The following is a 144,179-nucleotide window of genomic DNA, read 5'->3' as shown; positions in this document are numbered from 1 at the left end:
AACAATAAGGCATTGCAACTGTGATGCCACAGAAATAAAAAGGATAAGAGATTACTATAAAAATTACATGCCAGGAAATTAGTTAACCTAGAAAAAAAAAAGGATAAATTTCAAGAACCATAAAATCTATACATATGTAATCATAAAAAAATAGAAAATGTGAGCAGATTAATAAAGAGTAAGGAAACTGAATAAGTAACAACAACCTTCCGGAAAACAAAATCCAGAGGCTGCCTTCCCTGATGAATTCTACCAAACATTTAAAGAATAATAAATGCATATTCTATTCAAAGTCTTCCCAAAATGTATAGAGGAAGGAACAAATCCAAACATATTTGTGCAGTCAGCATTAGTCTGACACCATAGCCATTGAAAGACACTACAAGAAAAAAAAAAAAAAAAAAAGTTATAGACGAATATCTCAGATGAACATAGATGTAGACATCCTCCACAAAGTATCAGCAAACCAAATTAAACAGCAAATTAAAAGATCACACAACATGATCAAGTTGAATTTATCCCTGTGATACTAGAATGGTTTAATACATGCAAATCAGTCTACATGATACAATAAATTAACAGAATAAAGAATAAATAATCATCTCAATATATGAAAAAGTTTAAACAAAAATAAAAAACCTATCATGATAAAATATCTCAACAGTAGGAATAAAAAGGAAGTACCTCAACATAATTAAGGCCATGTATGAATAGCACACTGCTAATATAATCAATGGTGAAAAACTGAAAGCTTTTCCTCTAAGATCAGAAACAAGGCAGGGCTCTCATCTTGGTGCTCTATGATGACCTAGATGAGTGGGATGGGGAGGGAGGTTTAATAAAGACGGATATGTGTATGTAACCTAATATATATAGCTGATTTACTTCACTGTACAGCAGAAACTAACACAGCTTTATAAAGTCATCATACTCCAATTAAAAAAGAAAAGAAATAAGGCATGGATGACCACTCTTGCAAATTATATTGAATATAGTAATAGAAGTCCTAGACAGAGCAATTGGGCAGTAAAAAGAAAAGTTATCCAAATCAGAAATAAAAAATTAAACTTATTTCTAATGTTTGACATTAGAACTCTATGACAAGATATTTTTATAGAGGAAACCTAAAGATTCTACCAAAAAAAAAAAGCCTATTAGAATTAACAGCAACAAAAACAAAAAATTCATTGACAGTTCAGGATATAAAATCAAAATGCAAAAATCAATTTTGTTTCTATACATTAGCAATTAACTATCCAAAAAGGAAATTAAGAAAATAATTTCACTTATAATAGCATGGTATGAAATACAATACTTAGGAATAAATTCAGCCAAGAAGGTATAAACCTTGTATGCTTAACACTACATAGCATTGCTGGAAGAAGTTAAAGAAGAGCTGAATAAAGGAAGACATCCTGTGTTTTTCGAGTATTAGAGTTAATGTTAAAATGTCTGTACTAAATTCCATATATATGTGTTAGTATACTGTATTGGTGTTTTTCTTTCTGGCTTACTTCACTCTGTATAATAGGCTCCAGTTTCATCCACCTCATTAGAACTGATTCAAATGTATTCTTTTTAATGGCTGAGTAATACTCCATTATGTATATGTACCACAGCTTTCTTATCCATTCATCTGTTGATGGGCATCTAGGTTGCTTCCATGTCCTGGCTATTATAAACAGTGCTGCGATGAACATTGGGGTACACGTGTCTCTTTCAATTCTGGTTTCCTCAGTGTGTATGCCCAGCAGTGGGATTGCTGGGTCAGGGGCTGGTGCACTGAGATGACCCAGAGGGATGGTACAGGGAGGGAAGAGGGAGGAGGGTTCAGGATGGGGAACATGTATATGCCCGTGGTGGATTCATGTTGATATATGGCAAAACCAATACAATATTGTAAAGTTAAAAAATAAAATTAAATTTAAAAAAAAGAAAAAAAATGTCTGTACTAACCAGAATAATACACAAATTCAATGTAGTCCCTCTCCAAATTTCCTTGTCATTTTAGAGAAATGGAAAAAAAATCCTAAAATCCATATGAAACTGAAAGGACCCAGAAAGGCCAAAATAATCTTGAAAAAGAACAACAAAGCTGGAGGTTTTCACTTCTTAATTTAAAAGCGTATGATGAAGCTATACCAATCAAAGAATTATGGTACTAGATAAAGATATACACCAACAGAACACAACAGAGAGCCCAGAAATAAATCCATACATATGCAGAAGGTTGATCTCTGACAAGTGTGCCATGAATAAACACTGGAGAAAGGATAGTCTCTTCAACAAGTGCTAATGAGAAAACTAGATATCTACATGTGAAAGAATGAAATTGTACCATAATCACACACAAAAATAAACTCAAAATAGATGAAATACTTAAATGTAAAACTCAAAATTGTAAAACTCTTAGAATAAAACATAGGCGAGAACACTGATAATGACATTCTTTTGAGCAATGATTTCTTGGATATGACAACAAACACCAGTTTAGAAAGGAAAAATTTCTAGTAGTAATTAATTTACAAACTTAAAAATTTCTGTGTCCAAAATATATGGATAGTTCACACAGCTTAATGTCAAAAAACAACAACCACCAAAATGGGCGGAAGATCTAAATAGACATTTCTCCAAAGAAGACATACAGGTGGCCAAAAGGCACGTGGAAAATATGCTTGACAATGCTAATAGTTAGAGAAACACAAATCAAAACTAAAATGAGGTATCACCTCACACCAAGCAGAATGGCCATCATCGAAACTGAAAATGCTGGAAAGACTGTAGGGAAAAAGGAGCCCCTCTACACTGTTGTGGGAATATAAACTGTTACAGCCACAGTGGAGAACAATATGGAGGTTCTGTAAAAAGCTGAAAATAGACCTACTATATGATCTTGCAACCCCACTCCTGGGCATATAACCAGAGAAAGCCATAGTTCTAAAAGATACATGCACCCTGATGTTCACTGCAGCACTCTACAATAGCCAAGACACGGAGGCAACCTAAATGTCCATCAAATATGAATGGGTAAGGAAGCTGTGATGCATGTATATAATGGAAGACTAGCCATAAAAAGGATTGAAATAAGGCCATTTGCTGCAACATGAACAGACCTAGACATTATCATATTTAGTGAACTCAGACAAAGACAAACATGATACGGTCTCACTTATCTACGGAATCTAAAAAATGATCCCAATTAACTTATTTACAAAACAGAAATAGAGACATAGAAAACAAACTTATGGTTACTAAAGGGGAATGAGGAAGTGAGAGTAGAGAGATAAATTGAGTTTGGTAGGAACATATATACAGTGCTATGTATAAAATGTATACACACACACACACACACACACACACAACTGAATAAAAAGAAACAAAATCTTCTGCAGAGAAAAATAATCCAAGTGAAAAGCATGCCATGGAGCCATTATCTGATAAGAGATTATTATTCAAAAACTATAAGAAAACAATACAACTTACTAGCAAAAGACACCCTGATTTTAAAAATATTCAAATGACTTGAACACACAATTCTTCAAAGAAAACAAGCGAGTGGCACACAGGTGTATAAAAAATATGCTTTGCATCACTAATTGTCACAGAAGTGCAAATCAAAACCACAATGAGATATTATCTCACACTTGTTAGAATAACTAGTATATATTTTTAAGAAAACAAGTGTTAAATTGGATGTGGAAAATTGGAATCCATTGTGCACCATTGGTCGTTATGTAAAATGGTGTCACTGCTATGGAAAACAGAAACGAGGTTTTAAAAAAAAAATAAAATAGAATTACCATATGATTCAATAATCCTTCTTCTGAACATTAGTCTAAAATAATTAACGTAAGGATCTCCAAGAAATATTTGCAGTCCCACGTTCATTGAAGTATTATTCACAGAAGCAGAATTAAGTGGACAGAATCTGAATGTCAACTGATTGGTGAATGGATTGCAGAAATGTGGTTATACATACAGTGGAGTATTATTAAGCCATATACAAAAATAAATGCTATAATATGCTGCAACATGGATGAACCTTGAGGGCATTATGCTCAATGAAATAAGTCACTGACAAATGGACAAATATTCCATGATTCTGCTTATAATTAGGTATCTGAAATAGTCAAACTCCTCAAAGCTGAAAAAAGAATGGGGGTTGCTTGGCTGGTGGGAGGAGGGGAGGTGGGAATTGTCAAATGGATATAAAATTTCAGTTACACAACATGAAAAAATTTGAGATCTACTCTAAAAAATTGTGCTTATAGTTAACAATTCTGTATTGTACATTTACAAATGAACTGAGAGTAGTTTGCATTATATGTGTTTTTTAGCACAATTATAAACAGAGAAAAAAGAACATCTCTCTATGCCTTCCAGACACACTGAGGAACACTGGATGCCATTTAAAGGGAGAGGATCTCATTGCAAAATGTGCTTTACATACACTCACTTCATAACCCTCTCACAGTGAAGGCTGAAGTCAGGAGGAAAATGAGGTAGGATAAATCTCTAGGATTTCCCGGGCTTTCTGCTAACTCTTGAAGGCACTTAAGTAACTGCTTACTTTGAAAGTTTAGTAATAGCGAATTTCTGTAATTATTCAAGCTGGATTTAGAAAAGGCAGAGGAACCAGAGATCAAATTGCCAACATCCACTGGATCATAGGAAAAGCAAGAGAATTCCAGAAAAATATCTACTTATGCTTTATTGACTATGCCCCGAGACTTTGACTGTATAGATCACACCAAACTGTGGAAATTCTTAAAGAGATGGGAATATCAGACCACCTGACCTGCCTCCTGAGAAATCTGTATGCAGGTCAAGAAGCAACAGTTAGAACTGGACATGTAACAACAAACTGGTTCCAAATTGGGAAAGGAGTATGTCAAGACTGTATACTGTCACCCTGCTTATTTAACATATATGCAGAGTACATCATGTGAAATGCCAGCCTAGATGAAGCACAAGCTGGAATTAAGATTGCTGGGAGAAATATCAATAACTTCAGATATTCAGATGACACCACTCTTATGGCAGAAAGCAAAGAAGAACTAAAGAGCCTCTTGATGAAAGTGAAAGAAGAGAGTGAAAAAGTTGGCTTAAAACTCAACATTCAGAAAACTAAGATCATGGCATCCAGTTCCATCACTTCATGGCAAATAGATGGGGAAACAATGGAAGCAGTGACAGACTTTTTTTGGGGGGGCTCCAAAATCACTGCAGATGGCGATTGCAGCCATGAAATTAAAAGACACTTGCTCCTTGGAAGAAAACTATGACCAACTTAGACAGCATATTAAAAAGCAGAGATGGTACTTTGCCGACAAAAGTCCATCTAATCAAAGCTATGGTTTTTCCAGTAGTCATGTATGGATGTGAGAGTCGGACTATAAAGAAAGCTGAGTGCCAAAAAATTGATGCTTTTGAACTGCAGTGTTGGAGAAAACTCTTGAGACTCCCTTGGACTGCAAAGAAATCAAACCAGTCCATCCCAAGGAAATCAGTCCTGAGTGTTCATTGGAAGGACTGATGCCGAAGCTGAAGCTCCAATACTTTGGCCACCTGATGCAAAAAACAGGCTCATTGGAAAAGAACCTGATGCTGGCAAAGACTGAAGGTGGGAGAAGAGGATGACAGAGGATGAAATGGTTGGATGCCATCACTGACTCAATGGACATGAGTTTGGGTAAACTCCGGGAGTTGGTGATGGACAGGGAGGCCTGGCGTGCTGCAGTCCATGGGGTTGCAAAGAGTCAGACACGACTGAGCGACTGAACTGAACCACACCCCTTGTCACTCATGCTCCAGACAAACTGGCCATTTTTTAGTTCAAAGTGCAACTTCTGGTCTTAAGATAGTTACGTGTAGTCCTTTTGCCTGGCATGCTCATGCCCCATTCCTGGCTTCTGCTTCTTCCTCTGGTATGGTCTCAGGTTTATTTGTAAAGCAACTATCCACTCTGCATCATCTTTCCTGTTACTTTTATTTTACTTTGTTGTTTCCCTAATCGCAATTTATAGTTACATATGTGTTTATTAATGTATTGATTTCTATTACCTTAACCAGGCTGTAACCTTCACAAAGGTTAGATACAGATTACTTTTTGTTGTTGTTTCTTTTCCATCTCAGCATGTGAAATAAAGCAGCATTTCTTAAGCTTCAATGTGCATAAAAATTTACTGGGCTCTTTTTTTTCAGCTTTAATAGGTGTGAAAGTGAAAGTGAAGTCGCTCAGTCATGTCTGACTCTTTGCGATTCCATGGACTGTAGCCCACCAGGCTCCTCAGTCCATGGAATTCTCCATGCAAGAGTACTAGAGTGGGTTGCCATTTCCTTCTCCAGGGGATCTTCCCAACCTAGGGATCGAACCCAGGGCTCCCGCATTGCAGGCAGATGCTTTATTGTCTGAGCCACAGGGAAGCCCTTAATAGGTATAATTGACAAATAAAATGTGTAAGATATTTAGAGTATACATTGTGATGATTTTATATATATATATATAAAACTCCATCTAGTTAATTAACATATCCATCACCTTACATCGTTTTATGTATTTATTTTTTTCACACTTTAAACTTTTTATTTTGTGTTGGCATATAGCCGATTAACAATGTTGTGGTAGCTTCAGGTGAACAGCAACAGGACTCCACCATGCGTATACCAATGTGGCTGAGTCCATTCTCCCCCTAACCCCCCTCCCATCCAGGCTGGCACATAGCATTGAGTAGAGTTCCAAGTGCTATACAAAATTTCCTTATTGATTATCCATTTTGAATACAGAAGCATCACCTTACATATTTATCCTTCTGTTTGTTCGGATTTGGTGAAAACGTGTAAGTTCTACTCTCAACAAATTTCAGTTATACAATACAGTGTTATCAATGATGCTCATTTCATTCTACAGCTGAAAGAACTCTGAGCTCTCGTCATAGTGCATATTCTGACTAGGTAGGTCTAGGGTAAGGTCTCAGTTTCTCACAAGCTCCAAGCAAATACATGGTGATCTGCTGTTCAAAGGACCACAAATTGAGTAGCAGAAATCTAGCGCATCTAAATGATTAAATAAATAGATCTTGACTCAATTGTTGAGTATCACCCAAGTGACAGTGAATAAATGAGGGAAAAAAGATAACCTCAATCATTTTCTAACCTTAAAAGTATAATCAAGAAAGTTGATGGCTTTAATTATCACAACTTTTACTAGTAGTTCATTTGTAACAAAATCACAGCCAAGATTTTTTTCTGTTAATAGCTCAGATATTATATAGCTTCCAAGTGGCAATATTATAAATACTTAGGTCAACAAATGACTCAGTGGAAGTTATTTTTATAGTATCTTGAATAGAGAAGCAACATGGGACCCATATACTGTTAGCGTTGCTCTCTGAAATCAAGCCATTTATTGACTGTTCTAAATTTTGGCCACAACTAAAATTTAACTTTGAAATTCTAAATGGTTAATTCCTTCTTAGTATCACAATAAAATGGTTTTTCAAAATAAAAGATTTCCTATTTTGATTTAATCAATGTTTACTGGATGAATAAATGATTAAGTACCTGTTATGTGCCAGAAAATGTTAGTGGTTAAAATATATGGATTCATAGAACATAGTTTGTAACTTTCATTAGATTTCACAGTCAAAAGAGGGGAAGCATAACATAATTTAATTGAAACCTTTTACAGCGGTATGAATAAGGTATCCTGGGAGAGACAGGAAAAGAATTTACCTATGACTTGAGAGGTCAAGAGCTTGTGAAAGAAATTACATTTAACTTGAGTTTTTAAGAATGACTCAGAGTCATTTTTAAGAATGACGGTTAAGAATGACTCAGAGTCATTCTTAAAAATGACTAGACAAGGTTATGGAAATGCCATGACACAGAGGGAAAAAAAAATGCATTAAAACAGAAAACAAGGCCACAGAGACCAAAGGGCACTGGGGAAGTAAAGAGCCTGGGGACTGCAAGACCAGGGTTATTGAAAAGATCGGTAAATCTCAGACCACAAAGAATATTTTGGTTCACATGAACGCTTTTGAACGTTTTCTTGCAAGTTAGCACTTTTCAACACATGTTTCTGCATGGCACCTATGACAGATGATATTTATGTACAAGACTCAGTGCCATGGGCAGAACCAAGGTTAGTGTAATTCCTTGTACTCCATCTATGTGGATCCTTTACTATGTAACATAAGAAATCATGTCCAAAAATAAGCAAGTCAAAATGTAGAACTGCCACAATTTTTATTCTCCACAAGTTGATTTACTGAAGTAAACTATTCACTAAAATTGTCATACTATACATGTGAACCTAACACATCATCCTGTCAGTGTACCATTAAAACCATGGTGCTCTAAATTGCTGCTGTGTTGAAAATAAGGCTCCACTAAAGATTTTAGGTAAGTTTGTGCATGATTACATTATTGTAAAGAAAGGACACCATGGTGGCAGTGAGGAAAATGAACTGGTGAGTAACAGGAGTGGAATGAGGACCATCATTCAGCAGTCGTCAACATCCATCAGACACATTTCGCTAGAGTGACATGACAGATATCAGAAATTAGCCGGTTCAGTTCTTATTTCTAATTACTTTCTTTTTTCCTAAATCCACCATAGTGGATAATAAAAATAATACTCACTGAACCTGCTTTTCTAGCAGTGAGTGCTAGACATGTGAGAGTCTAGGCCAGTAATATGTAAACATTAGTCTGTGCAAGACTTCTAGGAGGGCTTTCATCATTAAATGGACATTCTGTCCGTGTTTCCTTTAACCAATTCTTTCTGTCTTGAATAAGGAGGTGATCCCTGAAATGGCCTAATAACTGTGCGTCCATAATATCCAAGAAAATTGCTGAGAGCTGAGGTTCTTGAGTAGCTTATAGAAGCTCTCTTGCAAGATTCTTATGTTAAAAACAAAATGCAAACACCTGTTTAAGTCATCGCATGTGCAGTTCTTTGTTCCCTACACATCGTTGTTGTTTGGTCACTAAGTCACATCCAATGCTTTTGCAACCCCATGGACTATAGCCTGCCAGGGTCCTCTGTCCATGGGATTTCCCAGGCAAATATCAGTGTGGGTTGCCATTATCTTCTCCAGGGAATCTTTTTGACCCAGGGATTGAACCTTTGTCTCCTGCACTGCATGCAGATTGTTTACTTCTGAGCCACTGGGGAAGCCCCTCCCTACATATGATGGTAGATATTTCTTTATGATATATTTATGAATATCCAAGTGAGACTTTTCCAAAGCTGTATGTGTGGGTGTTTAGTGTGTTCCTTTTCTATCCCAGTGAGACATCTTTTATTATAAATACTGCTTTAACAACCCACTTTACTGATGGGAGCATGTTATAACTTTCAGTATTCATGTGGCAGGGAGGTAAAAAGCTCAGAAATCATCTGTTGCAAGGTTTTTAGAATAGGTCAGGTAAAATGGAAAAGGGCAGCTATGCAACAGTCACAGTGAGGATGTAAAGAAGGGAAATGAAGAAGAGCAATAATTAGAGGAATAAAAGACATACAATACCGGCTTTGGAAATTATAAAGTATCTATGTGATATTAATAATGGTGTTTAGTAATCCTTGGGGAATAAAATTCCAAAGCTCATGAGAGATATCAGACATTCATATGCTGACATGAAAATCTTTACCATTTAAATCAGGTCAGTCAAGCTTATTGTCCAAATAGTCCAAATAACTTCCAAATGAATCTATAGTTAAGTTTTAGCACATTTAAAAAAATAGGTTAACACTTATGGATGCTCATGTACTAGTAAAGAATTTTAGAACTGGGTGCAAATATGAAAAAGTTCAGTTCACTTGTGATGTACCCAAGACCTACAATAAAATGGGAATGGTTTTACTAATTTATTGGTAAAAGAGACACTGTATGTTCTTACCAGTAGTGATCTATGAAACATGTAAACTAGGTTCATACATGTATTCACATATCTTTAAAAAAATAAGCTTATAGTACATAGTAGATATAAATAGTAATCAAATAATATAAAATTGCAACTATGATAATCATGGAGGAGGTGATTTAGGAATACTGTGCTTTGATATGAGAGCCTATTTTAAGTAATTTGAACTTGGAAGGAAATGAGATATAATAATAAAAAATTGGCCAAGTTCTGAAAGAAAGTTAAGAGTTAAACTGGGGAGGGTATGGAGAGTTCCAGGCATAGAAGACATACTTGCAGATACCTTGGAGTGGGAGGAAACATGGAAAGAAGAGAAATACAGAAAGCCACCAGGACTCTCATGAAGTTAAGGCTAGAGAAGTTAGTGATGGCTGAGGATCTTGTGGGGCAGTTAGAGATTTTCTTATGATGTTGGGAAAACTATTGAACATTTATAAGGATGATACAGTGGATTAGGTAATAATGATTGAATTCCCTTACAGTCTTAATTTGTAAAAACAATAAACAAACTATATCAAAGCAATATTAAAAACTACTATTTGTAAACTACATAAAATTACTTGGGAAAAGATTATAAATAGGAAGAAAACATTATTTATATTAATGATCATATTGATAAGTCATGAGAATCAATTAAGGATAAAAAGTTTGTTGCTAGTAATATTAAAGAGTCAAAATAATTTGCACCTAAATTCTCTTCCATGCTTAAACATGGGTAAGTTTTGGGTGGGGGGGGCAACCTAAACTTTGTAGGAACTAAAATGTCATGCATGTACACTAGGGTACTAATTCTAATGCAATGCCCATCACTTCTATCATTTTCCTTTTTTCAGGGGTCTATGAGGTCCCTTTACATGTACATCAAAACAACAGTTAAATATATTATATGAAAAAAATCTGATTTCTGCAAAATTGTTGATTCTGCTAGCCAGTTATTCTATAAGCAAATAATGACAATTTTTTTTTTTCTCAGTTCATGTTTTCTCACACTGGATAGAGCAATCCTGACCACTGTTTTAATAATGGTGTTCGAGGACTTAATTTCCTACTCTGGTAAAGGGGAATACATAACAAATTGCACTTCATTGTAATACTAGCTGCTACTTTCCAGTATATACTCAAGTTAAGTATGTATGACCAAGTTAAGAATGCATGTCCTATGCTGAGCTAAGATTTTGGATCAAGAATGAATTTTAATTTTATAAAATGTCTTTTGCATATGTATCCAGCTGATCATTTGATTTTTCTCTGAGACCTTTTGATGAGATAAATTCTATTGATAAATTTCCTATTATTGAGCCTGGAATAAAACTTAAATAAGTAAAACAGAATGAAAAAGGGTAACAGAAAAGACATCCAGATCCAGTTGAAATGAGGAATTAAAATTATCACACCAACATATCTAAATATACGATCAGAGAATGGATAAAGGAGGAGTGAATTAACTGAGGTAGTGGGGATATCAAGTTCTATACCCTGACTCTAAATAGCAGGAAATTGCTGCTTTGTACCTATAATTTGGTAAACTAAGATCAAAAAGACGATGATACATGCATTAAATTTTTAATAATTTACTTGAAAATGTTATATTACAATATCCCAATGAAGTCTTTTCTATGAGGGATATACTGCAAATATGTTACTTATAAACAGACTCAACTTCAGTGAAAGAAGAGATTTTGGAAAATGATAAAGAAAAAAGAGAGAAATTAAATTACAATCATAGAAGATGTATCATAAGCATGAATTATGTTTTGTGTGAATGTCTTTATTCATAGTATGTTATTTCAAAATGAATGTGAATTACCAAACTTCTCTTTCATCAGTAGATCTTCATTTCAAGAACTGATAGATCATGTTCTTCCTACCAAAATAATGCATAGATATATATGAGGAATTGCATGAATTATCTGATTGTTTGCCAAATAATGGCACCATGTGGTCATACTTAATTATGAAACTCTGGAAGCAATGATAACCTATAGCTAGGGTCGGATTTTGAGATAAGTTTGAATTGAGATACATCCCATAATACTTATATATCCTTCCACATTTTCTAAAAAGTGCTTATATTGACCACCAGAAGATTCTATTTCTATATGTACATACAGAAAATGAAAATAATGATTTATCTACCACTTTCTATGTGACATTATATCCTAAAATTCTCACAATCACACTTAAGGTATTCTTATTTCCATCTTACAGAAGTAAATGAGACACAGAAAGGTGAATAATTATCCACGTTCACAGTCCTGGTAAATAGTAGATACAGCTGAATTTGCATAAAACTTATTGTGATATTGCTTTTGAATTAACTGTTTTAAAAGGGTCACAATTTAAATGGCCTGAGTATAAGCAGCAAAAGTTTCTAAATATTAGCAGCTACTGTAAATCAATAAACAATATTCAGAACATAATCACTGAAAAGAAGGTCCTGTTTATAACCAAATTGTTTTCAAACAGATCCTTAAAAGCAAGGTTATACTTTTAATCTGTGATATTCTCTGAATATTGGAAGATTGGCCACCTGCAGACGAAATCTTTGAACTTTTAAGGAACGTCCTATATTGAAATAAACATTTTCAAGTGACCATGACCTCTAAATTAAAAGATGCTTTCTCCTTGGAAAGAAAAGCTATGACAAACCTAGACAACATATTAAAAAACAGAGACATCACGTTGCCAACAAAGTTACCTATAGTCAAAGCTATGGCTGTTCCAGTGGTCATGTACAGATGTGAGAGTTGGAAACAAAGAAGGTTGGGCAGTGGAAAATTGATGCTTTTGATTTGTTACATTGGATAAGACTCTTGAGAGTCCCTCCACCAGCAAGGACATCAAACCAGGCATCCTAAAGGAAATCAACTCTGAATATTCATTGAAAAGACTGATGCTGAAGCTCCAACATTTCTGTAACTTGATGCAAAGAGCCGACTCATTGGAAAAGATCCTGATGCTGGGCAAGATTGAGGGTAAGAGGAGAAGGTGATGACATAGAATACAATGGCTGGACGGCATCATCAACACAGTGGACATGAGTTTGAGCAAACTCTGGGAAACAGTGAAGGACAGGGAAACCAGGTGTGCTGCAGTACATGGGGTGGCAAAGCGTCAAACACAACTTAGCAACTGAACAGTAAAAAACAGTGGGAGCTAAAGAGATGCAATCTGCATGTGCCAAGAGAGCTCTAAAGTTACAAAACTCAGACAACTTCAAGCTATCTTCACAGAATCAACAAATGCCAAATTTGATCAGCTAATTATGCCTTGGCTGGCATCCAGTACACGAAGAAACTAAATACATATGCACTGCCTGTGGGTAGAATGTTCCAGGTCCTGAAGTACCAAGTGAGGTAAAGGGGACCTTGTGGCAACTCTGAATGGCTCAAATGGTATCCCATCCTAATCCCATTGAAAGGGGGAGCATGTACTCACATACTTCTGTCCTCCAACCCTTGTTCTCTTCAGCCCTTCTCATCTCCTGTACTCTATATGTCCAGGAGGCTTTTGGCCCATATAAAGACCATGTGAATCTCATATTCCATTCCCACCACAAGGGAGTGATGACTAGGGACCAGCATTAGCTTCTTTTAAAATCCTAGTGATATTTGGCAAAACTAATACAATTATGTAAAGTTTAAAAAGAAAAAAAAAATCCTAGTGAGGCAGCTATGGTAACTGGTCCACTTGGTTCAATTTCTTGCAGCAGTGACTGTGGGAATCCTTTGTGCAGTCATTCTCTTTATTGCTCATCAAAATGTATGAGACTTGACTGGAAGGTTCAAGTGACTGAGGAACCAGTCTTGTTTCAAATACAAGTCATTATAGAAAACACCCTTAAAGCTGATGTACTGTTAACTTGCAGAAGAACAATTTATAGGTCAGTTTGTTCTACAGGTTAATTTGTTTTGCATTTTCTCACCCATTTACATCATCTGCCAAACAGCTCTGAGTCATTTAGTGTCACATGAAGTTTTTAAGTTTTCTCCAATTTTAGAGTTTTTAGAGTAGATATACAACTTTTACATGAAAATATTATTCCCTGGATCAGAATATGGATTTACACTTTACTAATAAAGAAATAAAAAGTGGAAGTTTTACCACATTAATCATACAATATTATAAACAGAGTTTAGAAAACACAAAAATTGTATACCATAGTATGCTGATAATTCACATACTACAATTCACAAGACTGATGAAAACTTTATAACATAGAAAACGACATGAAATTCACTGCTGATTGAAACAATTATCAAAAAACATACACTTTAATGAATGAGTTAAAAATAGTCATGCTGATATTTCCTACTAAAATGTTCAATAGATTATGGTAGGTATTATCTTTGTTCACATGGGTAGCTCCCTCTCCATTTCTAAAACTATACTATTAAAATGTTTTAATTGGGCAGAGAAAGAACTGTCAGTAGAAAATACCCACCAACAAAATATACCTAAAGTTGAAAAATCATAAATTGTGTTTATCTTATGGGCATTGCACTTCAGCACGATATTTAAGTCAAACTAAATTCATAATATTTCAGTTTCTCTAATCAAAACTGCACAGCTTTATTCTTTGCTGATAATAACTACATCTTACAGATAGAAAATTTCATTCAGGTAAAAGAAAAATTTAATTCTATAGTTGCCAGATAATTTGTCATTGCATTTTACTAATTATGTATAGAAGTTTTGTTTCCAATCTTACCAAACTATTCTCTATCTATATATAAAAAAGGAATTACTCAACTCCTTTCATGACATTGAAAAATCTTGGTATCAGAACCTGAAAAGGATAGCACAAAACAATAAAGATACTTTTATTTGTGTTTTTAATCTTAAAAATCCCTTTTACTTAAGCATATTCAGTAAAGTCATTAAATCAGAAAACTTCTAAACAAAATGTCAGCAAACTAAATCCATAATCTCTATCTATGTAGAAAACACATGATGAAGTTCAACCATCCATACTAAAAATGATTTGCTATTATTTTTTCAAAAAGATAAAAGCGTAATTTTTAAAATCAGGTAAAATAATAATGTGTCTTGCAGGTTCTTGAAAATATGAGTAAATTTCAAAATTTTATTTTATGAATAACTAAATGTGTATAGTATGATATTTTTACCTTTGATTAATATATATTTTCATATATATAAATATATCTGTAGTATACATTAAACTGTATAGTATAAGACATAAAATCTAATATATTAAAGTATATTATGGTATAAATGCAGCTCAGTTGAAATTTACAACTATAAATTTAGAGGTGTCAATTGGTATGTGAAAATGTTTTTTCAGAACTAAAATAAGTTACATTTTTTTAAATAAAAGATAACTTATTTTTCAAAAGAGGCAATTTGCACTCCTTTCATTGAACAAGCCCAGATGGGACTTAGGATGAATATTACTGGTAGAGAATTTAAAGCTAAATATGATAATTGACAGTTTTTCTAAAAGGGGTAGTTCATAAAACCTCAAGAAGTTTTAAAAATTCCAGAAAACAAATGTTAATCAGTGGGGAACAAGAAACAGGGGAGGTACAGAAGACATATTTTTATTTATCCTTTTTGTGATTTGTTCTGATATGTGGTTTGTGTACTGCCTGTCCAAGATTTCCTGCAAGGCTGGAATACCGTTTTATGTTTTGCGAAGTAGTGCCTGCATCTTTTTTTTTTTTTCCTTTCTTGCTCTGCTTTTAGACCTTTCCCATCAGTTTCACTGCCTTGGGTGTGGCACGCCCCAGTATAGCATTGTTATTTACACACTAAGTCATGTCCGACTCTTTTATGACCCCATGGACTATAGCCAACCAGGCTCCTCCTGTCCATGGGATTTCCCAGGCAAGAATACTGGAGTGGGTTGCCATTTTCTTCTCCAGGGGTTCTTTCTGATCCAAGGATGGAACTGGCATCTCCTGCATTGGCAGGCAAGTTCTTTACTACTGAGCCACCAGGGTAGTCCCGGTAAAGCATTAGATTTAAATATTACTTCATGCCCAAGTTTCTAGGAGGCTAAAACTTTCACAGTGAGTACCAGAAGTGACTTGACTCCTTTTAATGATACTGGAGGTTTTGGAAAAGCAAGAAGGCTATAAACTGTTGCTTTAATCCATGATTATGAAAAGCATCTCAAAGAGATGGGAGTAACAGGTTACCTTACCTGCCTCCTGAGAAACAAGAAGCAACAGTTAGAACCAGACATGGAACAATGGACTGGTACAAAAAATGGAAACGGGTACATCAAGGCTGTATATTGTCACCCTGCTTATGCAGAGTACATCATGCGAAATGCCGGGCTGGATGAAGCACAAGCTGGAATCAAAATTGCCGGGAGAAATATCAATAACCTCAGATGACACCACCCTTAAGGCAGAAAGTGAAGAGGAACTGAAGATCCTCTTGATGAAAGTGAAAGAGGAGCGTGAAAAAGCTGGCTTAAAGCTCAACATTAAAAAAACTAAGATCATGGCATCTGGTCCCATCACTTCATGGCAAATAGATGGGGAAAACGTGGAAACAGTGTCAGATATCACTTTTTTGGGTTCCAAAATCCGTGCAGATGGTGATTGCAGCCACGGAATTAAAAGACTCTTGCTCCTTGTAAGAATAGCTATGACAAGCCTAGACAGTGTATTAAAAAGCAGAGACATCACTTTGCCAACAAAGACTGGGGTAGTCACAGCTATGGTTCTCCCAGTAGTTATATATGGAGGTGGGAGTTGACCCATAAAGAAAACTGAGCTTTGGAAAATTGGCACTTTTGAACTGTGGTGCCAGAGAAGACTCAAGAGTCCCATGGACTGCAAGGAGATAAAACCAGCCAATCCTAAAGGAAATCATTTCTGAATATTTAATGGAAGGACTGATGCTGAAGCTCCAATACTTTGGGAACCTGATGCAAAGAGCCAGCTCACTGGGAAAGAACCTGATACTGGTAAAGATTGAAGGCAAAAGAAGAAAGGGGATGACAGAGGATAAGATGGTTGGAAGGCTTCACTGTCTCAACAGACATGAGTTTGAGCAAACCATGGGCGATAATGATGGACAGAGAAGCCTGGAGCGCTGCGGTTCATGGAGTCGCAAAGAGTCAGCCATGCCTTGACAACTGAATAACAACAATGAAAAGCAAATGAATTGAAAAGTAGTTTTAGAGATCCTAACCTCACAGCCATAGGGAGGGGCATGTTGAAAATCAAGCCCAGAATCTGGTTTTGAATATGACTGAACAGCAGAGGAGACAGATTCATGTTCACCCTATGATATTCCTATGTCAAAGTCAGGACCTTGATGGGGAAATAGGGAAATCTGAGATGAGGCTTGACTTCTGGGTAAATAAGCCTACCAATACTGTGTGAAATCTCTCTAAATTTTCTAGATCAATAGAAGCATATTATTTTCCTTCCAAGAGCAGAGAGGGCTTTCCACACATGAAAATATTTTGAATACCTCAACTCATACTGCTTCCTGAGAAGATAATGGTTGTCCTCATGGTCTGCCTGTACCTTCCCTCATTACTAGAGCTAGATGTATGATAATCAGCTTTATATTACAGCATAATCTAAGCAAGGAAATATAGTTATTACCTATGGGGAAATGGCACATGTACCCAAAGAGCTGAAATATCTGGCTAAAGGGGCTATAAATCCTGAGAAGTGAATAAGCACCTTGAAGAACCTGTACCTGAGAAGGTGGAATATATGGCAGGACAGGAAAGAGTTTACTGACATGGAAGAACTCTTCTGGAATTTGCGGCAGAGACACCTGGAGCTGATTTCATTATATTGCTAGAATGGTGTCTTGAACCATGGACACAATAACTCCTTCAGACTGAAGTGAATTCACTTTTCAGACTGAAATGCATTCAAGTTACCAGCTAGTAACTAGCCTGGTACTAAGCTACCACCAATAATCTGAAGGCACATGAAAAAGAACACTGATAACATAGATAAATATAAAAATACAGTATAAACATTATATTTTTGGTAATGCATTTTTTTCCTTTTTGCAGATCTTTTAAAAATAACTGCAAATAAAGAAATAATTACAAATCCATGTAGGTGGCCTTATAATTTATGAAGATGTAATTTCATTCACATGTAATAATAGTAAATATGGAAGAGGGAACAGGAATGTATAGGCACACTTTAATGCTATTGTGATTAAGTTGGTTTTAATTGAATTAGACTATATTAAAATTAGTATACTTGATTTTCAGAATACTTTGATTTACCAAAAGTTTGAGGAGAAAGTAAATAGAATTTCTATTGCTCACTCACAAACAGTTTCTATTACTAACACCTTCCTTTAGTGTACTTCATTTGCTAATCTGATGAACTAATGCTCATATATTACTAACTAGAGTTTATAATTCACCTTAGGGTTGCCTGTTTGTGTCATACTGTTCTATGTGTTTTGACAAGTACACAATGTCATGTATTTATCACTGTCCTAACATTACCCCGTGCTCCACCTATTCCTCCTTCCCTCTCACCCCTTGAACCTCTGGCAACCAGTGATCTTTTTACTGTCTCCACAGTTTTTCTTTTCCTAAAAATGTCTTATCATTAGAATCAAGCAACATGTAGCCTTTTTCAGTCGGCTTCATCTATTTAGGTTTTCTCCAAGTGATCTCAGGGCTTGATGTCTCATTTCTTTTTGTAGGTGAATATATTCTATTATATATGTGTACCAGGGGTTCCCAGGTGGTTCCACTGTAAAGAATCTGCCTGCCAGTGCAGGAGATGCAGGTTACATCCCTGGGTCAAGAAAATCTCCTAGAGAAGAAAACAGCCATCCACTCCAGTATTCTTTTCTGGAAAACCCCATGGACAGAGGTACCCGGTGAGCTACAGTCCATGGGGTCGCAAAAGAGTTGGACACAACTTAGCAACTAAACAGCAAAAACAATATATGTGTATCAGAGTATGTTTCTTCATCTTTCTATTGAAGGTTATTCCAAATTTGGGACATTATAAATAAAACTGTTATAAACAATTGTCAAGACCATCCCCAAGAAAAAGAAATGCAAAAAAGCAAACTGGCTGTCTGAGGAGGCCTTACAAATAGCTGTGAAAAGAACAGAAGTGAAAAGCAAAGGAGAAAAGGAAAGATATACCCATTTGAATGCAGAGTTTCAAAGAATAGCAAGGAGAGGTAAGAAAGCCTTCCTCAGGGATCAATGCAAAGAAATAGGGGAAAACAATAGAATGGCAAAGACTAGAGATCTCCTCAAGAAAATTAGAGATACCAAGGGAATGTTTCATGCAAAGTTGGGCTTGATGAAGGACAGAAATGGTAGGGACCCAATAGAAGCAGAAGATATTAAGAAGTGGTGGCAAGAACACACAGAAGAATTGTACAAAAAAGATCTTCACGACCAAAATAATCATGATGGTGTGATCATTCACCTAGAGCCAGACATCCTGGAATGTGAAGTAAAATGGGCCTTAGGAAGCATCACTATGAACAAAGCTAGTGGAGGTGATGGAATTTCAGTTGAGCTATTTCAAATCCTGAAAGATCACGCTGTGACCTTGAGAGCTTGTTTGGAGGTTCTAGCAGGGGAGCGCAGCTACTCATATACCCTTGACAGAAGACTGGTCCTCCTCTATCGGGGATGGTCATCCTCTTCAACCGAGCGCGCAGCTTCGAGAGGGACGCACATGGAGTGGTAAGGGAGGAAGGGGACACCCGCCTAGCCAGCCTGATCAGCCGAATCAACCCTGGCGATCAATGGGGTGACAGATGTCACAACAGGATCGCCCTCACATCCATATATATGGAATTTAGAAAGATGGTAACAATAACCCTGTATACGAGACAGCAAAAGAGACACTGATGTATCGAACAGTCTTTTGGACTCTGTGGGAGAGGGAGAGGGTGGGATGATTTGGGAGAATGGCATTGAAATATGTATAATATCATATATGAAATGAGTCACCAGTCCAGGTTCGATGCACGATACTGGATGCTTGGGGCTGGTGCACTGGAATGACCCAGAGGGATGGTATGGGGAGGGAGGAGGGTTCAGGATGGGGAACACATGTATACCTGTGGTGGATTCATTTTGATATTTGACAAAACCAATACAATATTGTAAAGTTTAAAATAAAATTAAATTAAAAAAAAAAGATCACGCTGTGAAAGTGCTGCACTCAATATGCCAGCAAATCTGGAAAACTCAGCAGTGGCCACAGGACTGGAAAACATCAGTTTTCATTCCAATCCCAAAGAAAGGCAATGCCAAAGAATGCTCAAACTACCACGCAATTGCATTCATCTCACACACTAGTAAAGTAAAGCTCAAAATTCTCCAAGCCAGGCTTCAGCAATACGTGAACTGTAAACTTCCAGATGTTCAAGCTGGTTTTAGAAAAGGCAGAGGAACAAGAGACCAAATTGCCAACATCTGATGGATCATTGAAAAAGCAAGAGAGTTCCAGAAAAACATCTATTTCTGTTTTATTGACTATGCCAAAGCCTTTGACTGTGTGGATCATAATAAACTCTGGAAAATTCTGAAAGAGATGGGAATACCAGACCACCTGACCTGCCTCTTGAGAAACCTATATGCAGGTCAGGAATCAACAGTTAGAATTGGACATGGAACAACATACTGGTTCCAAATAGGAAAAGGAGTACGTCAAGGCTGTATATTGTCACCCTGCTTATTTAACTTCTATGCAGAGTACATCATGAGAAGCGCTGGGCTGGAAGAAGCACAAGCTGGAATCAAGATTGCCGGGAGAAATATCAATAACCTCAGATATGTAGATGATACCACCCTTATGGCAGAAAGTGAAGAGGAACTCAAAAGCCTCTTGATGAAAGTGAAAGTGGAGAGTGAAAAAGTTGGCTTAAAGCTCAACATTCAGAAAACTAAGATCATGTCATCTGGTCCCATCACTTCATGGCAGATAGATGTGGAAACAGTATCAGACTTTATTTTTCTGGGCTCCAAAATCACTGCAGATGGTGATTGCAGCTATGAAATTAAAATACCCTTACTCCTTGGAAGGAAAGTTATGACCAACCTAGACAGCACATTAAAAAGCAGAGACATTACTTTGCCAACAAAGGTCTGTCTAGTCAAGGCTATGGTTTTTTCAGTGGCCATGTATGGATGTGAGAGTTGGACTATAAAGAAAGCTGAACGCCAAAGAATTGATGCTTTTGAACTGTGGTGTTGGAGAAGACTCTTGAGAGTCCCTTGGATTGCAAGGAGATCCAACCAGTCCATCCTATTGGTTATCAGTCCTGGGTGTTCATTGGAAGGACTGATGCTGAAACTGAAACTCCAGTACTTTGGCCACCTGATATGAAGAGCTGACTCATTGGAAAAGACCCTGATGCTGGGAAAGATTGAGGGCAGGAGGAGAAAGGGATGACAGAGGATGAGATCATTAGATGGCATCATCGAATCGACGGATATGGGTTTGGGTGGACTCTGGGAGTTGGTGTTGGACAGGGAGGCCTGGCGTGCTGCAGTTCATGGGGTTGCAAAGAGTCGGACACAACTGAGTGACTGAACTGAACTGAAACAATTGTGTGCAAAAAGTAGAAGATGAAATTATATTTCATGACTCATTCTGTACAACCAATTGTTACTCAGATACCAAAGCCTGAGCAAGACAACACAATAAAACTATAGACCAATATCCTTCCCTCCAATAAATATAGACATAAAAGTCCTCAAGAAAATTCTAGCAAATGGTATTTCAACAACATGTGAAAAGAATTACACATCATGTCTATGTGGGGTTATGCCAGAAGTGCAAGTTTGGTTCAACATATAAAATCCATCAATGTAATAAACCATAGTAATAGAATATACAACACATTACACATGATTAGAAAAAGAAGCATTTGACAAAATCCAAGACTCTTCATGATAAATATACCTACCAAACTAGGAGTAGGAGAAAATTCCCTCACCCTAATAATGGATATCTATCACCTCAAAATAAATAATAAATCACAGCTAATTGAGACTGAATGATGAAAGTCTAAAAGCTTTCACTCTAAAATCAGGAACTAGACAAGGATGCCTGCTCTCACCACTTTTATTCAACACTGTACTGAAGTTCTATCCTGGGAAACTTGACAAGAAGATAAAAGACATTCAGATTGAAAAGAAATAAGTAATTTCATTTATAATTGAAGGTACCACAATTTATATTAATATACCAAATGTATCAAGGAATCCACAACTACTAAGCTAACAAAGAAGTCCGGCAAGGTAGCAGGTAACAAGATCATTATACAAAAATTAATTGTATTTATATACACAAATAATGAGAAATTCTATTTATACTAGTGTCAAAAATAATATAAAACCATTAAAATATATGATAAAAATGTTAAATTTTAAATAAAATTTCAGTTCCAAGTGCACTTGTCATATTTCAAGTGGTCCACACCCATATGTTGCTGGTAGCTACATTCTTGAAATAGAACAGATAGAGAACCTTTCCTTCACTGCAGAAAGTTCTAATAAACAGTGCTAGTCTAGAGCACTTGGCTGATAAAATCTTACTCATTTGGGGTCCTACAACTCAGTGCCATTCATACAATAGGTATTCCATAAGTGAAGGATCCTTTTATGAAAGCTGAGCTGGTGTGATCATGAACGGAGTGATCATAAATGGGAACCTGATGCAGAAAGAAAAAAAATAAAAAGACAGATCTTTACAATTTGGTGTTGGGCAATTATCTTCCAACTGAAGACAGACAAATAGTTATTGGAGGGTTTTTGAGCTTGGTGTTGCAAAGAGCAAATGATCTGTGAATTCTGTTTGTTTTTCCCAACTACTTCATCTAAACAAGAATTCGTATAATGGACTTTTAGATCTAAGCAAGTGCAAAAGCTGTCTTTAGAAGAAGGCAAGGGCCCAGTGTAAATCGGGTCCCACTGGAGTGACATGATGGTTGTCTACTGGTGGGAGTTGAGGGCAGTAGAGAGCTGCCAGGGTAGTGAGCTCTGGGGAGTCTCAAAGTATGAGTGAACTCAAGTTGCTGCTGCTGCTAAGTCACTTCAGTTGTGTCCAACTCTGTGCGACCCCATAGATGGCCTCCTACCAGGCTCCTGTGTCCCTGGGATTCCCCAGGCAAGAGCACTGGAGTGGGTTGACATTTCCTTCTCCAATGCATGAAAGTGAAAAGTGAAAGTGAAGTAGTTCAGTCATGTCCGACTCTTAGCGACCTCATGGACTGCAGCCTACCAGGCTGCTCCGTCCATGGGATTTTCCAGGCAAGAGTACTGGAGTGAGGGAACTCAAGTTAGATGAACCCAAATCAGGGACTCAAAGACCGAAAGGAAAGCCAAGGCTACAAAGCACAGCATTAGGAAGGCTGCCACATGCAGTTGGGACCAAGGTATAAACAAAGATGCCAGGATCTGTGGTTTCCCACCTCACCTTAGAGGGAGGTTTGGTCTTCTTTTTTATTTTCATTTAAATTATAAGCAAATTGAAGAAAATTAAATTCACTGTTAACCACACAGATGCATGTAGCCAAAACACTGGTTTAATTTTTTGGTATATTTCCTTGCTATATAATCATTATTTTAAATGAATGTGTTATTTTGTAGGTTGATTAAAAAAAAAAAAAAGTTACTATTCTATAAACATCTTTCCATTTCTTTACATATTTGTAGTATTCTTACTCATCATTTTTAATGGACCTTTGATATTTGGTTGTGGTGGATTTGTTCTGTTTGATTTAACCAATTCCCAGTTAGAACACACTGAGCGAGTGACTGAGTGAAGTCGCTCAGTTATGTCCGACTCTTTGCGACCCCGTGGACTGTAGCCTACCAGGCTCCTCCATCCATGGGATTTCCCAGATAAGAATACTGGAGTGGGTGATCTTCCCGACCTAGGGATTGAACCCGGGTCTCCCACATTGTAGGCAGACACTTTACTGTCTGCGCCACCAGGAAGTCTAGAACACACTAGGGTTATTCTAATATTTAACCATTTGAAACAATATAAATACTAGGAAAATCTTTGTGCATATCTATAATGATCTTAGGATAAATTCCTTAAGTAAAATAGTAGGTAAGAAGCTCATATCTGCAAGTTTTTGTATTTGAATTGTTAGATCCCTCTCTTGAAAGCTCTAACAGTTTACTCTCTTTCACTAATCTCCATTTTACAAAATCCTTATCAATTCTGGTAATATTAAAAACAACCAAAAAAACAATATCCACTATAGCCATATACTTCAAAACTTTGCCAACTTGATTGGTGAAAAAAATGACAACTCATTTTTTAAAGTAGCATTTCTTTGGTTACTGCAGGTGTTGGACTGTGAAAAAAAATATTGGTCATATATTTGTGTGTGTCTGTATGTGTGTCAGTGTGTGAGGGTATGCATTTGGTTGGCCTGCTTATTTTTGTTATCATCCATTTTCTACAAGATGTTTACTTGTAGAGTTTTGTAAGCGCTGTCTACATAGTTAAATATATGCTGCAAAGAATACATTTGAATCAGTTCTAATGAGGTGGATGAAACTGGAGCCTATTATACAGAGTGAAGTAAGCCAGAAAGAAAAACACCAATACAGTATACTAACGCATATATATGGAATTTAGAAAGATGGTAACAATAACCCTGTATACGAGACAGCAAAAGAGACACTGATGTATAGAACAGTCTTATGGACTCTGTGGGAGAGGGAGAGGGTGGGAAGATTTGGGAGAATGGCATTGAAACATGTATAATATCATGTATGAAACGAGTCACCAGTCCAGGTTCGATGCACAATACTGGATGCTTGGGGCTGGTGCACTGGGACGACCCAGAGGGATGGTATGGGGAGGGAGGAGGGAGGAGGGTTCAGGATGGGGAACACGTGTATACCTGTGGTGGATTCATTTCGATATTTGGCAAAACCAATACAATATTGTAAAGTTTAAAAATAAAATAAAATTTAAAAAAATAATAAAATACTTAGGTATGAAAATAGGAAAATAAGTTAAGACTTGTACAGTGAAAACTATAAAATACCATGGAAAAAAATTTTTAAAAATTTAAATAAATGAAGCAATATCCGATGTTCATAAAGTGGAAGACTTGTTAAAATGGCAATACTCCCCACATACATCTACAGGTTCAACAAAATCCTCTTAAAATCTTAAAATTCATATAGAAATGCAGGGACTCAGAATAAACAAAATAATTGTGAAAAGCAAAAACAAAGTTTGAAGACTCATGCTTCCCAATTTCAAAACTTTCTGTAAGTCTACATTCCTCAAGGTTTTGTGGAACTGCTGTAGGGCTAGATATATAGATCAATGGGATAAAATTGTGAGTACAATTACCCTGTATATTTATGGTCAATTAAATTTTGACAAGGGTGCCAAGATAATTCAGTGAGGAAAGAAAATTTTTTACAACTTACAGTGCTGAAGACAACTAGATATCCATATGCAAAAGAAAAAAGTTGTGATCATTCATCACAGCACATAAAAAAAAATTAGCTAAAAATGGATCAAAGATCTAAATGTAAGAGTTAAAAGTATGACTTCCTTAGAAGAAAACATCAGTATAAAAGTGTGTAACCTTGGATCAAGCAGTGAATTCTTAGATATGACACCAAAAACAACCAAAGGAAAAAAGATGAAATTGTCCTCGTTAAATTTTAAAACTTTGGTGTTTCAGAGAACAAAATGAAAAAGTCATAGAATGAAACTCATAGAATGGGAGACAGTATTTGCAAATCATACATCTGATTAGGGGCTAGTATCCAGAATATATAAAGAACTATTATAACTCAACAGTAAAAAAAAAATCCAGTAACTCTGAAAAAATGGACAAAGTATTTCAATAGAATTTTTTTCAAAGATGTGCAAATAGATGATAAACATATTCAACATCAATGGTCATGGGGGTTATTACACAACATAATGATATTGAAAACTTCACAAATTCTAAGATATTTATAATTGAAAGGACAAACTATAATAAGTATTGGCAATAATGTGGAGAAATATAAATTCATGTACTGCTGGTCAGAAAGTGAAATAGTGCAGGCACTTTTGAAAACAGTCTGGCAGTTCCTCAAAAAGTTACACATAAAGTTACCATATGGCCCAGAAATTCTAATTCGACATATATATCCAAGAGAATTGAAAACATATGTCCATCCACAAACTAGTAGTTGAATGCTTATAGCAGCACTGTTCATAAAAGCCAGAAAGCGAAACAACACAAATGCCCATCAACAGATGAAGGGACAAATAAAGTGCAACACACCCATAGAATAGAATATTATTATGCTTAAAGAAAAAAGAATGATTCATGCTGCAACATGATGAATCTTTAAACATTGTACTAAGTGAAGGCAGCAGACAGAAAAGGCCACACACTGCATCATTCTTTTTATGTGAAATATATTCAGAATAAGCAAACCCAAGGATACAGAAAGTAGATGACTTCTTCAAAAGACTGGGGGGGGGATGGAGACTGACTGCTGATGGGTACAAGTTATAAATACCAGAGATGAAATAGTTGCCATACCTACACTACTCTGTGAATATACTAAAGACCACCAGCTTGCACACTTTAAAATGGTTAATATTTTAGTATGTGAATTCGATTTCATTTTTCTTTAAACTGCGGCTTATTAGGCCAATACCAAAGAGATCAACAAGAAGGCTACTATGGGAATTTAGGGGAAACTCTACCTAACCAATCGCTGAAGTACTAGGCTATTTTGAAGTTAACACAATGGGCAGTGAATAATGCTGAGTTAGAAATGATAGCTTTAAGTGACTCCTTTCTCTTGGCAAAAAAGAGCTGAGTTACTCATGGATGAGAAAGAAGTGATCTTCTTCATCTATTCTATGTAATAGTGTTTATATTGAAGCATTGAAGTATTTAATAAAACAAAATAACCATGTATTTAATGCTGAGTGACAGGACATGAATGCAACCTGATACAACCTGGTTCTGTAGGGATTCAGACAGAGTCTCTCCAATATGCATTACTTTTGCATAAGGATTATTTTGAGCCGAAGGCAATTGATATCCTGTGAGTTCAAGAGAAGGCTCTCTTTTAACTAGCTAGAAGAATTTAAATTGGGAATTTTTTTCCCAGAAAAGAGTTATTACAGAAGATAAATTTTATCTAAGTGGCCCCCTCTACATAGCAGGGCAGACATCTATTAGTAAATATCTCCTCCTCACATTATCGTCCTGTGAATAACCTTTCTATTCTTGGAAGCCCCAGGTCCCTATTCTGTTCCTTAGCTCAGGATGACATATATGCTTCATTTTACCTTTGTCTTGGAAGGTCTCATGTATATGAGGTTCCCATATGTATAAAATTAAATTTGATTTTCTCCTGTTAATCTGTCTCATGTTAATTTAATTCTTAGACTAGCCAAAGGACTAGCCAAAAGGGCAGAGAGAAGTTTTTCCTCCCCAGTTGTATCTTTCAAAGACTCACAGCCTAGAAGGTAAAGCAGATCTTATTTAAAGTATAAACATTCTATGCCCTTGCAAAACTGTTTGCATGTCTGCATCCTTACTCTTCAATATATAGCAAAGGTCCTAAGACTGTCATGAAATAAATGAAGTTGAAACTGGCATGCACTTTGCACTGAGAAGTTCCAATAGCAAAATCTACCTCAAAGTCCCAGAATGGTAGAGAAACAGACAATCAGAGGAATCTGGTAATATCTGATTTTCAGATGGCTTGTGATGGCAATGCTGAGGTAGGGAATGTGATAGTTGGGGAAAGCCTTCTGGGGATCAGGGGTACAATTAGAAATACTTGGAAGGGAATGTGTACAAAACGATCCCCAAATTCAAGGAGTACCAAGCTAGGAAACAAGGCAATAACTCAGAGATAGGAAGACAAGAGGGTGACACAGCTGTTTGAATCTGCATAGGAGGTCAAAATGAGCCCAGTATTAAATCTGCTTCTCCTAAGCTACTAATGTCAAGCTACATGAAAAATCATTTCTTATTCACTATTATTTGTTGCTCCTTCATCAACTGAGAGGCTTGAAACAGGTCAGACACTCAATAACCATTTATTGAATAAGTGAAAAAAAAAAAAGGGGATGAAATGACCCCAACTCTGACAGAGGGATTTAGGGGCAGAAAGCTAAGTCTACCACAATACTTGACTATCTTTATGTAGCCAGGCCTTTTAATGACATTAATAGCTTTCACAAGGTCAATAAACACAGTGTGGAAAATTATTCCTTAATTTCTGCAAATTACTACCAAGAATCGTCATTCAATTACGATTCAAGCCTTCAATGTGGCCTCAGGCTTCACTGTAATTGTAGAAGAATAGTTAACAAAGAGTTTCCAAAGCTAATGCAAGCAATCTGGCCAAGATTCCTTCTTCAGTAGAGCATTCTAAATGCTGCTTACCTACAGGCATAGGCTACAAGAACAATAATGCCCATAGTAAAATTCACCCTACTGCACCAAATTCCTTATATTTCCAAAATTATTACAATTGTCAGTAGCCAAATATTTACTTGGGTGTCATTAATGTATTTACATCACATTGATAATGTTATCTATATTCTAGAAACAGAAGTCCTAGTACCATGTGATTTTTGTTAAATTAACACTTAAGTTCCTAAAAGACATCAGTCCTAAATGTTCATTGGAAGGACTAATGTTGAAGCTGAAACTCCAATACTTTGGCCACCTGATGCGAAGAGCTGACTCATTTGAAAAGATGCTGATGCTGGGACAGATTGAGGGCAAGAGGAGAAGGGGATGACAGAGGATGAGATGATTGGATGGCATCACCAACTCAATGGACATGAGTTTGAGTAAACTCCGGGAGTTGGTGATGGACAGGGAGGCCTGGTGTGCTGCAGTCCATGGGGTCACAAGGGTCAGACATGCCTGAGGGACTGAACTGAACTGAACATTTTAGTAGAGCCCCCAGGGTGTTCAATAGTTCAACAAAGACTTGAAGGCAAGGTGAAAGATAAGATTATTACAGGTCCTGGAGGTATGGACATGCCTACAGCAGTTATATAGGGTGATCAAGGTAGGATACAGGCAGAGAGGGAGCTACAGGATCTGAGGCATATGCCTTTAGTAGGATCTGCGGGCAGAGTTTTTTGAGGGTTGTTGCTGGCCTAAGTCTGGATTGGTCAATTCAAATGAAAAAGAGCTGGGTTTTTGGTAAGCTGCCAAGGGCTGGGTCTTCATCTAAGGAGCACATAGAGGATGGAAACGAGAGACAGAAGAGACCATCACTGCAGACTCGCACATCAGGAACTTAACACTTTCTCGTGACTCTGTTGACTCTTTTCTAGGACATGCACTGGGGGCAGGCTAGGCTATTGTCAGTTCTGCTACTGCTGCTAAGTCACTTCAGTCGTGTCCGACTCTGTGTGACCCCATAGACGGCAGCCCACCAGGCTCCCCCGTCCCTGGGATTCTCCAGGCAAGAACACTGGAGTGGGTTGCCATTTCTTTCTCCAATGCATGAAAGTGAAAAGTGAAAGTGAAGTCGCTTAGTCGTGTCCGACCCTCAGCAACCCCATGGACTGCAGCCTACCAGGCTCCTCTGTCCATGGGATTTTCCAGGCAGGAGTACTGGAGTGGGGTGCCATTGCCTTCTCCATTGTCAGTTCTAGGGCCCTGCAATATTTAGTCACAGAAAAATGGACAGGAAGTCAGCGATGTTATGGAGTAGTTTAAACTCAATTTACAGATGCTTCCTTAGTTATGGCAGCTTCTTAAAGAAATGATCTAAGTAGTCTTGGACTGCAGTTTGCAATTTATCTAGATCTTAATATCACAACATAAACTTCTTAGTATAGATTTTTTGGTTGGACTCAATGATTGAGGACACAGTTAAAATGAATTACTTGATTATTGGTGAAACACTCCTTGGTATTTTGATCAAACTTCTTTGACTAGCTATACTGATATGAGAATCCTTAGTAGTTATGGTTACTGAGCAACTGATATCCTGGTTTCCACTTGGGGTGTAACATCCATAATAAACAGGAGATAATAAAGTTGAGATAATGATCATTCTCAGTGAGAATTTATTCCTCTAATCAAATGTTTAAAGACCAGGAAATTGAATAATTCTCTTTGATGTATTAAAATTATTCCTACATTGAAAATTACCATGTATTCACTCAACAAATGTGTGTTGTGTGTCTACCAAGTGGCATGCACTTAAGTGGCATATATGAGAGGAGAAACAGTGAGCATATTATGCAGAATGGTGGATTTTCAACAATGTTTAAGATCTAATGAAAAGATTTTAGAAGAAGCACTGTATAAGAAAATTTCAAATTTTGTTTTTCAAACAGTAGTAATATTTTATAAGGCATATAGATAAGAGAATGAATTTTTTTTAATCTTTTATTTTTTTAAATATTTTATTCTCTGACCAATCAATACTGTTAGATACTTAGACATTACTGTTCCAGTCCTCCTCAGGCTTACTCCTCCCTATATTAGAACCAGGGTCATAACTTTCAAGACATTTTCCTATATTTCTGTGCAAAATAAGTGCCATAAATATTGAAGTAACTTTTGTTGGCTGCCTGTTACCAGGGCAATAGTCAAGTTTCTTTTTGTATTATCTATCCATTAACACGTTTAGACCCTCCCAGAATAGAAAAAAGGCAAATAACTAAAAAACAGTTATGAATATACTTTACGTTATAAATGCATAGTACCATGAATATAGTACAAACCAATAAAATTTTGAATAAGCTAATGGTTTGCACCTTAAAGGAAGCTTTCAGTGAAAACACTTATACAAAGATACAAATTACTGAAATTCAACCATGAACATAAATATAGACTTTCTTATATTAAGTTTGCCTAATATATGTTCTCACAACTCACAAGTTTCACAGAACTATTAAAATTTGTATTTAGTGTTATTACTGCATAACAAAGCATCAGGCTACTTGTGCAAAAGCCTTGGACTAAGAGTCGGGGAGGCAGGTTCAGGTTTGTGTGGACTTGGGCATATCTTTCACTTCTCTCCACCTACTCTATGATGGTTCATTTTATATGCCAGTTTGACTGGACTAAGATGCCCAGCTAGTTGGTAAACCATTACTTGCGGGTATGTGCCGAGGTCCAGCCCCGGCTGATCCAGGGTGTTCAAAGGAGAGACGGCGTCGGAGAATACACTGGCTTTAATTAGATATTAATTAGAGATATAAAGAGTAATAGAATGAGGATAGCTCAGCAGGAAAATTCAGTGGAGAAAAGAGGCTGAGTAGCTTGGTTTACACAGGAAACCAATAAAACTTCAAGACAAGAAGCTTGCACCACTTACTTAGGCCTCAGGCGTCCTTCCGTTCTCCCGAAGGAGAGGAGACACTGAGGCCTCCCCGGTCGGATCTTAGAAGCCCAGGCAAAATTAGTAAGCTTGGTGGGCTCCGCGCTCCAGATGGAAACCCAGCCAGAGTTTGAGAGAGAGAACGACATGGGGAGACCAGTCTTTCAAGGAACTGATCCCATTTTTTATTTTTCCAGGGTCTGTTTTTATACACTGAGATGTTATACAGAAGTCACGTGGAGTCAGCAGTCCTGACTTTTTTTTAAAGTCAGGTGCTTCAAACAGATGTATACAGAGGTCTTAGGGGTGTTACATCATCTTCTGGCCAGGGGGCCTGCTGACAATTTTTGACCCTCTCCTTGTGACAGCGGTCAGTCAACCAGGAAACTTATTTCTCCAGGGGTGATTATTCTTAAAACAGATGCCACCTTCTGAAGGTACCAGATAAAGTTACATTCCTATAGGGTGAGGGTGTAGTGGGTTTTAATTAAGAAAATAATTTACTTAGCCTAAGGTCTAACGTGATTTATATCAAAGGTTAATACTTATTTCTTCTATATATTCATTAATGTGTGTAGGGGCAGGGGATGTGGAGACTTAGCAGCAAACATTGGCTCAACAAATGAGAAACCCTTCACCAATACAATTTCTAATCATCCCACTATACTTATACTAATAGTTTTCTAACTTCTCTAAGGAACCTGTTTTTAGAAGGTTTAAAGCACCTCGTGCCTCTCATGGTTGGGAGGCTGTGAACAATCACATGTGGCTGGACAAGCCTGTGAGGCAGGCTAGAGAAACTTCAGAGGAGTTTGTAAGTTTGGAACACTCCTGTCACGCCCAGGAATTATTATTAACTGGAGCTCTAAGTTAACTCCTTCTCCGAAAGAGGTGGTGGGGGACAGCCCCCCGTAAAGTCGGAGGTGTATGTGAGAGCACAAAGTAGTAAAGTAGGCAGACTCTGGTTTTGGGGGTAAATGCTCGAGAATTTCCAGGGGGACTCCTAAGGCTCGATCCTGCCTTTGCGTATGTCGAGGCTCCTTCCTCGTGACCTTTGCCATGGGTGGAGGTCCTCACGCCGGCTCCCCGCAGGTATGTCTGTGAGTATGTTCCCCAAGAGACTGGCATTCAAACTGGAAAACTGAGCAAAGCATGTACCCCTCCCCAATGTGGGTGGGCATCAACCAATTCCTTAGGGGCTCAAACAGAATAAACTGTGGAGAAAGGGTGAATTCCCTCACCCCAGCCCCCTCTCTGAAGTGGGACACCCATCTCCTCGTCCTTGGACACTGGCACTCCTCAAGCCTTTGGGTTCAGAATGAATGACACCAGCTCACAAAGGGCAGACTGTGGTGCTTCTCAGCCTCTATAATCACATAAAACAATTCCTATAATAGATCTCTATCTTCTTTCAGCAGGATATACATCTCCTATTGATTTGGTTCCCTAGAGAACCCTAATACATAGTCCAAGGGAGTTGTACATGATGCATATGCAACTTTCTTCCATTTCTAAAATGCTGTGACACATCATGATGGAACAGCTACTTCCTTTATGTTCAGTTCACTTCAGTCACTCAGTCGTGTCCGACTTTTTGTGACCCCATGGACTACAACACGCCAGGCCTCCCTGTCCATCACCTTTATGTTAGAAGCTTTATTTAGGACCAAGAGCATAAAGGTAGGATTTACTAAAACTGATCATCTGGCACCTTATGTGATATAAGCTATTCATAGGATACATTACTAGTCTGTCACATGTGTTGTTCTAAATAGTTTTCCCTAATTGTCAGATATTCAAAGGGATTCAAAAAACATGGGGGATGTGCAATGCTATCTGCAGTACATTTAGTTATCAATATTCTGTTCTGTGTTTTGAAGATTCCCAAATGAACCTAAGTTTATTTCCCCTTATATCATTATAAAGGGTTGTAGGACCAAAGTTAAAGGATAACCACTCTCTCCTTTAAATAGAAAGTGATAATTGTTGGGACACTTATCATGCTTGCTATCCCTTCAATTTTTTTTTTTACATTGTATTGAATAATCTTTAAACAATCACCCTGAGGAAGTCTAAACATGAAATTTGAAAGTTTATAGTTACATTGAAGATGCTATAGCACTCATCCTGATGTAGATTCATAACCTCAGAAAATTGTAAAAACATTTACATGAGAAAGTTTCTCAAGGATTTTCAAAGGATAATTATGTGAGAAGCTATTGCAAAAAGTGACTCTACACAGCTCAGGACAATTGCCTGATTCATATCAATGGAGTTAGAATAGAATCCTATCAGAGGATGTAGTGTGATAACTGTTAGCACGGAAACGTTACAATCTTTCTCACCCTACTCCAGAGTGCCATGACAATTGACTGTTTAGCTCAACAAGAGTATCTGTTGTCCTCAAAACACATAGGCTTTCAAGATTTGATAATTTAACTACTTGCCAGTGTTTACATTCTAGTCTTTGACCCCCGTGTCAAAGGGCTTGCTGTTCCCAGAATTTCCACCATGCCCTTCCTGTCTGAAGTCTTCTGCTATCTCCATATCCCTCACAAACACCTACTATTTTACTTCTTTGCCCCCATCTGCAATTAAGATGATACACTCCTTTTCTTCTCCCACTCTCTTCCTATAGGAGAAATTAAAGCTCAGCACTAGTAGTACCTCTGTGGATATCAATCTTCCTTTTCATAATGGAAGGCTCCCAATCCAAAAGAAGGAACTGTGTCATCTTTCATAGTATCTTGTCATAGTGTTCCTTCTGGAGAAGGAAATGGCAATCCACTCCAGCACTCTTGCCTGGAAACTCCCATGGACGGAGGAGCCTGATAGTCTACAGTCCATGGGGTCGCAAAGAGTCAGACACGACTGAGCGACTTCACTTTTTTTTTTCCATAGTGACCCAAGCCTAGCTTGACAGCTTGAACATGGCAGGCACTCAACTAACATTTCTGAATATCTTTATTCTGTAAGAGGTAAAATCGAGACTCACAGAGACATAGCTTGTCTAAAGCTGTTTTGCTGGAAGCTGAGTCCCGATTCTTGTAGGTCTAGCAATCTTCCCACAGAACTACATCACAAAAGACAATGCAATTGGCCCAGGTATATTCCCACTATTTCCATTTTCTTCTATATTCCCTAAAATAATATCCTAAGCATATTTGCTCTCTGCACTCCTGAACACCAAAACTTAAGATCCTCCACGAATGCCCACCTTTGCCCCATCTGGTGGGCTCATTTTGCACACTTTAGCATCTTGCCTATGCTTTCAGAGCTAAGCAGTCCCCCTATTCTAATTGTCTGAGTGTCTGCCCCATGGCCATTAGCCATATAATCCCAAAGCAGCTAGAAAGAAAAATTTCTCTTAGCACGTATTTCATCTTTATTGATACACAGTGTGATTATACCTCTGAAGAGGTAATGCTCCAGAAATATTAGGTATGTTCATATGAGATCCATGAGCCATTTCAGATGATAAAAAAAAAGTACCACTTTACGGAATTCGAACCACTCCATTAACTTTGCATTGCATAAAACTATCAGGTAGAATTTTTAATTGAACAGGCTTGAACTTTCTTAGTGCCTATTTCTTCCTTTCTGTATTAAAATCTCACCCTTATTGCTTCTGAATATACAAACATGCATATACATATATAATCACTCCACTTAATTAAAGCTAGAAAACCCATTCACTTAATTAGTTAGTATGAATAAGGCACCCTTTGGAAAAGATGCTATCAACTTTTGACACTCTAGAAAAGCTATTTAACACATAAAAGTGAATCTGACTCTCTTTTGCTCTCTATAAATTGTGTTCTGAAATGTGTCAACATTTACATACACACATATACTTCAGATGTCACAACAGGAATTTTAAACAAATTTATAACATATATAACCAGGAATAGTCATTTGCTGGAAAAGAAATATGAGTAAAGAGAACCTCTCAATGATTCTTTTCAAATTTCCTCTGTAGTTTAATGATAAAATCTATTGAACAATGAACTTCAGACAAACTTCTAAATACTTCACATGGAATATTTTGTCAGTTATTACAACGGCCTTACATGAGTATGTTACCATTGCCTCCACATATAGATGAGGAAACAGGTACATATAGGTTAAGTAATTTGGCTAAATTGTCATAGCTAGTGAGCTGACTTTCTAATCCACCATGCTTTAAGATCAGAAGCCAGAAGGAAATGGATGATCCAAGTAAAAGTGATCACTTAGTACCAAAGAGGAAAGACTGGGTACACAAAAAATGACAAGGATTTGTGTTATTAAAATATTTAATGATAAATATTCAAAATGATGAACCATGTTTTCACTAAAGGGCTAAAATGTGTTTAATCTCAGTAATTTAGAAGAATACACTGTACAAAATAATATATTGTGGAAAAATGTAGTTTAAGTGGATCAAATTTTTTTAAATAGTTTATGAGGGGGAATTTATAAAAATTGTTTATATGAGATATATAGTTTAAAATAAATGCTATCTAGATGAGGCGTTACTATAGTTTCCTATCGTCAGATAAACTGCTACCTATTTTGTGCTGTATATAGATTATAGACAAGTTTTGTAGAAATAGCACTCTGCCGTGCAATTCTTTCTATTTTCTGCACAGAGTTTAGACTAATCATTACATATTAGCTCAGCTAACACAACTTTCTTGGCTCTCTGTCCCATTACCATGATTTCCATTTACTCTCTCCATCACCTGAAGCTGAGTCTCCTACCTGTAAGCTATTCACATGAAACTCTTTTTTTGGTTTGGTTCTCAAAAACAATGCTCTCTTTTTCTCATTTGTCTGCCTGGTTTTGATTGCTCTGATATCTTTGAAAATGTTGAATCTCCTTGAGAATGGGGCCATAAATACTAGTGATAAAAATAAGCCAGCCAGGAGACAGATTTTAATGGATAAGCATTAAGTGTCAACTGTGATAGAACTTTCCTAGCTATTTTGGGGGGTTTGCATATTGTGAAACACCTTACATTTTTAGAAATACATAAAAGTGACACAAGCAACCAGGAACCACATCATCTTCCTCTATAAATTATTAATTTCTATTGGATAGGAATATAATTCTGTTATTGACAAAGACAGAATGAAAGCAAGCCTTCAATCTTTAGAAATGGGCAAGTTGTTGAATTAATTTATAACATGTTATTAAAGTATAGACACATGGCTAAGTATTTCAAGTCAATTTAACTGCTAATGTGGAAAAACTGTGAAAGTGAAAAGATGCTTCTTCAATGTCCATGCAATGCAAATACGTAAAGGATAAAAAATAAATGGCAGAGGAAGGGTAAAAGGCAAGATGAAGAGGAAAGGAAAGGAAAAGAAAGGAAATCAGGTAAGAAAACTGAGTAAAAAATGTGAGAAAGGAGAAATAGAAGAGAATAGAACAAATCAAAGGCAATTAGAGTGGAGAGGAGATGTTAGCTTTAGGAAAAAGTAAATTCCGAGATATTCATTTGGACCATTTACAATTCTGTTTCAGGTGGGTTTAAACAAATGGCAAATGTCCATTAAATAACCCTGAATATTTTAGATTTAATACGGTCAGGGAAATAGTGAACTTATCTGAGTGTGAGAAGAATGAAGTTAAAATTTTAAATTGTAATACAAATAATAACAATAACCAAAAAACACTTTAAAAATAGTTTTTAAATTATTCTGTACCATGTACTCTCTTCATTGCTTGGCATGTAATACACACTAGATTGGCATATTCAATATCCATTTCAACGTCCTTATAGTATGAGTTACCGTGGGCTGAGAAGTTAAAATTACATTTTAGATTCTTTTATAGTTAGGATTCCAGGTTTGATTTAGCATCGACCCATCATATATTCCAGAGAAGGCAATGGCACCCCACTCCAGTACTCTTGCCTGGAAAATCCCATGGACAGAGGAGCCTGGTAGGCTGCAGTCCATGGGGTCGCAAAGAGTCAGACACGACTGAGCAACCTCACTTTCACTTTTCACTTTCATGCATTGGAGAAAGAAATGGCAACCCACTCCAGTGTTCTTGCCTGGAGAATCCCAGGGACGGTGGAGCCTGGTGGGCTGCTGTCTATGGAGTCGCACAGAGTCGGATACAACTGAAGTGACTTAGCAGCAGCATCATATATTCTCATACATTATTTGAATTTGAAACTGCAAAGTGAGATGACATGCAGAATATAAGACTTCATTTTTTTATGAGAGGCAATATGGCTCTGTGTTTAATGACCACTTGATTGGGAGACTACTTAGTAATACTAGCAGTTTCCTTATTGAAGCAAAAGAGAATAATTTTGGAGTAACCAACTTTCAGAGTTTGAGCCTTTGGAGCTCAGTCCTGCACCATGTCTCTGAAGATTAAGAATTGTTCTGAAGTTTGCCCTGAAGCCAGTTCCTTTCCCTTCAATGATCTTTTCAGCCAATAAATATCTGGAAATGAAATGAATCTTTTTTTTTTGGTGGGTTTGGGAAAGTTGTCTGTGTAACTAACCCCATCCAAATACAACATGTGAGAAAGAAAGGGTTAACACATCCACTGACAATGTAGAATTTTTCCAAGTTCATAGTGAAACAGTAGGCTTGATATTCAGTCTTTCTTAAAAGAGAAAATATAATTCAAATTCATTGCCTCTCTAATGTAATGGTGGGGTTTAGGACATGCTACCCCAAAATACAGCACCTTGGCCTATTGAAAATCTTAAAAGAAAAAAAAAAAAAAGGAAAAAAATCTTAAAAGAATTTGAGAAATTGGCAAGGCAGGAAAGGAACACTCTGACCTCCCTCTACTCATTCTTCTTCTCTGAAAGCAAAAGATAGATCTGCATATGAAAGTTTCCTCCCTGTATTAGGAGAAAATAATACATTCTTATCAACTGAAATAGTGAATTTGGGGCCAAGAAAACTATACAAATAAACCTTGCTACCTTTACCCCTATCTTCCTAGTTACTTCTTGACCGCGTACTATCCCTAACCCCAAATCCCTTCGTCTTGTCAATATTTTTACAAATTTATTATTTCTTTGTATACAAAGTATAAGACCTTCTTGCTCTGGTCACCATATTGTGTCTTTATTCTCTTGTGAAGGCCCCTATGTACATGTAAAAATTCAATAAAATGTATATGCTTTCTGCCTGTTAATCTGTCTTTGTCAGTTCAATGTTCAGACCTGGCTAGTGACCCTGAAAGGGTCAAGTAAAACTTTTCTCCCCTTTAATAAAAAGAAGCAAACCACACCACTTCCTGATACAAAGAAGCAGAATAGGGTATTGAGCATCTGGAGAATCTAGTATTCACAAGAGCACTAGGACTGCTGGAAAAAGAAAGGAGATCAAAGCGACAGACTCAGATGTTGAAACTTGATTGTGTTTCAGTGTCTCCATGTTTCGTCCCAGAGTGGAACATCAGGTAGAATCTTGAAATGCAAACACTGAGCCTTTGTCTCAATTTGCATCTGGAATTCTGGAAAGAGATTCCTTAGACGGTTGCCCTATAATAAAATCCTGGGTGTGGGTATGTCAAAAGATTCTTAATGAAAATCTAATTAAACTGGAAGGAGGGGAAGAGTGTTGATTTGCTGAGCACAAGTGATATTGTAATTATAAGAAATGTATATTTGGTCTTTGCCCCTGTTCCTTGTGTAAAGGTCCTAAACTCCTTGGAATTTCCTAAGAGATAAGCAATAAAATATCTTTTGTTATTCAACAACTGCCTTTCAACCACACCTGAGTTTATGTTAATGAGGTGACTTTTGGAACACTTCCTAAGTAAACAATGCAAAGAAATAGAGGAAAATAATAGCATGGGAAAAACTAAAGATCACTTTGAGAAAATTAGAGATACCAAGGGAATATTTCATGCAAAGATGGGCACAATAAAGGACAGAAATAGTATCCACCTATCAGAAGCAGAAGATATTAAGAAGAGGTGGCAAGAATACACAGAAGAAATATGCAAAAAAGATCTTAATGACCTGGATAACTACGATGATGTGATCACTGACCTAGACCCAGATCTCCTGGAATGTGAAGTCAAGTGGGCCTTAGGAAGTGTCACTATGAGCAAAGCCAGAGGAGGTGATGGAATTCCAGCTGACTTATTTCGAATCCTAAGAGATGATGTTGTTAAAGTGTTGCACTCAAAAAGCCAGCAAAATTGGAAAACTCAGCAGTGGCCATAGGTCTGGAAAAGGTCAGTTTTCATTCCAATCCCAAAGAAGGACAATGCCAAAGAATGCTCAAAGTACCACCCAATTGCACTCATCTCACATGCTAGCACAGTAATGCTCAAATTTCTCCAAGTGAGGCTTCAGCAGTATGTGAACTGAGAACTCCCAGATGTTCAAACTGGATTTAGAAATGGCAGAGGAACTAGAGATCAAATTGCCAACATTTGTTGAATCATAGAAAAAGCAAGGGAATTCCAGAAAAAACATCTACTTCTGCTTCATTGACTATGCTAAAGATTTTGACTATGTGGATCACAACAAACTGGAAAATTCATAAAGATTTGGGAATACCAGGTGACATTACCTGCTTCCTGAGAGGTAGAGAAGCAAAAATTAGAGCTGGACAAGAAACAACGGACTGGTTCCAAATAGGAAAACGAGTACGTCAAGGCTGTATATTGTCACCCTGCTTATTTAACTTATATGCAGAGTACATCATGAGAAATGCCGGGCTGGATGAAGCACAAATTGGAATTAAGATTGCTGGGAGAAATATCAATAACCTCAAGTATGCAGACAATCACATTTTTAAGGCAGAAAATGAAGAGGAACTAAAGAGCCTCTTGATGAAGGTGAAAGAGGAGAGTGAAAAAAACTGGCCTAAAACTCAACATTCAAAAAACTTAGATCATGGCATCTGGTCCCATCACTTCATGCCAAATAGATGTGGAAACAATGGAAACAGTGAGAGAATTTAGTTTCTTGGGCTCCAAAATCACTGCGAACAGTGAATGCAGCCATGAAATTAAAAGACACTTGCTCCTTGGAAGAAAAGTTATGACCAACCTAGACAGCATATTAAGAAGCAGAGACATTACTTTGTCAACAAAGATCTGTCTAGTCAAACTTATGGTTTTTCCAGTAGTCATGTATGGATGTGAGAGTTGGACCATAAAGAAGGTTGAGCACCAAAGATTTGATACTTTCAATCTGTGGTGTTGAAGAAGACTCTTGAGAGTCCCTTGGACTGCAAGGAGATCCAACCAGTCCATCCTAAAGGAAATCAGTCCTGAATATTCTTTAGAAGGTCTTATGCTGAAGCTGAAACTCCAATACTTTGGCCACCTGATGTTAAGAACTGACTCATTGGAAAAGACCCTGATGCTGGGAAAGATTAAGGCAGGAGAAAAAGTGGACAACAGAGTTGAGATGGTTGGATGGCATCACTGATTCAATGGACATGAGTTTGAGAAAACTCCATGAGATAGTGAATGACAGGGAAGCCTGGCATGCTGAAATCCTTGGGGTTGCAGAGTTGGACACGACTGAGCAACTGAACAACAACAACAAAAACAATAGCCACAACCAACAATGAGTGATAATTTCTATTGCTGTGGATCCTTGACAGTGATTCGTGTTCTCATTGTTTGAGATTTGGCTATTCTGATAAGTGTGCAGTGGTATCTCACTGCTGTTTTAATTTTCATTCCTGATGATAGATACATCTCTCCATGTGCTTATTTTTCCTGTTTCTCTTTTTGGTGAGCTATTTGTTAAGGTTTTTGCCCCATTTTCTTAATCTGGGCTGTTTCTGTTCTTATTGTAGAGTTTGAAGTAGACTTTGTAACCCTGTATAATAGTCCTTTATCAGAAAAGAGGAAAGCATATTCTTGTACAAATATTCTTTCCCAGCCTGTGGCTGGTCTTCTTATTCTGTGGAGATTGTCATTTTCAGAGCAGATGTTTTCAAAGTTAATAAAGTCTAGTTTGTTAATTACTTCTTTCATGGATTCCACATTTAATGTTGTTATCTGAAAAGATATCACTATACCCAATACCACTCACAAGGTTCTCTGATGCAGAGCCATGGATGTGAAATCAGCAATATAGAAGGCCATCTGTAAAGTTATATGCAGATTCTTCATCTGCACATGATGCTGGCAACCCTAATCTCTGCATTTTCATGGTCAACGGTATCTAGATCAATGCTATAAATTCTTCTTTAAGCATGCTTTCACTCAAGCCCATAAATTTTGATTAGGTCATAGCCTCATAGTGAGTCTGTCCCTCTGTATTATGGATTTCTTAAAAACTTTTCAGAATTTTTCTCCCCTTAGAGGCAACAGATGGCTAAAGTTCATTGGAGTTTGGCATTTCTCTTCCCTAATGTCAGTTAGATTTTGAAACTAGTCCAGCAGGTTAGGCTCTGGTTAACTGGTTTCTCCTGAGGGCAGCCTTTATTAAGAGAAACAGAGCACTCTGGCATTGTTCAAAATGGTTTATATTCCTATTCTACCAGAAAGTGAAAGTGATATTCTTAGCTGTTCAGTTGTGTCTTACACTTTGCGACCCCATGGGCTGTAGCCCCCCAGGATCCTCTGTCCATGGAATTTTCCAGGCAAAAATACTGGAGTGGGTTGCCATTTCCTTCTCCAGGGAAGGAAAAAAGAGGATATTTTTCTCTGCTTCTTTTTTTACCATAGCAACCTGGTTGATTTCTTGGAATTAAACTCCTCTATACTAGGGTGCCACCTTGTGAAAGTCCCCTGGAGTCTTTGACTCTCAGACTTATCCACACTATACCTCCAGCAATTTGTCAATCATGGTTCAGGTTTTCCTATCTCAGCATAGGTTTTGTTTGTGAGTTTCTGCTCTGGTAAGCCAAGACTCCCTGTATTTTTCTCCCTGTGTCTAATTTTGAGGGCAGTGGTTTGCCCCTTGTCCTCCTATAGAACAGAGACAAGTTGTTGATTTTCAGTTTACTTAGTTTTTTACTCGTTAGGAAGGAGCAAAGACTTTTAAGATCATTACATGTAGAACCCAAAGACAGAAGTCACCAATTCCTTTTAATTATGTACTTCAAGAACCCATTTTTCTCTTCTCATTTGCACAAAAATGTCTATATCTAGATCCATCTACATGGGTCACTTGCATTATTATCATAGTTTATTTAAAGTTGAGACCTAAAATAAATTTTGTTTTAAATTTCATGAAAACACAAAAGACCCTGAATAGCCAAAGCAATCCTGAGAAAGAAAAATGGAGCTGGAGAAATCAGGCTTCTTGACTTCAGAACTTACTACAAACCTACAGTATCAAAACAGTATGGTACTAACATAAAAGTAGAAATATAGATCAACGGGACAGGATAGAATGCCCAGGAATAAACCCATGCACCTGTGGTCAATTAATCTATAACAAAGGAGGCAAGAATATACAGTGGTGAAAAGACAGTCTGTTTAATAAGTGGTACTGGTAAAACTAGAGGACTACATGTAAGAATGAAATTAGAAAATTCTCTAACACTATTCACAAAAATAAACTCAAAAAGGGATTAAAGACTTAAGTGTAAGGCCAGATTTTATAAAACTCTTAAAGGAAACCATTGGCAGAACGTTCTTTGACATAAACCTCAGCAATAATCTTTGGATCCACCTCCTAGACTAATGACAATAGAAACAAAAATAAGCAAGCAGGCCCTAATTAAATATAAAAACTTTGCACAGCAACAGAAACCATAAATGAAAAGAGAACCCATAGAATGGCAAAAAAATATTTGCAAATGAAGCAACCAACCAGGCATTAATCTCAAATATACAAACAGCTCATGCAACTCTATATCAAAAAAAGAAAAACCCAAACAAAAAGGGAACAGATGATCTAAACAGATATTTCTCCAAAGAAGACATACAGGTGGCCAAAAGGTACATGAAAAGATGCTCAACATTACTAATTATTAGATAAATGCAAATCAGAACTATAATGAAGTATCATCTCTCCTTGGTCAGAATGGCATCATCAAAAAATCTATAAGCAATAAATGCTGGAGAGGGTGTGGAGAAAAGGAAAATCCTCCTATATCATTTGTGGGAACATAAATTGGTACATCCACTATGGAGAATAGTATGGAGATTCCTTAAACTAAAAATAGAGCTACCATATGATTCAGCAATCCCACTCCTGGACATGTATCTGGAGAAAACCATAGTTCTAAAAGATACATGAACCCTAGTGTTCATTGCAACACTTTTTACAATAGCCAAGACTTGGAAGCAACCTAAATGTCCATGGAATGGTGAATGGATAAAAAAGATGGGGTACATAGATACAATGGAATATTACTCAGTCACAAAAAAGAATGAAATAATGCCATTTGCAGCAACATGGATGGGCCTAGAGATTGTCATACTGAGTGAAGTAAGTCAGACAGAGAAAGACTAACATTATATGGTATTACTTATATATGGAAACTTAAAAAATGATGCAAATGAACTTTTTTACAGAACAGAAATAGAGTCCAAGATGTAGGGAAAAAACTTATGGTTACTAGGGGATAAGGAAGTGAAAGTTGCTCAGTCGTGTCCAACTCTTTGAGACCCCATGGACTATAAACTCCATGGAATTCTCTAGGCCAGAATACTGGAGTAGGCAGCCTTTCCCTTCTCCAGGGCATCTTCCCAAACCAGGGATCGAACCCAGGTCTCCCTCATTGTGGCAGATTCTTTACCAGCTGAGCCACAAGAGAAGGACGGTAGGGACAAATTGGGAGATTGGGATTGAGATGTACATAACGGTGGTGGTGGTTTAATCACTAAGTCATGTCCAGCTCTTGTGACCCCACGGACTACTATACATAAAATAGACAATGAATAAAAACCTGCTGTATAGCACAGGGAACTCTACTCAATACTCCATAATGGCCTACTTGGGAAAAGAATATTTTTTAAAGAATTGGTATATATTTATATATAATTGATTCATTCTGCTGTACACCTGAAACTAACACATTGTAAATCAAATATACATACTCCAATCAAAGCTTAAAAAATAAGGTAAGAGGGACAGAGAGGAAAAAAAAAGACACATGTCATATGATAACACTTATATGTAGAATCTAAAAAAATAAAATGGTACAGATGAACTTACTTACAAAACAGTCACAGAGTTCAAAAACAAACTTAAAGTTACCAAAGGAAAAATGTACGGGGGAGGGATAAATTAGCAGTTTGTCATCAACACAGACACACCATTATTTTTAAAATAGGTAACCGACAGAGACCTACTATATAGCACAGAGAACTCTACTCAGTATTCTATGATAACCTATATGGAAACGAATCTGAAAAAGAATGGATATAAGTATAACCAAATCACTTAGCTATATACCTAAAACTAACACAACATTATAAATAAACTATTTACTCCAATATAAAATGAAATTAATTCTAAAAAGAATCATTGACAAATATTGAGCCTGGGAAAGAAAAATTGTTGTGAATCTGGTCAAGGGACTCTAATTAAAATTTAACATCAAAAATAAAAATTTCCCTCTTTTTGTATTTTCCCATTCCATTCTACATTGCTATGAATATTTTCCTCAATCAATAATTCCACCATGCCACTCCAATATTTATAAATCTTTGTAAGATATAGTAAAATCTGTGCATAGCAATGAAGCCTAGTACATAGAAGTCACATTCATATATCAAACATTATACTACTGTATACTGGTCAAACTGGCCTTATTTTTTATTTAAACATTTAGGTACAATGAAGGAAGTGGAAAAGGAATCTAATGGCTTAGATGTGGCAATTTATAGTTTTATATAGTTACGTTTTTACATACTTAACTATTTTATAGGAACTTTCTCTATATAAAACTCTACATAAATCTATCATCTATGTCTTTGAAAAATGATACCAAAACTGTCTAAACAGGACTGTAGAAAGGTCAAGAATTATCATAGATGTCAGACATGTAATTTGAAGGAAAGAATATCTTTGGACAGTAGGAAATGATAGCATGTGTCTTGCGATTGGTGAGAGGTTTGCAGGAAGCATAAAGTCAAGTAAAGAAAAATGCATAAAATATTGAAGTGAGAATTAGGGCTCCTTTTAGATAGTATATTCAAAAGCAGAGACATCACTTTGCCAACAAAGGTCCATCTAGTCAAGGCTATGGTTTTTCCTGTGGTCATGTATGGGTGTGAGAGTTGGACTGTGAAGGAGGCTGAGCGCCGAAGAATTGATGCTTTTGAACTGTGGTGTTGGAGAAGACTCTTGAGGGTCCCTTGGACTGCAAGGAGATCCAACCAGTCCATTCTGAAGGAGATCAGCCCTGGGATTTCTTTGGAGGGAATGATGCTGAAGCTGAAACTCCAGTACTTTGGCCACCTCATGTGAAGAGTTGACTCATTGGAAAAGACTCTGATGCTGGGAGGGATTGGGGGCAGGAGGAGAAGTGGATGACAGAGGATGAGATGGCTGGATGGCATCACTGACTCGATGGACGTGAGTCTGAATGAACTCCGGGAGTTGGTGATGGACAGGGAGGCCTGGCGTGCTGCAGTTCATGGAGTTGCGAAGAGTCGGACACAACTGAGCGACTGAACTGAACTGAACTTAGCTAAGAGTTAGATTGAATAACTGATACAATTTTGTAATTTAGTAAAGTGATGAGAAACACAGAACATTTGAAATGTTCTTCCATATTAAAAATTAAATATAAAATCTTCCATAATTTCTTAAAATCAGTTCAGTTCAGCTCAGTCACTCAGTCATGTCTGACTCTCTGCAGCCCCATGGACTCCAGCATGACAGGCCTCCCTGTCCATCCCCACCAACTCTTGGAGTTTGTTCAAACTCATGTCCATTGAGTTGGTGATACCATCCAACCATCTCATCCTCTATCATCCCCTTCTCCTCCTGCCTTCAAGCTTTCCCAGCATCAGGGTCTTTTCTTAAAATGAAGTGATCCATAAATGTTTTGTAGTGTTATGTTAAACAGAAATCTACATGTATTCACTGTAGAATAAGTTTAGCTCTTTTCTCTGGGCCTGACTCTCTTTCTGTGTATGTGTATCTATGCATTGGGCACAACAACAGAAAAGGAGATAACATACCACTTTTCTTGGCTATAAATGCATCAGCTCCTTAACTTAATATAGTGTTCTTTTTCATACCAGCATTTTAAGCATTGAGTAAGTAAAAGTCAGTCAGTCATGTCTGACTTTTTGTGACCCTATGGACTCTATAGTCCTTGGAATTTTCCAGGCCAGAATACTAGATTGGGTACCCTTTCTCTTCTCCAGGGGATCTTCCCAACCCAGGTATCGAACCCACATCTCCCGCATTGCAGGTGGATTCTTTACCGCCAGCTGAGCCACAAGGGAAGCCCAAGAATACTGGAGTGGGTAGCCTATCCCTTCTCCAGCGAATCTTCCCAACCCAGGAATCAAACCAGGGTTTCTTGCATTGCAGGAGGATCCTTTACCAACTGAGCTATCAGGGATGCTCCCATTTTAAGCATCAGGCAATGTTTAATAACAAGATTAATAAGTTACATGTGGATTAGTTTTCCACTTAGACCAAACTGTCCTTATTTTGCATATTTATTTTCATCAAATCTCACAAAAACTGGAAGTGCTTTTTTCATGAATTGAGATGCTTATTTTCAAATGGAAGGGGAGAGATGTGTACATAAATCTAGTTAAGAAACTATTATGTGAGCTGAACTTAGATGTGAAATTTTCTGAATTTGTAGTTGAAACAGAAGGAAACTATTGAGGTCATTTGGGTAATAAAAACTGCTTCTATGCCAGAGTCATTCTTGAAAGGGAGTCTCTTACAAGGAGAAAGCCTCAGTGGGCACCAATCACCTCTTTCAACCCTCACTGCCACCTCTTCCACCTCCCGATTTTTTGTGCATGTTTTAGTTAAATCACTGACAAGGAAACCACCAGCCTTATGCTTTCACTAATGTTAGGAACAGCACACAGAATTTGTAATGTTAGGCACAGCAGCTGAACATACTACAGAGGAGTAGAAAAGGAGAAAAAAATGATGCCATTAACCATGCAAATGTGTGCCACATCTGTACTAAATTGCCATTTGCATGAATACAGCTAAGGCAAGCAGGATTACTGTCATTAGAGCAATGCTGTTTGCACTGCTATATTGCATTTAAGGTTGTATGGGTGTTTCCATTTATACTGCCCCCCTTCTTTTTAGGGGTTTATAATTTGGTTGTAATAATCTGCTTTGGGATGAAACATTACTACAAATTCACAGAGGGGGAGCAATTTTTAATTATAAAATTGGATTCAAATTGGTTCAGCCATATTGTAGCTAGAGAAAAGCATTTAAGCACACTAACCAAAAAAATACGTTTTCTTTTAAAATACAAGTCTTTTGACTTGAACTTTTTTTTCACTTTAAGGCAGAAAACTATTTTTACCATAGCATTTTATGTTTGTTGATTTTTGTGTAGTGTCCCACCAGAAGATTGATATTATATACACAAATTGTCCATTTTAATTCTCAAACTTCCAAAAGAGGTTATTTCAAGTACATGCTTTATTAATTATTTAAAATATACAGTTTTATTGTATCCACTCCTGATAAATTGCATACTGCAATAGGGTCTCTTCAGCCCGTAACAAGAAACAAGACATCTTACACATGTTAAAGAACAATTTTACAATCAGTGTTGCCTACTTATGGATAAATAACAAATTACATGAGCAACTTTTCAGTGGCAAGTAGCTCAAGTTATATAGAATTTTTTAAAATAAAAGGTGTTTGTCTTTATATATATAAATTTTATATATATATAATTTGAGTAATTATATATATATATAATTTACATATATATATTTATAATTTGAGTATATTGCAAGAGTACTTGCCATTTCCTTCTCCAGGGGAATCTTCCTGACCCAGGATCGAACCCAGGTCTCCTGCATTCCAGACAGACGCTTTAACCTCTGAGCCAAGAGCTTCCTGGTATATATATATAATTTACATATATATTTATAATTTGAGTATATATATACAATTTGAGTAATGAGTGTATTGAGTTTATATAGGCATTGGTTGACAAGAGATGTTGGCTGTGCAAGGGTTATAATCACTTTCAGCTACTTTAAGTACTGAAAAGGAAAGATAGGTATATTTATATATACTTGTGTCCATGGAATTCTCCATGCAAGAATACTGGAGTGGGTAGACTTTCGCTTCTCCAGGGGATCTTCCCTGACTCATGGATTGAACCTGGGTCTCCTGCATCACAGGCTGATTCTTTACCTTCTGAACCACCAGGGAAGCCAGGGTCTTGGTTATATAGTAATGGCTAAAAATAGTACCTAAGCTAATGCTCACGCCACAGGCAATCATATTATTGGTGACTGAATTATTTCAGATTGTTTCTATAGTCCTCTTGGGAAAGCATATTTATTTGTTAATTTATGTAAGTCCCCATGGCTGTTGAGTATTGTCGATTTGTAGTTATACAATGACAATGTATATGTGCCCCAAAAACTATTCATGTTTTTAGAAGTATTATAATCTGGGATCCTTTTGGAAAGCAGATGACACAATTAAACAGGAAACACATCAAGAGAGTTTTAAAGGTACTATCTGTGGCATGTGTGGAATGGGGAATGGCCACAAAAAATAGTGCGGTCTCTCAGGATTAATAACAAAAGAGATTTAGTATCAGACCTAAGTCTGAAGGGTTAAGAGGAGAGGGGACAGTTAGTGGAACCTGAAGAGAGATGGGAAGAGGACCTCCTGATGGGAGCTCTGACATTTGATCAAAAGAAACAGCCATCACAAGGTAACCTGTCAGAGAATGAGCCAGAAAATTAAACACTTGGGCCTCAGTTTACTCACTGGACCTAATCTGATAATGTACATCCTTGGCAATGAGGGAACAAACAGAAGTTCTTCCTAGGCCGCTGGAGAAACAATCTAGAACAATAAGTAATGATAAATGTAATGAATTTAAATAGATGCAAAATCTTAACAAGTTAGGTTTTCTTGGTTAATAAACATATCAGTGCAATATATTACTTTAGTCAAACTTTGACTAACTCATCAATTCACAGATAACTTATGTGGAGTCTGGGTAGCCTTTCCTTTCTCCAGGGGATCTTCCCAACCCAGGGATCGAACCCAGGTCTCCCGCATTGCAGGTGGATTCTTTACCAGCTGAGCCACAAGGAAAGCCCAAGCATACTGGAGTGGGTAGCCTATCCCTTCTCCAGGGGATCTTCCCAACCCCGGAATAGAAGCGGGGTCTCCTGCATTGCAGGTGGATTCTTTACCAACTGAGCTATGAGGGAAGCCCAATATATGATGGGAAGATAGCCCCTTACATAAATATCTATAATTCTGGCATACATGCTATTTCAGTGGTACAAAATGATTGCTATCAAGAGATGGGCAGTAGGTGCTTCATTCATAAGAGAATGTGGAGAATGACATACAGAATACATGCCTATTGATGTAGGTTTTAAATGGTGGATAAATTTCTATCAGCAAAGTATGGATTTTCCTGCCTGAGGAAAATTATCTTCGTGGTACAAGAGCCAGAAAGGAATGTTTCAAAGAATGTTTCTTTCACATGGGGGCAGTGTTAGTTAAAAGGGAAGACTAATACCTTTTAGGAGGGGAACTTAAACTCCAGTCTATGATATTTGTATTTTGTTGAACATGATGGGAAGGTCTCTAAGTTTCAGAAGAAGGAAGTAATGCAGCCACAACAACTCATGAGACACATCAATCTGGCTTCCCCAATTCGCTTGGACTAGAGGTTAGGGTGTTGGACAATCTACTTATAACATCAACACACTAATATTCACTTACGAGGACAAGGATTGAGATAGAATGTAGGCAAAGAAACAGAAAAAAAAGAAGGCATCAACATGAAGAGATTTAACAATGTATTTCAATGCTATATTTAAATTCGAAAGAGCCATCTCAGATCAACTTAAAAGAAAAAAGAAATATTGAGATTATTAAATGTATCACTGTCTGGTATCATGTCCTCCTGAATGTAAGTTTCTTCCCAATATGCTTTTACAAAGCCAAGGGAGGCCGATCGCTTTTTCCTTTGCCTCCCTGCCGTTCCAACAAGTATCATTATCTCTAATCCCAGCCTTGCTCATCCTGCTGAGCGTCCAATAGCTATTAAAGATAGCTTTTTGCAGTGTTAACTGAAGCCCTCAGTCCAGTGGCGGCGTGTGGATATTTTGGCATATTTTAAACTGGGCTTTTTTTGAATGGCTTATTGTAATTTATGTAAGATATTTTGATTTTAAAAACTTACTCACCTTATCTGACTTGGTACACAGGGCCAGAAAGTTCTGTTCTTATTTCAGAATTCTTACTAAGGAAATTTGTCTATTGCACTTGTTTGTAAATTGGTTTTGTGAAATCAAAATTGATTCATAATCATGATGATAAAGGCATCAATAGTACTAATATTCAAAATTTATGAATCAAGTAAAAAAAAAGACATTACTAGAAATAACACATGATGCCTTCTTAAAAGTTCACATAGAGGTAAATTCTTAGTGCAGCTATTAAGGCTGACATCCTCTGTCAGTCTTTATCTTATCATGTAAGGATGCTAAATTACAAATTTTTTACTTTGAAAGTTCTGGAAAGTGGCCCATGAACAAGTCACTCTGTGCCTCTGGCTTCCCATTGCTATTTCTGTTATATTTAAGAGTTTGGCTTGTGGATTCTGACACTCTCTTCCAGACCACTGGCATAATTCCTTAATTCACCTTCAAATGTGCTTATGTTGATAGTATGAGGGACCTACCAAGTAGTGTTCAAGAGGTAAATGTGTTGGATGTCCATGAGGTAAATTTGGGAAATTACCATGTTTCATAATGACAACATATGATGATAAAGGTTTTGTCTTCATGGAACCAAGCAGGGAAGAAAAAATTACACATGTACACACATACACATATCGGTCACTAAGCGTATTTTCAAATAACTGGATCTCTTGCATTACGGAGACCAAAATGTCCAGATGTTTTCCCTGAGTTTTAGTGCTAGGCATATTTTCAATACACCCATTGAAAATCAATATAACTAAATCACGAAGAAGAGTGCATGTACGGTGTGTGTGTGTGTGAGAGAGAGAGAGAATTTCCAGGCTCCTATTCCACAGTGTATAACACAAAATATCCTACAACCACATCACTGAAAAAATGAGTGAGATTCTCCGTTTCTCTAGCTTAATGTCATCTTGAGTTCAGTCTCAATTTTCAAGGATTTTTCATGACTTCCTCTCTACATGAGCAAAGAATACTCATTTCAAATGTGTTACTGTCTGTAATTGAATGTGTGTGTGCACGTGCGTGTGTGTTCACGTCTCACGACTTACCCTGTATTTTATTTAACTTAAGTTCTTGCTCTCAGATATATGCAAACCTGCACTATCCTTTTATTCCTCATGTGTGTGTGTTGTAAACAGGTGGAGAGAACCCTTTCAAGTGAGCTGCAGGACTACTTGGGTCACTAAAGAAGTCTGCTTTCCTGACATGTCAGTTCGAGTTACTGTAAAAAGAACAGCTCTTAAAAATGCATGACTTCATGTGGTCAAATGTGTCAAAAATGGTTTAAAATAATACAATCCTAAGAACCATAGGGGGTGGGAGGGAATGGCAAAAAGAATTACTGGTATTTTCCTCTCTTATATCCCATATTTAGAGCCAGTGCCATAAAAGCACACCAGGAACACGTGTGAGATGCAGTCATTTTCTCCAAGTAAGTTTTGCCAAAATTACTGCACGTACTATGGTTATCCTTTTTAATTATCTCGATATGTATTTCTGGAGGGTCTATCACTAAATGCTCATGTGCTTCGACTTGGAGGCGATTCTTGCTCGAATCAAAAGATAAGGAAAGATGCTGCGGAGCGTGACTTCTGAATGCTATGGTGTAGCCTTCTGGGAGTAGTCACAAGAGAAATCATGCTCTTGGGGGGATTGTTCACAAATTTTAAAGCAAGTCTACCCTTTTACCTTAAATGCAAAGTAGCCTGGAACAGTATTCAATAACTAACCACATTTCCTAATTATGCTGATTCTTTTTCAAAGTTTTCTCAGTGCACATTTCACTGGGATGCTCTGAGTTACATACACTTTTAAGTCAAATTGTTATGAACTAGGAAATATTTTTAGCTTTGTAGTCTTTGGATCAATTACTGTGTATATTATGCACCTAATCATTAGGGAAATGGCCATTACTTACATTCTAAGGAGGTCGCTAGTTGGAACACATTTTCCTCTTGAAATATGTAAATTTTGTAGTTTGAACGTCACATTGCATATCCTACACACTATTCACTGATGGTACCGAGTTGAGCAAAAATATATGCATTAACTTATGTAAGTGAAGCTATCTTTACTCATGGAAAGTAAACAAACTGGTGTACATAAAGGTAACCTGCCACCCTCAAAAGCTCCTCAGTGCGTCTGTATGGGTTCTGTTCGCAAACGAGTGCATCGCAATTTTGCAGGTACAAATTTGGAAGCTCTTTCAAAAGCATGGTACATCATTTTATTCTTGAAAAGTGATTAGCATGTTACCTTAAAAATTTCATGCTGCAAATTATATTTTAATCTGGAAATTCATGAAGGCCTAAATTTAAATAGATTGTCATCATTTTCTTAGTCCAAAAGCACAGAACAAACTAAATATATCTGAAGGTATTTTTCTTTGGAAATCCAGGCCTGTAATATCTGTTGAGGATAAGTAAACAGTTGGCAAGGAACTCCCTCTTGTGGTCAAACATTTTTAATTAGGAAAAAAAAAAAAAAGATTTGTACTCGACCGATGGTCTGGATTATTAAAACGTGGGTCACTTGTAACCATTAAGATTAACAATACTGATATAAGTGGTTTTACTGAAGCAATTCATTGCAAATTAGAGCTGAATTCTGAAACATATGCTTTTAATTTTTCCTAAAACAGAGCTTTGCCCTGCTGTTCAGGATAAATCCACTTTGAATTTCAATTTCCAAGGTTTCTTGTTACTTTAAAAAATACATAACATTCTTTTAAAATTATGTGCACACACACACACTTAAGTACATACATATAATACACATATATATCATTGTCAGACACAGAGTGGAAGACGTTTATGAATTCTGTATTGTAAGAAGCTCATATCCTCTTTGTTTTGATCTCAGCACTTTGTTTTCTCATAGTTTCTAAAACTGAAGGACTGCTAAATATTTCTTCAAGCAGCAGGAGAAACAGTTCCCATATGCTGTTAACCAGTGCTCTCCCAGAGTCCACGTGGCAACAGTCTATTGTCAGAAGCAATAAATTCCTGACAGCTAATCAGAAATGTTCTAAACACTTATTATGAATGAGGCAAATTACCAGACACATAATGCAGCTGACAAATTCTAATTTTTTCCTGATTGTTCCACCTGAGCAGTGCCTCCAACGACTTCACTAGATAGGTAATAGGCAGTCACTATCTGTCCTAATACTGAGTACACAATTCATTTCCACAATATCAAATTAAAACCTGATGCCAAAAGCCTGGGATTTAACTTATCTTCCGACAGCACACCAAAGGTCGGGAAGAAGGCCCTGTGCTCAGATCAGGTCACTGCTGCCAGTTCAAATAGTAATGATACAATCTGAAACAACTTCTTTTGGGAAGACTTTCAATATAAGCACAAGAAGGCTCCAAAGTTCAATCGAGTCATTATTGAAGGGTGTGTGAGAGAGAGAAATCCTTATCATGTAAGTTCTCCAGTTTGTGCAGGGAATGTCTGCATGTGAAGAGAGCTATTTCTGTACACGTGCTGGTTCCAAAACACTTTGCCTGCCCAAAGTGAAACACTCAATCATCAGTGCAATAATACACATATGATTTCTTTATACAAGTTAGGAAAGAAAATGTGTGAGAGGACAAAACTGTTTGTCTTTAAATTTTTGTTCATATTTCCCAGCTGTTCTTTTTGTTAAGTTCTGTTGAATAAGGTGTATTTATGTTAAAATTGTTGTCCCTTTCTATTGATACAAAGCAAAGTGTATTCACTATAGGAAAATCAGAAGTGTACACATCTTTTCAAATATTAGAAACATAAGCATTTGCGCTTCTCAAAACATGGGTAACTCTGTAATAGTTTTAATAACCTTATTTAAAGGACACTAATTTTTATGTTCATAGATGGGCCTGTTTGTTTTCTTAATGTTTTAAACATCAGCATACTCTATTGTATGAATAAACCATTATGTATTTACTCAAACCACCAATGAAATAACTTTGCAGCTTTTCAATATTAAGACAAAATTATAAATATCCACAGTTATATCTTCACTCCCTCATTTTCATTTAACAATACAATGTATCCTCAAATTTATGAATTATGCCAGATAAAAGGTCACAATTTTTCAATCTATGTGTTTTTACTCATTTTAAAATGTATATTTTAATGAACTTGTAAATCTACTCTTGGATTTTTTTTTCCAGTAAATCAAGTATAAAATTTATAAAATTTATAATATTGTTAAAAGAACATAATTTAATGATATTGTCTCAAAATAAGTTTCTTAACACCAGGAAAACTGTAATCATTGTGCTTAAACTCAGGTTCTGTGCAAATGATGTAGTATTATTCATCAGTAAAGTTTTGGAATACTTTTGGAATACTACTTTTGGAATTAAAAGGATGCTTTTGCCAATCCAGGTTCAATGCACGATACTGGATGCTTGGGGCTAGTGCACTGGGATGACCCAGAGGGATGGTATGGGGAGGGAGGAGGGAGGAGGGTTCAGGATGGGGAACACATGTATACCTGTGATGGATTCATTTTGATATTTGGCAAAACTAATACAATTATGTAAAGTTTAAAAATAAAATAAAATTAAAAAAAAAAGGATGCTTTCAAAATGCTGAGTTCTTTGCATATTTAGATAGAAATTTAGCTGCTCTTAAAGGCAATTATAAGTTTGTAATATGCTTTCCTAAAATATATATTCTAGAAGGGCAAATTATTTTAAGGGAAAAAACATATAGTAACAGATATATATATATATATATATATACACACACACACATATATACACACAATATATATATATATAAAATCAATAAATAAGTCAGTCTTTTACTTACTTTTATAAGTATCTTTCAACAGTATTATAGTATATTGAGATCCCATTCACTGTAGAATGTACAATGATTTTTGGTATCAGTGAGGAAGAAAATCACCAATTATAATCATAAAGTGTCTTTGATTATAAGTTCTTTAAAAGAAGTTAAAATTTAGAATCAGTGGCCTTGAATCAATGCATAGTCAGAAATATATAGTATATAAAGAAATATTAATATTTATATAACTATAATAATTTATAGCAGTAAACAGATACAGATGTAGATGTAGACTGTAAGACTCTAGCCATGGTTTTAATGATTTCTTTTAAAAAATAACTGATTTAACTTATTTGAACTTAAAAGGATCACACTTTACATCTTTGTATTTTTTCCTGTAGTATATGACTATTTCCCTGGTGGCTCAGACAGTAAAGAATCTGCATGCAATGCAGGATACCAAGGTTCAATCCCTGGGTTGGGAAGATCCCCTGGAGAAGGGATGACTATCCTCTCCAGTATTCTTGCCTGGAGAATCCCATGGACAGAGGGGCTTGGTCCTCTACATGGGGTTGCAAAGAGTTGGGCACCGCTAACACACACTCTGTTATAAAATAATATATAAATGAACAAAATGCCTGCAGGTAAGAAAAAAAAAAGGCATTTCTCTACAGTAAACCTTTGACTTCTACAAATATTTCATAGACCTTGGGAGGTTTCTTTCATATATTACATGAAAATTGAAGGCTGGTTTATATGGTCTCTTCTGTGCCTATGGCAGACATTGTCGCCATGTTTCCTTGACTTTAAGATCCCACTAATATTCGATACATCACTATTCCAGGTTGATTTTAAAAGCAAAAATAATACTCCCAATTAAGACTGTGACATGTCATTGATTGTTAGACATACCTCAAATCCAGAGAAGGAAATGTATTGAACCTAGCATATATGAAATATTGTAATAAACCATGACATTCTTCTCTGCTTTATCTGAATACAGCCTCAGATTATTTTGCAATACAATAGTCCCTACAGGCATACCAATAGGGAGAGATAATTCAGTATACGAATAATTGAATGTTGAGAATTATTTCCGAAGAGGCCTGGAAATATGAAATCCTCTAATAAGTAAAGAGATATAAGTCATGCTATATGATAAACCAAGGATATTGAGCACTAACCTAGTCCTATCTTTTGAAAGTTAACTTACTGAAGGAATTTCCCATAAATGCATTGTGCTCTCTCTCTCTCTCTCTCTCTCTGGCTTTCAACAATAAGCTAGAAAGTATATGGGAAGAAGAGAAAACAAAGAAATACAGGGAGAAAAAAAAAATCGCATTAACCGTCTCCAAGCATTAGGAGCCATATATATGTACTTCATGCCTATTTTTTTTACTGGATAATTCCAGGAACCAGAAAAACTTTTAATTGTACATAGGTAAGGAAACTGAGTTTAGGTTAGAGAATAACTTATTCAAACAGCCATCAGGAGTGCAATTGTTGGGATTAATATCTAACTATACAGATTGCAACCGATTTGTCTTAGAGGAAAACAACAGAATGGGAAAGACTGGGGATCTCTTCAAGAAAATCAGAGATACCAAACGAACATTTCATGCAAAGATGAGCTCCATAAAGGACAGAAATGGTATGGACCTAACAGAAGCAGAAGATATTAAGAAGAGATGGCAAGAATACACAGAAGAACCATACAAAAAAGATCTTCACGACCCAGATAATCACGACGGTGTGATCACTCACCTAGAGCCAGACATCCTGGAATGTGAAGTCAAGTGGGCCTTAGAAAGCATCACTACGAACAAAGCTAGTGGAGGTGATGGAATTCCAGTTGACCTATTCCAAATCCTGAAAGATGATGCTGTGAAAGTGCTGCATTCAATATGCCAGCAAATTTGGAAAACTCAGCAGTGACCACAGGACTGGAAAAGGTCAGTTTTCATTCCAATCCCAAAGAAAGGCAATGCCAAAGAATGCTCAAACTACCACACAATTGCACTCATCTCACATGCTAGTAAAGTAATGCTCGAAATTCTCCAAGCCAGGCTTCAGCAATATGTGAACCATGAACTTCCTGATGTTCAAGCTGGTTTTAGAAAAGGCAGAGGAACCAGAGATCAAATTGCCAACATCCGCTGGATCATCGAAAAAGCGAGAGAGTTCCAGAAAAACATCTACTTCTGCTTTATTGACTATGCCAAAGCCTTTGACTGTGTGGATCATAATAAACTCTGGAAAATTCTGAAAGAGATGGGAATACCAGACCACCTGACCTGCCTCTTGAGAAGTCTGTATGCAGGTCAGGAACCAACAGTTAGAACTGGACATGGAACAACAGACTGGTTCCAAATAGGAAAAGGAGTTCGTCAAGGCTGTATATTGTCACCCTGTTTATTTAACTTATATGCAGAGTACATCACGAGAAATGCTGGGCTGGAAGAAACACAACCTGGAATCAAGACTGCTGGGAGAAATATCAATAACCTCAGATATGCAGATGACACCACCCTAATGGCAGAAAGTGAAGAGGAACTGAAAAGCCTCTTGATGAAAGTGAAAGTGGAGAGTGAAACAGTTGGCTTAAAGCTCAACATTCAGAAAACTAAGATCATGGCATCTGGTCCCATCACTTCATGGGAAATAGATGGGGAAACAGTGGAAACAGTGTCAGAATTTATTTTTCTGGGCTCCAAAATCACTGCAGATGGTGACTGCAGCCGTGAAATCAAAAGACGCTTACTCCTTGCAAGGAAAATATGACCAACCTAGATAGCATATTCAAAAGCAGAGACATTACTTTGCCAACAAAGGTTCGTCTAGTCAAGGCTATGGTTTTTCCAGTGGTCATGTATGGATGTGAGAGTTGGACTGTGAAGAAGGCTGAGTGCCGAAGAATTGATGCTTTTGAACTGTGGTGTTGGAGAAGACTCTTGAGAGTCCCTTGGACTGCAAAGAGATCCAACCAGTCCATTCTGAAGGAGATCAGCCCTGGGATTTCTTTGGAAGGAATGATGCTAAAGCTGAAACTCCAGTACTTTGGCCACCTCATGCGAAGAGTTGACTCACTGGAAAAGACTCTGATGCTGGGATGGACTGGGGGCAGGAGGAGAAGGGGATGACAGAGGATGAGATGGCTGGATGGCATCACTGACTTGATGGACCTGAGTCTGGGTGAACTCCGGGAGTTGGTGATGGACAGGGAAGCCTGGTGTGCTGCGATTCATGGAGTCGCAGAGTCGGACACAACTGAGCGACTGATCTGATCTGATGTGATCTGATGACTTCAGAACAGTGCTGCAAAATTTGCTTTGTAGGCAATTTGGCTCCACAAATTATTCAGCAAAGGAAGGGATACCTGTACACAGAATTAGAATCAGTTCTAGTTCTACCTAGGGCAAAATATAATACTTATATTTAATTTTATCTGATATATTATTTCTTTATGAACTGAACACTTCATAGAGAAAAACTTGCTATTGACACCCAATCATAACATGAACTCTAGGAATATTCACACTCCTTCTTCATCTTTGGCTGTATACTTCTATGGATTATGGTTCAAGATGCTTTGCTATCTCCTTTGGTTTGACTTTGTCACACACACACACACACACACACACGGTGGCATTAATGCGCCTGTGTTCCTGGTCTGGCTTATATTATCCTTCATAGTAGAGCTATGTCTTTCTTTTAAAATATATCAATAGTGTATCTCCATGAATAATTTTTTCTATTTTAGAATTACTGAAACCCTTCTACTAATGTCATTGCATGTCAAGGTGAAGAAGATTTAGGGCAAAGAGAAATGGAAATATCAGCCAATCACAATAGTTTCGGAGGAAACCATCTGTACTTTCAGCCAAACCACCTTACTTGTTCATTCTAAGGAGACACTTTGTTCTGTGGAACAGGCTACTTCATTTTAAGGTTTTTTTTCTGTGAAGAAGTTGTTCCCTCTGGTGCCTGAAACTACAGCATCAGTCTATTGTGATTGTTTTTTTGGTGGAAACCATGACTCTCTTGGGTGTATTACTCTGGTTTAAAGTGGCCCTTCAATTGTCAATGATCAAATTGCTACATGGACCATTTATACAGAGGTATTTCTTTTTGGAGCAAGAGTGAAATCAAGTGTTTTTTGTGCCACACCAGGGATTCAACATGCTCCAGTAGATAAGCCACTGGCCTAAGGATGTAAAATCATTCATATTTTCATTTTAGTCATATTCTTTGTTATCTACTTAGAACCATGTAGTTCAATTTTACTAATGTGAATTCTGAGACATTAAAAACACCAAAGGAAAGGATTCAAAAAATTAGATGTTTCATGTTAACTGAAATTGAGCAAATACTTATACAACTCTTTTTTGATTAAAAAAGTGAGTGGAAATATTTTATGATTCTTAAAGTAGGAAGGGTATCCTGAGAACAGAAAAATAAACAAAACTCCTTTTATAACAATGACTTCAATATAGAAGTCCAAGTGTTTGCAAATGGTGAAACCAGTAAAATTGGTCTCCAAGTTCTTATCAAGATATTAAACCTATATAATGGACAGTGGAATAAAATGTTAACTTCCTTGATTTTGACTAAAATTGTGTCAAATTAACTATCATGACACCATGTTTATAATGCTCAAAACATTTTACTAGTAGTTATATAATATTTAATTTTAAATATAGAAACATATTAGCTTATCAATGAAGAGTGAAAAGCAAAAAATATTTTTGAACACAGGACCAATGAAAGGAAAGAAATAAAAGGGTTAATTTACAATAAAAGTGTTTGAGCTTCAGCAATTCATAATTTCCTTTCTTTGACTTAAGCTATTAAATAAGGAAAAGACTTTTAAGATTACAGAATCCCTTGTAAAAAATTATCAATAAATTTATGATTTAAGGAACTAAATACTAATATAATTGGTATTTCTATATATAAGTATTAAAATTTCTTCACTCATAAAAGATGAAATATATATTTTCCATTGTTATCTTGCTTTCTGCATGGATATGTTTTCATCCTCTTGAATATTTTACACTGAATGTATATAATATAAATTTGCAATTGATTTAAGCTCATGCACTATTAGATATGAGAGCACTGGACAGGAATCCATGCATTATTGCTTACTGTAAAGAAGAGGAAAGACAGCTTTCATAATAATGTGAAAATGCCAGGAGCAATTGCCTTAAGTCTTTGTCAGCTAAGACCCAAAAAAGAAAGTCACTCTTTTGATCAATAAGAATGAATTATAATTATCTCTATTGCAACAGCATTAGGGAATGCAGTGTAACTAAGAGAACCAGAGGCCAAATTTGGTGAGCCAATCCAATCCTAACTTGAAAGTAATTTTGAAAAACTGTATACCTGTGGCGGATTCATTTTGATATTTGGCAAAACTAATAAAATTATGTAAAGTTTAAAAATAAAATAAAATTAAAAAGAAAAAAAAAAAACAGCTTGCATGTCAAAGTTACCTGGTGAAGATTCAGGTGTCATTTTCTTCTTGATTAACTGAGCTCACATAAATATTTAATTAGGTTTTATGAGACCCTGGAAAAGGGTGATTCTTTGTAATACTTTCAATGTGAAATACTTGTAAGATCTGTAATACATGGAAGAAATAAAGAATAGTTTGTCCTAGAATTTCTAAGAAGGAACTTTACTCGTCTTTAGCTTTAGAGTCTAATTTTTATAATTTTCTGATTTACTTTTAAGACAAATAATAAAATGATTACTGCTTTTTTTTTTTTTCTCCCCCTAGAAAGTTGGGTTTGTCCTTCCCATGAACTGTCAGCTACATGAAGACCTTAGAGATTCCTCTCAGAAACTGTCATTTGTCTGTTCCTGGGCTGACTGCAACTCACCTGCAATCATTTATAATTAATGATTATGTTTCCCAGATAGAAGGGGAAAAAACATGTAATCAACATCCCACTGAAAAAAAGATTGCTTTTACTTTTAGTTTTCTGTTTTTCTGACTAGATGAGATTTAAGATTAAACTGGGTATAAGAGATAGAGTATTTGAAATAAAAGATTTGAAGATATGCAATATTTCACGGTTTTTAGAGCCCAGAATTAAGAGATTTCAGGGGTTCAACTCTCTGATTCCTCACTGGTCAACTGTATGACACTGGATAAATTAGGCATGTTTCAGTTTTCACATTTGTAAAATGGGGAGAACACTACAAGTTAGTGCATATACTAATGTTGTTAGTAAAAGTATGTAGCTTAGAGCCCCAATTTCCTCATCAATAAAAACAGATTTGATTAAATAATCTTTACTTCTGAATACATTTTGGAAATTATATATTAAAATTAGTTATATATGACAGGAAGTTTTAAAAATGATTTTTGAATATACCTGTCAGATAAATTTCATTCATAGTTAAATATTTAGTAATGTTATTTAGTGGTATCTATGTTTAAGTATTTATATTATATAAATACTTATATATATACAAAAGTATATATATAACATATAAAATATATAAAATGTATATAAACTTATATAAAACTATATAGCCATATAGTTATATTGCTATATTATGTAAATATCTATATAATAATATCTACTCTGCCCTAGCATGAAGTTAACAACTTTAGTGTAATAGGTTTTCATAAATTTGAAGATGGTATTTAATGTGTTTAGAGGGAATACATGCAGAAAATCTGGAATCAGTTATCTTCTGTATGCTGTTGCTGCTGGTAAGTCACTTCAGTCATGTCCAACTCTGTGCGACCCCACAGACGGCAGCCCACCAGGCTCCCCCGTCCCCAGGATTCTCCAGGCAAGAACACTGGAGTGGGTTGCCATTTCCTTCTCCAATGCATGAAGGTGAAAATTGAAAGTGAAGTCGCTCAGTCATCATACAGGAAGGTATAAGATACAGGAGATAGGGTAAAGTATATTTGTAAGAGAAAATATTTAGATAGAATTATAGAAAGACGGAAAAAGAGAATGAAACAGAGAAAGACTACGTAGCTGATGAGGCAAGAATGACTGGAGAAGGTGTGTGAGAAATGCCCCTGAGTGAAATGTTCTTCTGGATATCTACTACTTGTAACTCTGAATAGCTCAATATACTTTAAATAAATAATTAACAAGAATAACTAATTAATCCAAAAAATGTGGAGCTTTGGTAGACAGTTGAAGTTAGGTTGTTACCACCTTATAATAGACTGACTATAAGATTTTTTTATAAGCTTCATGGTAACTACAAAACAAAAACCTATAGTAGATATACAGTAGATAAAGAGAAAGAAATCAAAGCAGTTAATAATCAAAAGGAACACAGAAACAAAAGATCTATGAAATATCGAGAAAGCAATGAACAAAATGGCAGTAGCAAGCACTTACCTAGCAATAATCACTTTGAATTTAAGTAGATTAAATTTTCTAATCAAAAGACAGAGTGGATAAAGGAGTAAAGACCCAACCATATGCTGCCTACAAGAAACTCATTTCAGCTTTAAGTTTTCATATAGGTTTAAGGTGAAGCAATGAAAGATATTTCATGCAAGTGGAAATCAAATGAGAAGAGGTTAGCTATACGTCATCAGACAAAACAGATTTTAAGTCAGAAACTGTAACAAGAGACAAAGGTGTACATGATATAATGATAAAGGACTAATTCATCAAGAGGATAGAACAGTTGCAAATATGCACCAATGTGGGAGCACCTAAATACAAAAAGCAAATGCTAATAGATTGGAAGGGAGAAATAGAATTATAATAATAGTAGGGGACTTCAAAACCCACTTTCAGAAACAGAAAGGTCACTGAAATAATCAATATGGAAAGAAACATTCTGAACTATACGTTAGACCAAATAGACCTAACAGACATACATATAATAGCCAACGATAGCAGAACTCACATCCTTATCAAGTTCATACAGAATATTTCCTAGGATAGATCATATGTTAAGCCACAGATCAAGTCCTAACAAATTTAAGAAGACTGAAGTCATATCAAAGATTTTTTTCCCAATCAGTATGGTATAAATTGAGAAAGCAGTAACAGGAGGTAATTGGAAAATTCACAAACATGTGAATATTAAACAGTATGCTCCTGAGCAACTAATGGGTCAAAGAAGATGTCAGAAGTTGTCTTGAGACTAATGAAAATGGAAATACAACATATCAAAACTTATGGAGAGCACCAAAATCAGTGTAAGAGGGAAGCTGATAGCAATAAGTGCTTACTTAAAGAAAAAAGGAAAAATCTCAATCTAACTCTACAACAAGACACTAAAAAGAAAAAAAAAAAAAGAACAAAAACTAAGTCCACAGAAGAAAGAAAATAGGATCAAAGCAGATAGGAATGAAATAGAGACTAGAAAGATAGTAAAAAAAACAAACCTATGTGTTTTTTTTAAAAATATGAACAGTATTGACAAACATGTAGCTAGAATACTTAAAAAAAGAGAAGACTCAATAAGATATCACAGAGGAATAATTGCAACTGATAACCACAGTAGTACAAGGGATTATAAGAGACTACTAAAATAATTATATACCAACAAATTGGATAACCTAGAAGAAATGGATAAATTACTAGAAACATACTTACCAAGACTGAATCATGAATAAACAGACAATCTGAACATACCACCTACTAGTAAGGTGACTGTTCTTTTGGGAAATTTTTGATTACTGATTCAGACTAAGACTATATGGCTTCACTGGTAAAGTCTGTAAAACATTTAAAGAAGAAATAATGTCAATCCTCCTCAAACTCTTCCAAAAAATTAAAGAGGGAACACTTCCAAATTCATTTTACAAGGCCAAAACCATATGAGAACCAAAACCCAAACCCAGAACCAACCAAAGCAGATACCAAAACCTGCTGAGAACCACCAAAAGGAAAGAAAATTATACGCAAATAACGTTGAGAAACATAGTTGCTAAGATTCTCAAAAAAACATGAGCAAAGCAATTAAGCTGAACATCATTAAAAGGATCATAGACTGTGCTCAAGTATGATTTAATCTTGGGGGATGTAAGGATGGCTGTATGTGTGTGTGTGTGTGTGTGTGTGTGTGCGCACGCTAAGTCCTTAAGTCATGTCTAACTTTTTGTGACCGAATGGACTGTAACCTGTTAGGCTCCCCTGTCCATGGGATTTTCCAGGCAAGAATACTGGAGGGGATTACCATTTGCTCCGGCAGGGCATCTTCCTGACCCAGGGATTGCACCTGGATCTTTTTCATGTCCTGCTCTGGAGGCAAACTCTTCACCACTGCTCCACCTGGGACCTCGTCAGGATGGCTACATGTCCACAAATAAAGCAATGTGATACACCACTTTAAGAGATGAAGGATAAATGCAGAAAAGGCATTTGATAAAATTCAACATCCAATTATGATCAAAATTCTCAAATTAGATATTAAAAAAAGCACATCAACAAATTATAATGATAAGCCCATAGTTAATATCATACTCAATGGTGAAGTTTTCCCTTTAAGATCAGGACCAAGATAAGGATGCCCTTGTTCATTACTTTTATTCAACATAGTGCTAGAAGTCCTAGCTAAAGCAATTAATAGGAAAAAGAAGTAAAAGTCATCCAAATAAAAAAGGAAGAAGTAAAATTGTCTGTAGATGACATCATCTTACATATAGAAAACTCTGAAGACTCCACCCAAAAATCTATTAGAATTGATAAATGAACTCAGTAAACTGCAGGATACAAAGTCATTATATAAGATAAATCAATGGCATTTCTATACAATATCAGCAAGCCACCAAAAGAAGAAATTAAGGAAACAATGCTATTTATAATAGCATCAAAAAGAATAAAATAATTAAAATTACATTGAACTAAGGAAGTAAAATATCTGTACACTTCCTCGAAAAATTTAAAAGAGAACTACCATACGATGTGGGAAAGAATCTGCCGGCAGATACAAGAGACGCAGGAGACATGGGTTCAATTCCTGGTTCAAGAAGATCCCCTGACGGAGAAAATGTCAACCCACTCCAGTATTCTTGCCTCGAAAATCCCATGGACAGAGGAGCCTGGCGAGTCGTGAAGAGTCCGACATGACTGAGTGACTGCGTGTGCACCCTAAGATACAGCACTCCTACTTCTCTTTATATATCCAAAGAAAATGAAATCACTATCTGGAAGAGTTACTAGACTCCTATGTTCAGGGTAGCACTATTCACAATAGTCAAAATATGGAAATAAATGTCTGTTGATAGATGAATGGAGAGAGACAATGTGCTATGCGTATGCACACTCACAGTGGAATATTATTCAGTCTTAGAAAAAGAAGGAAATCTCGCCATTTGTGGCATATATATTAAAGTAGGGGACATTATCCTAAATGAAATAAATCAGACAGGAAAAGTCAAATAATGTACAGTATCACTAATTTGTCAATCTTAACAACAATAACAAAATAAAAACAAGTCAAACCCATAGAAACGAAGAATAGAATGGTGGTTGCCGGGGGTGAGAGGTGGAGAAAAATGGGTAAGTGTTGTTCAAAGGGTACAAACTTTCAGTTATAAGATGAGTAAGTTCTGAAAATCTAATGGACATGGTGACCATATTTAATAACATGGCTGGATGGCATCACTGACTCCATGGACGTGAGTCTGGGTGAACTCCGGGAGTTGGTGATGGACAGGGAGGCCTGGCATGCTGCGATTCATGGGGTCGCAAAGAGTCGGACACGACTGAGCAACTGATCTGATCTGATTTGTACTTGAAATTTGCAAAAAGCATAGATCTTGACCATTCTTTCATACACAAAACTGTAAAAGGTGATGGATTTGTTAATTAACTTGATTGTGGTAATCATTTAAAAGTGTATATCAAATAATCACCTTTTTCACTTTAAACATATTATGGTTTTGTCAATTATACTTCAGGAAAATCCCATGGATGGAGGAGCCTGGTGGGCCGCAGTTCATGGGGTCGCTAAGAGTCGGACAAGACTCAGCGACTTCACTTTCACTTTTCACTTTCCTGCGTTGGAGAAGGAAATGGCAACCCACTCTTTCTTGCCTGGAGAATCCCAGGGACTGGGGAGCCTCGTGGGCTGCCGTCTATGGCGTCGCACGGAGTCGGACACAACTGAAGCGACTTAGCAGCAGCAGCAAAGCTGAGAAAAATCTATACCGACAAATTTGATAACTTAGATAAAGTAGACTAACTTTTTTAAAGATGCAATCCACCATTCACAATAACTGATAACCTGAATGGGTCTTCTCTATTAAATAAATTGTATGAAAAATTAATACCCACCTGAAATAGAAAGTAACAGACTGATTTTGTTTCACTGCTGAATGCCACAAGCATTTAGAGAAGTGACAAGACATTGCACTTGAAAGTATGTAGGTTATTTTCAAATAGCTTTTGATATTGACTTTTAATATAATCCCAGTGATAAGAGGACACATTCTATGATTGCAGTACCTTTAGACCATGAAATTTTCCACCTTGTATGTCCCTAGATATGTTTCAGTATCTCCTAATTTATGGGAACTTGAATAGAATTTGTATCCCATTGTTGTGTGAAAATTGTATAAATTGTAATTATGTTGAATTGGTTCATGGTGCTTTTCAGGTCTACTATATCCATCTACTTTCTGTATATTCATTCTATTAATTTGAGAGTTTGATATTAAAATCCCAACTAAAAAGTCTTAATTTAGCTACTTAAAATTGTAAAATATAGTGTAACTATATGTTTTTTTTTTTTTTTCAAGTCTCCTGTAAATGTGTTATCATACTTGCATAATTTAAAAAAGAAAAAAGAAAGAGAAAAGAATACGTGAATTTTCTGCAAACTCTTAAATAACATAGAAGTAGAAAGGAAACTTCCAAACTCAGTCCGTGAGGACAAACTTACCCTAACACCAAAACCAAACAAAGAGAGGACAAATTACAAATGACTATCTGTCCTTAACACAGACATAAACATTCTCAACAAAAGGTGAGCAAACTGAATCTAACAATGTATATAAAACGGTACACTCCATGCACAAGTGGGATTTACTTCAGGTATACAAGGCTGGCTCGACATTAGAATATGAATTAATGCAACCTATCACATCAACAGGCTAAAAAAGAAAAGTTTTATGATCAGTCAATAAGGTGCAGAAACAGCATTTGACAAAACCTCCCAGCAAACTAGGAATAAAAATGAATTCCCACAGCTTCATAAAGAACAATTATGAAAACTTACAGGTAACATCATACTTAATGGTGAGATATGTAATGATTTTCCCCTAAGACTGGGGACAGAATAGAACTATTTCTTCTCACCATTTTTACTGAACATTATACTGCAAGTCCTAGTAATGCAATAATAAAAGACTACTAATAAAAACAGAGATTTGGAAGGGAGAAATAAATCCATCTTTGTTCACAAGTAATATGATGGTTTAAGTTGAAAATCCCAAACAACTGACAAAACAAAGAAAGAAGGAAAGAAAGAAGCTCCTGGAATTAATAAATGACTGTAGCAAGTTTGCAAGATATAAGGTAAATATACAAAAGTCAGTCCTTTTCTTCTATCATTTACAACAGGGGGCAAGATTTGTGGAGTAGGAAGATCCTAAACCGGGCTTCCCAGGTGACTCAGTAGTAAAGACTCCACCTGCCAATATAGGAAATGCGGGTTCAGTCCCTGGGTCAGGAAGGTCCCCTGAAGGAGGGTATGGCAACCCACTCCAGTATTCTTGCCTGGGAAATCCCATGAACAGAGGAGTCCGGTGGCCTACAGTCCATGGGGTCATAAAGAGTCAGACACAACTGAGCACAGCAAGAGCTCACCTCCTCCACTGGGCATACCAAAATTACAACTATTTACAAAGTAACTTGATGAGAAATATATGAAGTCTAGCAGAAAAGGTCTTCTGCAACTAAAGATATAAAGATGGACCCACAACAGGCAAGTAGGAGGGACATGGAGTCAAGGCCCACATCACTCAGTTCAGTTCAGTCGCTCAGTCGTGTCCGACTCTTTGAGACCCCATGAACTGCAGCACACCAGGCCTCCCTGTCCATCACAACTCCTGGAGTTCACTCAGACTCATGTCCATCGAGTCAGTGATGCCATCCAGCCATTTCATCCTCTGTCGTCCCCTTCTCCTCCTGCCCCCAATCCCTCCCAGCATCAGAGTCTTTTCCAGTGAGTCAACTCTTTGCATGAGGTGGCCAAAGTACTGGAGTTTCAGCTTGATCTACAAACAAGAGGATAATTACAATTGCAGAGGTTCTCTTAGAGGAGTGAGGGGTCCGAGCCCCACATTGGGTTTTTCATATCAGACATCCTGCACTGGGAAGATGAGCCCCCCAAACATTTGGCATTGAATGTCAGCAGGGCTTACTCTTGGGATAACCAGAGGGCTGTGTCATATATAAAATCTCACATGATCTGGTATCATGAAGCAATAATCTGAAAGGAGCCCGAGTTAGAATCACATGTTAGACTTGGAGATACTTCCAGAGAAGTGGGAGTCAACTGCAACTTACCCTTGAGAATTTGTGCAACCACAAGGACACTGGTACTGGCAAGCATCATTTTGAAACCCTACTTATTAGTGCCAGCACTTAGTCCCACCCACCAGCTGATCTGGACCAGTATTGGGGATCCCTCAGGCCAAGCAGCTAGTTGGGCAGAGACACAAGCCTACTCACTAGAAGAACTGTGTCTTAAGGCCTCCTGAGCTCACAGCCACCCTAGAACTCAGCTCTATCTCCCAGAGGGCCCAGTACTCAATGCCACCCACCAGGGCACTGGCAATGCCTCCTGAATACTCCTGGGGACCTGGAGCCCCACCCACCAGTGGGCCATCACTAGCCCTGGCACCAGCCTTGCACATCAATGGGCAGGTAACCATCCCAGGAACCCATGGTCCCTGGTGTCTCTGCACCATCAGGCAGACACCAGCTCTTGGATCTCTAGGGCCCTGAAACCAAAGACCTCAGATCTTGGCTCTGGGGTACCAGCTTGGGCTGCAGCATCAACCACCAGTAGGGAGACACCAGCACCAAGACCACGATAGCCCCACAGCCTGCAATGTGAGACTCAGCCCATCCACCAGCAGGCCTGCACCAACCCCAGAACCATCAGGCCAATACTAATTGGGACACAGTGGGCTCCTCAACTAGATGCCCTGAAATATGCACCCCCCCTCACCATTGGGCTAAGACCCAGACACACAGCAGCCATCACAAGGACTGGCTGGGCTCAGTGACCAGACAACACCAGCTCTGGGACCCCCAGGGCCCTGAAGCCAGAGATCCTGGGACCTGGCTCCATTAAATTGTTGGCTGGCATTAGCCCTGGGACCCTTTGGAGCTTGGCTCCACCCACAAGCAAGCTGACACCAGCTTCAAGACACTCTGAACCTCCAGTCCAGCTGTGTCAGAATCTAGCACCACCACCAGCAGGCCCATGCTAGATCTAGGACCTCAGCCCTTTAACCTCTCACCCTCGATCCTGACCCCACCCACCAGTAGGCCAGCACTAACCCTGGGCCCACTGGGATGCTGCAATCAGCTGCCTCATGACTCAGCCCCACTCACTAGGAGCTGTCAGAATCCTTGTAAGACAAAGCTTGGCAACCAACCAGACTGGGGGCAAGCCACACCTAACTGCCCACAGTACTCAGCTCACCACAACAGAAGTACTCAGGAAGCCAATACAGGAGGTGCCCCTAGAGCATCTAGCTCTGGTGACCAGAGAGCAGTTGCTGCTGGGACACATAGGCGGTCTCCTATAAAAGGCAACTTCTCCAAGGATAGGAAATGCAACCATCTTACCAAAAAAAACAAAAATAAAAACAGCAAATTAGGCAAAACACAAAGGATCATAAGAGATTGCATGTGTGTGTCTGTGTGTGTTCAGTGACTCAACTGTGTCTGCCTCTCTGTGTCCCCAGGGACTGTGGCCCACCAGGCTCCTCTGTTCTTGGAATTTTCAAAGCAAGAATAATGGAGCAGTTTGCCATTTCCTCCTCCAGCAGATCTTCCTGACCCAGGGATTGAATCCACATCTCTGGCATCTCCTGCAATGGCAGGCAGATTGTTTACCACTGCACCATCTGGGAAGCCTTCATAAGATTACTATGAAAATTATAAGCCAATAAAATGGACAACCTAAAAGAAATTAACATACTCTGAGAAATGTACAATTTTTTAAAATTGAACCAGGAATAAATAGGAACTATTACCAATAATGAAAATTGGTAATGAAATTTACCAGTAATGAAACTGAATCAGTTTAAAAAAAAAAAACCAACAAACTGAAGTTCAGGACAAGATGGCTTCACAGGTAAATTCTACCAACATTCAGAAAAAAGTTACCATTTATCCTTCTCAAACTATCACAAAAACAACAACAACAAAAAAAGAATTGCAGAGGAAGGATCACTTCCAAATTCATTCTACAAGGCCAGAATCACCTTGGTAGCAAATCTTAACAGATGTCACACAAAAAAGTAAATTACAGGGCAATATCACTGAGGAAAAGATGCAATAATTCAACTATACATTAGCAAACTGAGTTAATACTTTAAAAGAATAAAACATGATGATTAAGTGGGATTTATCCCACTGATGCAAGTACACTTGAACATCCACAAATCAATCAGTGTGATATTTCACATTAACAGATTGAAGACTAAAAATCATATGATCATATCAATGTGTGAATAAGTTTTTGACAAAATTCAACAACCATTTAAAATAAAAACTCTCCAAAGTGGTTACAGAGGCAACATATTTAAACATAATAAAGGCCATATATGACAAGCCAACAGCTAACATTATATTCAATGGTAAAAAGATGAAAGCCTTTCATCTATAATCACGAATGAGACAGGATGTTCATTCTTAAAACTTCTATTTAACATAATATTGGAAGTCCTAGTTACAGAAATCAGACCAAGAAAATAAATAAAAGGAAACAAAATAGGAAAGGAAAAATTGAGTATCACTGTTTGCAGATGACATGATACTGCACATAGGAAATCCTGAAGATGTCACAAAAAGCTATTAGATCTCATCAGTGAATTTGGTAAAGTTGCAGGATATAATACTAATATGTAAAAATCTTTTGCATCTCTATGCACTAATAGCAAACTATTAGAGAATTTTTTTAAATCTCATTTAGAGTTTAATCAAAAAGAATTGAATACCTAGGAATACATCTACTGAGTTAAAAGACTTATACTCAGAAAACTATGAAACACTGGTGATAAAGAAATTGAGGACAACAAAAACAGATGGAAAGGCATACTGTGCTTATAGATTGGAAGAATCAATATTGTTAAAATGACCATACTACTTAAGGAAATGTACAAATTCAGTGCAATCCCTGTCAAAACACCAATGGCACTTTTCAAAAAACTAAAACAAATAATTTTAAAATGTGTGTGGAAACGCAGAAGACCCTGAATAGCTAAAGTGATCTTGCAAATGAAGAACAAACATGGAGGTATTATGTTCTCAGGTTTCAAAGCGCACTATAAATCCACAGTAATTGGAACAGTATAGTAATGTCATGAAAACAGACACACAGATCAGTGGAATCAAATAGAGAGCCCAGAAAGGAACTCACACTTAAACGGGCAGTTAATCTATGACAAAGAAGACAAGAACATACAATGGAGGAAAACACAGCCTCTTCAATAAACATTATTGGGAAAACTAACAGTTATATGCAAAAGAATTGAACTGGACTATTTTTTCATACCATGCATGGAAAAAAATTCAAAATGAATTAAAGATTTAAATGTAAGACCTGATATCATAAAATAGGCAGTAAGCTCTTTGCCATCAGCTTTAGTATTTTTGATCTATTTCTTCAGGCAAAGGAAACAAAAGCAAAACAAACCAAAAAAAGGGGGACTATATGAATCTATATCTGATGGGGTTTAAAAGGTCAAATATACAAGGACATCATACAACTCAAAATCAAAAAAAGAAAAAAAAAACCTGATTAAGAAATAGACATTTCTCCAAAGTAGACATACAGATGGCCAACAGGCACATGAAAAGATGCTCAATATCACTAATCTTCAGGCAAATGCAAATCAAAGTCACTATGAAATATCCCCTCACAACCTATCAGAATCACTATTATAAAAAAGACAACAAATAACAAGTGCTGGTAAGAATATGGGGAAAAGGGAATCCTCATAAACTGTTAATGGGAATGAAAATTGGCGCAGCTACTATGGAAAGTTGTATGGAAATGACTCAAAAAAAATTAAAAACAAAACTTTCTTGTAACCTAGCAATTTAATTCCTTGGTTTTTAACCAAAGAATAAAAAACCACTAACTAGAAAAGATATATACTTCTATTTTCATTACAGCATTATTACTCTAGCCGAAATACAAAAGCATCTTCGTTTCCATGGATTTGTAAATGAATAAAGAAGGTGTGATATACACACACCCACTGGAATATTACTCAGCCATAAAAAGAATGAAATCTTGCCATTAGCCACAACCCAGAGGGATGTAAAGAGTTTTAGGCTAAGTAAAGTAAGTCAGAAAAGAAAAAATACTGTATGATTTCACTTACACGTAGAATCTAAAAGAGAAAACATATCAACAAACGAAACGGAACCAGAATTATTGATACAGAGAACAAACAAAGGAGCAAAGAAAGAGGTACAAACTTCCAATTTCAAAGTAAATGAGTCATAGGTATGAAATGTACAGTGTGAGAAATGTAGTCAATACTATGTAATATCTTTCCATAGTGACATACCCAGATTTTACTGTGGTGATCATTTTGAAATGTATAGAAATATTGAATCACTATGTTGTATAATAGGAATTAACATAGTTTGGTAGGTCAATTTTATTTCAAAAACAAAGAAACTCACAGAAAATGAGATCAGCCTTGTAGAGCTGGTGATGGGAGGAAGGGGAATTGGATGAAGGCAATCAAAAGGTACAAACTTCCCATCATAGGATAAGTACTAGGGGTGTAATGTACAGCTGATAAAGATAAGCACTGCTATATGTTATACATGAAAGTTGTTAAGGGAGTAAATCCTGACTGCTCACTAAAGGGAAAAAATATTTCTTCCTGTTTATTTAATTTTGTACAGATGATGGATGTTCACTAAACTCATTGTAAAAATCATTTCATGATATGTATTTGTCAAATGACTATGCTGAACACCTTAAACTTACACAGTGCTCTATGTTGATTATATTTCAATCAATGTAGAAGAAAAAAATCTCAAACAAGTATCATTTACTTTTGTACCATGAAAATGAAATAGTTATATCTAAAAAGATATGTTCAAGATCTTTATGTGGAAAACTGCAAAAACTGATGAAAAAAATGAAATAAAACAAATAAATGTAAGGATGTTCCATTTTCAAGGATAGGAAGACTTAATATTTTATGTTGGCAATTCTTCTCAACTTTGTATACAGATTCAATATAATCCAATTACTCAGGGGATATTGACAAAATAATTCTTAAAAAAGTGTAAATTATTCTTTAAAAATTCTAAAATTTATATAAAGTTTATATGGAAAATCAAAAGTCCCAGTAAAACTAACACAGTAATACAGAAGACCAAGTTTGAAGGACTTACATTATCCATCTTCAAGACTTAACATAAAGCTCTAATAAGAAAATGTGGTATAAGGAAATAAAGGATAACTGATCAATAGAATAGAAAAAAAAAAAAAAAGCCTAGAAATTGACTCATACAAATATAGGCACTGATCTTTGACAAAGGACAAAAGCAATTCCAATGAGAAATAACGTTCTTCTCAACCCTCAGTGCTGGAGCAACTGAATATTCAGAAGCAAAAAAAAAAGAAAAAGAAAGAAAAAATTAATCTAAATATAAAATCTAGATTAACACTCTATACAAAAATTAACTCAGAATGGAATGTATACCTAAATGTAAAATGCAAAACAATAAAAATTCTGAAAGATAATCCAGAAGAAAAGGTAGGTGACCATTGGTTTGATTACTTTTTGTATATGTCACCGAGAATATGACCTATGGGGAAAAAAATTCAGTTAAGCTGGATTTCATCATGGAAAAAAATACTCTGTGCAAAGCAAGGTTAAGAGAAGCCACAGACTGGAAAAAATAGTTGCAAACACATATCTGATATGAGACTTGTATCCAAACTATATAAAGAATTTTTTAAAAACTCAACAAGAAGAAAATAACACAGTTTAAAAATTGGCAAAATATCTGAACAGATACCTCATCAAAAAAGATATGATGGCAAATAAAAATACAAAACAAGCTCAAAATCATGTCATTAGGAAACTCAAATTTAAAACAACAAAGAAACAGTACTACACACCAAAACACTAAGAATACCACTTGCTGCTATTATGTGGAGCAACAGAAACTCTCATTTTCTACTGTAGAAAATGCAAAATGGTTTAGCCACTTTGAAAGGCAGTTTTTACAGATTCTTACAAAGCTAAACATAGACTTACTATAAAAGTCAGCAATTAGGCTATTAGGAGTTTACTCAATTGTCTTGAAAACTTATGTCCACACCAAACTTACACATAAATGTTTACAACAGCTTTATTTATAATTGCCAGGAACTGGAATCAACCAAAGTCCTTTCAAATGTCAGTTGATAACTATACTATTTTATATCCATGAAATAGACTATCTGTAAGCTATAAAAGAGTTATCAAAGTAAGAAAAGGCATAAAGGAATTTTTTAAAATTCATATTTATTAATGAAAGAACCCAGTCTGTATTATTTCAATCATTTAACATTCTGGAATAGGCAAAACTATAGAGATATAAGTGATTGCTGAGGGTTTGGTGTTAGGGTGATTGGGATTCCCAGGGGTTTGAGGAAAAGAGGAACAGGTGGAGCACAGGAGGTTTTTAGAAAATGAAACTATTCTATATGATACCATAGTGGTGGACACGTGAGAGTATGCACAAGTTAGAACTGTATAACACAAAGAGTGAAGCCTTATGTAAACTATGGACTTTAGTTAGTAAGACAATATTTGAAGTAAGGCAGATTTGAAGAACCACAGGTCAAATTGCCAACACCCTCTGGATCATAAATAAACCAAGAGAATTCCAGAATACCATCTACTTTTGCTTCACTGACTATGCTAAAAGCTTTGACTGTGTGGATCACAACAAACTGTGGAAAATTCCTCAAGAGCTGGGAATACCAGACCACTTTATCAGCCTCCTGAGAAACCTGTATGCAGGCAGGTCAAGAAACAACAGTTAAAACCAGACATGGAACAACAAACTGGTTCAAAATTGGGAAAGGAGTACGTCAAGGCTGTATATTGTCACCCTGCTTATTTAACTTATATGCAGAGTACATCATGTGAAATGCTGGGCTGGATGAAGCACAAGTTAGAATCAAGACTGCTGGGAGAAATATCAATGACCTCAAACATGTAGATGACACCACCCTTATGACGGAATGCAGAGAGGAACTAAAGAGCCTCTTTGATGAAGGTGAAAGAGGAGAGTGAAAAAGGTGTCTTAAAACTCAGCATTCAAAACAAAGATCATGGCACCCAGTCCCAACACTTTACAGCAAATAAATGGGGAAATAATGAAACAGTGACAGACTTTATTTTCTTGGGCTCCAAAGTCACTGTGGATGGTGACTGCAGCCATGAATGTTAGAGATGCTCGCTCCTTGGAAGAAAAGCTATGACAATAGCATATTACAAAGCAAACACCATACACAAATATAAACTCAAAATGGATTAAAGATCTAAATGTAATACCAGAAACTATAAAACTCTTAGAGGAAAACATAGGTACAACACTCTGAAATAAATCACAGCAAGATCCTCTCTGACTCACTTCCCAGAGTAAAGGAAATGAAAACAAGATAAACAAATGGGACCTACTTAAACTTTAAAACTTTTGCACAATGAAGGAAACTATAAGCAAGATGAAAAGGCAGCCTTCAGAATGGTAGAAAATAATAGCAATTGAAACAGCTTACAAAGAATTAATCTCTAAACTATACAAGCAGCTCATACAGCTCATTACCAGAAAAACGAATGATGCAATCAAAAAGTGGGCAAAATAATTAAACAGACATTTCTCCAAAGAAGACATACAATGGCTCATAAACACATGAAAAGATGCTCAACATCACTCATTATTAGGGAAATGCAAATCAAGACAATGAAGAGGTATTATCTCACTTTGGTCAGAAGGGTCTACAAGCAATAAATGCTGGAGAGGATGTGGAGAAAAGGGAAGCCCCTACACTGTTGGTGGGAATGCAAACTGGTACAGGCACTATGGAGAACAACGTGGAGATTCCTTTAAAAACTGGAAATAAAAATGCCAAAAGACCCAGTAATCCCACTGCTGGGCATACACAACAAGAAACCAGAACTGAAAGAGACACAAGTACCTCAGTGTTCACTGCAGCACTGTTTACAATGGTAGGACATGGAAGTAACCCAGATGTCCATCGGCAGATGAATGGATAAGGAAGCTGTGGTACATATACACAATGGAGTATTACTCAACTACAAAAAGGAACACACTTGAGTCAGTTCTAATGAGGTGGATGAAACTGGAGCCCATACAGAGTGAAGTAAGTCAGAAAGAGAAATACCAATATTGTATATTAATGCACATATATGGAATTTAGAAAGACAGTAACAACAATCCTATATGTAAGGCAGGAAAAGAGACACAGATGTCAAGAACAGACTTTCGGACTCTGTGGGAGCAGGCAAGGGTAGGATGATATGAAAGAATAGCAAAGAAACATGAATATTACCATAAGTAAAATAGATGACCAGTGCAAGTTTGATGCATGAAGCAGGGCACTTAAAGCCAGTGCTCTGGGACAATGCAGAGGTATGGGATGGGGAGAGAGGAAGGTGGGGTTTGTGGATGGGGGACACACATGTGCCTGTGTCTGATTCATGTTGATGTATTGCAAAAGCCATCACAATATTATAAAGTAATTATCCTCCAATTGGGAGAAAGCAATGGCACCCCACTCCAGTACTCTTGCCTGGAAAATCCCATGGACGGAGGAGCCTGGTAGGCTGCAGTCCATGGGGTCGCTAAGAGTCGGGCATGACTGAACGACTTCACTTTCACTTTTCACTTTCATGCATTGGAGAAGGAAATGGCAACCCACTCCAGTGTTCTTGCCTGGAGAATCCCAGGGACAGGGGAGCCTGGTGGGCTGCTGTCTATGGGGTCACACAGAGTTGGACATGACTGAAGCGACTTAGCCGCAGCAGCAGCATCCTCCAATTGAATAAGTTAATTAATTAACAACAACAAAGAGCAGAAACATTACTTTACCAACAAAAGTCTGTAGAGTCCAAGCTATGGTTCTTCCAATAGTCAGGTATGGATGTGAGAGTTGGACCATAGCGAAGGCTGAGTGCTGAAGAACTGATGCTTTCCAGCTGTGGTGCTGGAAAAGATTCTTGACAGTCCCTTGGACTGCAAGGAGATCCAACCAGTCAATCTTAAAGGAAATCAACTCTGAATGTTCATTTAAGGACTGATGCTGAAGTTGAAACTCCAATATGTTGGCCACCTGATGCAAAGAACTAACTCATTGGAAAAGATCCTGGTGCTGGGAAAGATTGAATGTGGGAGGAGAAGGGGACGACAGAGGATGAGATGGTTGGATGGCATCGCCGACTCAATGGACATGATTTTGAGCAAGCTCTGGGAGACAGTGAAAACAGGGAAGTCTGTGTGCTAAGTCCATGGGTTGCAAAGAGTCAGACACAACTGAGCAATTGAACAACAGCAACAAATAGAACTTGTTGAATATAAATCAATTACATCCTCACTTTCAAGATGTCTAACAAACATTCTTAATTGTACATAAAACTCAAAAATGGAAAATTCAAATAATTTTGGTAAAATATCATCTACTAATATTTTGCTTTTCAACTGACTAAAGTTACAACTATTTATAGTATTATTTTTATTATCTTGGAACTCAATGTGTTATGGGCTGAATTGTGTATGTTCCCTCCTACCCAATTCATGTGTTGATGTCCTAACCCCAGTACACCAGAATATGACCTATTTGGAGATAATTTTTTAAAGAGGAAACTATGCTACAGTGAAGTGATGAGGGTAAGCCCTAATCCTATGAGAATCACACGTTTAAAAGATGACATGGTACATATACACAATGGAACATTACTCTTAAGGAGCTGCTGTACAGCACAGGGAGTTTCACAGGGAGTTCAGTCAGGTGATTTGATGACCTGGAGTGATGGGAGGGGGAGAGAGGAGGGAGACAGGGTATGTGTAATTATGGCTGATTTGCATTGTGTATGGCAGAAACCAACACATCATAAATTTTAATATATATATGTATGTATGTATGTATGTGTGTGTGTGTGTGTGTGTGTGTGTATATATTTAAAATAAAAATAAAAGACAGGAAGATCAGGACACAGACATGAACTGTGTGGGTGTGCTCAGTCAAGCAGTCATGTCTGACTCTTTATGACCCCATGAACTGTAGCCTGCCAGGCTTCTTTGTCCAGGCAGCATCCCAGACATGCATCCTGGAGTGGGCAGTCATTTCCTACTCCAGGGGATCATCCCAATCCTGCACTGGCAGGCAGATTCATTACCACTGTGTCACCTGGGAAGCCCCAGTCATGAACAGAGTGAAGACAAATTCAGGCATGGAAAAAAAAAATAGCCAACTGGAATGGAAACAGCCAAAGAGCAAGGCCTCTGTAAAAAACAAACCCTACTGACATTACCTTCCTCTCAGAGCTAGCCCCAGAACTGTGAGAAAAGATATTTGTTTTTAAGTTACTTAGCTTGTGATACTTTGTCATGGCAGCCCATGAAACAACTAGCCAATTTAATCTAGTATGGCAAATACTTCTATTATCACAGTGAACCTTACTAAAGCCACATTTTTCATATGCTTATTCAGTTTCATCTTGCCCTGAAGCTCAAGGCTTTCAATTATTTTGATAGACTATCTGTAATTTGTTAATCATCTCTAGGTTCACAATATTTGGAAGAGAGCTAATGATATTTATAGTTTTATCTAGCATGCCTCAATATATATTATTTTTATAAATAGATGTTAGTTTCCTAGATTTTTCTTTTAAAACAGTATCATTTATTCATCCATTTATTAATTTATCAAGTTCTGCAATTACTAGATTGATGTCGAGCACGCAAAATTAAATGAAAGGGCTTTTTCTTTGAGGCTGTGGTATGGGAAATATATTCCATTCCAAGAGGATTCAGTTGTCTAAGAAGGACATAAGTGAATGAGGATATGTGGGGAAAAGGCTAGAAATGGAGAAAAGGATCAGGCCCTAGAAAGCCTTCTTAGTGCAGGTATTTTATTTATTTTACTGTATTTTAAAAGTGAGGTATTTTGTCCTGTGAATAATAGGTAGGCATACCTTTTAAGTTTGGAGACAGAGAAATAACATGCTCACATATAAATCTGTTAGCAGGATTTAAGGATGTGCTGATATTGGAGATGGATTTTATTAATACTGTTAAAATTCAGGTGATACACAATAAAAGTTATAACCAGACAATATTAGTAGAGAATAGTGTAGAATTGAAATAGATGGAACTGTGAAGCATAAGAAATAAGAGAAATGGCCTGGCCAGGATAAGATTAGAGACAGAACATCAGAAGGTAGATTACACCCCAAACTACTGTTGACTTGCCCAAGAAGAACATAGAAACACACAAATGGGGAATTCAGTAGATAGAACAGGTGTTAGGGGAAAGATGACTAATTTGCTTATTCAGCAATGTTAATATAACGAAACACCTATGGACCTGTTATCTTCCTCATCACAAGTCTAGAGTTTGTATAGTGGCCTAATCTGCTACATACATATAGTACTTCCCCACAAGTCTGATATATGGAAAGAAACTGGGACCCATATAAATGCAGCTTACAACTTTTGGAGTTCAGGATTTAAGGATCTTTATCTCAATTTTAGCACTGTAAAATACAACTGCTGTTCAATAAAGTCTAAGCTTTTTTTGTTTGTTAAGCATATTTGTTGTAAGCAATATACAGATGACAAACATTTGTTCCTTCTCTTTTAACCAAAACTCCTTTTTTCCATCTATCTCTCAATTATATATTTATCTATCTGTCCATACACCAATTCACCTGTCCATCTATACACCCGTATATCAGACACAAATGCTCAAAGGTCCAGGAAAATGTTTCTGAATTATTACAAATTCATCAGAGATAATACACTTTTTTAAAAAAACAGGAGACTAACATAATTTTCATATTTAAAAATGTAAAAATGTGGTAGTACTTCTATCAATATTTTAAATTATAAAATTCAAATAATTTATTCTAGCCATTGTAGATAGAATAGAGGTTTATTATTCCTTAACCTGTACTAGTATTTCAAAAATTATTTTTAAATGTGTGATATAGCAAATGTCCTGAAGAGTCTGAATCAAACTTCTTTCCCAAAATCCAATTTTCTGTGTCTAACAACTCAGATTTCAAGTTATAGTTATGACTAAAATAAGCAGTAGAATGCAACACACTCACACAATACAATAATTAACTCAAAATTCGAAAGGAATCTTAACACCTAAATACCTGCAAAAATGCCCACAGGGGTATTGATATACTGCAGTTGGAGGTTGCCGTCTTCATAAACTCCATTCTCATACTCTAAAATCAATTGTCTTCTATTTCTTTATGCATCTATCGATTCTACAGGAAAATGCTTTTATAAAAATCAATGTGTAAAAGACTCTTTTTATGGTCTTTTCTTTGTGTATGCACAAGGTTGTTTGATGTTTTAAGGTGAATACTAAGAGCTCCTAATAATCAAAATGTAAAAGTTGGCCCTAATATTTTACAAATGATATGAGCTTGATATTATCTTGAGGTCATGAGATATAGGGTGACATCTATATAGATCGAGATTCAGATCTATATCTGTATAGATATAAATGATGTCATGTCACTATATTTATCTTTTGCATGTAAATATAGTGTTCAGGAGTTTATTTACTTGCATTAGGATTTATTTATGAAAAATTATACATACCATTTTCATTCAAACAATCATTTAATGAATCTTAATTAATAGTTATTAGGCACATTTAAGCCTCCCACTCCCCAATGTACTATATGAGACACTCGGTGAATAACAATTACTATAAAGCACTTTTAAAGAAGACAGTATATAATATTTCTTTGAGAAAACCTAGTTTAAACATATAAAGTCCTTGGTAGGGTATTCTGTTTAAAAATACAATAATACTCTCTACCATATATAGATTTAGACAATATTTTTGGATCAGTAACTAAAAGCAAGTCCTATGAGAATATCCAGCACATGAAAAGTTCCGATCACAAAGAATTATATTTGCTTAATTAAAAAACTTATTAAAAAATATGGATTTTCAAATACAACTCCAAAACCCAACATTCATATATACACTTGAATCACACACACCTGGACATTTCCTTAGGTAGCCGCTTGATGTCAGATGTGTGTTGTTTCAGTATTCATTTATTTGGTCAATTTGCAGTCTAAAAAATCTATCCCAAACTGACTTTGCCAAAGGAATACTAAAAGAACTTCAACTGAAACCACATTGAGAAAAATATAATTTACTCTCCAAAATATTGAGTTATCTCTAAAAGAGAGTTCAAGGAAAAGTACAAAGAGCTTTTCTGATTAAACTTTAATTAATACACCTGCATTTCTTCCCTATTCTTTTTCTCTTTCTGTTCTCTCCCTGTTCTATTCTTGCCTTGAGAACCCCATAAACAGTATGAAGAGGCAAAATGATATGATACTGAAAGATGAACTCCCCAGGTCAGTAGCTACTCAATATGCTGACTGGAGAAGAGTGGAGAAATAACTCCAAAAAGAATGAAGAGGCTGAGCCAAAGCAAAAATAATGCCCAGTTGTGGATGTGACTGGTGATGGAAGTCAAGTTTGATGCTGTAAAGAACAATATTGCATAGGAATCTGGATTGTTAGGTCCATGAATCAAGGCAAATTGGAAGTGGTCAAACAGAAGATGGCAAGAGTGAACATCAACATTTTAGGAATCAGTGAACTAAAATGGACCAGAATGGGCGAATTTAATTCAGATTATCATTATATCTACTACTCTGGGAAGAATTTCTTAGAAGAAATGGAGTATCCATCATAGTCAACAAGAGAGTCCAAAATACAGTATTTGGGCGCAATCTCAAAAATGACAGAATGACCTCTGTTCATTTCCAAGGCAAACCATTCAATGTTACAATAATCCAAGTATATGCCCCAACCACTAATGCTGAAGAAGCTGCATTGAACGGTTCTATGAAGACTTACAATACTTTCTAGAACTGACACCAAAAAAAGATGTTGTTTTTGTCATACTGAAATGCAAAAGTAGGAAGTCAAAAGATACCTGGAGTAATAGGCAAGTTTGGCTTCGGAGTAAAAAAATGAAGCAGGACAAAGGCTAACAGAGTTTTGCCAAGAGAACACACTGGTTATAGCAAACACCCTCTTCCAACACACAAGAGATGATTCTACATGTGGCTAGCACCGGATGGTCAGTACCAAAATCAGATTGATTATATTCTTTGCAGTCAAAAATGGAGAAGTTCTATACAGTCAGAAAAAATTAGACCAGGAGCTGACTGTGGCTCAGATCATGAACTCCTTATTGCAAAATTCAGACTGATTTTGAAGAAAGTAGGGAAAATCACTAGACCATTCAGGTATGACCTAAATAAAATCCTCAACAATTATGCAGTGGTAGTGACAAATAGATTTTGTCTAAGAAGAGAAGCTAAAGGCAAAAAGAGAAAAGGAAAGATACATCCATCTGAATTCAGAGTTCCAAAAAAGAGCAAAGAAAGATAAGAAAGCTTTCCTGAGTGATCGATACAAAGAAATAGAGGAAACTAATAGATTCCCTGGTGACTCAGACGGTAAAGCGTCTGCCCACAATGTGGGAGACCCGGGTTGGATCCCTGGGTTGGAAGATCCCCTGGAGAAGGAAATGGCAACCCACTCCAGTACTCTTGCCTAGAAAATTCCATGAATGGAGGAGCCTGGTGGGCAACAGTCCATGGGGTCGCAAAGAGTCGGACACAACTGAGCAACTTCACTTCACTTTGACTTCATTTCAATAGAAGGGAAAGACTAGAGATCTCTTCAAGAAAATTAGAGATACAAATGGAATATTTCATGCAAAGATGAGCAAAATTAAGAACAGAAATAGTATGGACCTAAGAGAAGCAGAAGATATGAAGAAAATATGGCAAGAATACACAGAAGAACTATACAAAAAAGATCTTCATGACCCAGATAACCACAATGGTGTGAACACTCACCTAGAGCCAGATATCCTAGAGTGTGAAATCAAGTGGTCCTTAGGAAGCATCACAATGAACAAAGCTTGTGGGAGTGATGGAATTCCAGCTGAGCTATTTCAAATCCTAAAAGGTGATGCTGTGAAAGTGCTACACTCAATATGCCAGCAAATTTGGAAAATTCAGGAGTAGCCAAAGGACTGGAAAAGGTCAATTTTCGTTCCAATCTCAAAGAAAGGCAATGCCAAACAATGTTCAAACTACCGCACAATTGCACTCATCTCACATGCTAGGAAAGTAATGGTCAAAATTCTCCAAGCTATGCTTAAATAGTACATGAACTGAGAACTTCCAGATGTTCAAGCTGGATTTAGAAGTGTAGAGGAACCAGCAACTAAATTGCCAACATCCACTGGACCATTGAAAAAGCAAGAGAATTCCAGAAAAACATCTACTTCTGCTTCATTGACTATGCTAAAAGCTTTGACTTTGTGGATCACAACAAACTGTGGACAATTCTTAAAGAGATGCGAATACCAGATCACCTTACTGGCCTCCTGAGAAATCTGTAGGCAGGTCAAGAAGCAACAGTTAGAACCAGATATGGAACAACAGACTAGTTCCAAATTGGAAAAGGAGTATATCAAGGTTGCATAATGTCAACGTTATATGCAAAGTATGTCATATGAAATGCAGGGCTGGTGAAGCACAAGCTAGAATCAAGATTGCCGGGAGAAATATCAATAACCTCAGATATGTAGATGAAAGCAAAGCAAAGTTGCTCAGTCGTGTCCGATCTTTATGACCCCATGGATTGTAGCCTACCACGCTCCTCCATCCATGGGATTTTCCAGGCAAGAGTACTGGAGTGGGTTACCATTTCCTTCTCCAGAAGATCTTCTCAAGCCAGGGATCCAACCCGGGTCTCCCGCATTGTAGGCAGACGCTTTACCATTTGAGCCACCAGGGAAGATATGACATGTGGATGACACCACCCTTATGGCAGAAATTGAAGAAGAACTAAAGAGACTTTTGATGAAAGTGAAAGAGAAGAGTGAGAAAGCTGGCTTAAAACCCAACATTCAAAAAACTAAGATCATGGCATTAGGTCCCATCACTTCATGGCAAATAGATGGGGAACCAATGGAAACAGTGAGAGACTTTATTTTCTTAGGCTCTAAAATCATTGAAGATGGTGACTGCTCCCATGAAATTAAAAGATGCTTGCTCCTTGGAAGAAAAGCTATGACCAATCTAGACAGCATATTAAAAAGCAGAGACATTATTTTGCTGTCAAAAGTCCATCTACTCAAAGCTATGGTTTTTCCAGTAGTCATGTATGGATGTGAGAGTAAAGAAAGCTGAGCACTGAAATATTGATGCTTTTGAACTGTGGTGTTGGAGAAGACTCTTGAGAGTCCCTTGGACTGCAAGGAGATCCAAGCAGTCCATCCTAAAGGAAATCAGTCCTTAATATTCATTGGAAGGACTGATGCTGAAGCTCCAATACTTTAGCCACCTGATGCAAAGAACTGACTCATTGGAAAAACCCCTGATGCTGGGAAAGACTGAAGGCAGGAGAAGGGGACAACAGAGGATGAGATGGTTGAATGGCATCACCAACTCGATAGACATGAGTTTGCACAAGCTCCGGGAGCTGGTGATGGACAGGGAAGCCTGGCATCCTGCAGTCCATTGGGTTGCAAAGAGTTTGACTTGACTGAGCGACTGAACTGAACTGAATTCTAAAAGTATAAGTCTTCCTTGCTTATTTCTTTGGGTTTCATTTTTGTTTTGGAAAGGTTTTCTTTGAATTCTTTCATCTATTCATTTAATAAACCTTAATCACATACGAGAAGGAAAGCGCAGTTCTTCACAGTGGAAATATAAGCAGTGAGCAAAGTAGACAAATTGGTCAGCGATCATTGTTAGGCTTAGAAAAGGACAAAAGATATTACTGGTTATCCTTTCAATGAAATGCTCTCACTGACTAGTAGACTCTCTGGGGACTATCTGACTGTACTGAAATGTATATTTTTAATTGTCTTTGAAATACTGTATAAAATTTACATTATAGAAAACTGATAACACAACTCATTTCTCTTCATGACAATGCAAATGAACATCAACAGTAACAGTAAATCTAAGTCAAATTTTCATTCCAGCAGATAATATGTTACAGTTCCCTCAGTTAATCAAATATCATTGATTAGTCAAAACCTCCCAAGTTCAATTTTTGACCCATGTTCAATTAATATTTGATGAGAGTCTTGATTTTACCATTTTGAACATTTTATTTTACCAAGATACTTGTCTTTTGGTACTCATATTCTAGTAGATTTTCTACAAATGCCTAAAGTTAAAAAGAAATGTTCTTCCATCCTCATACTAAGATGGCTTCTACAGGATGGCCTCATTTATGTCAGAAAAAAAAAATGCAAATGGAGAATATTTTTCAAGTGTTTGGGCTTCCAAAACAAATCTACCCATTTGAAAGTAAGGATGTGCTGTTTCCCTGGTCTCCTGTGCATTTTAACTTGGCTTGGAACAACAAGATTGTACAAATTTGGGGTAATGATTTTTGCTAGTTAACCTGAAATGAAAGTATACATATTGTTTGCAGAGTTGATGGTAAATATAGTTGAACACCCACCGTGAAGTTTACAGGATCCAGCTGGTTATTATACGCCTTTATGAATAGTCAATAAAACTTAATAGATACCCATTTCTAGTACCTTACTCCCAGAGCCACAATCAGGTAGAAAATCAGCCCACTTAATCACAAACCCTGAAAAGATTAGGGTCTGGTATTCTGTAGTGACATCTGTGAAAGATAAAGCATGATTAGTGTGATAACTGAGCATATTTTTCTAAACTGTCTGAAATTTTACAAAATCCTCTTGAATACTTTAAGTTTCTTACATTTTTATTATTTAATTAATTAGATGGTAAGGAATTCATTACATTATGAATGCTCAGAGCATCAGTTTAGTAAGATTGCTTATTCAAGGAAAATGTTACACTTAAACTCTTACAAACAAGTATATGTTATAAATTGTTTTTTTAATTTTAAAAATTCAACTTTTTTCAACTTATTTATTCATAAGTTCTGAATGTAGTTTTATATTTACACTTTTCCAAAATCATAAGAATTCTGGTTATAAAATTTGCTATTTGAAACTTCTAATTCACCCAAATTTGCTCATCATTTGGTGAAATAATTAAACCCTCTCTCCTTTTACTCTCAGCACATAAATAGCATTTTATTTTCAAAACATATTGCAAACTGGATTATGAAATATTTCACAAAGACTAAATAAAGCAACTATTAATATTTAGTGATGGCTATCACTACACTTCACTTGGAGGAAAAAGAGTAGAACAGAAATATCAGGCATGCTGAATTGTACTTTGGAAAGGGCAAACTGTACCAACACCACCAGCAGAATACAATTAGAGACTTCTAAGATGCCTGCCATTCCCTTTGCAGAGGGAAGCTTATAACCTAAAATAAGAACAACAATAGTATTAATATCAGTAGCTAAGATGACTTGTTGGCTTTCTACAATGAGGAAAATAAAAACAAAGGTAATCATATATTTCTAAATTTTTATTGTATCAAGCCACAACATTTTCTGCAAAAATGAACATAGCTAGAAACCAAGCACCAAATAATTTATCTTTGCCCTATAGTAGAAATGCTTGTTTTCTCTGCCCATCAATTATTACATCTTTATCTGGAAATATCCTCAGACTTTGTTTTTTTTTTTTTTTCATTTTTAAAAAGTTTTTACTTAGTTTGAACAAATTATAATTTTATAGGAAGTTGCAAACTAGTTTCCTCCAATGGTTGCATCTCATGTAATCACATGAGGTCCCCTTTAGATTTAAGATTTTTCCTCTTTATAATAGTGTGAAAGTGATCACTCATTCAGTAAAAACCATAGTAAAAATTTTGAATTTTTATCTTTTCTTAGGCTAGGGATACAAGGTATGCACTGTCTCTGAGGCTGGATAGCAACGAGGAGCCACAGCTTAATTAGTCAGGCATTCACCAGGGTGAACAACCCACACACTTACAGTCATTCTATACCCGCACAACTATTCTGGTTTTCACTTTCGGTGCAATATTCCATACATGAGTTATTCTATATGGGAATACAGAAAAACCAAGCAATCTTATTAAACATTTTAAAGGTATTTCCCCACTAAAAAGACTTGGATAGATGCATATTTTTATTTACCTGGGATAAAATCTCACAGAAATTACTGAGCTATTCCTAAATAAAGGCCATGAGATCATGACCTTATACATAGGCAAAAATAGGCAGTTCCTTCTTGGTATTTGTTAAAAACCAAAAGTAATCATCCTGTCCTCCAATGTTTTACTAACCATATAAATTCTTAACCACTGGATCACCAGGGAAGTCGACTAACAATATAAATTCTTTTAATAGAAGGTAATGATATTCTGGAAAGTGAAAGTAAAGTTGCTCAGTCCTGTCCGACTCTGTGCAACCCCATGGACTGTAGCCTACCAGGCTCCTCCCTCCATGGGATTCTCCAGGCAAAAGTACTGGAGTGGGTTGCCATTTCCTTCTCCAGGGGATCTTCCTGAACCAGGGATCGAACACAGGTCTCCCGCATTCCAGGCAGATGCTTTAACCTCTGAGCCACCAGGGACAGTTGGAAATAAAATATAAGTACCTCTACAGAAGAAAGTGTTATTTGGCAAGAAACATATATATGGTGGCTCAGATGGTAAAAATCCACTTGTAATGCGGGACACCCGGGTTCAATCCCTGGGTCAGGAAGATTCCCTGGAGAAGGGAATGACAACTCACTCCAGTGTTCTTGCCTGGAGAATTCTGTGGGCAGAGGACCCTGGTGAGCCACACTCCATGGTCTCGCAGAGTCGGACATGACTAAGAGACTAACACACACGTATCTAACCTACCCTACCATAAATCTACTTCATTTCATTATCTAGCATACTCAATTCCATTTTATTCTATTCTTTTTTTGTTGTCTTTAATGTTAATTCTCTCCCTGCAAATTACCTTGTTTACCCTCTAATGGATTGAGTCTGAGCATATTTACACATGTTTATGTATAAATATTGATATGAAACATTTGTGGAGTTAGAAACTGAGCATTTAAAGAGGAAAAATCAGTTCTTGGAGGTCAGAGCAAAGAGCTAAGGGCAGAAAATGATAATCCTAAACTAACTTTTATCTTTGGTTTTATATCAAACTAACTTTCAGCAAGAGGTTTTGATGAAAGTGAGAACATATTTTAAGGCTCATAAATATGAAAGTCACATCATGGCTGATTTCTTTTTGTATCCTCAGACCTGATGTCAAAAATGACAAAGTAGACGGTCACTACATAGTTATCGACTGGATAACAGACTCAATGAATGAGAAGTGAGGAGCTTCAAGCCAATCTGAAGTGATTAGGTTGTACTTTGAAGCTTCTGTACTCATTTTCTCCTTTTTCTATCATGGCTTGTTTGAAATTTTCAAGTTTGTTTTTGTTTTTATTTGTTTGTTTGTCTTGGCCATGTGACATGGCTCATCTTAGTTCTCTGACCAGAGATGGAATCTGTGCCTCTGCAATGGAAGCATGGACTCTTAACCCCAGGACAGCCAGGAAGTCCCCAGTTTTTATTCTTGATTATCTGCATATTTTTTGGCTAAACTCAATTTATCTGTCTAAATCGAAACATGATTGGCAACATCCCTATTAGAATTCTATTCTAGAGTAATAACTTCTCAATTCAGGTCAAATTGGCTGGACCTATTTTAAAGATACCCGGCATATGTCCACAGCCTCTAAAACCTACTTTCCACTTTTTGTTAGCTGATTTTTAATAACTGCCACTTTGCTGCTGGTGACCTACAGGCAGTGAGAGCTGCTACTAAGATTAGTGTTCCTAAGAGTTTGATAACGGAGAAACTGACAAAGACAGTGGACGCAAGCACAGTTGAAATACATGCAAGGAGAAATGGATTAGAAAAGGCTGCTGCTACTGCTGCTGCTAGGTCACTTCAGTCGTGTCCGACTCTGTGTGACCCCATAGACGGCAGCCCACCAGGCTCCCCCATCCCTGGGATTCTCCAGGCAAGAACACTGGAGTGGGTTGCCATTTCCTTCTCCAATGCATGAAAGTGAAAAGTGAAAGTCAAGTCGCTCAGTCGTGTCTGACTCTTAGTGACCCCATGGACTGCAGCCTACCAGGCTCCTCCGCCCATGGGATTTTCCAGGCAAGAGTACTGGAGTGGGGTGCCATTGCCTTCTCCTTAGAAAAGGCTAGAAACACAAAATGTGTCCAATCTCTTACCTACTACAGTTTTTCCTCTCTTAATTGTAATCAATCACACATTTGGCAGGAAGGTTATTGGCACGGTTGAAGATACAAAATCTTTTTGGATTAGTTTATGGAAACTTTGTATTATACTGATGACTTTCTGTTCTGTGTAATAAGTTTTCAGATTCATTTTGAGTTAACATGTGTTAAGAAGTCATTTAAACCATAGATGCAAGTGCAAATAAAAGGTGACAGATGATATTATATTATTCCCTGTGTATAACTTAACTGTATGTCTTTCTATAATTACCAGGTTCGCTAGAACAAGGTTTTCTTTCAACATTTATTGTTTAAATTTATTTTAAACAAAGAAATACAAAAATGTATTTCTCTTATAAAAACATAAAGTAACAATAAAGTTTAAAGTCACTTTCTTATACTTCTTAATCTGGGTTCTCGTTTCCTTGTCTCCCATCACTAATCATGTTAATCAGCTTGATAATTATTCTTCTAGATAACTGTCTATATAGAAATATATATGTGTGTGTATATATATATATGTATTGAATATTCAACTATTTTTTCTTGATATGAGAGTTATCTGAACTGGTTTTTCATCTGAGGCTTTTTTTTTTTTAACTTAGTTTAATCACCTTGACCCTAACAAAGTTATAGATTAGATGAGAATGAGCAAACTGGATCTTAACTACTCTAAAAACAGAGAACTTTGAGTGCCTACACTACAAACTAAAAGTAATAATAATTGCAAAGTAATATATATTAAAGCAAAAACATGACAAAGTCAATTACATTTTAATGCAAGTTTAACATTCTGAAATAAAATTAATGCATAATACATCATTATAAAGTTTAAAACGAGTCTCTAGACATCTGTCTGGTGCCTAGTAGGTCCTTAATGTCTTACTGTTTTTCTTAATGAGTTATTAATTGCATATTTTAGGGTGCAAAAATGGAATATATATAAAATAAAGATTCCTGTATCACAAGAAGTCAGTGTATCATTATTAGCCAACATACAGAAAGCCGTTTTTTTGTGTTAACATTCATAGAAATGAGGGCATTTAGATTAAAGTTATTTATCAAAGAAGTCTGAGGGGATAAAGTGATATAGCGTCCTTTCTAATCTAACCCACTGTGCTGGTGTATGTTTTGCAGCTTCATTGGAGTCATCTAAATTTCTTGGGCAAATAAATATTTAAGAACACTAAATATGCTTTTAGCAACATCTACATATTCTCTGCAAAATAGACACTACTCACAGAATCAGAAACTTATCCTTCAGCTCAACTTGTTTTGTTGTTTGTTTTCCAGTCTCTACAACTTAAATGTTCTCTTTCACTATGGCTATGGCACCTGGGGTTTCCTATGCACTCAAATTTTGAAAGAATCTATTATTTATTATTTCCTCAAAACAGCTTAATGGCTATATTTTGTGCTTGAAAGTTCAGTAAATAAATTTTTTAAAATCTCCCTTCTATGCCCCTCCCTTGCTGAGTTCCTGAGCCTTACATGCCAACTTTCAGCCCAGATTCAATCTTTACAGCTGAGTTTCAACTCACGAAAAGCATTTTGCAAGGGAAATGCTGATACAGCTTTAATTATAGTGGTGTTAACTGCTTCATTATAATTAGAGATCTGCTGACCCTCTTAACTGGTTTTTGCTTTCAGAACATCATGAGACAGCCTCCTTTTGCCAGCCATTCATCAGCTTCCTTTAAATTCAGTAACAATTTAGTGGTAAATGTGTTCCTTAATATAGTTTTTTGGCTGCTAAGAAGTTGGATGTTCCTCTCAGCTCCTGAATTCTGGGTGCCAAGGGTTTAAAGGAAACTGAGCAGATGATTTAAGCCGCTTCATTGTTCTTTAGTCAGAAACTTTCCTCAGTCATTCATCCTGGTATTCTGTCCCACATTTACAGCCATTTGGGGACGACATTTCCTCTTCCCTCAATCTACCTTATCACCAGCTCTTAACATTCACTCTGAAACAGTGTACTCGTATTTATTCTGTCTGGAATAAATGGAAATGGAAACCAGTGGGTCAAATTGCCCCAGAAACCCACTCATTAGGACAGTGATTCCAGCAATCCTGCAGTCTCCTCTCTCACCATCTCCTAATCCTTAATTCGTTTACACAGCCTGGTTTTAAAACCTTTAATTACTTACATTCCTTCCCCCCCACACAAACAGTAGTCTAAAGCAACTGAAATAACTTGGGCCTCTCTCAAATAGCAATTTTTCTCAACAGATTAAAAAACAAGATTTCTATTCATACCTGCACTAAGAATCTGATAAAATTATCAGAAAACAACTCACTTTGAAATCCAATTAGTAAATCCGCCTGATTGCAGTGGATCCCATCTTTGGTATGCACCTGAATACTCGTTAAAAATTCTGACTCAGTAAACACTGTGGAGGGCTCCCCAGTGGCTCAGATGGTAAAGAATCCGCCTGCAACATAGGCGACCCAGGTTCCATCCCTGGGCTGGGGAAATCCATTGGAGAAGGAAATGGCTACACACTCCAGCATTCTTGCCTGGAGAATTCCATGGACAGAGGAGCCAGGCGAGCTACAGTCCATGAGGTAACAAAGAGTCAGACATGACTGAGTGACTAAGCATGCATGCAAAGTGCTGTGGAAGCCAGGAGAAAGTCTGTGTAGCAAACACTAGCCTCCTTCCCTCAATCTCTAAATTCTTGTGCAAGACAGCACATATCAATGCATGGAGAAGCCCTGTTACAGCAGCTAGTCAACTGTAGTTCTAAGCAAACCAACAAAACCTTCAAAAAGTGCTGTGGACAGAGGGAAAATTGAGAATTATCCATGTCCAAATAGGAGTATTTCTTAAAATTTACATGTTCAACTGAATCAAGATTTATATAATGTGCAATCAGGATTCCTGGTTGCAAATATCAGAAACTGTCTCTAGTTAAGTAGAAAAGGTATTTGTTACAAAGCTAGTGGAGAGCACATTGAATTATGGAAAGCCTGGAGAACCAGGATTAGGAAATACATAAAGATATGAAGTGGAAAGCCAAGGGCCAACATAGAAATCAATGAAGGATGCTACTGCTAGAGCTGCTGCCATTAATTCTGATAGGCTGCCCTCTTCTCATCCCTCCACGATCACCACCAACCTACAAGAGTTTCATTCTGTTCTTTTATGTTTTAGTTACTGCATGGAGCTTCAAGAGTAACAATCCAGTTAACTGAACCTTGGTCATATGATCAAGACCAGGCTCCAGCCAGAAAACGGCATCTTTCAAATATCAAGCGACGTATAAACTGTCCAAGTACCAATGGCCTAATAAAGCTCCAAACCCTGAATACAAAGCATATAGAAAATAATTGCTATGTATAGAATCACACTAGATTTCTGCTGAAAAAGACATTTGTTCATTAGAATAATAACCTCTTAGTTGGAAGCACCTCTCAAAAATAGAGTTGAGGCGGGGACATCATTGGACTTTCAAATTGGGAAAGATAACTTTCACTCTCAGTAGCTACACAGATGTCATATAAACGGGATTGCTTATTTTGTGTTCACTTTCACCTGCATGATGCATCCATGTTATTAGAACAATAGTGCATTAGACGTTTCTTCAGAGAAAAAATTTAAATAGAAGATGCATACATATATGTGTACACACACATATATATATCTTTTGTGAAAAGTGTTTTCAAATTATATGTACACTTTTCGTGTTGTTTGTTTGTATTTTACTGTAGGGTTTAGGATATCTTTATGTATTCTGGATGTGAGTTTTTTTGATGATCAGAAGATTTTAATTTTAATCAAGTCCAAGTTATAATTGTTCTTTCATAGTGTTTTCTGTGACTTGTCTTGGAAATCTTTTCTACTTTTATTTTCTTCTGGAGTATTTATAGTGTTAGCACTTACATTTACATCTACAATTCATTTCCGACTAAATATTGCATGTATATAAATCAGAGACTGAGTCCTTTATAAAAATAAATATCTAGATGTTTTGGCAGTATTTGTTGAAAATATTTTGTTTCTTTTTCCATTGAAATATGTTTGACTTCATGTTTGAAATGGATTAACCATATATGTGTTTGCCTATTTCTGGAATTTCTGTTGTGCTTCAGTGATCCATTTTACTTTCTTGCACTAGAGCCACAATGTCTTAATAATAGTAACTTAGGTGGTCTTAGAGTCACATAATCTAAGTGCTCCTACCTTCTCATGTTTTATTCTTCAGTTTTATTTCAGCTACACAATGTCTCTTGTAAAAATTCACTTCAGGTATTAAATATGAATTTTAGAACAATTGTCAGTTTTCATCTTTAAAAGCTAGTTGGGTTTATGATTGAGAATATGTTGAATTTATAGGTCAGTTTGGGAAGAAACTGATCTATAAAGATCTTAACAATATTTTGTCTTTGATTTCTTGAGCATTATATATATTTACATTTACTGAAATCTTTTTTATTTTCTTAAAATTGTTCCCAAGACTTTAAAAATATTTTTCTATTTCATTTTCTATTTGTTTTCTACTAACATGTAATCTATGTATGTATATTGATCCTTATACCTTGTTTAGTTTATTGTAGGTCATAACAGTCGATTTGTAGAGTCTTGAGAAATTTCTATGTAGACAATTACATCATCTGAAAATAAAAAATTATTCCTTTTACAATCTGTTTACTAATTTCAACATCTGGGTAGTCTCGAGGGTCACTTACTGGTAACCTTTTCTTTTTTTTTTTCTTGAATAGACTTCTCATATTTCTATTCCTTCATAGGTCTTGGAGTCCTTCACTGAACATTTTGAATAATATACTGTAGAGACTCTGGCATATATTAGTATGCTTGAAAAATGCTTTTGTTTATTTTACTAGTTCACTAGTAGGTTGGAGTCAAGTCAAATCTCATTAAGCCTGCTATAGGAAGCAGCTGAAGTCTTTGCCAATCATTTCAGCCCTCGAGACTTTTTGCTTGTTTCTTTCCCATCAGTACTATTGGACTTTCTCTACACATGTGCAGTTCCAGTGTTATCCAGGATTAGGGAAGACCTTAAATAGACATTTTGAATTCCCCCCATCTGCTCCTAGCCATTGGTCTCCTTGATTTTCTCCCTCATTTTCCAGCTATTCTGGTGAAACCAAATCCATCTGCCAGTTCTTCCAGTCAATAACTTTTAATAAGCTTTCTGCTTGAATTTAATCAACCTTACATAAGACAAAATCTTATCCAACATATTTCCTTTCTTTAAAGAACTGTATTCTTATCTTACTTCTGCCTATTTTCAGTCAATGTCACCAAATAATTGCATGTGTGTGTGTGTGTATTTTGTTTCTAGTTTTTGATCATCTGAACCAACTAATATGATATTGCTGAAATCATAATCCCTTTTTCTATAATTTTATGTTAGTCTTTTCCCTTAATTAATAATATTTTCCTCAAATGCTTAATATTCTTTGGTTATTCCTTCATATTTGTAGTGGACTGGGAGGTGTCCTCCCAAAAATGTACATCCAGGTATAACCCATGAGTATAAACACAATAGAAGACTCTACACATGGACATCACCAGATGGTCAATACCAAAATCAGATTGATTACATTTTTTGCAGCCAAAGATGGAGAAGCTGTATACAGTCAGCAAAAACAAGACCAGGAGCCAACTGTGTCTCAGATCATGAACTCCTTATTGCCAAATTCAGACAAAAATCGAAGAAACCATGGAAAACCACTAGACCATTCAGGTATGACCTAAATCAAATCCTTTAGAGTAGAAGTGACAAGTAGATTCAAGGGATTAGATCTGATAGACAGAGTACCTGAAGAACTATGCAGGAGGCTGTACAGGAGGCAGTGATCAAGAACATCCCTAAGAAAAGAAATGAAAATAGGCAAAATGGCTGTCTGAGGAGGCCTTACAAACAGCTGAGAAAAGAAAAGATGCAAAGGCAAAGGAGAAAAGGAAAGATATACCCATTTGAGTGCAAAGTTCCAAAGAATAGCAAGGAGATATAAGAAAACCTTCCTCTGTGATCAATGCAAAGAAATAGAGAAAAACAATAGAATGGGAAAGACTAGAGATTTCTTCAAGATAATTAGAGATACCAAGGGAACATTTCATGCAAAGATGAGCACAATAAAGGACAGAAATGGTATGGACCTAACAGAAGCAGAAGATATTAAGAAGAGGTAGCAAGAATACACAGAAGAACTATACATAAAAGATCTTCATGACCCACATAACCAAGATGGTGTAGTCACTCACCCAGAGCCCAACATTCTGGAATGCAAAGTCAATGCAAAGTGGGCCTTAGAAAACATCACTACAAGCAAAGTACAATTGCCATCTACTGCACAATTGCACTCATCTCACAACAAGCAAAATGATCCTCAAAATTCTTCAAGCCAGGCTTCAACAGTACATGATAAGTGAACTTCCAGATGTACAAGCTGGGTTTAGAAAGGGAGAAAAACCAGAGATCAAATTGCAAACATCCATTGGATCATCAAAAAAACAAGAGAGTTCAAGAAAAATATCGACTTCTGCTTTACTGACTACACCAAGGCCTCTGACTGTGTGGGTCACAAAAAACTGTGGAAAATTCTTAAAGAGATGGGAATACTAGACCACACTGGATGAAGCACACACTGGAATTGAGATTGATGGGAGAAATATCAATAACTTCAGATATGCAGATGACACCACCCTTATGGCAGAAAGCTAAGAAGAACTAAAGAGCCTTTTGATAAAAGTGAAAGAGGAGAGTGAAAAAGTTGGCTTAAAGCTCAACATTCAGAAAATGAAAACCATGGCATCTGGTCCCATCACTTCATGGGAAATAGATGGGGAAACAGTGGAAACAGTATCCGACTTTGTTTTTTGGGGCTCCAAAATCACTGCAGACAGTGACTGCTGCCATGAAATTAAAAGATGCTTGCTCCTTAAGAAAATCTATGACCAACCTAGACAGCATATTAAAAAGTGGAGACATTACTTTGCCATGAAATGTCTGTCTAGTCAAAGCTATGGTTTTTCCAGTAGTCATGTATGGATGTGAGAGTTGCACAATAAAGAAAGCTGAGTGTGGAAGAATTGATGTTTTTGAACTGTGATGTTGGAGAATACTGTTGAAAGTCCTTTGGACTGCAAGGAGATTCAACCAATCAATCCTAAAGGAAACCGGTCCTGAATATTCATTGGAAAGACTTGATGCTGAAGCTCAAACTCCAATACTTTGGCCACCTGATGGAAGAACTGACTCATTGGAAAAGACCCTGATTCTGGGAAAGATTGAAGGCGGGAGGAGAAGGGGACAATAGAGGATGAGATGATTGGATAGCATCACTGACTCAATGGACATGAGTTTGAGTAGGCTCTGGGAGTTGGTGATGGAGAGGAAAGCCTGGCATGCTGTAGTTCTTGGGGTTGTGAAAAGTAGGACACAACTGAGTGACTGAACTAAACTGATAGCCTTATTTTGAAAAAGGGTCTTTGCACATGTAATTCAGTTCAGGATTTCAAGGTCCTGGATTATCCAAGTGAGCCCTATATACAATGACTGGTGCTCTTATAAGACAAAACTCAGGGGGTATTTGAGATACAAAGAGGAAGAGTAGGTCATGTGAAGATGGAGGTACATAATTAAGTTATACAGTCCTAAGTCAAGGAACACATGTAGCCAACTAGAAGTTGGAAGAGTCAAAGACTCTCTATGAGAGCTCTTGGAGGGACTACACTTCTACTGATATTTTGATTTCTGATTTCTGGCCTCCAGAAATATGAGAATATAAATTTCCTCTGCTTTAAGTCACCCAGTTTGTGGTAATTTTTGCAGCATTTCTATGAAACTATTAGCCAGTTTGAGCTGCTATAACAAAGTACCATAGACTTATAAACAATGCAAATCTACCTCTTACAATTCTGGAGCCTGGAAGTCCAAGATCAGGGTGCCAGTGTGCTTTGTATCTGGTGAAGGCCACTTTTTGGGTTGCAAACTTCCCACTCTATCCTCACATTTTTGAAAGAGAATGAGGGCTGGCTGGGGTTCCTTTTTTAGGGTACTAATTCCATTCATGACCTAGTCACCACCCAAAGGCCCTACCTCCCCATACTATCACACTAGGGGGATAGGATTTCAACATCTGAATTGGGTGGTGGGGGTGGGTATAAATATTCAGCCCATTGCAGAAACGCAATATTTAACAATGAGTCACAGAAGGCTATTAGTGATGTGGGCTTTGGCTGGAGAGTGTTACAGATTGAGTCATTCTGTGGCATTCAATGGCCAGAAAGAGAGAAGGTTTTTTTCCATGATCTGCAACCACTATCTTAGCTCCTTTAAGATTTTTAGTCAATATTTTCTAGACCAGAAGGCTCAAATATTTGTCCTGAAGGTAAATGACTATCTCTGAGATTCAGCCAAGAGGAGTGTAAAATATGTATGATTTTCTCAGTGGTTTTGGTTTTCTATTTTTGATATATTTCTGAATAAGTTTCTCATATTAAAGGAAGGTACACCTTCCTCTAAATAACTAAGGGTATAGTTATATAATGACCTTAAATTCAAGATTTGTAACATTTCTTTTTTTCCTTTTTTATGGTTATTTATTTATTCACATTTTTAGGTAACTTGGGACAGAATAGATTCAAATTAGGCTATTCTCATCTAAGAGGACTCTTTGGAAAAGACCATGATGCTGGAAAAGATTGAAGGCAGAAGGAGAAGAGGGTGACAGAGGATGAGACCGTTGGATGGCACCACCGATTCAATTGAAATGAACTTGGGAAAACTCTGGGAAATGATGAGGGGCCAGGAAGCCTGGCATGCCATCTATGGTGTTGCAAAGACTCAGACATGACTAAGCAACTGAACAACATCTAAGAGGAATATACTGCCAGATATTTAAGCATACATTCAACAAAACTTGCCCCCATTTTATGCACCAGAAAATTGGGATCTAGACGTTTTAATTAATTTAAACATATATAACCAGTAAGTGGCAATTCCAGAATCCTAGTCCAGGTCTGATCCCATCGCTCTTTTTTTTTTTTTTTTTTTTAATTGGAGGATAATTGCCTTACAATGTTCTGTTAGTTTCTGCTGCACAATGACATGATCAACCATTCTTAAAAGTTCTCTGCCTCACATTCTTTCACCAAGCATTGAGTACCAAATATGTGCTAGTTAATAAATAAGAATACTGGATATTTTTCCACTTATTATGAATAGCAAGATGTATAATATGGTGTTTCTCCCTTTTAGTCACCTGTAGTTATTGTATCTAAGGATGTTAGAAAATGTCCAATTTCTGCAGAAATTAGGCATAATTTATATGTACATTATGTCATAATTAGACATCCTGGAACGTGTGTTTTATGTGAATGATAATAGCATTTCAGAAAAAAGAACTGTAAACTAGTACCCTAAAATATTTGTTATTTGTTGGCAAGAACAAAAAGATTTTCTTCATGTATTCTACCTATTGGCTTTGTGCTCTAATAATCAAACAAAGCCACTCAGTACTTCTGACAGCCTGAGTCTGTCTGCACTGTATCTGAATTTATTACTCACCATTTGTTACACTGCTAATAAAAACAGTATAAAATACTATCTTGTCACATTAAACCTGCAACAGAAAACTTGTTATATTTCAAGAAATGATTTAACATTTTATTATCTAAAATACTGGTGTAGAATGAGGTCTACCACCATTTCTGAGTTGCTGACTAGATATTGATTGGGCTAAAAGTTGCAATATTAGCTGCATGGGAAAAGCTTTTCAACTTCTTATTGTACAAAGGGCACTGCGTGCTTAGGTGCCTTATGACTAAATCAATACACCACATCTAAGGCTCAGGACCCTACATGTTTCCAAGTCATAAAGTAATGCTTCTAGCTAATCACAGAACTTTAACTTTTTAAAAAATTGTTAATGTACAGAACAATCTTGAAAAGTAAAAAAAAATAAAAATAAAAAAGAATGAAAATGAAGAAATATGACAGTAAGCTAGGAAACAAGAGAAAGTTGATATATTTGTATTAAGCTAGTTTATGATCACTTTTTGGTTTTTAGAATTTCTATAGTTGAAGCCGAATGTTCTAAGATTTTATCTAGAACTAGCCTAGGGTATTTTTTGTGTATATTGCTATCAACATATTAAAAAAATATTAAGATATTACACCAGACTTGATAGTCCTATTTAGAACATTGGAATCAAGGTTTAAAGTGAATGGCATTCTCAATTTAATGTTTTTTATTCCATCTTTATTACATTACAGACTTTCTTGATGGCAGAAAATAAGCATTTGCTGTAGAATATTCATGCATTCTGTAATATATTACATGAGAAAAACAAGCTTCCCTTATCTCTTTCCATTTTTAAGTTAAATATATATGCATATTTTAGCTGTATATATTCCAAAGTGTAGAAAACCTCGAGAAATAAAAAGTTTCTTATGATTTTTAGAAAACATCTTGAAAATGCTCATTTCATCAGGGAGTGAGATAAAAACAATTCCAGGAAAACCATTCAGTTCCATAAATGCTCACCCTGTGACTTGTTCATATACTGATTTTTCTAAATATTTCATTTTTATATACATTTTCTGTTCAACACCTTAAGGCTCCTATGTTATTCATCAAGAAATTAGAAAAGTACAAATAAATATACTGTGGAAATTATTACCACTCATAGTTTTAATCCTGGTACAAAGATAATAGGTATAGTGATATTTTTAGAGAAAAAAAAAAACAATGAGAAAAGGAGGAGGAAGAGAAGAAGAGAGGAAAGAACTGTTAAAATCTAGAATTTCCTATGAAAGTGGTAGACATGACTTATAAATAGATTAAATTTACTTGGCAGACTACCTATGCCCCTGCTAAAAGGGAAAAAGAAAAATCTACCCACACTATTTCCTCCAAGACAGTTACCTCATCTAGAAGACTCTGATTATTCTTAACACTGGTTGGAACAGAGGGCAAAATGACCTGAATAGGTAGTTATTAGTACGAGACAGAGTGGCCTTTCAGATTCTGTTGTAGTGCAGTTAGAAAGAATTTGCTTTTATACCTTTAAAAGTGTATGTGTGTGTGTGTGTCTGTGCAGTTTATGTGCTTCCATACCATATGACCTGCTCTATGTCAAGAAGGATATGAGAGTAAAATCTGCCTCATTACAGAAATAGAAGTGTATATATTCACAAAGGGTACTTTATAAAAGTGTTAGTCACTCAGTCATGTCTGACTGTGCGATTCTATGGTCTATAGTCTGCCAGGCTCTTCTGTCAGTGGAATCCTCCAGGCAAAAATTCTAGAGTGGGTTGTCATTCCCTTCTTCAGGGGATCTTCCTGACTCAGGGATTGAACCCAGGTCTCCTGCATTGGGTTCCACAGGTAGCACTAATGGTAAAGAACCTGCCTACCAAAGCAGGAGACATAAGAGATGCGGGTCCAATCCCTGGGTCAGGAAGATGCCCTGGAGAAGGAAACAGGTGGATTATTTATCATCTGAGCCACAAGGAAGAAATATCAATAACCTCAGATATGCAGATGACACCACCTTTATGGCAGGAAACCAAGAGGAACTAAAGAGCCTCTTGATGAAGATGAAAGAGGAGAGTGAAAAAGGTAGCTTAAAACTTAACATTCAAAAAACTAAGATCATGGAATCTGGCCCCATTCCTTCATGGCAAATAGATGGGGAAAAAAATGGAAACAGTAACAGACTTTTATCTTTTTGGCCTCCAAAAACACTGCAGATGGTGACTGTAGCCACGAAATTAAGACACTTGCTCCTTGGAAGAAAAGCTAAGACAAACCTAGAAAGTGTATTAAAAAGTAGAGACATCACTTTGCCAACAAAGGTCTGTCTAGTCAATGCTATGATTTTTCCAATAGTCATGTATGCATGTGAGAGTTCAGTGAAAGGACTGATGCTGAGGCTCCAATACTTTAGCCACCTGATGTGAAGAGCTGACTCACTGGAAAAGACCCTGATGCTAGGAAGGATTGAAGGCAGGAGGTGAAGGGGATGATAGAGGATGAGATGGTCAGATGGCATCACTGATTCAATGGGCTTGAGTTTGAGCAAACTCTAGGAGATGGTGATGGACAGGGAAGACTGGCATGCTGCAATTCATGGGGTCGCAAAGAGTTGGACCTGACTGAGCGACTGAACAACAGCAACAACACAGATGAGGATTAGATGTAACAGAGAAGGCAATGGCACCCCACTCCAGTACTTTTGCCTGGAAAATCCCATGGATGGAGGAGCCTGATAGGCTGCAATCCATAGGGTCGCTGAGAGTCAGACACGACTGAGTGACTTCACTTTCACTTTTCACTTTCATGCATTGGAGAAAGAGATGGCAAGCCACTCCAGTGTTCTTGCCTGGAGAATCCCAGGAACAGAGGAGCCTGGTGGCTGCCGTCTATGGGGTCCCACAGAGTCGGACACGACTGAAGTGACTTAGTATAGCATAGCATGGTTCCTCCATCCATGGGATTTTCCAGGCAAAGTACTGGAGTGGGATGCCATTGCCTTCTCCGATCTTAGTTCTAGGCATAGCAAAAAGTTTTTTAGTTTATTTTACTCTCTAGAATTAATTAAACATTTTCTTTTTCAATTTTTATTTTATATTGGAAGATAGTTGATTTGCAAAGCTGTGTTAGTTTCAAGTGTACAGCAAACTGATTCAATTATACATATATCCATTCTTTTTTCACATTCGTTTCCCATATAGGTTATTACAGAATAGTGAATAGAGTTCTCTGTGGTTTATAGTAGGTCTTTGTTGGTTATCTATTTTACATAAGTTATTCGCTCAGTCATGTCCAACACTGTAACTCCATGAACTGTAGCCTGCCAGGCTCCTCTGTCCATGGAATTTTACAGGCAAAAATGCTGGAGTGGGTAGCCATTCCCTTCTCCAGAGGTCTTCCTGATCCAGGGATCAAGCCCAGGTCTCCCACATTGTAGGCAGATTTTCTACCATCTGAGCCACCAGGGAAGCCCATTTTATATATAGTAGTGAGTCTATCATACTAAGTGAAGTCAAAGAGAAAAAGACAAATATCATATGATATCACTTATATGTGGAATCTAAAAAAAAAAATTATACAAATGAAACATTTAGAGAACAGAACAGATTCACAGATTTTGAGAACAAACTTATGGTTACCAAAGGGGAAAGATGTAGGGGAGGGATAAATTAGGCATAGCAAATTGTAACTGCCACATACTTCTATTGCCTAAGTTGTTTTTTTAATTTTGATATTCATGACAAACTATTACTCAGTTTTAGCATCGCACAGAAGTCTAAAATTCTTGGGCAATAATTCAGAGTGACCTTACTTTCTACTTCTTGGTGGTTTAAATACCTAACTATATAAGATAACTTTTATAAAATATAGCTTTTCTATATTTTAGCAAATTTAATTTATTTACCAGTAACATGATTTCCCTAAAGATCTCTTATTCCTGGGACATAAAAGCATAATATGATTTTGCTGCTCTGTAACATATCGATAAATTGTGTATCTGGGCATTCATATTAGCTTTTCCCAAAGAACTTATAAAATTTAAATGTTAATATTACTTATTTCATATATATATGTGTATATATATATACTCATATTTACATGTACATATGTAGGTGTATAGGATTCCCAGGTGTTTCTAGTGGTAAAGAACTCCCCTGCCAATTCAGAAGACATAACAGATGGGGTTTGATTCCTGGGTTGGGAATATCCCCTGGAGGAGTTCATGGCAACCCACTCCAGTATTTTCACCTGGAGTATTCCAGGGACAGAGGAGCATTCCAGGGACAGAGGAGCCTGGCAGGCTATGGTCCACAGGGTCACAAAGAGTCAACACAACTGAGATGACTTAGCATACATATGCATGTATGTGTATATAAAATGTTTTGCAAATACGCAATGTTTTACAAACATACTGCCACCGAATCGTGAAACTCCTCTTTCAATAAATATATTTTGGATGATAATGCATTATATATTGTCATTTTGAACTTTGATCTAGACAGTAAAGATAGATTATGGTATGATTTCCTTATACCATTTGATAACTAGAGCTTTCCAATATTAACATGAAACAAGCATAGGGAGGCATTTTAATCCAGAGAGTCATATTGCCTTACTGTGTTTTTCTATTGATTTATTTTTGGTTTCATTATCATCTTCACTTATTAAAGTTAGAAGTCCTCTCAAAAATCTTTGTTTCATTTATCAAGTATAAGAAAAACTAAACAGGAATTTTGGTCATATTTTTCAAGACATACCATAATAAGTTAAAAACAACTGACAGCAATAACTGAGTAGAATATGTTCAGACTATACTATGCTCTTTGTTGGCAAAGTAATATCTCTGCTTTTGAATATGCTGTGTAGGTTGGTCATAACTTTCCTTCCAAGGAGTAAGTGTCTTTTAATTTCATGGTTGAAATCACCATCTGCAGTGATTTTGGAGCCCCAAAAATAAAGTCTGACACTGTTTCCACTGTTTCCCCATCTATCTGCCATGAAGTGATGGTTATGTGATAGTCATAACTGTCATATCATAACTAAGTGATAGTCAAGGCTATGGTTTTCCAGTGGTCATGTATGGATGTGAGAGTTGGACTGTGAAGAATGCTGAGTGCCAAAGAATGGATGCTTTTGAACTGTGGTGTTGGAGAAGACTCTTGAGAGTCCCTTGGACTGCAAGGAGATCCAACCGGTCCATCCTAAAGGAGATCAGTCCTGGGTGTTCATTGGAAGGACTGATGTTGAAGCTAAAACTCCAATACTTTGGCCACCTCATGCGAAGAGTTGACTCATTGGAAAGGACTCTGATGCTGGGAGGGATTGGGGCCAGGAGGAGAAGGGGACGACAGAGGATGAGATGGCTGGATGGCATCACTGACTCGATGGACATGTGTTTGGGTGAACTCCAGGAGTTGGTGATGGACAGGGAGGCCTGGCGTGCTGCGATTCACGGGGTCGCAAAGAGTCAGACAGGACTGAGTGACTGAACTGAACTGAATACTATACTCTATATTAACCTTTTTTTAATTTCCCCATGCAATGTTCAACCCATTAGTTAGTCTCTGTGGACAGCCAGAACTTTCCCTTAACATCCAATTCTCTCAATTCCAATACTACAAGCCTAGTGAATTCCACCACCATCTCTGCCTATTGCAATAGTCTCCTTCTTTGCTTATAGCTCTGCTGTTCTAGCAGTTTTTCCAGATGATCACTCACTACTAAAAATACTTTAAGACTTAAAAACCTCCTTAATCTGACTTACAATGTTCTTTTTGCTGCCACTTTGTTTTCTTCTCAACTTCCATCTCTTTCCCATCATCCACTTTGCAACTACATTGGAATTTCTATTCTTTCAAACTAATTTTTGCTTGAATGAATCTTTGTGCTAGCTTCTCATTCTGCATGATATGTTCTTTTCACTGACTTCTGCTTAACTGGCTTATTGTGCCACTCAAATTTAAGTGTTATCTTCCATTGATCACCCAATGTACAATGGCCACATGATATATCTGCATGGAATTTACTATTATTTGATATTATTTGTGCTTTTAAAAAAAATTCTGTCTCTTCCACTAAAATATAAAACCTGTATATGCTATCTTATTCTTTGTCATTTACACTAGTTCTGATATATGTGCTTAGTCGCTCAGTTGTGTCTGACTCTTCTCAACCCCATGGACTGTAGCCCACCAGGCTCCTCTGTCCATGGGATTCTCTGGGCAAGAATACTGGAGTGGGTTGCCATGTCCTCCTCCAGGGGATTTTCCCAACCCAGGGATGGAACCCAGGTCTCAGGCATTTCAGACAGATTATTTACCATCTAAGCCACCAGGGAAGCCTGTCCAATATATAGTGGACAATAAATGTTTGTACAATGTCTAGGAATAATTAACAAACCAAGTAACTAAACATCAATTAGCTCCAATACGTCAAAGAAAATTTCCCAACAGGTTTGCTCTAATTCAAGGCATTTTTCAGCATTCAGGCTGATGAAAGGTGTTCTGACTTGGAATTTTTAAATTTCTCCTAGGACTAAGCTTTGCTTGAAGGGGAAACGTGTTCTATTATAGTGCAAATTTACTGCACTAAAATTCTCAACAATTATCATAAGAGCCTTATTAAGCTGAGCAATGTAAAATGCTTTAACTTAGAGCCACAGAAAGTGTTCCCTATATTCTCCACTTCAAGACTGGGGCGGGGGGAAAATGTCCTCTTGTTACAAACAAAAAATATTTTTAAATGAATCATCATATCTAAATTGTACTATAATAAAGTATTATTTTAGGAATAGCTTTGTCAAATTGAACACGCTAGTGAACATTCTTCTCTGTATCACTATCTCAATGACACTGACAGAGACTAATATATAATTATTTGAATCAAACTTTTGAAATAAGCATCTTTTAGCAATTTTTCAATATTGCTATTTCACATTGAGTACCAGATGTCAGAGAAGTTGAAAACATGTTTATTTTGGTCTTTAGGTCCTTCAGGATTTTTCTGACTCAATACCATCCTCATCTTGCATGGATGTGTATTTAGCCTCATTGAGTGAACAGGCTTTGAGGAACAGCAATCTGAACACTCCTAAAAGAAATGATTTGGCCACCTGCACTTTTGGAAAATTGTAAAAAGAGCTATAGAACTCTAAGGCAGGAAATATCAATAAATAATATTTTAAAGATATTTGGGTCTCTGAGAAACATGGAGACTCATTAATGTGTAAGTTCTTAAATCCAAAGAGAAATAGACATGAAGTGAGCTTTATGATTTACAAATCTGAAAGAAAAAAAGTTACCAAAGTTTAAAGTGATTGTGATTTCAGAAGAAATAGCAGAATATACTACTGCAATACTACTGTCAAACAGTATGTTCAAATTAGTTTGGATTCTCAGTTTTTCTGTCTCTGCTTCTCTCCATCTCTCTGCCTTGCCAATACCATATCCCTCCCTCTCTTAGAGAGTCTCAATGCATGCTAGCTATGAGATGGTCTGGCCATTTTATACAAAGAAACTTGAATTTGTCCCACTCATGTTTGCTTCATCATGAGTCCTACTAAGACATTTGTGCAAAAAAACAATCTGGGAAACTACAATGTAATTTATGGTAACATTTGGCTAGTAGGGATGCCAGAAAATATGGAGTAGACTTTGCCTAAACTCAGAAGTTACTTCTTCAAAGCCGTCAGATGAAACTGAACAAAACTTGCCAATTTGCAGAGCTAATTAGAACTTCTGGGAACTTATTCTAAAGTCTGTTATTTTGAATTATAGATTAAGTTATAAATTTACTCTAATTCCCTACAAATTTCTAAAGCTTTCTATTTTTATATTTCTTGCCTTAAATCTTGAGAAACTATAATAAGGACCTGAGGCAGAAAAAGGTTAAGTCTGATTTAATCAGTTTCATAAGAAACCTAAAGATATATTCAAGTCTGCATTTATAACTTGTTTTAATTTTGGCAAATTATTTACAATTGCTCCAAAAAATTTCAGAACTATTTCTACCTATGTAAACTAAATATATTTTAATATACTTGTTATTTGGCATGGGTTGATGCACATTTATCTCTCTAGCATCAAATTTGGGGGAAGATTTTTATTCTTATTTTACATCTATTATATATAACTAAAGCTATTACCAACTTTACCTTTCTAAATGAGAGTTTTTTCAAGTTATATTGACAATTTGTTTAAAAGTCTAATCAATTATATTAAAGTATTTGTAACTGATAAATGGCTGAGAATAATGCTAATATATTCACTATTCAATATAATTTTCTGTAAGATCATACTTGATAAAAAATAATATCTCCAAGTCTCACCAAAGTTAATGTGACTTTTCTCTCTAGAATTAACTTTGCCTATGCTGGTTAACCTGCTTGGCCTACTGCAACAAAGGGAAGTTCTATCTGAATGGAAGAGAATAAAAATGGTTGTTTTATGATATAATTTTTTAACCTACTGTAATTTTTATATGTAAGCATATTATGATGCATAAGTCATTTTCAAACTTCGTTACTTTATTATTACTGATAATTTACTCAAAAGAGACCACCAGGTGCTTTTAGCTCAAAAATAGGACAAAATTCTCAACAAAGGGTTGAGATCCATTTGTTGAAAGTAGTAGGTCTCAAACTTTTTACTTAACGAGTCAAAAAAAGTCTCCAGTGGAGAAATTAAAACTATCTTAGAAGATAAAGACAACTGATCTACAGCAGGAGATTTTGCACATAGTATCAAACCCGAGTCTCCTAAATTCCAGGCAGACGCTTTAACCTCTGAGCCACCAGGGAAGTCCTTTCACTTTCACTTTCAGCATTTGTTTTAGGGATAGGCTTATGATGATTCTCATTTGTGTACCATACTTTTTATCACTGGCTCTCTAAGTGCTGTCCTTGGACAACATAAAATACAATACCTTGGGGATGCTTTTGTTACAAACAGGTTATATGTTATAGCTCTAGACCTGGTGAATGAGGTAGGATAAATATTTTTAAATAATCCTTTTACTGCAATTAATAAGTAAAGTTTGAAAGACAAGCTTCAGTAATGTTAATCTTACATATAAAAATTACCACAGGTTAGTGGTTCCCAAAGGAGAATGTTCCCTTCAAACATGAACCCAACAAGTGGATTGGATAATGATGGAGATGAATCTACCATAAGATTTGCAAGAATGTAGCTATTCAAAACCACAACATAATCAAATAAATTCGGCGAGGCACTGATTACAAAAAATCCTCCACTAAAATTGCAAGATTTCCAATTACTAAAACACACACACACACATATACAAGAAAAGCTTTACTGTATTGCCAAACATTGTGTTTTAGTGATACTTCTTGCCCAAATACCAACTTAGAGTTATGAACAAGTTTACTGAATTAATAGTTTAGTTTAACATAATAAATATTAGCAGTCTTTAATAACTTATTTAGTATTACTAAGTAGCCATTAGTAATATCTTAGTTAAAAGTCTAAGATACTGTACAAAGTTCCATTAAGGAAAGGAAAGGGGTTTGCATTTTCTATTAGGTCACTGAACTTACAAAATTAGTACTATTTAGTACATATCCTCTAGGCATTAGTTTGGTAAATGATTCTTGAAGTATCATCTCAGGTCTTAAACTGTCAATTTTCATATCTGTCCACTGATGATGATAACAGTAAATCTACCTGCCAAGAATTTTCTACAACAAAACCACAGAGTTGATATGAAGATAAAATTTGATGGATGGCATCACTGACTCGATGGATGTGAGTCTGAGTGAACTCTGGGAGTTGGTGATGGACTGGGAGGCCTGGCGTGCTGCGATTCATGGGGTCACAAAGAGTCAGACACGACTGAGTGGGAGTCGCTCAGTCGTGTCCGACTCTTTGCGACCCCATGAATCAGCACACCAGGCCTCCCTTCATCACCAACTCCCGGAGTTCACTCAAACTCATGTCCATCCAGTCGGTGAAGCCATCCAGCCATCTCATCCTCTGTTGTCCCCTTCTCCTCCTGCCTCCAATTCCTCCCAGCATCAGAGTCTTTTCCAATGAGTTAGTTCTTCACATGAGGTGGCCAAAATATAGGAGTTTCAGCTTCAGCATCAGTCCCTCCAATGAACACCCAGGACTGATCTCCTTTAGGATGGACTGGTTGGATCTCCTTGCAGTCCAAGGGACTCTCAAGGGTCTTCTCCAACACCACAGTTCAAAAGCATCATTTTTTCAGTGCTCAGCTTTCTTCACAGTCCAACTCTCACATCCATACATGACCACTGGAAAAACCATAGCCTTGACTAGACGTAACTGATAAGCATACCTAATTCATTTAATTGGTTCAAAAATGTTTATTGATTGATTGTCTTTTACTTTTATTGAAATTCAACTGTCTTTATATTTTCATTGATTTATCTATTCAACAAATACTGGTTACCTATTACACACCAGGTATTCTCATATCTATAGGAACTGAGGTCAAAGGTGTAATTTTTTGATTCTTTGGAATGACCCTTCTGCTGAGGGAGACAATTTAATCATAAATTATAATTAGGTTAAGTGCTATAAAATACTATCACACGGCACTCTAAACACATTTACCATAGGAGTCAGAGAGAATAAAACTTGAGCTGAGATGTGAAGAGTAAATGTAGATGGGAAGGCATGGAGGTAGATCCAGCATTCCTAAGAAGTAAACAATTGCATGAGTATTCCTGAAAAATCCAGACTGAGTAGATAATAAAAAATTTCTTAGGATTCTATCTGATGGTGGACTTGATTTTCTGTGGGCAAATGGGGAAATTTTAAAGATTAAAGTAATGTTTTGTTTGTGTGTGTTAGTTGCTCAGTCGTGTCCAACTCTGTGACATCATGGAATGTGAGTTCCCATTTGAGGCACCCGGCTCCTCTTCCCATGGAATCCTCTAGGCAAGATTACTGGCATGCATTGTCATTTCTTTCTCCAGGGGCTCTTCCCTGGCCCAGGAATCAAATCTGGGTCTCTCCCATTGCAGGCAGATTCTTTACTGACTGAGCCACCAGGAAAGTCCCAATATTTGGTTTAGTATCCATTAATTAACTTTAGGTGTCAAATAGGAAAAGGAGTACGTCAAGGCTGTATATTGTCACCCTGCTTATTCAACTTCTATGCAGAGTACATCATGAGAAATGCTGGGCTGGAAGAAGCACAAGCTGGAATCAAGATTGCCGGGAGAAATATCAATAACTTCAGATATGCAGATGACACCACCTTTATGGCAGAAAGTGAAGAGGAACTAAAATGCCTCATGATAAAAGTGAAAGAGGAGAGTGAAAAAGTTGGCTTAAAGCTCAACATTCAGAAAACTAATACCATGGCATCTGGTCCCAGCACTTTATGGGAAATGGATGGGAAAACAGCTAAACAGTGTCAGACTATTTTTTTGGGCTCCAAAATCACTGCAGATGGTGACTGCAGCTACGAAATTAAAAGATGCTTACTCCTTGGAAGGAAAGTTATGACCAACCTAGATAGCATATTCAAAAGCAGAGACATTACTTTGTTGACAAAGGTCTGTCTAGTCAAGGCTATGGTTTTTCCTGTGGTCATGTATGGATGTGAGAGTTGGACTGTGAAGAAAGCTGAGCTCCGAAGAATTGATGCTTTTGAAATGTGGTGTTGCAGAAGACTCTTGAGAGTCCCTTGGACTGCAAGGAGATCCAACCAGTCCATTCTAAAGGAGATCAGTCCTGGGTGTTCTTTGGAAGGAATGATGTTAAAGCTGAAACTCCAATACTTTGGCCACCTCAAGCGAAGAGCTGACTCATTGGAAAAGACTCTGATGCTGGGAGGGATTGGGGGCAGGACGAGAAGGGGACAACAGAGGATGAGATGGCTGGATGGCATCACTGACTTGATGGACATGAGTTTGGGTGAACTACGGGAGTTGGTGATGGACAGGGAGGCCTGGTGTGCTGTAATTCATGGGGTCTCAAAGAGTCGGACACGACTGAACAACTGAACTGACCTGAACTTAGGTGTCAAAGTTGAAAAGACAATTGCATATTTAATGTATGAAGAGCATCAGCAAGCTGAATAATAATATTAAAGTAGGTTGAACTGCTGCTGTACTACAAATCAACTAATTAAGTAGCAAACACTTAATACCACTGTATCACTTTAAATTGATAGGTCAGGAAATAAAATGCAAGAATTAAGATAGGTACAATGCAGAATAAATATTAATCCGTATGGTCACTCAGATGGTAATGCTTCCTTACTTTAATGTCATGCATTTATTTTAATTGTACTATCTTGGCTTGATAAACCATAAATTACTTTCAAGGTGATACAATTTATACTTATCATCCTTTTTGACTATCAAGCATCTAGAACCTCTTTTCTTTGGGGAATTACCCCACCAAAGGAGGCAAATTTTCACCTTAGCAGGTGAAAATGTCAGGTATATCTTTTCCTGGCTTTTCATCAGCTAGGATGGGAAAGTAAACTACATAACACTGTGTCCTTTTCTCTTTCTCTCTCTTTTTTTTTTTTTTTTTTTGGTGTGTTTGTGTGTGTGTCTCATTTCAAGTTTACTTGGAACCCTTTGAGAGTCAGTTCTGCCACCTGCAAAAAGCCTTGGATAGGCTACCCAGAAACAATTTTTTTATCTCTTAAAATGTGCAGTAATTACCTGTTTCTCTTAATCACTGAGTCTTAATTTCTACTTATGAAGCCAGAAAAATGGGAAAATGGGAGTTCACAATATTCTCTAACATAGTAAATAATTTGTAGTCTTATGAATGTTATACTTTCTTCTTTTCTAAAAGAAAGAACAATGTTGTTTATTTTTACAGCATTCATTTATAATTTAATTGTCATAATACTATTCAATAAAAATATCTCTTACATCTATTACTATTGCTGCTTATGATGGCTCAAGGGAAAATATTCAAGACATCATAAATATTTTAATGTATACAAAATTAATTTCATGTTTATAGCTAAAACATCTTGCTAATGTACAATCAGTAAATTGTTAAGATAACTATAATGATGAGAAATAATACCTATAAATAGTAGATACCAATGATTAACAATTTAATTACTGTTTTTCAATGATTGAGTTAACATAAGTCCAAATCTTGAGTTTCTTTGCATTTGAAACTTTCTTTTTTCCTGTTGAAAGGTCAATGTGATTCAACTCCAAAATTATACTAGGAAAAGTTATGGTTTCAACCCTTAGTTGTTACAGAAAATTATTTCAACATATTGCAACTCTAGACACTGATTTAAGCAGGACTGTGCATCTTTTCCTAACTCTGCATTCAGTAATGTCATGTGCGGTTCTTGGAATTGGCCATGATTGGAGGATTTATACCATGCAAATGAACACACCTAAAAATCTGGGCTCCACTCTCCTCCACTCTGTCTTTCCTGTTGCAGAAATGATTGTTAAACAATTACCAGTACATCCCTGATTTAAAATTCCACAGGAAGGACTTCTGTTTTCCTTAGCAGGATGAGGACACAGTGCTTATATAAATCTAATAAATAAAATTAATTTCTGCTCTTGAATATGGTACAGCAGGTCATATTAAAATAATGCTCCTACATTAAAACTAGGAAACTGAAATTAAATTATAATATTTAAAGATATCACAAAGACTTCATTGCAACAAAGACTAGATGAACAAAATATCAGAGTAAAGAGTGCTTTGTTGGTGAGCTAGCTTTCCTTTTTGCTTTTTCCCTTGAAGGCATTTGGTAATTGTAGGCTTGAGTTGAAGACTTTGATTAGTATAAGTGATGAGCCTCTACTAGGTGGGAAGAGAAGAAACTTTCAAGCCCTATCTGTATGCAGCTAGAGGAACAACCTAGAATTTTAGGGATAGCACAGTATGATGGAGAGCCAGGACAAAATCTTCTAAAATGAATAAATCTTCGGTAGTCATAAGTTCTTAAGAAACAATTGTATTCTAGGGTAGAGGCAAGTTTCAATCACAGAGTTAGTCTCACTGTCAAGATATTTACCAGATTGGGTTTTTGGGGTTGGAGACTAGAAGAATATGCTGAGAAGTCTAAAGAACAGAGTTCAATTTCCAATACCTCTTAGGGCTGAGGAAAAGCCACCCCTTGGCACCATCTTGAAAGCTCCAAAGACTACAGTCTAGAATTAGGAACTGACTAGAGGAAGACCAAATCTTACTAAAACTGCAAGCTATCTTCAACTGCCTCAATCATTAATTGGACAGATGTTATCTCTCCTTCACATCTAACAGAGAAAAAAGAGAAAACTCTTTCGGAAGATAGTATCATCTGAAGCCCCTGGTTAATTAATATACAAATTCTAGCATACATCCAAAAATAAACATAAATGTGAAAAATAAAGAAAATTTGATTGTTATTCAAGTAAAAAAGAACAGAAACAGACCCATTAGATGACTGAGATTTTAAAGAGAGCAGAAAAGACTTTGAAATATATATCAATAGTATATTACATATAGGAAAAGATAGATAAAGTAGAAAAACAATCATAGAGTATATCCATGGAAAAGGGCATGTATAAAGAAGGACAAAAATGGGCACTATAGCACTGGACAACCAATATATATATTAAGAACTCAATGGCTGAACATCAAATTGGATAAAAATGAAGATTAGATTACTGAACTTGAAGAGAGATCAAGAGAAAATATCCAATCAGAGCATAAGAAAGGGAAAGAAGAGAGGTAACAGTATAGAAGCAACACTATGGGAATAACAGCAGAAAATTTCCAAAAATATATATCAGCTATTAACCTATGTATTCAAGAAAATCAGAAACCATGAGCAGAATAAATATTAAGAAAACTACATTTAGACATATCAGAATCAAATGGCTGAAAACAAGGACAGAAGAAAGAATCTCAAAAAAAAAAAAAAAAAAAAAACCTCCAGAAAGCAGGAATAGAAGGAACTTACCTCAACATAATAAAAGCTATATATGACAAACCCACAGCAAACATTATTCTCAATGGTGAAAAATTGAAAGCATTTCCCCTAAAGTCAGAAACAAGACAAGGTTGCCCACTCTCACCACTACCATTCAACATAGTTTTGGAAGTTTTGGCCACAGCAATCAGAGCAGAAAAAGAAATAAAAGGAATCCAGATTGGAAAATAAGAGATAAAACTCTCACTGTTTGCAGATGACATGATCCACTACACAGAAAACCCTAAAGACTATACCAGAAAATTACTAGAGCTAATCAATGAATAAAGTTGCAGGATATATAATTAACACACAGAAATCCCTTGCATTCTTATACACTAACAGTGAGAAAACAGAAATAGAAATTAAAGAAAAAATTCCATTCACCATGTCAACAAAAAGAATAAAATACTTAGGAATATATCTACCTAAAGAAACACAAGACCTATATATCAGTTCAATTCAGTCACTAAGTCGTGTCTGACTCTTTGCGACACCATGAATTGTCAAACTCACATCCATCAAGTCGGTGATACCATCCAGCCATCTCATCCTCTGTCGTCCCCTTTTCCTCCTGCTCCCCAATCCCTCCCAGCATCAGAGTCCTTTCCAATGAGTCAACTCTTCGCATGAGGTGGCCAAAGTACTGGAGTTTCAGCTTCAGCATCATTGCTTCCAAAGAAATCCCAGGGCTGATCTCCTTCAGAATGGACTGGTTGCATCTCCTTGCAGTCCAAGGGACTCTCAAGAGTCTTCTCCAACACCACAGTTCAAAAGCATCAATTCTTCGGTGCTCAGCCTTCTTCACAGTTCAACTCTCACATCCATACATGACCACAGGAAAAACCATAGCCTTGACTAGACGGACCTCTGTTGGCAAAGTAATGTCTCTGATTTTCAATATGCTCTCTAGGTTGGTCATAACTTTCCTTCCAAGGAGTAAGCATCTTTTAATTTCATGGCCGCAGTCACCATCTGCAGTGATTTTGGAGCCCCCAAAAATAAAGTCTGACACTGTTTCCACTGTTTCCCCATCTATTTCCCATGAAGTGATGGGACCAGATGCCATGATTTTCGTTTTCTGAATGTTGATAAATAGATAACTATAAAACACTGGTGAAAGAAATCAAAGAGGACACAAATAGATGGAGAAATATACCATGTTCATGGATTGGAAGAATCAATATAGTGAAAATGAGTATACTACCCAAAGAAATCTATAGATTCAATGCAATCCCTATCAAGCTACCAACAGTATTTTTCACAGAACTAGAACAAATAATTTCACAATTTGTATGGAATTACAAAAAACCTTGAATAGCCAAAGCAATCTTGAGAAAAAAGAATGGTACTGGAGGAATCAACTTGCCTGACTTCAGGCTCTACTACAAAGCTACAGTCATCAAGACAGTATGGTACTGGCACAAAGACAGAAATATAGATCAGTGAAGCAAAATAGAAAGCCCAGAGATAAATCCAGGCACCTATCTTTGACAAAGGAGGCAAGAATATACAATGGAGAAAAGACAATCTTTTTAACAAGTGATACTGGGAAAACTGATCAACCACTTGTAAAAGAATGAAACTAGAACACTTTCTAACACCACACACAAAAATAAACTCAAAATGGATTAAAGATCTAAATGTAAGACCAGAAACTGTAAAACTCCTAGAGGAAAACATAGGCAAAACACTCTCTGACATGAATCACAGCAGGATCTTCTATGACCCACCTCCCAGAATATTGGAAATAAAAGCAAAAATAAACAAATGGGACCTAATTAAAATTAAAAGCTTTTGCACAACAAAGGAAACTATAAGCACAATGAGAAGACAGCCTTCAGAAGGGGAGAAAATAACAGGAAATGAAGCAACTGACAAAGAATTAATCTCAAAAATATACAAGCAACTCCTGCAACTCAATTCCAAAAGAATAAATGACCCAATCAAAAAGTGGACCAAAGAACTAAACAGACATTTCTCCAAAGAAGACATTCAGATTGCTAACAAACACATGAAAAGATGCTCAACATCACTCATTATCAGAGAAATGCAAATCAAAACCACAATGAGGTACCATTTCACACCAGTCAGAATGGCTGCTATCCAAAAGTCTACAAGCAATAAATGCTGGAGAGGGTGTGGAGAAAAGGGAACCCTCTTACACTGTTGGGAATGCAAACTAGTACAGCCACTATGGAGAACAGTGTGAAGATTCCTTAAAAAACTGGAAATAGAACTGCCATATGACCCAGCAATCCCACTGCTGGGCATACACACTGAGGAAACCAGAATTGAGACACATGTACCCCAATGTCCACTGCAGCACTGTTTATAATAGCCAAGACATGGAAGCAACTTATATGTCCATCAGCAGACAAATGGATAAGAAAGCTGTGGTACATATACACAATGGAATATTACTCAACCATTAAAAAGAATACATTTATATCAGTTCTAATGAGGTGGATGAAACTGGAGCCTATTATACAGAGTGAAGTAAGCCAGAAAGAAAAACACCAATACAGTATACTAAGGCATATATATGGAATTTAGAAAGATGGTGATGATAACCCTATAAGCGAGACAGCAAGAGAGACATAGATGTATAGAACAGTCTTTTGGACTCTGTGGGAGAGGGTGAGGGTGGGATGATTTGGGAGAATAGCACTGAAACATGTATATTATCAATGTGAAATGGATCACCAGTCTAGGTTCGATGCATGAGACAGGGTGCTTGGGACTGGTGCACTGGGATGACCCAGAGGGATGGGATGGGGAGGGAGGTGGGAGGGGGGTTCAGGATGGGGAACACATGTACACCCATGGCAGATTCATGTCAATGTATGGCAAAACCACTACAATATTGGAAAGTAATTAGCCTCCAATTAAAATACTAAATTTATAAAAGAAAAAAAAAAGATGTGGTGATATATATATACACAATGGAATATTACTCAGCCATAAAAAGAACTCTATCAGGATATACTTTATCATTGTTTTCTACTTTATCTTTTCCTATATTTAATATACTACTGATAGATATTTCAAAGTCTTTTCTGCTATCTTTAATATCTCAGTCATCTAAGGGATGTATTTCTGTTCTCCTTTTTTCATTTTAATAACAATGAAATTTTCTTTACTTTTCACATTTGTCGTAATAAATATGGCAAGATTTTAGGAAAGGAGTACATCAAGGCTGTATATTGTCACCCTGCTTATTTAACTTACATGCAGAGTACATCATGTGAAATGCCAGGCTGGATGAAAGAAGCTAGAATCAAGGTTGCTGGCAGATATATCAATAACCTCAGATATACAGATGATACCACCCTATGGCAGAAAGTGAAGAGGAACTAAAGAGCCTCTTGATGAAAGTGAAAGAGAAGAATGAAAAAGTTGGCTTAAAACTCAACATTCAAAAAACTAAGATCATGGCATCTGGTCCCATCACTTCATGGTAAATAGATGGGGAAACAATGGAAACAGTGACAGACTTTATTTTCTTGGGCTCCAAAATCACTGGGGATGGTGACTGCAGCCATGAAATTAAAAGACACTTGCTCCTCGAAGAAAAGCTATGACCAATGTGGACAGCATATTAAAAAGCAGAGACATTACACTGCCAAAAAAGGTCCATCTAATCAAAGCTATGGTTTTTCCAGTAGTCATGTATGGATGTGAGAGTTGGACTATAAAGAAAGCTGAGCGCCGAAGAATTGATGCTTTTGAACTGTGGTCTTGGAGAAGACTCGAGAGACTCCTGGTCTGTAAGGATATCAAACCAATCCATCCTAAAGGAAATCAGTCTTAATATTTATTGGAAGGACTGATGCTGAAGCTGAAGCTCCAGTACTTTGGCCACCTGATGCAAAGAACTGACTCATTTGAAAAGACCCTGATGCTGGGCAAGATCGAAGGCAAGAGGAAAAGGGGACAACAGAGGATGAGATGGTTGGATGGCATCACTGACTCAATGGACATGAGTTTGAACAAGCTCTGGGAGTTGATGATGGACAGGGAAGCCTGGTGCTGCAGTCCAAGGCGTCCCAAAGAGTAGGATACTACTGAGTGACTAAACTGATAAAAAGAATGAAATCATGCCACTTGCAGTGACATGGATGGACCTAGAAATTGTCATACTGAATGAAGTCAGGCAGATAAAGACAAATATTAGATGATACTACTTAAATGTGCAATCTAAAAACTGGTACAAGTGAATGCATTTTCAAAACAAGTGTCAGATGTAAAAAACAAACTGAGGTTACTAACGGGGAAAGGAGTGTGTGTGGGTGATAAATTGGGAGATTAAGATTGACATATACACACAATTCTTTATAAAATAGATAACTAATAAAACCTACTGTAGAGCACAGGGAAGTCTACTCAATACTCTACAATGAGCTAGACAGGAATGCATTCTGAAAAAGTGTGTTTATGCTGCTGCTAAGTCACTTCAGTCATATCCGACTCTGTGCAACCCCACAGATGGCAGCCCACTAGGCTCCCCCATCCCTGGGATTCTCCAGGCAAGAACACTGGAGTGGGTTGCCATTTCCTTCTCCACTGTGTGAAAGTGAAAAGTGAAAGTGAAGTCACTCAGTCGTGTCCAACTCATAGCAATCCCATGGATTGCAGCCCACCAGGCTCCTCTGTCCATGGGAGTTTCTAGGCAAGAGTACTGGAGTGGCCTGCCATTGCCTTCTCTGTAAGTATGTTTACATGTATGACTAATTCAGTTCAATATACAACAGAAAGTAACACAACATTGTAAATGAATTATGTGTGATATGTGCTATGTTGCTTCAGTCATGTCCTACTCTGTGAGACACTATGGACTGTAGCCTGACAGGTTCCTCTGTACATGGGATTCTCTAGGCAATAACACTGGAGTGGGTTGCCATGCCCTTCTCCAGTGGATCTTCCCAAACCAGGTTTTGAACCCATATCTCTTATATCTGCATTGGCAGGCAGGGTTTTGTTTTTGTTTTTTTTTTGTTTTTTTACCACTATTGCCACCTCCAATAAAAATTAATTTTTAAGAAAATCAAAGGAAAAACATGTTGCCTTCAAAGGATGGTAGGGAGGAAAAGTCTATGTGGGGGGAGAGAGTGAGACAGTGATATCTGAATGGTCACTAATAATCATGGTACTCGGAAGTCAATGGAGCAAATATTTAGAGTGTTGAGATGAAAAGCAACTCAGAATTCTCTACTCAAAAAATTCTAAAAACTCTTGAAATAAAGTTATAAACTAATTTTAAAACAAACTGAGAAAAACTGTTGCCAGCAGGCTTACAATGATAGAGAAAAAAAATAAAATCAAAATTTTTTAAAAAGTTCATAAAAATGAAATACCTTTGGAACAACTAATAAAAGAGAAAGAGAAAAAACTGTTTATATCAAGAATGAAAAAAAAAATCAAGGGGTAGAATGTGTTGTCTACTACCTCATGCAAGTAAATTTCATAATTTATATAAATTGGAAAAAATTTCTGAATAAAGTTCCCCTTATAATAACTATAAAGAGAAAAGATAGTAAACATGAATAATCATATGTATGCTAAAAAATAGTTCTCTCTTTCTGTCTCTCCCTGCTTCCAACACACACACATGCGCACACACACACACAATCAGGACCTTATTTCCAGCAGTGAGAGTAAAGAATTGTCAACATCTACTGAAGGTGAACATCTGAATACCCTGTGATCCAGAAATTAACTCCTATGTTTATACCAAACAGAAATGTGTACCTATCCTCACCAAAAGACATGGGTTGGAATGCTCTCACAAACATTATGTTTAATATCTATTTTGGAAGGATTCAATAACCATCAGTTTTACATTGTATAAAATACATCACGCTGTTTAGTTGCTCAGTTGTGTCCGAATCTGTGTGACCCCATGGGTGACAGCCTTATAGGCTCCTCTGTCCATGGAATTTCCCAGGCAAGATTACTGGGATTGGCTGTCATTTCCTTCTCCAAAATTATGGTGTATTCACCCAGTAATATATGGTATATTCACCCAATTATATACTACACAAAATAATATTGAATAAAATATAACTGCATACAGAAATATCCATGAATATCACAAATATGTTAAGTAAACCAAGCCCCCAAAATATATAGTGTATTATATCAAGTACAAAATGTAATTATAAACTAAATTTTACTTATTAAAGTATAAAAGATAATCAATGGTGTTAGTAGTCAAGGGGTGTTTAGTGAACAGAAGGAATCATGATAGCATTTGGAGAATTAAAATATTTTGATACTGTATATATCAAAATTAAAACAAATTTTAAACAACTCTTCTGAGATAGACAAAAGATCAAATTAATTTACAGATAAAATCTGGAGTTTTTATAGTTTAATAATCACTGATTTGGATTATCACATCTACTGAACTTTGTACACTTTATGTAAAAGCATATGCTTTGCAATTTAAAAGGCCTGTGACATCTTTCATATTTTTGTAACATCAAATCCCTTGTATATTTACCTAATAAGTATCTGTTCAAAATAAAAATTAAAATCATTTATGATAAAGCTCCAATAAAACCAAAATTATAGACAGCAAGCAGTGCTTTTACTACATCTGTTCATTTGCTTTTAAATGCCTGGTGCATTTGTATCAGAATTTTCATTGTTCAAATCTTCAAAAACTGCAAATCTTTCAAGCACTAGGAGAAGTCTATCAAAAAAGATACTCTTCTATTATTTTCCACTTTATAAGTCTACTTCCCTTCCCCCACCCTATAAGGGCCCAAACCCTTCAGGCCTTGAATCATGTCACTATCATTCCAGCTAAAGGGAACCCGAGAGCACTCCCCTGGGTTCCTATTAACACCTGCTACTTAATCAGCCAGAGGGGCTGTTGGTGACTGATGGCATGTAGTTCTATCCATTTCTTCTCTCTACCTCCCCAGAGGCTGCACCACCACTGCAGCCATCCCAGCCCAGGGAGTGAGAGCAACAGAGATTGGGCAACACAGAGAGTAGGAGAAATATATCCGATTGTTCAAAAGCTGGAGTTTGTTAAGAGTAAATTCCCAGTTATAAATTTGCAAAAAAGAACATGCAGCTGCGGAATGTATTAGCTGCAGATCTGTAATTTTTCAGCTTTCAGCTTCATAAATATTTTAGGCATTGTACAACTACAGCAGCATAATAGTAATAGAGACCTCCCTGGATAGAAGGCTGCTACAGATAAGATGTATGTGGCTAAGTGCAGGGGGCCTTTATTTTGAACAAGGAATAAGTTTAGCAGTGCAGCCATCTCTAATTTAGACTGTTTTCTTAATCTGCTGCCAGGGGAGCATGCTGGGTGATTCACAGTAATGAACTCCACCTGGATGCTCTGTAAATCTGAAAAGAACAAATGCAGTCTAGTAACTGTTGTTACCATGGATCTGGTTGAGTGAGCTCTAATTTGATCATTAAGTGACCATCCCACCAAGGAACCATGAGAAATGCTTGGAGACTGCCATTTCATGATAGCACAAGAAAGACTACTTATTTAAATAAGATTATTCTGAAGTAGAATGACCCAGATTGAGCAGAAAAAAAAATTTGTAAAAAACAACAAAAATAAGTTAATACTAAATATTTAATCTTGACTAGTGGATCATAGTGTTAGTTAAATGGGACCAGTATTTTAAAAAATTTTATAACAGATAAGAAATGTTCACTAAAATTGTCTTAACACCACTATACACTTGATGGCAGTTAACTCGCCAGTAATAACTATACTATTTTTAGTTTCTGGCCTTATATAAATAGCACACTAATGTATATATTGGGGTTTCCCAGGTGGCACTGGTTGCAAAGAAACCTCCTTCCAGTGTAGGAGATGAAGAGATGGGGGTTAGAGCTGATCCCTAGGTTGGGAAGATCCCCTGGAGGAGGGCACAGCAACTCACTCCAGTATTCTTGCCTGGAGAACCCCATGGACAGAGGAGCCTGGGTGGGATATGGTCCAATAGGGTTGTAAAGAATCAGATACAACTGAAGTGACTTAGCCTAGTCTAGCCTAGCCTAGCCTAGCCTTATAATGTGGTATAATAAAATACACCAAGTAAATAAGACTTTCACAGATGCAGAATGCGTATGGCACTACTGTGTAACAATAGTAATGGAACGCTATCTGTATCTTGGAAACCATAAACTGAGCTATATGGCTTGAATTTCTTTATTTCTATCTGAACTCTGGTCACCATCTTAATAAAATACTTTGAGAACAAGGTCAGACAGTACTGCTGCTTCAGCAAGGTCCCTGGTGGTGGTGGTTTAGTCATTAAGTCATGTCCGACTCTTGTGACCCCATGTAGTGTAGCCCACCAGGCTCCTCTGTCCATGGGATACACCAGGCAAGAATACTGGAGTGGGTTGCCATGCCCTCCTCCAAGGGATCTTCCCAACCCAGCGATCGAACTGCCTGCATTGCAGGCAGATTCTATACCAACTGAGCTACAAGAGAAGCCCAAGGTCCCTGGTAACCAGTCTGTAACATGTCCTGCCACCAAGTAGACCATTGATTGATTTTGCCTCTCCCTGTACTGAAATTAATTTTCCTTTCAATCCTTATCACAAATTTGTGTTTACATGAGCAGACATCTGTTGTATTTTGTTATCCATTTTCCCTACTTCTACCAACAGAACAAATACAAAATGCATGTTTCTCTGAATGACCACCCCTCCCTTCTATGCAGTCTGTGCAGTTCGAGTGGTCATTTGCAACATAGTTCAGATTTGCCAAAAATATCAGTTAAATGAGTCATTAAAGAATGAACTCATTAATTCTTTTATTCATTCAGAAATTTATTTGTTGATTTTGCTCAGCAAGTTCTTGGTTGAATTTCTATTGAATATTAATACTATCCTGCCCTACCATTGGGGAAAAAACAATGTTTCCAGTAGCCCTAGATAAAGGATTCTGATACCCAAATTTGTTAGCTTGTGTATAAGTGCATATATATGTGTCTGTAGATACCCTGAAACATATAAAAAGTAAATTATCTACTTCATGGTTATTTATTTTATGAATCAGATTGTTTTTACAGATGTAGCATTTTCTAAATATATATAATATATATATATATATATAAGCATTCTGATTAATTTTACAAACCAAGATCTATTCTCATTCAATGTTGAGTATAAGTTTTAGTAGATCAATTAAAGGAATTGGCTATCTCAAGGGAGAATGAATTCTTGTTACTGGAAATGCTTTAGGAAAAGCTGTTAATTCCTTGGTTGGTATTTGGTAGTGAGGACTCACAATGGATAGCAGTCAGGTGAGATCGTCTTAGATAGTCCTTTCAAGACAGATATTTTGTGATTCATAAGCTCATATTTGTGTAGATTAGAGAACTCTAGGCCCCATGTAGAAACAAAGAAGAAATAATGAGCAAGTACTCTGCTTTAACATTTAAAATAGATGTAGGTAAAGTCAAATAGAAAATAATACAAAAGTAAATCAAGGGAATATGTCCACAAACAAAATGATAATTTCTAACTGAATATATAAATGCTAAAGAGATTTTCACTTTCTGAAAACATTTCTCAGAGAAATATTTTACTGAATAACATTTCTAGGAGAATTCTGAGTTCAATCACAGTGATGGTACACTAATTTCAGTAATTCTTCTACAACTCTGGCCCCTCAAACTCTTCAATATCCATTACTTTCCCTATTTTCCACATAGATTATTCACATACATAGTTTAAATCTCTTAAATCCACTAGTATCAAAAGATATACAGCAGAGTTTTTCCAACTAAGGATATCCTAATGGCTCTGTATTTAAAATATACATATAGTCTTATCTCTTATTATCAATTAACAGACTTACAGAAAAAATAGATATCCGACTTCTATCCGACTTGAAGATTTTAACATTTCCCTCTCAATATTGAGTAGAATAATATAGAACAAAATATAAGGATATAAAAGACAGGAACATTTCTACCATCATGATGCAATCTATTATTTTTAAGACTATTTTGTAAGAGCAGTTTTTAGTTTTATAGCTAAATTGGTAGGAAGGTACAGATATTTCCTAACAACATACTACCCTACACATGCATGCTGCTGCTACTGCTGCTTCTAAGTCGCTTCAGTCGTGTCCGACTCTGTGCGACCCCATAGACGGCAGCCCACCAGGCTCCCCCGTCCCTGGGATTCTCCAGGCAAGAACACTGGAGTGGGTTGCCATTTCCTTCTCCAAGGCATGAAAGTGAAAAGTGAAAGTGAAGTCGCTCAGTCGTGTCCGACTCTTCGAGACCCCATGGACTGCAGCCTACCAGGCTCCTCCGTCCATGGGATTTTCCAGGTAAGAGTACTGGAGTGGGGTGCCATCGCCTTCTCCATAGTCTCCCCCATTATCAGCATCATTCATTAGAATGGTACTTTTTTTTTTTTTTTTTTTTAACCTAGAATGAAGATTGACACATTGTAATTAACAAAGTCCATATACTTTAGGGTTTACTCTTGGTGTTGTATATTCTAAGGATTTAGAAAAAGTATAACAACATACAGCCATTATTAAATCATGCACAATATTTGCCCTGCCCTAAAAATGCTCTGTGCTTTGCCTACTCATATCTCCTAGCCTGCTGTCCCCTATTAATAGCTGATCTTTCTATTGTCTCCATAGTTTGTCTTCCCAGAATGTCATATGGTTGGAATCACAGTGTGTAGCCTTTGCACACTGAATTCTTCTACCTAGTCAAATGTATTTAAATTTCCTTTATGTTTTTTCACACCTTAACATCTCACTCATTTTTTGTTTAATATTAACCTATTGTCTGGGTAAATTAGTTTATCTATTTACCTACTGAAAGATATCCTCATTGCCTCCAAGTTTTGGAAAAGGTGAATAAAGCTACTATAAACATCTGTGTGCAGGATTCTTTGTGGACATAAGTTTTTAACTCCTTTAGCTAAATATCAAGAGGCATAATTGCTGGATCATAGAGTAAGTTTAGTTTTGTAAGAAATCCCCAAACTGTGACCCAATTTATTGCAAACTATTTGAAACTATGGTAGCAAACATGTTCTTTTCAAGTGCATATGGACCACTTAACAAGACAGACCATATGTTGATGGTCTATCTTGTTAAGTTGAACCATAAAACAAGTTTCAATCAAATCTGAAAGATGGAAATTACAAAAAGCATATTTTCAGACTTAATTTTAATTAGAAATAAGTAAAATATATCTAGCAATTCTCAAATAGAGGTTAAGCGATATATGTCTAAATAGCCTATGAGTCACAGTAAAATAAGAAAACATTTAAAGTTTTTGAAACAAATATTAAAAGACAATGTTTAAAAAAATCTATGAAATATAGATAAATCAAAAGTTGCTCTTCAAAGGATCAGTAAAAGTAATAGCTCTGCATAAGACTGATCAAGTAGAAAAGAAGTGACCAATATCAACAATAGAGAGAGAATATCACCATAGATATTTAGATTACTTCATATCCATTTAATGTTCATGGATATTAATGATTATTATATTGCTGCAATATATTTAACAAGATAACATCCTTAGCTACAGACCAAATTTAAAATATTAATATTTAGAAAAATATGTATATGTAGAAAATATGTATATGTAGAAGCAATATGTAGAAAAATGTATCAATATTCTCATTAAATGAAAATACTATTTATAGCTTCTTCCATCAAAGGTCTTAGACATCTTTCCTTTCCTTTTAAATGGATCATATTTTCAGTTAAGTGACTTTCTCGGTCTGTTTCCTGTCCATAGAAATAACACAGAGATTTGATAACACAGAGACAATCCTGAGGCAGTCACATGAGTTCAGGCAAAGCAATTAGAAACGACCCCAGTAACACACAAACCATAAGCAACAATAAATCATTGTTGTTTTTGAGTCACTAAGTTGTGCCTGACTCTTTGCGATTCCATGAACTGTAGCTTGCCAGGCTCATCTGTCCATGGGGCTCTTCTAGCAAGATTACTGGAGTGGGTTGCCATCTTCTTCTCCCTTATAAATCACTACTACTAAGTTGCTTCAGTCGTGTCCGATTCTTTGCGACCCCATGGACTGCAGCCTACCAGGCTCCTGCTGCTGCTGCTGCTAAGTCGCTTCAGTCATGTCCAACTCTGTGTGACCCCATAGACGGCAGCCCACCAGGCTCCCCCGTCCCTGGGATTCTCCAAGCAAGAACACTAGAGTGGGTTGCCATTTCCTTCTCCGATACATGAAAGTGAAAAGTGAAAGTGAAGTCACTCAGTCGTGTCTGACTCTTCGTGGCCCCATGGACTGCAGCCTACCAGGCTCCTCCATCCATGGGATTTTCCAGGCAAGAGTACTGGAGTGGGGTGCCATTAAATCACTAAGTCGCCACAAATAAACTGACAGAATGAAAAGATGAAGTAAAAGTCTTTTTTGTTTTTGTTTTTTTTTTCTTTAATTGGATAATTGCTTTACAGAATTTTGTTGTTTTCTGTCAGACCTCAACATGAATCAGCCACAGGTATACATATGTCCCCTCCCTCTTGAATCTCCCTGTCATCCCCCACCCCGACCCATCTCAACCCTCTAGGTTGGTAGACAGCCCCTGTTTGAGTTCCCTTAGACATACAGCAAATTCCCATTTTGAGTCAGTTCTAATGAGCTGGGTAAACCTAGATCCTATCATACAGAGTGAAGTAAGTCAGACAGAGAAAGATAAATATCATATAACAAGGAGATCCAACCAGTCCATTCTAAAGGAGATCAGCCCTGGGTTTTCTTTGGACGGAATGATGCTAAAGCTGAAACTCCAGTACTTTGGCCACCTCATGTGAAGAGTTGACTCATTGGAAAAGACTCTGATGCTGGGAGGGCAGGAGAAAAAGGGGACGACAGAGGATGAAATGGCTGGATGGCATCACGGACTTGATGGACATGAGTTTGAATGAACTCCGGGAGTTGGTGATGGACAGGGAGGCCTGGTGTGCCGCGACTCATGGGGTCACAAAGAGTCGGACACAACTGAGTGACTGAACTGAAAATATATATATGGAGTCTAGAAAGATGGTAATGAAGAATTTATTTTCAGGGCAGCAATGGAGAAACATATAGAGAACAGATTTATGGACATGCGGAGAGGAGAGGAGAGGGTAAGATGTATGGAGAGAGTAACATGGAAGCTTACATTACCATATGTAAAGTAGATGTAAAGGTCTTTATTTGTATATAATATAATTGTCTATTGGAAATCCTAGGATGTACATTAAAGCTTCTAGAACTAATAAGTTAGTAACATTACAGGATACAAGACCAATGTAGAAAAATAAATTTTGTTTCTAACAAAGGACAACTTAAATTGAAATTAAATACAGAATACAATTTATAATACCATTAAGGTATAAATCTCTTAATCATAAATCCAACAAAAGATGTGTAAGACTTATGTAATGACAGAATATAAAATATCGTTGAGAGAAATGCAAAAAACCTAAATAATGGAAATACTGTGTTCATGATCTCATGTTTCAAAATTTTAAGATGTAAATTCTTGACTGATCTACTTACTTGACATAGTGATATAGTTATATTTAATATCCAGCAAATGTTTTTGAAGAAAACAAATATCCAGTTTCTAAAATTTGGATGAAAATCCAAAGACCCTAGAATACTCAAAACAACTTTTTAAAAGAATTAATTTGGATAATTTATATTATTTCACCTCTATGTGTTATGAAATTATTGTAGTAAGACAGTGGGATTTTAGCAATAGATCACTAGAGCTGCATAAATTTAAGAAATATATCCACACATGTACTATAAATGGATACATAACAAAGTTTCAAAGGAAACTGAGTGGAAAAAAGATAATCTTTTTAACATGTACTGCTGAAACCATTAGGTATCTATGTACAATAATAAATTCTTTTAATCCACATTTAATTCCAGATAAAAAAGTTATTCAAAATGGATCATAGACCTAATTGTAAAAATCTAAAACCATACAATTTTACAGAGGGAAACAGAATAGAAATTATTTTTAACCCTAACCTAAGCAGATGTTTCCTCAATATGATGTCAAAACCGTGTTTCATAATTACATAAATTATTAGACTATCAAAATAGGAACCATGACCTGTGAAAGTTACTCCTTAAAAAAACCAAAAGCCAAACATTGATATAAGATACTGAACATCTGTAAATAATATATCTGAAAAAGTAAGTATATTCGGAATATATAAAAAACCACCCAAACTCAATAGAACAAAAACACAATTTGAAAAAAAAAAAAAAAAAGCATACATCCAGTTTCTATCTTTACACATGAGGACCTGACATTGTAGTTCTGTCCAAATACCATGTAAAAGTTTAACAAACTAAAAAATTAACAATCACCTTGAGTCCTTGAAAGGTAACAGTAAATAGGGCAAACCACCATTCACAAGGTTGAAAATACAGACAAGCAAACACAGGGAATCTTGGCTTACCAGAGCAGAACAAGATCAACTCTAGATTTCCTATCCCAACTAAGGGGATTGGAAAAAAGTTGAGAAACTGTGAAGATCACATTCCAGAGGCACAAGCTCACTTTCTAGAACCTCACACCTCACCACCACATTGCTGAATGCCTATTTATTTAAAAAAAAATCCTTTATATAGTATACAAATTTCTAAATGTACAGCTATCAATTTAAAAAATACAAGGCATGCCAAAAGGCAGAAAATACAATATGAAGACACAGAGCAAGCATTAGAACCTGATAAGCCAGAGATGTTTTAATTAGCAGAGTAAGGTTTAAAACAACTATAATAAATGTGCTAAGGGTTCTATAAGTAAAGCAGATACCACGCAAAAGCAGAGACAGGGAAATTCTAAGAAGAACTTAAAAAAAAAATCTAGAGTTTAAAAACACTGTAACAGAAATGAAGAATGCCTCTGATGGACTCATTTATAGAGTGAATTCAGGTGAGGAAATAATCTGTGAGCTAGAGGAATTTATCAACAAGCAAAGGATACAAAAGATCAATGGAAAAGAAAAAGAAAAAAGCTACCTTTATTTACTCATTACATGATCATCTATGTAGAAAATTTGAAAGAAGTAACAGAAAAATATCCTGTAGCTAATAAGCAATGTTGCATGATATGAGGTTAATATACAAAAGTTAATTGCTTTCTTATCTACTGGGAATGAACAAGTGAAATTTTAAAATAATAAACCTACAATATCATGTAAATCAACACCCAAACAATGTGATACTTAGGTTCAAATCTAACAAACTTCATACAAGACACATGAGGAAAACTCTGATGTAATTTAAGGAAGAACTAAGTAAATGGAGAGATATACCATGTTCATGGGAAGATTCAATGCTGTCAATATGTCAGTTCTTTTCAACTTAATCTACTGATTCTAAAGGTTATTTAGAGAATCAAAAGAATCATAATAGCACAGACAATATCGAAGGAGAACAAAGTTTGAGAATTTATGCTACCTGACTTTGAACTTTACTGTAAAGCTACAGTACTCAAGAGAGTGTGCTATGGTTACAAGAATGTATGTACACACATGAGTGCTCAGTCACTCAGTCGTGTATGACACTGCAACCCCATGGACTTTGCCCATCTAGCTCTTCTGTCAATGAGATCGTCCAAGCAAGGATACTGGAGTGGGTTACCTTTCCTCTTCCAGGGGATAACCCGGGGATTGAACCCCCATCTTCTGTGTCTCCTGCCTTGGCAGGTGGCCACCTGGTAAGTGGGTACAAGAATATGCAAATAGAAAAACGGAATTAAGAACTCAAGAAATATACTCCATAAAAACATTAAACTAATTACTGATCTTTGACAAAGAACCAAAGGCAGCAAAATGGAACAGAGATAGCTTCTTCAACACACATTGCTGGAACAACTGGACATCTATGCAAAAAATAAAAAAGAATCTAGATACAGATATTATACTCTTCACAAAAATTAACCAAAAAATGGATTACAGATTGATATGTAGAATACAAAACTATAAAACCCCAAAGGGTAACTTAGGAGAAAATCTATATGACCTTAGGTAGGGTGATAACTTTTTATATATAATGTTAAAGACACAAACCATGAAGGAAATAAGTAAGAAGCTAAACTTAATTAAAATTAAAAACTTCTGCTCTGCAGAAGACAATGTCAAGAGAATAAGAAGACAAGCCACAGAATGGGAGAAAATATTTAAAAGAAAGACACATTTAATAAAGGATGTATTCCAAATATACAAAGAACTCTTAAAAGCCAGCAATAAGAATCAACCCAATTTTAAAAAGAGACAAAGACCTTAATGGACACCTCTTTAAAGAAGATATACAGATGATGGATAAGCCTATGAAGAGAAGCTCTACATCATATATCATCAGGGAAATGTAAATTAAAACAATGAAAAGTACTACACCCCGGTTAGAATGGCTAAAATCTGAAACACTGACAACATCAAATGGTGAGGACATGGGATAACAGAAACTCCCATACACTGCTGGTGGGAATAAAATGTGTCACAGTCACCTTGGAAATTAGTTCACAATTTTTTAACTAAATATGCTATTAATGTATGATCCAGCAATTGAACTCCTTGGTATTTACCCACATGAGTTGAAAACGTATATTCATACAAAAAATCTGCAGGTGGTTACAGTACCTTTATCTACATATGTCAGAGCTTAGATGTAACCAAGGTGTACTTCAGTAAGTGAATGGTAAATAAGCTGTGATAAATCCAGAAAAGTTATTATTAATGCTAGCATGAATTAAGCTCGGCTTTCCCAGTGGCTTTCTGGTAAAGAATTCACCTGCAGTGCAGGAAATACAAGAGAATCATGTTCGATCCCTGGATAGGGAAGATCCCCCGAAGGAGGAAATGGCAACCCACTCCAGTAATCTTGTCTGGAAAACCCCATGGACAGAGGAGTCTAGAGGGCTATAATCCATGGAGCTGAAAAAGAGTTGAACGTGACTAAGTGATTCTGCTATTCATGGGGTCACAAAGAGTCGGACACAACTGAGCAACTGAACCGAAGTGATTAAATAACAACAAACTAAGCAATCAAGCTGTGAAAAGAAGTAGAGGAAGTTTAGGTACATACTACTAGTGAAGACAATCCATAAAGGCTAAATACTGTGTGATTCCAATCATATGACATTCTAGAAAAGTAAAACTATTCAGTTCAGTTGCTCAGTCGTGTCCAACTCTTTGCAACCCTATGGACTGCAGGATGTCAGGCTTCACTGTCCATCACCAACTCCTGAAGCGTGCTCAAACTCATGTCCATCAAGTCAGTGATGTCATCCAACCATTTCATCTTCTGTCATCCCCTTTTCCTCCTGCCTTCAATCTTGCCTAGCATCAGGGTCTTTTCAAATGAGTCAGCTCTTTGCATCATGTGGCCAAAGTATTGGAGCTTCAGCATGAGTCCTTCCAATGAATATTTAGGACTGATTTCCTTTAGGATGGACTGGTTGGATCTCCTTGCAGTCCAAGGGACTCTCAAGAGTCTTCTCCAACACCACAGTTCAAAAGCATCAATTCTTCAGTGCTCAGTTTTCTTTATAGTCCCACTTACACATCCATACATGACTACTGGAAAAACCATAGCCTTGACTAGATGGACCTTTGTTGACAAAGTAATGTCTCTGCCTTTTAATATGCTGTCTAGGTTGGTCATAGCTTTTCTTCCAAGGAGCAAGCATCTTTTAATTTCATGGCTGTAGTCACCATCTGCAGTGATTTTGGAGCCCAAGAAAATAAAGTCTGCCACTGTTTCTATTGTTTCCCCATCTATTTGACATGAAGTGATGGGACCTGATGCCATGACCTTTGTTTTCTGAATGTTGAGTTTTAAGCCAACTTTTCCACTCTCCTCTTTCACTTTCATTATGAGGCTCTTTGTTTCTTCTTGGTTTCCTGCCATAAGGATGGTGTCATCTCCATATCTGAGGTTATTGATATTTCCCCAGCAATCTTGCTTCCAGCTTGTGCTTCATCCATTCCAGCATTTCTCATGATGTACTGTACATATAAGCAGGGTGACAATATACAGCCTTGATGTACTCCTTTCCTGATTTAAAACCAATCTGTTGCTCCATGTCCAGTTCTAACTGTTGCTACTTGACCTGCATACAGATTTCTCAGAAGGCAGGTAAGGTGGTCTGGTGTTCCCATCTCTTGAAGAATTTTCCACAGCTTGTTGTGATCCACACAGTCAAAGAAATAGATGTTTTTCTGGAATTCTCTTGCTTTTTTGATGATCCAGTGGATGTTGGCAATGTGGTCTCTGGTTCTTCTGCCTTTTCTAAATCCAGCTTCAACATAAGAAAGTTCACAGTTCATCTACTTTTTAAGCCTGGCTTGGAGAATTTTGAGCATTACTTTGCTAGTGTGTGAGATGACTGCAATTGTGCAGTAGTTTGAGCATTCTTTGGCAATGCCTTTCTTTGGGATTGGAATGAAAACTGACCTTTTCCAGTCCTGTGGCCACTGATGAGTTTCCAAATTTGCCGGCATATTGCGTGCAGCCCTTTCACTGCATCATCTTTTAGGATATGAAATAGCTCACCTGGAATTCCATCACTTCCACTATATTTGTTCATAGTGATGCTTCCTATGAACAGTATGAAGAGGCAAAAGGGCAAAACGATGGAGAAAAAAAAGATGAGTGGTTACCAGAGTTTACAAATGGTGGTTGTAGTGAATAGGCAGAACACAAAGGGTTTTTAGAGCAGTGAAAATAATCTTTATGATATTACACTGATGGATACACATCATTGTATATTTGTCAAAACCTATAAATGCAAAACTCTAAAAGTGAACTTTAATATAAACTATGGTCTTTGTGTGATAATGTTATGTCATTGTAGGTTTTTCATTAGCATCAAATGCAGTCCTCTGGTAGGGGATGTTGGTAATGGGGGAGAGCAATCGCATGTGGGATGGGGGTATATAGGAAATCTTTGTACCTTCCCTATCAATTTTACTGCAACCCTTAAATTACTCTAAATATAAAGTCTTAATTTAAAAAAGAAAGAGCAAAACATTTGAACATATTTTTCACCAAAGTAGATATATAATTCCCAGCAATAACATTAAAAGATGCGAATTATTAGTAAACCACAAGAAAACACTAGAATGTATCTCTTAAAAGGTCTAAAATTTAAAAATAAATACAAGTCTGACTACACCTAGTATTGGTGAGGATTTAGAACAACTGGTGGACCAAATGTAAATGGTAAAATCATTTTTGACAACAATTTGAATATTCATTTAAAAAGATAAGTACATAATAACCATATGACTTGACCATTCTAGCCTTTGCTGTTTACTCAAAATAAATGAAAGCATATGCCCAGAAAAAGTTTGTCACTAACGTATATAGAAGTATGCATTGAAATAATGAAAAACTTCAAGGAACACAAATGTTCACCTATAGCAGAATAGATAAACAAATCATGGTACATTAATGAAGGAAATTACTACCTAATAATAAATGTAAACAAACAATGATAAATGCAACTATACTTTTGAATCACAAAAAGTATATGATAAATGAAAAATGCCAGATACAAAAACTGTATTACATTGCTGTGAACATTACCTGAGTTCAGATATGTCTAATATCTGTGCATCTGGCAGTGCAAAATTAACTGCTATGCAAATGCTAGGTCTAGTACTATTATTTTTGTTCTGCTAAGTGTTGTGCTAAGTCACTTCAGATCAGATCAGATCAGATCAGTCGCTCAGCCGTGTCCGACTCTTTGCGACCCCATGAACCGCAGCACACCAGGCCTCCCTGTCCATCACCAACTCCCGGAGTTCACTCAGACTCACGTCCATCGAGTCAGTGATGCCATCCAGCCATCTCATCCTCTGTCATCCCCTTCTCCTCCTGCCCCCAATCCCTCCCAGCATCAGGGTCTTTTCCAATGAATCACCTCTTCGCATGAGGTGGCCAAAGTACTGGAGTTTCAGCTTTAGCATCAGTCCTTCCAAAGAAATCCCAGGGCTGATCTCCTTCAGAATGGACTGGTTGGATCTCCCTGCAGTCCAAGGGACTCTCAAGAGTCTTCTCCAATACTACACTTCAAAAGCATCAATACTTCAGCGCTCAGCCTTCTTCACAGTCCAACTTTCACATCCATACATGACCACAGGAAAAACCATAACCCTGACTAGACGAACCTTTGTTGGCAAAGTAATGTCTCTGCTTTTGAATATGCTATCTAGGTTGGTCATAACTTTCCTTCCAAGGAGTAAGCATCTTTTAATTTCATGGCTGCAGTCACCATCTGTAGTGATTTTGGAGCCCAGAAAAATAAAGTCTGACACTGTTTCCACTGTTTCCCCATCTATTTCCCATGAAGTGGTGGGACCGGATGCCATCATCTTCGTTTTCTGAATGTTGAGCTTTAAGCCAACTTTTTCACTCTCCACTTTTACTTTCATCAAGAGGCTTTTGAGTTTCTCTTCACTTTCTGCCATAAGGGTGGTGTCATCTGCATACCTGAGGTTATTGAAATTTCTCCCGGCAATCTTGATTCCAGCTTGTGTTTCTTCCAGTCCGGTGGCCAGGAGGAGCAACCCACGCCCAAGGCCAGGGGCTGCAACGAGAGGAGTTACCACGAGGGCACAGGAGGGCCTAGAGGAGCTATCCCACATTGAAGGTCAGGAAGGGCGGCGGTGAGGATATACCCCATGCCCAAGGTAAGAGAAACCCAAGTAAGACGGTAGGTGTTGCAAGAGGGCATCAGAAGGCAAACACACTGAAACCATACTCACAGAAAACTAGTCAATCTAATCACACTAGGACCACAGCCTTGTCTAACTCAATGAAACTAAGCCATGCCCATGGGGCCAGCCAAGACGGGCGGGTCATGGTGGAGAGATTTGACAGAATGTGGTCCACCGGAGAAGGGAATGGCAAACCACTTCAGTATTCTTGCCTTGAGAACCCCATGAACAGTATGAAAAGGCAAAATGATAGGATACTGAAAGAGGAACTCCCCAGGTCAGTAGGTGCCCAATATGCTACTGGAGATCAGTGGAGAAATAACTCCAGAAAGAATGAAGGGATGGAGCCAAAGCAAAAATAATACCCAGCTGTGGATGTGACTGGTAATAGAAGCAAGGTCCGATGCTGTAAAGAGCAATATTGCATAGGAACCTGGAATGTCAGGTCCATGAATCAAGGCAAATTGGAAGTGGTCAAACAAGAGATGGCAAGAGTGAATGTCGACATTCTAGGAATCAGTAAACTCAAATGGACTGGAATGGGTGAATTTAACTCAGAAGACCATTATATCTACTACTGCGGGCAGGAATCCCTCAGAAGAAATGGAGTGGCCATCATGGTCAACAAAAGAGTCCGAAATGCAGTACTTGGATGCAATCTCAAAAACGACAGAATGATCTCTGTTTGTTTCCAAGGCAAACCATTCAATATCACATTAATCCAAGTCTATGCCCCAACCAGTAATGCTGAAGAAGCTGAAATTGAACGGTTCTATGAAGACCAACAAGACCTTTTAGAACTAACACCCAAAAAAAGATGTCCTTTTCATTATAGGGAACTGGAATGCAAAAGTAGGAAGTCAAGAAACACCTGGAGTGACAGGAAAAATTTGGCCTTGGAATACGGAATGAAGCAGGGCAAAGACTAATAGAGTTTTGCCAAGAAAATGCACTGGTCATAACAAACACCCTCTTCCAACAACACAAGAGAAGACTCTATACATGGACATCACCAGATGGTCAACACCGAAATCAGATTGATTATATTCTTTGCAGCCAAAGATGGAGAAGCTCTATACAGTCAGCAAAAGCAAGACCAGGAGCTGACTGTGGCTCAGACCATGAACTCCTTATTGCCAAATTCAGACTTAAATTGAAGAAAGTAGGGAAAACCACTAGACCATTCAGGTATGACCTAAATCAAATCCCTTATGATTATACAGTGGAAGTGAGAAATAGATTTAAGGGCCTAGATCTGATAGATAGAGTGCCTGATGAGCTATGGAATGAGGTTCGTGACACTGTACAGGAGACAGGGATCAAGACCATCCCCATGGAAAAGAAATGCAAAAAAGCAAAATGGCTGTCTGGGGAGGCCTTACAAATAGCTGTGAAAAGAAGAGAAGCAAAAAGCAAAGGAGAAAAGGAAAGATATAAACATCTGAATGCAGAATTCCAAAGAATAGCAAGAAGAGATAAGAAAGCCTTCTTCAGTGATCAATGCAAAGAAATAGAGGAAAACAAAAGAATAGGAAAGACTAGGGATCTCTTCAAGAAAATCAGAGATACCAAAGGAACATTTCATGCAAAGATGAGCTCCATAAAGGACAGAAATGGTATGGACCTAACAGAAGCAGAAGATATTAAGAAGAGATGGCAAGAATACACAGAAGAACTGTACAAAAAAGACCTGCACGACCCAGATAATCACGATGGTGTGATCACTCACCTAGAGCCAGACATCCTGGAATGTGAAGTCAAGTGGGCTTTAGAAAGCATCACTACAAACAAAGCTAGTGGAGGTGATGGAATTCCAGTTGAGCTATTCCAAATCCTGAAAGATGATGCTGTGAAAGTGCTGCACTCAATATGCCACCAAATTTGGAAAACTCAGCAGTGACCACAGGACTGGAAAAGGTCAGTTTTCATTCCAATCCCAAAGAAAGGCAATGCCAAAGAATGCTCAAACTACCGCACAATTGCACTCATCTCACATGCTAGTAAAGTAATGCTCAAAATTCTCCAAGCCAGGCTTCAGCAATATGTGAACCGTGAACTTCCTGATGTTCAAACTGGTTTTAGAAAAGGCAGAAGAACCAGAGATCAAATTGCCAACATCCACTGGATCATGGAAAAAGCAAGAGAGTTCCAGAAAAACATCTATTTCTTCTTTATTGACTATGCCAAAGCCTTAGACTGTGTGGATCACAATAAACTGTGGAAAATTCTGAAAGTGATGGGAATACCAGACCACCTGATCTGCCTCTTGAGAAATCTGTATACAGGTCAGGAAGCAACAGTTAGAACTGGACATGGAACAACAGACTGGTTCCAAATAGGAAAAGGAGTTCGTCAAGGCTATATACTGTCACCCTGTTTATTTAACTTATATGCAGAGTACATCATGAGAAACATAGTTTAAGACAATGTTATTATTTTGCTGATAATTTTGACAGAGACAGAGTTTAAGTAAAACTCCCCTGTGTAACCTCTTATGCCTATTGCTTCTTGGGAAATTGATAACTCTGCATTTCTTCTTGGGTATTATTTTAAGTAAACTTGCTTTCTCTTAGAGATTATTGCAGGGATTTTTTTTTTCCTCCTCGAGAATTATCTACTACATTGTGCTTTCAAATTTATTTGCATGAATGTTGCAAAATAGTATGTTTTAATTTTTTTCCTGAGATTCAATATTTAGTTTCTCCTTACTTTATATTTTATATATGTGTTATTTCTTCTCCCTTTTCTTGACTAATTTCTCTGCTGCTGCTGCTATGTCGCTTCAGTCGTGTCTGACTCTGTGCGACCCCATAGACGGCAGCCCACGAGGCTCCCCCGTCCCTGGGATTCTCCAGGCAAGAACACTGGAGTGGGTTGCCATTGCCTTCTCCAATGCAGGAAACTGAAAAGTGAAAGCAAAGTTGCTGAGTCTTGTCCAACTCTTAGCGACCCCATGGACTGCGGCCCACCAGGCCCCTTCTTCCATGGGATTTTCCAGGCAAGAGTACTGGAGTAGGGTGCCATTGCCTTCTCTGTAATTTCTCTAGGATTTGCCTAATGAGAAGGCAATGGCATCCCACTCCAGTACTCTTGCTTGGAAAATCCCATGGACAGAGGAGCCTGATAGGCTACAGTCCATGGGGTCCCTGAGTGGGACACGACTGAGCGAATTCACTTTCACCTTTCACTTTCATGCACTGGAGAAGGAAATGGCAACCCACTCCAGTGTTCTTGCCTGGAGAATCCCAGGGATGGCTGAGCCTGGCGGGCTGCCATCTATGGGGCTGCACAGAGTCGGACACCACTGAAGCAACTTAGTAGCAGCAGCAGCATTCACATATTGGTTAGGCTGTTTTCTATTTTCTAATCAATTTATGACATTATTATGTTTTACTTTATGCTTTCCTTTTATTTTTTTGATTTAGTTTTTGATTTATGCATTAACTCACCTTTATTATTTATTTCTCCTATACATATCTAATTCTATTAGTTTTCTATTTCACTGCCTAGATCTTGATATAAAGCTTTTCATTATTATTAACAACTTTCTCAATTTTAGTTTGGCTCTTCTTTGATACAACCCTTTTTTTTAAACAAATAGCTTCAAAAGTTTTCTTGGGAAAGTATGTTGTTATGTTTTCTGATTTTATTATTAATTTCTAGTTTAATTGCCACTTGATTGCCTAATATATTTCTATTTTATAAAATAATAATTGTTCAGATAATTTTTAAAAAGTAATTTGATCTAGAAAGGGCAGAGGAACCACAGATCAAATTGCCAACATTCACTGTATCATAGAAAAAGCAAGGGAGTTCCAAAACAACATCTACTTCTGCTTCACTGACTTCACTAAAGCCTTTGACTAGGTGGATCAAAAAAACTGTGGAAAATTCTTAAAGAGACTGGAATAACAGATCACCTTACCTGCAGGACAAGAAACAACAGTTAGAGCCAGACATGCAACAACAGATTGGTTCAAAATTGGGCAAGGAGTACATCAAGGCTGTATATTGTTACACAGCTTATTTAACTTATATGCAGAGCACATCATGTGAAATGTCATGCTGGATGAACCACAAGCTGGAATCAAGACTGCTGGGAGAAATAACAACCTCAGATATGCAGATGACACCACCTTAATGGCAGAAAATTAAGAAGAACTAAAAAGCATTTTGATAAAGGTGAAAGACAAGAGGGAAAAAACTGGCTTAAAACTCAGCTTTCAAAAACTAAGATCATGGCATCCAGTCCCACCACTTTATGGCAAATAGATGGGTAAAAAGTGGAAACAGTGACAGATTTTATTTTCTTAGGCTCCAATATCACTGCAGATGGTGGCTGCAGCCATAAATTTAAGACACTTGTTCCTTGAAGAAAATCTATGAAAAACCTAGACAGTGTACTAAAAAGCAGACACATCACTCTGCTGAGAAAGGTCTGTATAGTCAGAGCTATGTTTTTTCCAGTAGTCATGTATGCATGTGAGTGCTGGACCATAAAAAAAGCTGAGTCCCAAAGAATTGATGCTTTTGAACTATGTTGCTTGAGAAGACTCTTGAGAGCCATGGACAGAAAGGAGATCAAACCAGTCAATCCTAAAGGAAATTAACCCTGAATATTCATTAGAAGGAATGATGCTGAAGCTAAAGCTCCAATACTTTGGTCACCTGATGCAAAGAGCCAACTCACTGAAAAAGACACTAATGCTGGGAAAGATTGAAAGCAGGAGGAGAAGGTGATGACAAAAGATAAGATGGTTGGATGGCATCACCAACTCAATGGATGTGGGTTTGAGCAAGCTCCAAAAGGTGAAGGACAGGGAAGCATGATGTGCTGCAGTTCACGGGGCTGCAATAAGTCAGACAAGACAGCAACTGAACAACATGTTCCTTGGAATAATACCTCTTAAGAAGAGTGACATAAACATACATACCCAGAGCCACATTAAGGAAAGAAGAAAAGCAAAATTTCAAGAAAATATGTATACTAAATTTTAAAAGATGCAAATAATATGCTTCTAAATACATGTGCAAGTGAATGTAACAAAGATTGGGAGTTTGCACACCAAATTGTTTATAGGCATGAATATGAGAGAGTGGGTACAGGCATAAGCCTTATGGTCTAGAGACCTCCCCCTGTGAGACCATGCCAGGGCCAGACTTTATCTAAAACCTCTCTTGCTCAGGGCCATTTCCATTGTTGACTTATTTCTTTACAAATTTGTAAAGTACACCCTCAGTAAAACATGAACCCTAAAATCCTTATCTCAGTACTTTTCAGGGGGACCCAATATTGACTGGCAGGTATGACTGTAAAGGGATATGGCTATGAGTGACTTCCACCTTAGCTCACCTATGATTGTAAAGGGATATGGCTAAGTCACATTAAAGAGTAAAGTGTAAGAGGGAGTTGGAATATAGTTCCTAGATATTTTGCATGGAATCAAGGGACATTTCCTCAAGTATGAGAGTTGCTCGGTTGTGTCTGACTCTTTGCGACCCCATGGACTGTACAGTCCATGGAATTCTCCAGGCCAGAATACTGGAGTGGGTAGCTTTTCCCTTCTCCAGGAGATCTTCCCAACCCTGGGACTGAAGCCAGGTCTCTTGCTTTGTAGGTGGATTCTTTACCAGCTGAGCCACAAGGGAAGCCCAAGAGTCCTGAAGTGGGTAGCCTATCCCTTCTCCGGTGGATCTTCCCAACTCAGGATTCGAACTGAGGCTCCTACATTACAGGCGGATTGTTTACCAACTGAGTTATCAGGGGTGACCATGAGAGTTACAGTATTCTTCAAATAGAAAGATAAAGATGACAAAAAGTTGGTAAATAGTAGCTATAACTTCACACACACCGTTAATTATTTATTAAAAAGATTATTTCCAGTATCTTTTTAAAAATGCACTGGTCTTAGATTTTGTACTACAAAATCAAATGATTCTCAGGCGCTGATTTCAGCTGTCCAAATTGTTGGAGAATTTCCTTTTGTATAGCACCTAAGCTTATTATAAGTATACCTTTAAATAACTAGTTATAACAATTGGTATGATAAGAGATGGATCTTTTTTCTATGTTTTAAAAATATTTTAATATATATTCACAATCTTAATTACTGAGTGTTTTTATAAAAACTAAAAGAACAACATGGGCATGAAAAGCGTATTGAAGAAAACCTTACATAGTCAGAGTTGGAAAAACACTATCGCAATCCTTTGTTTTTCCATGTTTTCACAGGACTTGTATTTTGTTTTTAAACTTAAGGAATAAAAATTTAGATGTTAGTGAGAGGTCAGGTAAAACACACATCCATATGTTGTCTGATAAGGACATTGAAACAGTTCTGATAATATTCAAAAAAATTTTCTATTTCGATTTTTAAAATCTTTCAGAAATCGCTAATAAAGGGCACTTAGCCTTATGAAAGATGACATTAAAGGATATTTGCCATCAGAGATTACCTACCAGAACTATAAATCACATGTCATTTAGTGATGTATCTATGACTACTTAGTTATGACAAAATCAGATAGTGATTACATGATTTATGAGGTATAGAGGAGAACCCCTCAAGGGGAATATTCACAGAGACCAAAATATTTGAACATGGAAAGACTGTTTTTCTTTTGTTAATATAAATTCAGATTTACATGAAGAGGGAAAAGTCTAGTGGGTAATTTAAGCACAACTTTATGCTGCTAGATATAAAAGATAAAAAAGTTAGAATGATTCTATCAACATGATAAACATGAATAAAAATGCCTACAGTACTATAAAGACAGGAAATAAACTTTTCCCACTCAAGAAATAAAAATAAATTATGATCAACAGAAAAAAAAAGCATATTTTAAAAGATAAAACAAACATAAGCTTGAAATCCTGGTTTAGATTCAAGTTCCATGATACATTAATTTTTCAATCTTTGCATTATTATTTAACTTCTCAAAGCCTCAACTTACTCACTGATACATGGGAGGTTAAAATATCAATCTCATGTTATTGCTTTTAAAATTAAATTATCAAACATAAAATCATTTAGAACCATGCCTGGCACACAGTGCTGCTCAGTTTTAAATCAATAGCTCTCATTATTATTAGTATTAGGAAACAAGAGTAAATCAACTGTACAAATTTTTTCTATTGAAGTGGCTTCAATTTTACCACTACTTCTGTTTAAAAGAATACATGGAGGGAAGAACGTAAGTGCTTATGCTGTCTGAATGAGGTGTTTGAGGAACTTTAAAGGCCACTAGACAGTCGCCTGCAAAATTGATGCTCTGTTCAATGTACTGTTTGGTTTCTAGTAGACTTGCTTAAGATGTAGTGGGATGGATCAAGATAAACTTTTTCAAACAGCTCTTTATAAAGAAAACTCTTTTGTGATCATAAAAGTTTCAATACAGTCAAGATATCTAGGAAGAAGCTGATTTTAGGCCATTCATCAGTTCTCTGGTCGGTCAAATGGCTAACATATATCAAGGTCTTTGTTTCTTACAGTATACTCAAAACCTGCTAATGAATTGATTCCTTTAATCTTATGATAACCTTATGAAATAGTACTTTTATCCTCGCTTGTAGTGATAGAGACAAAAGGGGCATGGCTCCTGACTTCACATTCTGCTAGAGATAGAGGCACATGTGTTTGAAAACAAGTAAACAAATGCATAAAATAATTACATGCATAGACAGAGGCGGGCAAAACTATGGGTTAATCAAGTCTACTGGAGCCTAGTACTGTTTTCCTCTTATTTTATAAGTTTTTACCTAAAGTTCCATTCTATGTCCAAGATGTATTTCTAGACATGCGACCAATTGTCTTGCAGGACTCCAGGACAGAATGGAACTGAGGATGAAACAGACACAGCAGCCTCCTCTTTCTTAGAGGGAACCAGTCATGGCCAAGTGAGAAAAATGGGCATCTCTCTTTTGTTTTGGATGGCTTTCCTTTCGATTCATCATGTCTAAATAGTTGACTACAATTCTAATGTATCTTTCTTCTCCCTCCTATCCTCCCATCCCAACTAGTACACATGCATTCCTCCTCCTTCCAAGTATTTGCTGGTCAATATATTTCCCAAGACAACCAAGCTCTAACTTAACGCAATCTTGGAGAAGTTACTCTTAACGTGAGTCTAAATTCTGGAACTAGGAATGAGAAGAAATTAAGAGGTCCTTTTTCTCAAAACTTAAACTTTTACGTTATTCAACTCATTGCAACTTTTCAATATAAAAAACAGTGAATAAGTTTATATTTTATACCTTTCTTGATATATTGTTTTTATGTTGCCTTCAATTTTACCTTAATTGTAAAGACTGACAGTCTCCAAATATAGTATAAACTGAAAAATAGATGACTACTGCATTTTCACACAATGTGTGCAGTATGGTGTTTGCTGATACCATTTATGAACGAGATCAGATATAATTCAAATATCCAGTATTCATTTATAACATGACATTAAGTTTTAAAATATTCCATTTGAAGCAAGAAATACTAGTTAATAAAAAGGCAATATAGTATTCAGAGCGGGTATTCAGTTTTTAGTTCATAAATTTGGTAGGTGAATAAGTAGAATTTGGGAAATGATGGGCTATATAAATACTATATCCAGGTTTAGACTGGAGGACTTAAACTCTGTGCTTCAGAATGTTCAGGCTGCCAACAGATGAATCAACCCAGTCTCAGATTTAAAAAGTAAAATACTGCCTTTAAGTTGCTATCTGTCAAATACGCACAGGCATTTACATTTTAGTGGTTGCAGAGCAATTCCAATTTTCTCATTTAACTCTTCTATTCTATTCAGTAAAGTATGCAATCTAAATGGTAAGAGTATATATTTACTCTGTCCAATAAGAACAGAATTTAGCATTTTAGCTCTTTTGTCTCCACTTTATTCTGGCAAATCTGGAGGAAAGTGGAAAGATCCTGGGACAAAGAGAAGATCTTCGTAT

Source organism: Bos mutus, chromosome 7 (genome assembly GCF_027580195.1).
Source record: "Bos mutus isolate GX-2022 chromosome 7, NWIPB_WYAK_1.1, whole genome shotgun sequence".
Lineage (NCBI taxonomy): Eukaryota > Metazoa > Chordata > Mammalia > Artiodactyla > Bovidae > Bos > Bos mutus.
Note: the sequence above shows the minus strand (reverse complement) of the source record.